We start from the raw sequence: 144179 nt of genomic DNA, 5'->3' as shown, positions 1-144179 counted from the left end.
GCTGCAATGAATATGGTGATGTGGGATTAATGCACAAAATACCTTGAAAGGTTGCCCCATGTGTGATGTACAATGCAACACATGACAAACAACTACAACCTGGGGGATGTAACGTGTCACTGAGCCACCGGTAGCAAGTAAATGATGAGCCTTGTCAACAGCCACTGCAGTCAAAGATTGACATTTCACTATCCCATTGAAGAGGATAATGCTTTACCTTCTGCCGACCTGCCTGTCCTGGATTTTACTGATGACACGGATGACCAGCTGCCGACCATCAATGAGACTCTCCAGGATGTCCTAGGTTCCTTCCAGATACCACCTCCAGTCACAGGGAGTACATACAGCATTGCCGGGTCTCCACATGAACCACCCAACTACCAACACACACCACCAACCATTCCTACGACAGCCATGGACTCTCAGGACCCAGACACACATTTCAGAGGACCGAGGTAGGAGTCCAGCAGGAGCTGGCCAAGCAGGTGCAGGTGGGGATGGAGACTATGGCAGGCAGCCTAGAGGGAGTTTCAGAGGTGCCTAAGTCCAAAACAGGACAACTCAGCTACCATCAGAGACATGCACACCCCGCTACTAGGCCTCCAGCAGTCCCTTGCTGACATAGCTGCTGTCATGGGGTAAAGGCCCTCCCAAAGTGGTTGCAGCATGATAGATGGCAGGCTGGGGGCGATACAAAATACCTGTGAGTCCATACAGCGGGAAGTGGCCTCCCTCAGGGAAACATAGCTGCCTACCACTGTGATGTATCAGCAGTTCCTCCTTGCTGAAGTGATGTCTTGTGTGTTCCCACAAATGGCAGCTGCCGGGACCTTTGATTTCACATCTCTATCCCCTAATGTGTGTTTTGCCCCTTCAACTTCAACAACAGTGCCACCCATGGCACAGGAGGCACCTCACACATCAGAGGATTTAGATGTGGAAGGAACAGCATTCACACATAAAACCAACTGGTATCACCAGTCTGAGCCTCATAGACGGTATCTCCTTAGTTCTGTGCTTAAGATCATGCCAGTGTTGTGCCATCTTCCCTCAACCACTGTTGCCTTATCTGCTATGGACTTTCATTGTCTCAATTCCTATCTATTGTCAGTTTGGACACCTCCTCACTAATGCATGCTTCTCCTACCTGTTGGATCTGGCCCTTTTGGCAGGTTAATCCCCTGACTTTTTGCCTCCTTGCTCCTATTTTTTCTGACCTCTTGCTGTTGGCTCTAGGACTCTGAGCACGTTATCGCTGCTGATCAGTGCTAAAGTGCAGGTGCTCTTGCTTCTAAAGTTGGTATGATTGGTTTATACCTAATTGGCATATTTAATTTACCTGTACGTCCCCTGTACAGTGGTAGCTCTATACCCAGGGCCTGTAAATTAAATGCTACTAGTGGACCGACCTGCAGTGCTGCTTACGCAACCCACTGAAGTAGCCTTTCAAATCTATGTCAGTTCTACTAGCGCAAGGCCTGCATGCACAGTTTTCTACCACTGGGACCTGGCATCTAAATTTACCTGCCAGACTCAGAACTTCCCTTTTGCTACATGTAAGTCACCCCTAAGGTAGGCCCTAGCTAGTCCTATGGGCAGGGTGCTATGTATGTAGAAGGCAGGACATGTGTCTTGTTGCGTTGCCTGTCGTGGTAGTGACAAACAGCCTATTTGGTTTCTCACTGCTGTGACTGTGCTTCTCATAGGATTGCATTGGAGAGAAGGGAGAGGCGGGGCACACTCGCATCTGTGTCCTGGCCTCACACAGAAGGGTTGTTTACCCCCAACTGATGTTTGGAGCCTGTGCTGGAGGAGAGAGAGGGCACTCTCAGAACCAGTTATAACTAGTTAGAACCTCCCCTCCTCTTCATTGTTAACCCGCTGCAAAACTGAGTATAAGTACCGGGGATTTTTCCCCACAGTTTGGAGACATTTTGGACGTTCAACATGCTTGCAACTGGACATAAAATGCTGCTGGAGGGACTCACCAGGAACCACCTTGGACTGCTGCTGATGTGCTGACCTGTGACCTGCCGGGCAATTGGAAGAACTGCCACTTGCTTGCATCCACCTTGTGCTGGCCTGCTGCTGAGCCCTGCCTCCCAATGCTCCATTATACTTTGTCCACCAGGAGCTGGGTGCTGGGTGCTGTGGCCCCTGACCCCTGCACCAGTCTGCTCAAGCACAAGAGGAGCGTTTGTTCCCTTTGAAATAATGAGCCCCTGAAGAGTGCTATACTTGTTTTCCGCAAGCACTTTCCTTTTATGTCCTGGATGCTCTGTCGCCACGGGAATCACCGCCGCAGCCCGGGTGGGCTGTGTCTGCCAAGTGAGAGGGGAACGTGCTGCTCGGTGCCCTCGGGGCATGAAGAAAAGGAAATTAGAGCAAGTATGCTCCTATCGGTGGCCTATAGGGACAAGGTACCCCCCGAGGAGCGCCCCTGAGGCCCCATAAGGCCCTTACTCAGGGCCGATCACCGGCAAGCCTTCTCTCCTTTGTTCTGGGATCGAGCGAGGAAGGAAGCCTCATCGGAGGCTCCCCGCCCCACTGGGCCCCTCAGCTGTCTTAAAGATGGGCAGGGGAAGGAAGTCTCATTGGAGGCTCCCCCCTGACCCACCAGGGCCCTTTGTTGTGTGTTGCGAGACAGGCAGGGATGTAATCCTCATCGGAGGCTTGACGCCCCATCGGAGCCCTAATTGTGCTTTTTGGAGACCGCATGTAGGGTGGAAGCCTCACAGGAGGCCCCTGCACCACAAGGTCCCCCCTTTTGGACCCATATTGTTCTGGCTTTGCCCCCCCTTCTGGAAGGCCAGTTGCGGTCCAGCAGGGGGCCCCCATAGATCGTGGACCCCAGCAAGGGCCTGATTTAAACCCAGAGTGGGTGTGTGCCACCCGCTCCCACTAACATCAGCCCAAAACCCCTGTTTTGTGCAGAGGAGCACCGGGGGCCCCCTTATTTTACGTCGTGGCACTGGAAGTGCCCTCTCATCAAAAAGCAGGTACTCTTTTGGGAAAACACAATTTCTAATGTTCCTGGTATGCACATCATGGACTGGTGTGCTAACTTGTTTCCTATATGATGCGACATATATGTGCTAATGTTCCTTTTATGGGCATTCTTTGCTAATATGTTTTTGTGACATGCCATATGCTTTCTAATGTTCCTTTCCTGGTATGGACATTTATGACTCTTTCCTGCCCAGTGCATTTTTTTAGTAATGTGATTCCTGACTACTGCTTTGGTTGTTGTGTTATGTGTGACTACTGTTGGGTTCTGCAGAGTAACTATTGTGTAAGATTCTGACAACTGCTTGAGTAGCAAGGTATTACTGACATGTTATGTTTGGTCTAATTATGTAGCATATAATATAGTTTATTTTTATATAACTTGGTGTTGTGTTTCCTTTATGGTGGGGATAGTGCGTCACGTGTGTCATGTATGTTGTGCAAACGCTTTACACATTACCTCTGGAATAAGCCTGACTGCTCGTGCCAGGCTACCAAGTGGGTGAGCAGGGGTTATCTTGGACGTAACTCCCTTGCCCTGACTAGAGTGGGTGGGTTCTGCCTGGCTTAGATGTATATCCTAGTCAACCCCATTTCTAACACTACCCATGTCTCATGACATGTCCCTCACCCGTGGATTTTGAATGTACATCAAATGGCTCAGGAACTCTCATGGGGTCAGTGAACTCGACATTGTACTGCTCTGGGAAATAAACTTGCATATGTAAATAAATCTCTATATTCACATGTATCATGCAATCTTTTGCTGTGATACATCAACGTATCTAAATGTATGCATTGCATGAAGCTATGTCAATAGTACAGAACCTAATTACATGTGTGGCTTACTGTCAGACACAACGCCACACACAAGGACTCTAACATGAAAAAGGTGACTGATAGTGTTGCTGACTACAACCAACTTACAGAACCTTAAAAGCATGTATCGAACAGATATCCATGCAAGTTGAAATATGGCATGTATGGGTCAGAACTCAAGTGTCTGGAAATTTCCCTGATGATAGCAATAGTAGAACAACTATATGAGGAACAGAAGAGGCAAAATTGGTCAGTGACGGGTAGCTGTCAGTGTGCCAGGATACATACCCCAAATTAGGTGAAGTAAAATGTGCTACACTTTACAAGAATAATTGTGACAGACCTCAGCAATGGCAGTTGATGTTGCATATTTACCTGTCTAAATTTGTATACATTCACAATGTGGTTGTCAGGAACTGGGCATGGAAAATGTTCTGAGTAGCTGATGTCATATTACAATTACAGCCATCAGACAGTTCCTTGGTCATAGGGGCTACACATAGTCATACATGTGAATCAATGCAGAAAGCATTCTCTAAGGCATTCCTCTAACTTAGCCACTGCACACATGAGACTATCCAGTCACTCAATTTTCATGGACACCTAATTGTCTACACCTAACAGGATTTATTGGCACTTAAAAAGAACACCTTATAAAAACCTAAACTAAGCACTATCCTACACTAAGTGGACTTATGCTAACTTATCTAAATGTAGCCCTAGAGCTATCTGTCCTAAGATAAACTTGTCTTAGACATGCAATGCCACACACTAAACTTTGTCCCCTTCACCCCTTTAAGAGACAAGATATGAGTAGGACAACATAAACAAAAGCTACACTTATACTAATTTAACCCGTATCATAAACAAGTATATATATTTTTAGTAAATCTTAGTACATCTTTTTAAGGAGTTTGTTTTTAGTTTTTTGTATTTTGTATTTTTTTTAACATAGAGCCCCATACATAATCCCCACCCACCCCCTAAACAAAAACTGAAGCTAAAACCCACCCCCAACTATATTTACTCTATCCTACAATTAACCTAATCTATGCTAACTTACCTATTGCCACCCACCTAAAACCCACTAGAACTAAATACATAATACAGCAGGAGAAGGGAAGGAACTGGGAGGCTGAGCATATACTGGATTACAGCTTCTTCAGCTTCTTTTTACAAAACTTTGAGAGTTGGAAATTACGAGCATTGTTCTGCTCCAGTCTGTCCAACCTGGCCACAATAGCTGCCCGGGCCCTCCTCATGTTCGCCTCAAAGCTGGAGAATGTAACTACTGAAGGTGGCTGTTGTGGTGCTTGTGGTAGAAGGGGTTGGACCAGCTGAAGCACCCCTGACCCTTGATGTGGTGCTCAATGTGCTCTGCCCTGTTGCGGCCTGTTTTGGAGGTCCCCATGTGGGAAGGCAAGCTAAGATCCCGATGTCTTCTCCCATCGATATCTCCTGGACATCTTCCTATACGCTGCTTGTACCTCCATGATGTGGCAGAAACGCTCGGCCCTCTAATCAAAAGCACACTTCTGTGTTTGGGTCATAGTGTCAGATAAAACATGAGGAGAACATGACATCAAACACTGCATTGGGTAGAAGTAGAACAACCATGCAATGTACACTGCTTCATCAGATGACACATGCTTGTCCACCAGACATTACACAACAATGTCAATTACCAAATCACTGCCGACCATCAAAACACCCTAGCAGCCATCTATGATATCATGTTCATGTCACAGGGTTAATGGCTATCCATTCAGGACAATTAGGGCCCAGAGGTAAGTTGGACCAGTGCCTCCTTGCGCCCCTATTGTGTCATCATACTTGTGAAGCTCAAGTGGCCCAAAAAGTCCCAAATCCCTGTGTCATTGTCACAAAGTCACACAATGCATGCATTCCACTACTTTGGCCAGCCATCATGGATACAAATGGGGTTCACCCGGTAGAGGGGCAGGAAAAGTGGCTCTGGAAATCCTAAGAGATTCCAATGCATCATTTATGTTTCCTTCGGTTAACACCTGCTCAGAGCAGACATTACAAGAGGGCACACCATTGCTTACAATGGGCCCCTATGTACAGTTCAGGGATCAAGCAAACATTGTTTGCCCTAACCTGAACAGTACATCTATATTGTTTACAGATGTTATACCTATAGCCCCCTACCCTGTGGCATGTGTGCAAAATTTCTTATGAGGCACACACATGGTGGTGGTAGGAGTCACAGGAAAGAGTGGCACTGCACTGGCTGCAGCAACAGTTTTCCTTATTGTTGAACTACCTGTGCACATGCATGTTTTACATCTCCTAAGTACCAGGTAAATACTCACCATTCACATTCTACACACACTTGATGTGACTAACCTCACTCACAATTATCATGATGGGTAGATCAGGTAGGTTAATCTGCACACATCTTGTTTGCCACAATCCGTAGACATGTCCCACATCCATCTGGAGCAGAGCTGAAATTTGGATGTGTACTCAACTGACTGTTGCCCAGCACAATAAGGCTCCTTGCATGGCTGCTGCCTCACTTCATTACAGAAGAGTAGTGAGGCACCGGTGGTGCAAGTGTCTCCTAGATAAGCCCCCTAGGGATTTCAACATATGTACATCATTTGTACCATGTCCTGAGTAAATTAAAGCAACGTGGGCACACAGTGCTCTAACATGTGATGTGGCAAAAATTTTGGCAACAGGCATTCTAATCAGATAAACAGCATCTCTGACACATATCTTGTCTGACAACACTGTGTACGGGGGAATGCTTTCCTTTTCTTCATACCCACAATTCCATTGCAGCAAACATTGGCACGTGTGCAACAATCAGCTTAATTTACATTTTCAACATTACATCAAACATGATGTCAATACCCAAACTCAAATGATGTTATCTAATTTTCAAACATGCCATTTTAACACTGCATTACACACATCATACCCTCTCACACAAAACCCTTGAATGACACATGTTACGCACAAGGTGACACCTACTGCACTGGGGTCTTCAAACTGGGAACCTCTCCAATTGTGTAGGGTGGAGGTCCACATGCAAGACATTACAGGAACACATAGCTTTGTGATTTTTGAACAGTTATGAGCATGGACAACTGTTACACATTCAAATTGTTTAGCTGAGTAAGCTAGTCAACAATGTGTTAGGAATGACCAACTAACAACAATTACATTTCTGCATGTAAGACAAGGGGCCAGATTAAAGAGGCATTGGTGTCACCAGAGCATCACTTTCAATGACGATCCTGTGATGCTTTTCACTGCACCATATGTATAAGGAGCTGTTATGCTGATTTTTGTAGTGCAACACCTCCATATTCATATGGGACAGCACGACAAGGTACTCTGGCCCTCATTCTGACCTTGGCGGTCTTTTCGCAAGACCGCTGAGTTACCGCCGCGGTGAAGACCGCCGACCGCGGCGGTGTGCCGCTGTGCGCATTCTGACCGCTGGGAGCGTTCCGCCGGAAAACCGCCAGCAGCCACACTGGCGGTCGGCAGGAAAGTGGAGACTGGTCAACCTCCACCGCCACGCCAGCAGAACACCGCCCACAGAATTACGACCCACATTTCCGTGTGGCGGTCTTCTGTTGGCGGTCTTCTGTTGGCGGTCACGTCCCTATGGCTCCCGTCGCCTCCCGGAGGACCAACGCACAAGGTAAGTTGATCGTCCGTGAGGGGAGGGGGTGGGGGGGTGTTGTGTGATGTGGGCGTGCATGGGGGTGTGCGTGTGAGTGTGTAGAGGGGGTGTGTGAGTGCGTGTATGCGGGCGGGGGGTGCTGCTGTGTCTATGGGTAATGTGTGCTGTTCGGCAGGTGCGCATGTCGGCATGTATGTGTGCGGGTATGTGTCCCCGTTGTGTATGTGTGTGTAGGGGGTGTGTATATGTGCATGTTGGGGGTGTGTGCATGTCGGGGTACATGTATGTGCATGTCGGGGTGGGGGTGGGGAGGGGGTTCGTACCACCTCTGGGGGGTGGCAGGGGGGTGGAGGGTGTGGGGGGAGGACTCGGGTGGGTAGTGGGGGGTGGGGGAGACCCCTATCAGTGCCAGGGAAGGAATTCCCTGGCCCCGATAGTGCTTACCGCCATGGTTCGCACGGCGGTTCCCGCCCGCAAGAAACCGCGGCGGTAGGCAGGGTCATAATACCCTTGGCGGTCTTGGGACGACCGCCGGGCCGGAGTGCGCAAACTCCAGCCCCGCGGTCATGACCGCCGTGGCGGTCGGAGTGGAGAAGTAGCGGTCGGTCGCGGCAGGGACCGCCGCGGTCAGAATGCCATTTTTAATACCGCCGGTCTGTTCGCGGTCCGACCGCCGTCTCTCCGCCGACCGCCAGGGTCAGAATGAGGGCCTCTGAGTCAAAGGGACATGCAATGGTTGTTGCAATGGGCGTCTCATTGTAACACCCAAAAGAGTAACAACACCCCAGGGGTGGTTTTAGCATGGCAAAGAGGTGACAAATGCTTTAATACCTCCTTGTTTCTTGCTTCTAATATGTGTTCACCATTTGAAGGCACACACAGAAGAGGTAAAATGCCATGGATGTGTGTTTGTGTGCAGGTAGGTGGCCCTTCCCTCACATTTACAATCTAACATAACAGATGTTTTTGTACCAATATGTGGCCTGCATTCTACAGCACACATAGAAGTGGCATATCGCCTTTGTAGATTGTTTATGTCCTGCACATAGACACTCCCCTTAACACAGACACACTTGCACTGTGGTCCAAGTATGCCTGCATTAGCTCTGGCTGCTGAATTATGTGCTGGTGCAGGTGCAGACGGAGGCCTGCTCGTTACTCTAGGAAATCTGGGACAGGCCTGTGCTTAAAATCCAGTGCAGTGCTGGCGATGTTGGCACAGCACTGCACCTGTTTCTCACATTTGTGGCTCATAGTTATCACACAAGAACATACACAGATTTGGGTGGCAGACATATGTACGTGTTTCAGATACATATTTTTTAACAATATAGGGGGACAGGATACTGTCCATTCGCTAAAGTTTTGACTTTTGTAGTTGATCTATGTAAAGAAGCAGGCAGTCACTCAGATGCTTGCCTGTTTTCAAACCCAAAACACCAATACTTACCTCCATTGTGTGCATGCCATATGTAACATATGGCACACTCTGGCGGGTGTCAAGACACTGATGTTGAAAACCCTGTCAGTATGGCAGTATTGGCATGATTAGCACCATACATGAATTTGTTACTCATGCAAAGTGGAAAATGGCCTTTTGATGACAAGGGAACAGTCAGGTAATCAACCGGCCTTAGGCAGAAATATTAGTTGACTCCAATAAAGGAACAGTGTGACCAAGTTGATGTTAAGGCTTTATTATTTGGGTGCCACCTACAGCAGGAATACACAGCTTGCATTCCTCAGGTCTGGTTCTGCCGTCATGTGGCACCAGCCTTTCATACTGGTTAGATAGTAGTTGCCTTCATTGGCAACATTACCTTCAGACAATTAGGCATAGATGTTGTATCATCAGGCAATCAATTGTTCTTACATTTATGTAACTGTCACGTCATTCTGCACATACATGACTCTTGGCACACACACACCCATGACTGACAATACCCCAGCATTGTGTATCCCATCACTTTACCATTAGTTATCCAATTTACACAGTTGTAATGAACATGATAGACATGTAGGGGGTCATTCCGACCCTGGCGGTCATGGACCGCCAGGGCCGGGGACCGCGGGAGCACCGCCAACAGGCTGGTGGTGCTCCCTTGGGCATTCTGACCGCGGCGGTACAGGTTTCCCGCTGCCCTCCGGAATCCGCCATGGGGATTCCGACCCCCTTACCGCCATCCTGTTCCTGGCGGACTTGGCCGCCAGGAACAGGATGGCGGTAAGGGGTGTCGTGAGGCCCCTGGGGGCCCCTGCAGTGCCCATGCCAATGGCATGGGCACTGCAGGGGCCCCTGTAACTGGGCCCCACAAAGGTTTTCAGTGTCTGCCATGCAGACACTGAAAACCGCGACGGGTGCAACTGCACCCGTCGCACCCTTCCCACTCCGCCGGCTCCATTCGGAGCCGGCATCCTCGTGGGAAGGGGTTTCCCGCTGGGCGGGCGGGCGGGCGGCCTTTTGGCGGTCGCCCGCCCGCCCAGCGGGAAACTCAGAATAACCGCGGCGGTCTTCTGACCGCGCAGCGGTATTCTGGCGGCTCCCGCCGGGCCAGCGGTTACCGCGCCCGGCGGGAGTCAGAATGACCCCCGTAATTTTGTGCATGGGAAACATGTACACTTGCACCATTGCACATATGCTGATATTTGACTCTTTACGGTGTATATGTGATACACAATGTACACAAAGAGAAATGTGCACTTTGTCTGCAACCAGTGCATTGTTTCGCTCTCTTAAATGGTGTTTGGTTTAGACACTAAGGCCCTCATTACGATCATGGTGGTCCATTCCGATCCGCGGAGGTGGCGGTAGAAACCGCCAACAGAGGAGTGGTCCGGACCACCAAATAATGATCCAAACGAAACACACGCATCCGGCGGACCACCCCCCGCCAGGAGAGGAGTCCCGCCAACGACAACAGAGTCCGCCCACAGGCCGTCCGAAAGGCCCATCCCACCCATCAAATAATGAACCACCACTCCGCGACCACTACTGGGGCGGGAACCACCGCCACACAAAGCCAGGTAGAAATGAACCAAATATAAGGAACCACGTACCGGAGTCCCACAGAAAGTGCTGTGGCAGCCATGGATAGAGAGCTGCAGATCATGCCAACCCCGCTCCTTGCCATATACCTACAGGACCGAGACCGCCGACGAAGACGACGACGGTAAGTACCACAACCTACGACACAAGGGAGGAAAGGGCACAGTTACTTACCCACCCACTCCACCCATCCGGCAACGCCCCCCCAACCCTTCGCAGCAGCACAAGTCATACACCCCACATCAAGAGGCACTTACCCGACACAAGGCTAATGCAACTTGACCATACTATATACAAAAGCCCCACACCCATAAAAAAGTTAAACAAATCACAAGGGTGTAACGGCATGCAGCCCAAACACAGGCCACACAGAAACTTTAAAAAGAAGCTCACTGAGCCAAACAGTGCAAACAGGGCCAATGGCCAGTCCGTAATATCCCAATTGGATTGGACTGGTGGTGGGGATTTTCGACAGGGGTGGGCCTATGACTTTCTTGTGGAGGGTGGAGGTGGGGGCTGTTTGGCTCGGGTAGAGCTGGATGGCCTAGGCTCTGCCGGGCCTTCTTCTTCTCTGGGGAAAGGGCACAGGAATGTGAAGGGAGGACCGGGTGGGCTGTGATGTGGAAAGAACGGAAAGGGGAAGGAGGTGGGCATGTTTGGAGACAAGACGTGGTGGGCCAGTGGGTTGGAAGAGGTCAGCACAGGAGAGGAAACGTTTTTTGGGAGCATTTGGGGTGGGCGTGGATGAGGGCGTGGGAGTGGAGACAGGGGGAGTGGATGTATGGGGTGTAGGGGTGCATGTAGTGGGTGCAGGTGACTGCTAAGTATGCTGTGGTGTGGTGAATGTCATATGGGTGGGTGTCTTGGTGAGTTTGTGTGTCTTGGGAGGTGGGGGTGTGGACACAGTGGGAGAAGAAAGACAGCTAGTGTGGATGTATGTTGTGTGGGTGTCTGCAAGTCTGGTGAGTGTGCTACATGTGTCAACTAGAGTAGAGGTGGTGAGTGCAGGTGTGGTGTATGGGGTGCATGTATTGCTGTCTGCAATTGTGGTGAGTGCAGGAAGAAGAGCAGTAACAGTGAGTGAAAGTGCAGTGCATGAGGGTGTGGATATAGAGGGGACAGAGAGGGAGGCGGAAGAGGTGGGCACACTGGGGGAAGTGGACTTTGTTGTGTGTGCAGGTGTCTGTTGGCTGTGTGAATGCTTGTGGTGGGAGGTGTGGTGCTTGTGTTTTGAAGTGTGCTTCTAGTGTGTTGATGTGCCTGTCAGCGTGTCTGATTGTGTGCTTTGGACGGGTGAAGGGAGTGGGGTGCTGGAAGGGGTAGAGGAGGTTGGATGGGGGACAGAATGGCCAGGGAAACTGGCTGCCGTCCGAGAGGCGTCCATAGCCTGAAAAGATCTCTGTAGGGCAGACACAGCACCGGGAGGAAGTGCCTGGGGCGAATGAGACGCCCACCTTTCTGGGTGGGCGGGTACAGGCAACTCGGTTGGGGAGCAGAAGGGAGGGCGGTGATGGTATGGGTTGGCGGAAGATCTCACAGCAGTGGTATGTGCACTAGGGTCCGCCACCGGTCTCAGAGTCACTACCTCCTGTGGTAGTAACCTCCCCCGTGGAAGTCCCCTCACCCTCCCACCCACTGGTCCCCTGGGCGTCCGCTGTCTCTGCCTCGGAGGATCCGTGGGCTGCTGCGTCCCCATGTCCTGGTGCCTCAGCTTCCTCGTCTGATGTTGATGCTATACCAAACCAACACAAGAGAACAGGGATGGGGAGACAAAACAGGAGAAACACTTGTAAATAGCTGAATGCAGGTACAGAATAGCCAGACATACACCGACCCAGCAAAAACACCCAACAGGCAGCACCATACATTATGCCCATGGCTATGCCCCTGACTACTGAACAGAATACTGCTCTACACCCATCCCCTGAAATACTTTAGGAGCAGAAGTAGGTGAAACCTGACAGGGACACCCGTACACCCTTTGGGGAACATACAGTAGATGGACACCAGTCAAATTCCCTGCCTCTAAGCAGCATGAGCCCTGTTGCACACCCAGACATACTTCCAGACTGAAGTATAGTCAATGAATACTCACTCCCTTGTGACTGCTGTGCAGCCTTCAAGTGCCCATCCAGGTCTGGGTATGTCACCGCCAGGATCCGTCGCATGAGGGGGGTAAGTGCCCGACAGGCGCCCCTTCCAAGGTTGGGAGGACTTCCCCAGCTGGGCCTCACTGATCTTTCGAACCCAACGCCGCAGGTCCTCCCACCTCTTTCGATAGTGGGTGCTCCGCCGGTTGTAGACCCCCAGTGTTCGCACCTCCTTGGCGATGGCATGTCAATGTGCCCTCTTCTGGTGGGCGCTGACCTAGAAGGGTGACACAGAAATGGAACACAGAGGTCAGGCACTTGCATGGTAGGAACAGCTGGCTAATAATCCCCTATGGGGCGGACAGTACTCTCAGACATACAAGACAGTCGCATGCAGCATGCCTTACACCATGGCCCATGCAGGCTCAGAGGTGCACACATATGTCCAATCAGCACCATCCATTACACACACAGTGCCCTCCAAACCCAGACTCACCTGTATCTCTGGCCGTCCATACAGTTTCGCATACATGGGCAGGACCCCGTCCACTAGCTTCTCCAGTTCTTCCTGAGTGAAGGCCGGGGCCCTTTCCCCTGCACCACGTGGCACATCCATAGCCAGAGGCAGACCACAGCAGTACACAGAGTGGAGTACCAGTCCAAACGAGATTGGGGAGTCAAGTGATCAAACGAGGCCGAACACGCGTACGTTCCACGACGGTATGCACCGTCACCGCTGCCGGCGATCATGATACGCCAGGATTCTGCCTTTGGCATCCATGTTAGCCAATGAGGGTGCGAACAGCGGTCAACACTGCCTTACGCTGTGACGTCACTTCCACAACGAAGGGGCAGATCTACAGTGGGCAGACATTTTGCCATCACCTATGCATCTAGAATTTCCTACTACTCACAATGCAGGCCCTACTAGCCATATGAAGCACCTAGGCCTCTGTCCATTCCGTATAGTAGCACACATGAATTACTCTGTTCTCTCCTAGTGATGTACATGTACATCTGTTGGATAGCAGTTACTGTTGAGACACTACAATGAACAATGCAGTGCAGAAATGATGAGATGTGTGTCTATGTATGTGTCTTCATCACTCCTTTTTGTAACCCCTCGTATGTACCTACCCTTGAGGTGATGAAGGGCACCATTGGTGTACAGACCACTTGTGGATATGGGGACCATGGTGGAGCATCAGATCATAATCACTAACAGACTCACATGTGCAACTATTCAGGACTTTTGTGCATTACTGGATCCAGAACTAACTCCGGGAAATCGTAATCAGCATGCCATTGCAACTGATGTGCAGCTGCTCTCCTCACTCCATCTCCTGGCCACACGCTCATTTCAAGTGACAGTGGGCATGGGTGCTGGTTTCTCACAGCCAATGTTTAGCCAGGTACTGACAAAATTTCTGAATGCATTTGTACAACATCTGCAATCCTATGTGCGGTTTCCCCAAAGTACTGAGCTCCCTGTCATCAAGTCTGACTTCTATGCCTTTGCCAACATTCCCGATGTCATAGGTGCCATCGATTGCACCCACATAGCTATCATCCCCCAAAGAGTGAGTGAACAGGTGTACGGAAACAGGAAGAACTTTCACTCCATGAACATTCAATTGGTATGTACTGCAGACCAGTACATTTCCCATGTGAATGCCATGTTTCCAGGTTCAGTCCATGATTCCTTTGTGTTGAGAAACAGTAGTGTGCCACAGAAGATGGAACAACTTCAAGAGGACAGAAGGTGGATCATAGGTAAGTTTGCCTGTCACTAACTGACACATTGCAGAAAACCAGCCTGTCTGACTAAGGGACATAACTATGACGAGTCTGTATTGCACCATTTTGTAGGAGATTCTGACTATCCAAACTTGCGTTGTCTCCTGACACCAGTGAGGAATCCCAGGACGGATGCAGAGAGGAATTACAATGAGGCCCATGGACATCCTAGGAGGGTAACAGAGTGACTTATAGGTCTCCTGAAGGCTAGATTCCTGTGTCTACATATCTCTGGGGGTTCCCTGGCGTATGGGCCTGACAAGGTGTGTAGAATAGTGGTGGCCTGCTACATGCTGCACAACGTGGCAGTGAGACATTTTATCTCCCTCTTGGAGGTGGAGGCTGCTATAGGTCCTGATCAGCTACCTCAGAGAGGTGAGGAGAGTGATGGTGAGGATGAGGAAGGGGAGGATGTCAATTCCAGGAGCCAGCTGATACAACTCTACTTCCAATAACTTTGTGGGACTTAAGCCTGTCATTGGGGTTAGTGACTAATACTGTCAGTGTGGTCTGTCATATAGGCGGAGTTGGTCATGATAGATGATACATGGACCACTTCTGCATGTTACTGACTGAAAATATATGCATTCCCCCCTTGCCACCATTTGGGCACACAGTACTACCATCATGCACAAATTGACAATAAAGTTGTTCTCTGCCAGTTGCACCCATACTCCACTTTTTTTCACAATTTAAGATAGGGGACATTGTTAAAGGTGTGAAATGTGTTTTATTGGTAGAAGTGAGTGAATTGTGCTATATACAGTGATGGGAGTCGTAAGGGTTGGGGGTCCTCAAACCCAACTTGGTCGCAGCCTTGTTGGATGGTATTGATGGGTCCATTTTGTCGAACAGTACTTCAAATTGCCCTCAGCTAAGTGTGCTCTTTCCACTGCTCCATGGCCTGTTGATGTTGTTCCGGCTACATCATCTGACTTTGCTCCAGGGTGGTACAATCTGTGCCAACCTGTCTTGGGTATGTTGGTAGGCGCCCAATACCTCTGAAATAACTTCCTGGGCTGCTGCATTCATCCTGTGGCCTCCCCCCTGGCCCACTGAGACCCTTGAACTTGCCCTAGCCCCCTGTGCCTGTGTCCCCTGCACAGGTCTGGATGTGTCACTTGTACTGGGGCCCTCGCCTTCCTGCATGTTGGGAGTGGGAGACTGTGGCCTCTGTAGCCATGTTCCACCAGTCTGTGCCCTGGGTACACTGGTGTGGGTACGCCTGCCCTGGCCAGCAGGTCTTGACTGGGTGTTAGGGGTGACAGTGGTTTCCTGGGTGGGGCTGCTGCATGGTGAGAATCCAGGACTGTGTGAGGGGCCTCCCTGCTTATCAGTCTCCAGGCATCCTTCGCCAAGGTCGTGTGAGGTGCCTCTGTCTCTCTGGAGGGCAGTGGCACTCCTTGTCCCGTCCGTTAGGGTTGCATGGGTGGTGGTGCCTGTTGGGGGACATAGACATGTCTGTTACATATGCATGTAGGTTTGAGGTGTACAGGACTGGGCTATTTTGTGCTGGTGTTACTTTCAGTGGCCTTCCAGGGTGCCTTTGTGAGGTTGACACGGCATTTAGCTCCAGTGGTGGGGTTGCATTGTGGTGGGGGTATTGTTCCATTGTGGGTACGTGCAGAGGTGGGTGGCTGTGCACAGCGGGAGTGATGTGGGCCTGTTAGTGGGTTATAGGTCATGCAGGGAAGTGGATGTGGTGGGGTATGGCTGGGTGGGGTGTAGGTCCAGGTGGGTGTGGGTGGGGTGGGGTGGGGTGGTGCATGCATTGCAGCTGTGGTGTATATGGGGCAATTGTAGATGACTTATCTGAGTCCATTCCTCCAGTGAGTCCAGTGAGTCTCTCTGGGTGCAGGATGGCGAGTACCTTTTCCTCCCAGTCGGTGTAGTCAGGTGGTGTTGGTAGCGGGCCTCCCCCAGTCTTCTGCACTGCGATGTGGTGCCTAGATACCATGGCCCTGACCTCCCCCCACAGGTCGTTCCATCTCTTCCGGATGTCGTCTATGGTGCGTGGATGGTGTCCCACTGCATTCACCCTGTTCACAATGGTCTGCCACAGCTCCGATTTCCGGGCGATGGGTGTATGCGCCACCTTCAGGATCTCATCCACCATGGTCCTTAGCTCCCTTTCAGTGAAGTGTGGATTTTTTGGGGGGGGGCATGGTGAGTGTGGTGGATTGTGTCAGGACTGGGGACGAGGTAAGGGTGCTCTTCTGTGGGTTGATTTGCGTCTCCTGTATGCTGGCGTTCTCTGTCTGGCTCTGGTGCTCTCCATCTTCTTGTCCTGGTTTAGTTGCAAGGGATTGTGGGGTGTGTCTGGGGTGTTTTATGGGATTCTGGATGTGTGTCAGGTGTGTGGGAAATACGCCTGTCCAATGTGTGCACTTCTTGCTATTGAGTCCACTTGCCGCCCGTGGCGGTTGCAGCCGCCAATGGTCCTCCTGCCTCCACTGTCTGCTGAGGTGATTTGTGCATCATTATTTAGAGGGCGGGATGTGGGTGTGCTTGGTGGTGGTGGGGTGCGCCTGGATTACCGCCGACAGAGTCATGGCGGGGAGTGGTGGTCTGGGAATTTTTGGCAGGGTTGGGATTTTCGTTCATTATATGGTGGATTTCCATTCACCGCCAACGGCAGGATTCTGTTCACCGCCGACACGGCGGTCGGCGGTCTTTTCCGCCATGTTCATAATGACCGCCTAAACTTTCTGTCCTGACCCTTGACAAAACATGTTGCAGTCAACCTTATGTCCTCCTGTCATGCACATGCAAATGAGGATTTTGCAATATAAAAGAGGTACTTACCAACCGGTCCACCAATCCGATTCACCAGGTGATCCAGGAGATCTCCCTCTCACCAAATAAGGTCTGCCCACCAGTGTTTGAGTTGGTGGCCCATCTGAATGACAGCAAAGATCCTCCGTAGGTGGTGGACCACCTTGCCTCACCTCAGCTTCCATGCCTCCATTGGATAGCCCTGGATGACCCGGCCACCCATATTCGGCATCATGGGGAGGTAGTGCTTCACCAACCAGAGGAACCCTCCCAGTTCATCTCCACTCATGCACTGGGCTCTCCCCTGACATATTAAAGCTTCTCTCACTGCAAATATATTACTCTACAAAATGATTAAACACTAATCCACCTAACCCCAAATACCTCAACAGCTTACACCACCCCGAGACAAACCCCTGACAAAACAAACACTATGACAGGACAAAACCACTACACAAAACTTCCAAAAATGACAAAATTGACGGGACAGCAACAGGAAACAGAACAAAACTCAGATAAAACCACCACGCCATAACCAGCACCAGCTCCACAAAACCTCTCGCAATTACAAACTAAAAGACTGTAAAGTAAAAGTTAAATCACTGTACCATGTTTGCAGCTAGTAAGTCCTGTTTCATCACTTCCAGGTGTGTGCGTCACGTTTTCTGATATGTGTCATTTTTTTGAAGCATGACGGTCATGCGTGGTTTTTTTCCCATGAACGCTGACAAGGCCTGTCGACCTGTGATTGACGCGCAGGGGCCAGGCATAATTTTATGACCATTTGAGTCAAACTTTTTGACACAAAGCGAGAATGTGTGGATTTTGTTGGAAAGGCTGACAGTACACCCAGATTCACATTCCTTGTTACAGGGGCTATGCATCTATATAGCCAGTATGGTATGGCTATGTGTGTGTGCATGAACATTCATATACGTAACAGTAATATTGGAATGTGTTACCATATGTTTGTATGTGAGTGTGATGTGTGCAATGACTGATACTGTTTGCATATGTGCATGTGTTGGTAGACTCTTTCCACATACATGTTACCACATGTGTACTGGGAGTTTACTTATGTGATGTAACACATATTTGTGGGTCTACCAGATTGTCATGTCTGATTTAAAAATCTACGGTCGACAACACTACTTTAGATATAATGGGCTATGTCCAATACATGTTCATGCATGTGAAACCCTTGACAAATCGTGCACAAAGGATGCTGTGGACTACAGCTGGGTTGAACTCACGTAATCCATGTCAATGTGAGTGCATGTGTGTCCACACACTTCTTCGCACCAAGAAGGGGGAGGCGCACCAATGTCTAAATATATTACACTAATGAGGGCTGTCCAAATTGGGATCAGCTTCTCGATATCCCGCTTGTACAGTTCAGCAGGAATCCCGTTAAGACATTCTGCTTTCCCGCCCTTCATATTAGGGGCCTGATTTTTTATTTCGTCCTCAATGACCTCTGCCTGAAGATCGGTACTATGCTCCTCAGAAAAAGTGCGTAGGTACTTGCTTGATAGCTGGCATTTGATGTCTTAAGGGTCGGGAATAATATTTTCTTGATGTACTATACTCAGGATACTTAATAGCCCTGCTCTAATATTTTCCTCTACCTTCAGTACCCTTCATGTGCCTGCTTCAATGAATGTGCCAATATGATTGCTGGCTATATCTGTCTTGGTCTTCCAAGTCAGGAGCACATCACTCCTTTCTCCATATTCAAAATGTTGTAACTTGCTAGCTGTGAGGATTTGGGGTGTACTAGATGGTATGGCCGGTAGACCTACCATGCAGTACATGAACAAATGCCATCTTGGGTGGAGTCATGTATATTTACTTTCCCTTAATCTCAACCCTCTGGTAGTCGTGGCTGCACGCATTAAGGCTTAGCAAAAGAGCAACGTGTAAAGCATTTAACACCAAACAACAGAATAAAAAAGTCACACGACACAAAAGAATCAAGACACCAGGTTAGAAAAAAAGATTTGATTTTTTATAAATCTTTACAGATCGTGATCTTCAAAATCCACCAGAGGATTCTGGAGATATAGAATTTTAAAGAAATAAATAACTTTAGCATCAACCGCAAACAGGCATTGGTCAACAAAAACTTTAGAAACTTTTACAAAGTTCATAAAATGTGTTTGGCAGCTCTGGTCCCAGTTGGGTGACCAAGTCTTGCAGGACAGTGGTCCAGGGAGCCAAAGAGGATACTTTGGACACTTACCTGGCCAACAGAGCATTTTTAGAGCAAGATCCAAACTTTACAGGGTGACTGCCCTAGACGATAATGGAGTGGTCCTGATGCTGACGAATGCAGGCCCAAGGATGCTCAAGGATGCTCCGGATGCTGTGCGGTCTACTGAGATGAAGTTTAGTTGAGTCTTCGGTCCACAGGTGAATAAGGGCGACTCTATCCACAGATTTCAGGGTCCCAAGAAGTCCTCTTTGCCGGATTCTAAGGGATGCCGATGCACACCCTGTGCTTTTGCAACACAGTGGTCATGGCTGGTGTCCCTATCAGGTGACAAATCTGGTCACAACCAACACTCATGGGTCCAGCAGACACTGGTGAACCTTTAGGTCATCTCCAAATCATCATTGAGTTGCCTGTCATCCGGTAGCGACAAGACTTCTGAGGTGGCTACCAGAGATGTGACTTGGACTACTTCAGTTTTAATGTCCCCAGTGCTGTTCTGGAGGGCCAGTCAACTGACCCTTGGAGTCTCTGCTTCGGACTGGGGAGGATGATCAACATTTCCATGAGCCAGGCATGAACAACAGAGTCCAAACGCCACTATCCCAAAGTGCAGCAAGTCCAGTCGCTCTAGCATTGCAGCCTCTCTTTGCATGCTTCCAATGGATGCAAAGTGATCTTCTCCTCTCCTTTTTCCTGGTCAAGTGAGTACTGAAAGTCAACACGCCAGGGGTGCCATATTTATTCCAAGAAAGTGCCCTGAGTGGACCAAGTGGTCACTAGCTAATGGGCTACAGGGTCCCCTCCTACCTATTGATGAAGTACCTGTGATGTGTGGCATCTGGCTTTACCAAAATGCCACATTCTTGGACCTTTCAAGATGGCACAACCCATTCTCAGTTGTGAGGGGCAAGGTATCCCACCCTGGAAGCATGGCTAGCTGGGGAGAGCACAACAATGAAAAAACTGATTTGGGGGCAAGTCTCTGCTCTGGCCGTTACCACACTATGTACAAGACAAATGTATCCTGCTCAGAGATGTTGGGACAGGTGGCCCATCAAAGGTGGCTTCCCCTTTGAAGCACATCTCCATGTTAGTCCCCTTAGTGGCCATACTGGCAGAGGAGGTGCCAACTCACTGCTGCGGCACTGCCATTGTTCCTGAACTTGGGAGTCATCCACACGTCTGCCCAAGCGGTCAGAAAGCTGTCTATGTGTGTGTGTGCCTTTGTGAGGCTGCTGCATGAGCAGAGGACTGAGTGGTCACTTTTCTAAAAGTAGCCAATCATTAACAGTGACATTAATTTTGACCTGAGCATCTGATCGCATTTAATATCAGGATCATTTTGATACCTCACATGACCCAGTTTGGTAGGCCCAGTCAATTGTTAGCCTGCTGGGGGTGGGTCACTCAGTAACCCTTTGTTAGCCAATTAGGCTACCAACTTTACCCACAGCAAAACAATAATTTAGAAGTGTTGCTGTTGAGAAATATGAAAGTATACATGTCTCACTTAAAAAAATACAGCTTCTTGCCATAGAGCACCATAGGCCTTCCTTAGGGGAGACGTAGATATAATGTTAAGGGGCAGGATGGCTTTGTCATTGGTTTAAATGGCAAAGTCAAATAGACAGTGAAAACACTGCCCTTTCAGTCTGCAGTGGCAGGGTGGGAGTCATTGTGTGTGTTGCCACATGAAGGAACGCACAAATTGTGCTGCAGCCCTGAATGGACACTCTGCCTTACCTGCCCTGGGTACCATATACTAGGGACTTATAAGTCAGGCCTTGCCAATTATGGGTATCCAATTTACCATATTCTTGTCATCGGGTCAGAACACAGGCACTGAGCTCTAGTTAGCAGGCCTCAATACACTCCTGATGAACCAGCATCAGCAGTCCAAAAATGTGGGGGTGAACATGCAAAAGGCAGCATTTCTTTACACTAGTGCTCCTTTAATCTTGTAACGTTTGTTCTAAGACCACAATATATTCACCCTGCAACTCCTCTTAAACCTTCCTAAAATTAGGGATTTGTGCACATGCATCCTGAATACATACCTGTAATTCACTTTCTTTCTGGGCCATTCTAGCCAACAGGTCTTCCTCCCTCTTCTTAACATCTAAGCGATTTTTATGCGCTACCTATACTTTTATAGTTATAACAAAACAGATAAATCAGGGAAGATGTTGAGAGGCTCAAAATCCACTCTGGGAGGAACAACCTGAGACTGTTGAATATTCCTAAAGAGGTAGAGGGGACAGAGTTGAAGCATTTGTTATAAAACCCTTAAGGGGAAGTTTTTTTAAGGATAGACCTGATGTCAATTTAGGCGCAGACATTCAGAGAATGCTTCAAGACCCTTTCTGATGGAATCCAAGTTGTAAAACCCAGAGGAAGATTTTAATAAATTTCCAAACATATGCTTTGAAAGAACTGATTCTTTCAACAGCATTGAAGGCTAAAATACTGCCATGCAATAATTGTAGATATCAAGTTAGTTTGGATGTGGGCAGGCTTACAGTGCAGCAACTGTGGAGCTCCAGAGGAAATGAAACAATTAGGATACCTGGCAGGTCACAGTCCATTTCAAGTTTCCATCAACAGTGAAAGTAATGTGAAAGAATGAAATGCATAATGTCAGAGGGCGTGAGGAAGCAGAGGAATTAATGAGGAAAATCTTGAGATCAGCAGGTCCCAGCACTTAAGAATGTGAACCATAGCGAAGGCATGTCTAGAGAGTTGACTAGAGCAGGTAGTATAGCAGGTGAAGATGGATTTTAGAATATAGGGCCTCATTATGACCCTGGCGGGCGGCGGAGGCCGCCCGCCAGGATCCCGCCCTCCAAATTACCGCGCCGCGGTCAAAAGACCGCGGCGGGTATTACGAGTTTTCCCCTGGGCTGGCGGGCGGTTCCAGTTAAACCGCCCGCCAGCCCAGGGGAAAACGACCTTCCCACGAGGATGCCGGCTCGTAATCGAGCCGGCGGAGTGGGAAGGTGCGACGGGTGCTACTGCACCCGTCGCGTATTTCACTGTCTGCAAGGCAGACAGTGAAATACATTTTGGGGCCCTCTTACGGGGGCCCCTGCCGTGCCCATGCCATTGGCATGGGCACGGCAGGGGCCCCCAGGGGCCCCGCGACCCCCCCTACCGCCATCCTGTTCATGGCGGCTTTCCCGCCATGAACTGGATGGCGGTAGGGGGGGTCAGAATCCTCATGGCTGCGGAGCGCGCTCCGCAGCCATGGAGGATTCCAATGAGCAGCGGAAAGTCAGCGGGAGACCGCTGACTTTCCGCTTCTGACCGCGGCTGAACCGCCGCGGTCAGAATGCTCATTGGAGCACCGCCAGCCTGTCGGCGGTGCTCCCGTGGTCGGTGGCCCTGGCGGCCACCGGCCGCCAGGGTCAGAATGACCCTCATAGTGTGGTTAAGTTGAGGACTAGGTGTAGAGCATTATAATATAATCATTTCGTTGATTAGTGTAGTATTATAAACTGGTTGTGGGGGCTCAGAGTGTGCAGGCACTCTGGCCTTGACACTTAAGGAGCCCTAAAGGCATGATGTGGCACCAGATGTGGTTGGGGGGTAGTTCTTCGGGGGGTGCACATGGTGGGGAGCATGTGGTAGAAAATAAAAATTAAAAAATATCCTCAGTGCACACAGAGAGATCTCAGGGAAGGTCTGCATGAGGAGATAAGGAGTCCCGGGATGGGTTTGCATAATACAGATGCTGAAGTAGGAATGTTCACCTGGAATGTCAATGGATTAAGGACTAGGAGAAGACTACAACTGGTACAGAATGTGTTAAAAGGAATTAAGGGGCATATTTATACTCTGTTTGCGCCGGAATTGCGTTGTTTCTTTTGACGCAATTCCGACGCAAAACTAACTCCATATTTATACTTAGGCGTTAGACGCGTCTAGCGCCAAAGTCCATGGAGTTTGCGTCATTTTTTAGCGTGGACACCTACTTTGCGTTAATGATATGCAAGGTAGGCGTTCCCGTCTAAAAAATTGACTCCGAGGCATGTGCGCCGTATTTACACTCCCGGGCAAAATTCACGCCCGGGAGTGGGCGGGTCAAAAAAAATGACATACGGCCGCTTTTGCGCCGTTTTTTAGCGCCTGGACAAGGCAGGCGTTAAGGGACCTGTGGGCTCGGAAAGAGCCCAGAGGTGCCCTCCCATGCCCCCAGGGACACCCCCTGTCACCCTTGCCCACCCCAGGAGGACACCCAAGGCTGGAGGGACCCATCCCAGGGACATTAAGGTAAGTTCCGGTAAGTATTTTTTTAAAAACAATTTGTGGCATGGGGGGCCTAATTTGTGCCCCCCTACATGCCACTATGCCCAATGACCATGCCCAGGGGACAGAAGTCCCCTGGGCATGGCCATTGGGCAAGGGGGCATGACTCCTGTCTTTGCTAAGACAGGAGTCATTTCTATGGGGGTTGGGAGTCGAAAAAAATGGCACAAATCGGGTTGAGGCGAAAAATTTGCCTCAGCCTGACTTGCCCCATTTTTTGGCGCCCAAGCTCCATATCCCCCTACGCCGGCGCTGCCTGGTGTACGTCATTTTTTTCCACGCACACCAGGCAGTGCCGGCGGCTAACGCCGCTAACGTCATTGATTAAATACGGCGCCCGCATGGCGCTTCAGAATGGCGTTAGCCAGCGCTAATTTTTTTGACGCAAAACTGCGTTAGCGCAGTTTTGCGTCAAAAAGTATAAATATGGCCCTAAATCTTAGTCATACTCGAGGAGACACCCTTGGAGAGATCAGAGTGTCTTCACTCCTTTCAGAAGTGTCCCTGGGTGCAAGATGTGGTGTGCTTTTATCAGAGTGGTAGCACAAAAGGGGTGGTCATATTAGTTAAGAAGGACTGTGGGATTGAGATTTTGAGTTGCAAAACGGACAGACCAGTAAGGTTGGTCTTTGCTACCAAGAGTATGGGAGAGTTTGAGTGGACATGTGCACGGTATTACGGGCCTAATTGTGACAACACCTCTTACATAAATATCCTAGAACATCACCTGATTAAGTCTATTTCCTCACACGTGGTAGAGAGTGATTTCAAAATGGTCATGGATAAGAAGCTAGATAGATCTTCCAAGACTACTTATGAGGGTATTTCCAAAGTGAAAGTTAGTTTAAAAGACATGATGCAAGATTTTGGGATAATTGACATTTGGCAAGAGCAGACAAGAGCATAGAGAGGCCACACATTCTGTAGATTGAAATATGGACATCAATCTTGTATATATTATTTTCTCCTAAGCAGAGCATTGGGACCCACTCCCCTGTAACTATCTCAGATCAGGCGGCAGTGCATTTGACAATAGGAGTACCAGTTACTAAGCCAAGGAAAATGCGGACTATAGATACATCCTCATTGCAAGATGGGGATTATGCATACATATATATATATATATATATATACATATACATGTAAATTAGGAAAAAATGGGGAGAAAGCCAAATATTTCTCCTTGTTATACCTCAGGCTTAAGGTTTTAGGGCTTCCCAAAGGTTTACACAATTCTGTATATCTTGGGTAGCATCAAAATCCATGAGTGTTGCATGGGAAAACTCACCACAATGCCCATAAAACACACTGGTGCCTTAGGTGGGAATGGGGTGATGGTTGGGTGGAATGCCTTGGGTGGAGGATTGGTGACTAGGGCCTACTGGAGGCCTAAGTGAAGTTTGAGGGGTTGTGGGTATTGGCAGGGGTAATGTGCTGCAGATGGAGATGGGGTGGAATACTTTGGGTCGGGGAGTGGTGACTGGGGCCTACTGCAGACCCAAGTTAAGTGAATGGAGTTGTGTGGTGGGAGGGACACTGGTGCCTTGGGTGGGGATGGTGGAGTTGAGTACCTTTTGTGAGGGAGTGGTCACTGGGGCCTGCTGGAGGTCCGACTTACGTTTAGGGAGTTGTGGGGTGGGAGAGGCAATAGTTATTTGGTTGGAGATGGTGTGATGGCTGTATGGAGTACCTTGGGTGAGGGAATGGTGACTGGGGCCCACTGCAGACCCAAGTTATTTTTGTGGGTTGTGAGGTGGGAGGGGCACTGGTGGGTGAAGTACCTTGGTTCGAGGAGTGGTGACTCAGGTCTGCTGTGGGCCCAATTATAGTTCATGGGGTTGTGGGGTGGTAGGAGCATAGGTTTCTTGGGTGGAGATGGTGGGACGGAGTACCTTTGGCGAAGGAGTGATCATTGGTGCCTGTTGCAGGTCCAGTGTAAGTTTGAGGCTTTTTATTTCAGATGAGCACTATTGCCTTGGGTGGGAATGGTGTGATGGTGGGATGGAGTACCTCAGATGAGGGAATAGGGACTGCGGCCCACTGCGGGCACAAGTTATTTCGGGTTTTGTGGGGTAGGAGGGACAATGGTGCCTGGGCTGTTGATGGTTTGATGTTGGGATGGAGTATTTTGGTTGGGGGAGCAGTGATTCTGGCCTAATAAGGGCCCAAGTACAGTTTATGGGGTTGCGGAGTGGTAGGGGCACTGGTTCCTTGGGTAGGCATCGTGACGTGGAGTACCTTGGGGGAGGGAGTAGTGTCTGGTGACTGGGGCCTGCTGCGGCCCAACTTATGTTTGAGGGGTTGTGTGGTTGGAGATGCACTGGTGGCTCGGTGGGGATGGAGTGATAGTGGGGTGGAGTACCCGGGGTGTTGGAGTGATGACTGGGGCCCGTTCTGGGCCCAAGATACGTTTTAGGGGTCATGGGTTGTAAGAGGCACTCATGACTTGGATGGAGTGATGGTGCGGTGGAACATCTTGGATGGGGGAGTGGTGACAGTGGACCATTGTGACACAAGCTATGTTTGAGGGGTTGTGAGGTGGGAGGGGCACTAGTGCATTGAGTGGAGATGGTGTGGTGGTGGACTGGAATACCTTGGGTGAGGGAGTGATGACTGTAGGAAGGTGGTGTTGGACTTTGGGCTCACTGCATGCACCTGTGAATAAAGGGGTGTGGGGAGGTTAGCGGGGGTTGTGTGTCCAAATATGAATATATTTTTATGCCTCCATTAAATATTTCCCCCCCCCCGGGCCCAAATTGAATAAAATACAGTTACTCACCCAGGCCTGCCACATGATCCCAAGGGCAGTGGTCCCCTGCATTCAATTTTGGGATCCCCTGAGCCTGCTGCAAGCTTTGTGAGTGGCGGGTCTGAAATTTAATAAAATTCATTGCCTCCCTGGGCCTGCCGTATGACCCGAGGACCATAAATGTAATAATGTTGCATTTATCACCGGGCCCGCTGCGTACCCTGTGTGCAGCAGGACTGGGTTTTTTCTACTCCCCTCACCCGCATCCTGCCCTAACATTGGGCACTGGATTGGCCAATGACCCCTTCCACTTACTCCTTTGTGACACCTACAGTGCCCAAGGCAAGGAAATGGAAGTGCACTGCTGCATGAGTTTGAGATACTGGAATGGCCTTCTTGATCTTCTTTTCGGTGTTAGGGTCTCAGATGTGCAGTCTTCTCTCTCCTTTATGGCTGCTGGAAGGTCCTCTGGTGTGGTCCGGCGGCAGGTGGCAGTCAGCAGAGTTAATACCCACACCACCTTGCTTACCTGCTGTAAAATCCTTCCTTTATTGGCTTTGTGGCAAGCTGCTGAACCAATGAAAGGAGGACCTGGCATTCTTCAAGTTTCGCAGGCACTTTTCTGAAAAGTGTAGGCTTTTTACAAAACTGCTGACTTAGCGATTTTTTGCAAATTGCTATGTTGGTAACTTCTGGGCGGTCTGGCTGGCGAGGGGTATACCTGTTGTTAAGACTGCAGCCAGAGGTCTATAACGGGTAAGAGGGCCTTTAATCACCTTTACAGCCCAAGGCAGAAGAGTCATAAGACTATTAGAATATCCCATACACTTGGTGTAGAAGGTTCTGATATCAAAAGGGAGAAACATGAAGACAAACATTGGAATGATTGAAATGAAGGTCACAGTTAGCCATTACTGGCATTGAGCCAATCCATTTTCTTCAATATAGCGCTCAGCATTCTAATGTTGTAATAACTCTTACGTGCAGAAATCATTTTTGTAAATCGTGCATTGTATTTTTATCCTGGACTTCTTTGTCTATCAAGATGTCTCCAGGCCTGTAAAAGCCATTACAATATTTATTTCAGAAAGCTGTTCAAGATTCCCCGAGTGTAACATTTAAAAAACTGCAATTAGCTCTGGGACTCTGCAGACAATAATGCCCTGACTTTGTCAGTAGATAACACATTTCCTAAAGTGTTTTAGGACATTTACAGGCACAAAGTGACAGCAGAGTATTTTGTATTAGTGAAGAGAAGCTGTAGGGGTTATGTAGCTAGACAGCAATTATTACAGTCTGTCAAGTGAGAACCCATAATATTGTTACAGCTCTTTGAATTCATTTGTAGCGGACTGATAACTTTGAAATATCTGTGATTACTGTGATAGAGGTCACTATTAGCCTCTCTGTGTCGGCTGACACTAGGACACATGCAGCAATGTTTAGACCATGTGTCATGTAACACTGATAACATTAATTTGGGGGAAAGGAAATGTCAGAAAGTGCCACACAGCAAGGGAATGTGTGCTCCACTCTGCACGATAAGAACCCGACACTCTTATGAATGTAAGCCCTTCTTTGAAGAGCCTCCAGTGCAGACTCTTGTGTTATCTGATTGGGTCCGACAGAGGCGTCAGTGAAAAAATCAGGACAGCGATGCACAGCTGATGCAACAACGATGTTAAATTTAAGTAACCTTTGGGTTGTAGCAAAACAATTGCCTAGGTCATGTGTATTTAAACTGTATGGGATTGTACGGGTAAAATTAGCAAGGATATGTTTCCTCTACTTCTTTATGAGTTATCTGATAATTTAGCATAACTGGTAGTAAAAGTATAATGTTTTAAAATCTTTAAAGTATTTTGTAAGTTATTATTTTATGCTGCAAGATCAGCGATAGTAGTTTCAGCTCTATATTTCACTCACTGAATCGCTTTCATTGTGAGATGCAGGTAGATGTTCTAATCCCAACAGGACTGACTCAGATCTTCATCTTTCTGCGGTCTTTTAAGCGATCACGAACAACGACTGTTACTTAGAGTGACACACAATACTACTGCTTTAGTAGAAAACAAAACACAACATAACAATGATAACAGATGAGCAATAACCTTTCTGGATAAGAAAGGGTCGATACTGGGAATGTGATGCTTTTGAAGAAAAAGTTCCAAGAACTCATCACACACCCTGTTTGCCAAAGAAAATACCTAGGGTCAAAAGATGTGTTTGCGCTGATTATTAAAAGCAGGGAGCAGCTGTAAAATCATTTTTTCACCTGGACTAGTTTGAAGAATTCCTTTCTGGGTACTGCAGGAAATCAGGGTGTCCCGATCGATCGAGGTTCAGGCAGCTAGCTATTTTTGAGTCGGAGCTGAGATCCAGGCGATCCACTGAAATAAGCTGAATTTATCCTGGTGTAATTTCTCCACACTCGGACACAGCTGAGCAGTGCTTCCTGTTGTCTGTTTTCTTTCCGGAACAGTAACCTGCAGGCTGCAAGGAGGTCTCTTATTTTCACTTCTGGCTGGGCTGCCCACTACTACTTCGGATATAAAGGGCCATCAGACTTTGTTTTGCTCAAGTATCATCCTAGCTCAGAGCCATCTGGATCCTGACACCTAGACGCCAATGCAATGGAAGGATCAAAGGCACACAGCTTATCACTTCACAAGTACTTCGAAGAAACTATGACTTGGAAGCATGTTTCTGACTGTTGAAACCCCCCTAAGAGGAGTGCATGTACTGTAAAAATACCAGCAGTACCTGTGTACGTGAGTAATTACACAAAAAATGTATATGGCACCTACACATTTATTTTTAGTTTCATTTTTTTATAACGCTACTCATCCAAGTGTAGGGTATAAATATAGAGAGACAATAAATCAAGCAAGCATGCACATCATTGTAAAGGAAATGTTACATAAGACAGCGAGGGTTATAAGGCATAGGAGTCACGTTTTTTACATACCTGTGGAAATTATATGTTAAGAATGCATGGTTGGGAGAAACACGTCAGAATTTAAAAAACAATGCAGTGATTGGGATTGTCTGTACTAAGAAGACTTTACTAGCCAAAGGAACAATTGTTTGCAAACTTAGAAAAACAACAGATTGAGAAAAAAAAATGAGGGTCAAAGCACATGACCTGCGGTTTGCATGCAGCTGCTTGATGTGGGTTCATAGCTTACTGAGCTATTTTAGGAGAAACGAAATTTATGAAATAGAAGTAACAAAAGGATCTCTGTGGCAAAAGCAGTAGCCCACTTGTGTATCAACATAATATATAAATCTGTGATATGTATGTAACATGTGCCCTGCAGCAGTCATATTAACCTTCTATGCTACAATGGGAGTCAAAATTGTGACTAGACAAAATGCAGACCACTTCCCCAACTGCATTAACCAGCAGAGTTATCCTATTGTTACTATAGTCCTCTGAAAATGACTACCCACATAAAGATCTCTACAGTGGGTATCTTAACCCAGTATTATATATAAAAATTCAACCTCTTTTTGGACAAATACATAAGCTAGAACAGATTTACTGTAACATTTGTCCTTGTTGCCAATTTCTTTGTGGCAGACTTAAAAGAAAATATTACATTGACTGTCAGGTTATTTTTTTTTCTTTCACTCCTGTTAACTTGTTTTTCAACCTTCACAGGAATCAAAAGCTCTACCGAGCTCGGTGGATCTTTTGACCCAGAAAGATTGGAGTGAACTATACACAAATTTACAGTAACACCACTCAAATAATGTATACACCATGACCAATCTAGCCACCAAAGGAGTCTCCAATCAATGTAAAGTTTCAAAACTTTAATTTATAACCACAAAACTACTGTCATGAAGACTGTGCACAAAAGCAAATTGTAAATAAAATCAATTTATAAAGATAAGTCAACACCAATGGCTGCCCAAAGCGGCAAAAAAATCTAATTTGCATCAACACAAGTAAGCATTCAAGAAGAATAATTCACATCATTAAAGACATGACCAAAAAAACATATCTCTGGTCAGACTGCATCAACATTAGTCAAGCTCAATTAAACAGAGTATGCAGGTTTTGGATGGGCATAGGTTGTCCCTACAGCTAACTAAATTAGGACATTCATGTGTGGGGATGGGCTAACACATGCGGGCAAAATACAACAGAAGACAAAAAATAATTTGGAAAAATATATCGCTATAGATCTCTAACTAGAAAAATAAAAAGAGTGGGAGTCAACATGCTAGCTTTTATTCCAGAAAAAGGAAAGCATATCAAGGGAAATGACAATCATCCGGGAGATATACCTCCTCTAGGGTCAGTATTCAAGGAGTCTTCATCAGCAAAGTTTCAGATCAGCAGCAAAGTCTGTTAGAAGCACCACCAGGGCAGTGCAGAACTTGAGGTGCGCAGAGAACAGCAGGGTCAAGAGCCAAGGAAAGTCTGATTGAAACTTAGAAAGTCCATCCCTATAGTAAAGCACACAATTAGTTGATTTGTCAGTTCAGCAGCATCACATCACACAAAATAGGCATCATCCAATCAAAAATTCAATAAAATGTCAGGTTGCACCAATCTGCTATTTTCTCAGGTTTGGTCTGAGGTTGTCTTCTCTTTACGTGTGACTCCAAACAGTCAACTACAATTTACGTTCACCTGTATTAATCCTGTTTTTTTTTCCAAGGGTGTACAATGGACTTGTCTCAGCCCCTTGTGAGTCTGTGCTTATTTCACGTTATTTCCACAGGCCTAAATGTTCCAGAACCAATGTAATTTAACTAATTCTCTGTATAGATGAACAAAGAGCCTATTACTACTTTCAAAGCATTTCACGAGAACCTAGAGGAAAATCTCATGTCAGAGTGAACAATGATTGATCACTTTTACATGACTGCGAATATGAGTTCCTGCAGGCCTAGTTATACTAACACAAGAAATATAATGCAATGATATATTTGTTAATAAAATACACATAATATACAAACATGTAAATTCAACGTGAATAATATATCATCAGAAAGAATAAACATTTCATTATGAATTGCAAACTTGTTAAGGCATCACATTAAATATGAAAGAGATGTGCTTTTTTCATGCGCACGTCTATTTACACTCATAACTCACATATTAAACATTAAAGAACAACATTTGTTTCAATACTAGCAATCAATAGGAAGTCTAAAGTACACTTTGACATCATTTAAATTTAATCTTTTTATCACATTGTTAAATCTAGTAGGCACAATGTGGCCACCACAAATGAAAACATGAGCACTTTTAAAATATGTCTCAATCCAGCTTTTCTACATTAGACTGTTAATCATGAAACCTTCTGCTGATGTCTCCATCAATAAAAGCATTACTAAAATGTATGCTCCAACAGTCTCTCCTCTGATGGCAATCTATTCTGTCCCAAAAGGACACATTCTCATTTCGATGAGACAACTCAAAAATGTCATGTCTTTTTTCAGTAAGGTCTCCTGTAATTCTCAATTTCCTTGAGATTAGAGTAATAAACGTTTCTCCTCTTTTCCATTTCTATCTCTCCCCTCCTCTGTTTACTCTTAGCTCTTTTCTCTTTCCACAATTTGTATAGTTTGTATAATGCAAGTGCAACTAAGACATACATAGCCACAATCAACACAGGTCTCAAGATCATTTCTACTACTCCCTTTCCCAAGTTTCCAAACCACTTTTCAGTGGTTGAAAAACCATAACCTATTGCTTTGCATGCACCAGTGCACCTTATCTCCTTACTATTGTCAGGTATGTACGTGCAGCAATGGAGCACATGCAAAACTTTACAGACTCCGCCATCCTTTGCCAGTAAGATGTCCAGTGCAAAACGATTTTGTTAAACCATTGATCTCACAGCAACCATCTCCATATCCATTAACCACTTCGCTGCCAGGCCTTTTCCCCCTCCTGTGCCAGGCCTTTTTTTGCCTATTTGGGGCAGTTCGCGCTTAGGCCCGCATAACTTTTTGTCCACATAAGCTAACCAAGCCAAATTTGCGTCCTTTTTTTCCAACATCCGAGGGATTCTGGAGGTACCCAGACTTTGTGGGTTCCCCTGAAAGAGGCCAAGAAATTGGCCAAAATACAGGGAAAATTTTGTTTTTTTCAAAAAAATTGGAAAAAGTGGCTGCAGAAGAAGGCTTGTGGTTTTTCCCCTGAAAATGGCATCAACAAAGGGTTTGCGGTGCTAAACTCAGCAGCTTCCCAGCTTTCAGGAACAGGCAGACTTGAATCAGAAAACCCAATTTTTCAACACAATTTTGGCATTTTTCTGGGACATACCCCATTTTTGCAATTTTTTGTGCTTTCAGCCTCCTTCCAGTCAGTGACAGAAATGGGCATGAAACCAATGCTGGATCCCAGAAACCTAAACATTTCTGAAACCTAGACAAAATTCTGAATTCAGCAAGGGGTCATTTGTGTAGATCCTACAAGGGTTTCCTACAGAAAATAACAACTGAAAAAGAAAAATATTGAAATTTAGGTGAAAAAAACATAAATGTTTCTCTACGTTTTACTCTGTAACTTTTCCCTGCAATGTCAGATTATCAAAAGCAATATACCGTTACGTCTGCTGGACTCCTCTGGTTGCGGGGATATATAGGGCTTGTAGGTTCATCAAGAACCCGAGGAAACCAGAGCCAATAAATGAGCTGCACCCTGACGTGCGTTTTCATTCTATACCGGGTATACAGCAATTCATTTGCTGAAATATAAAGAGTAAAAAATTGCTATCAAGAAAACCTTTGTATTTCCAAAAAGGGCACAAGATAAGGTGTTGAGGAGCAGTGGTTATTTGCACATCTCTGAATTCCGGGGTGACCATACTAGCATGTGAATTACAGGGCTTTTCTCAAATAGATGTCTTTTTTACACACTCTCCTATATTTGGAAGGAAAAAATGTAGAGTAAGACAAGGGGCAATAACACTTGTTTTGCTAATCTATGTTCCCCCAAGTCTCCCGATAAAAATGATACCTCACTTGTGTGGGTAGGCCTAGCGCCCGCGACAGGAAACGCCCCAAAGCGCAACGTGGACACATCCAAATTTTTGGAAGACAACAGAGGTGTTTTTTGCGAAGTGCCTACCTGTAGATTTTGGCCTCTAGCTCAGCCGGCACCTAGGGAAACCTACCAAACCTGTGCATTTCTGAAAACTAGAGACCTAGGGGAATCCAAGGAGGGGTGACTTGCGGGGCTCGGACCAGGTTCTGTTACCCAGAATCCTTTGCAAACCTCAAAATTTGGCTAAAAAAACACATGTTCCTCACATTTCTGTGTCTGAAAGTTCTGGAATCTGAGAGGAGCCACAAATTTCCTTCCACCCAGCGTTCCCCCAAGTCTCCCGATAAAAATGATACCTCACTTGCGTGGGTAGGCCTAGCGCCGGCGACAGGAAACACCCCAAAGCGCAACGTGGACACATCCTAAATTTTGGAAAAAAACAGAGGTGTTTTTTGCGAAGTGCCTACCTGTAGATTTTGGCCTCTAGCTCAGCCGGCACCTAGGGAAACCTACCAAACCTGTGCATTTCTGAAAACTAGAGACCTAGGGGAATCCAAGGAGGGGTGACTTGCGGGGCTCGGACCAGGTTCTGTTACCCAGAATCCTTTGCAAACCTCAAAATTTGGCTAAAAAAACACATGTTCCTCACATTTCTGTGGCAGAAAGTTCTGGAATCTGAGAGGAGCTACAAATTTCCTTCCACCCAGCGTTCCCCCAAGTCTCCCGATAAAAATGATACCTCACTTGCGTGGGTAGGCTAGCGCCGGCGACAGGAAACACCCCAAAGCGCAACGTGGACACATCCTAAATTTTGGAAAAAAACAGAGGTGTTTTTTGCGAAGTGCCTACCTGTAGATTTTGGCCTCAAGCTCAGCCGGCACCTAGGGAAACCTACCAAACCTGTGCATTTCTGAAAACTAGAGACCTAGGGGAATCCAAGGAGGGGTGACTTGCGGGGCTCGGACCAGGTTCTGTTACCCAGAATCCTTTGCAAACCTCAAAATTTGGCTAAAAAAACACATGTTCCTCACATTTCTGTGTCAGAAAGTTCTGGAATCTGAGAGGAGCTACAAATTTCCTTCCACCCAGCGTTCCCCCAAGTCTCCCGATAAAAATGATACCTCACTTGTGTGGGTAGGCCTAGTGCCGGCGACAGGAAACACCCCAAAGCGCAACGTGGACACATCCTAAATTTTGGAAAAAAACAGAGGTGTTTTTTGCGAAGTGCCTACCTGTAGAGTTTGGCCTCTAGCTCAGCCGGCACCTAGTGAAACCTACCAAACCTGTGCATTTCTGAAAACTAGAGACCTAGGGGAATCCAAGGAGGGGTGACTTGCGGGGCTCGGACCAGGTTCTGTTACCCAGAATCCTTTGCAAACCTCAAAATTTGGCTAAAAAAACACATGTTCCTCATATTTCGGTGACAGAAAGTTCTGGAATCTAAAAGGAGCCACAAATTTCCTTCCACCCAGCGTTCCCCCAAGTCTCCCGATAAAAATGATACCTCACTTGTGTGGGGAGGCCTAGCGCCCGCGACAGGAAATGGCCCAAAACACAACCTGGACACATCACATTTTTTCATAGAAAACAGGGCCTACCTGTGGATTTTGGCCTCTAGCTCAGCCGGCACCTGGGGAAACCTAGCAAACCAGCGCATTTATGAAAACTAGAAACCCAGGGGAATCCAAGATGGGGTGAATTGTGGGGCTCTGACCAGGTTCTGTTACCCAGAATCCTTTGCAAACCTCAAAATTTGGCTAAAAAAACATGTTTTCCTCACATTTCAGTGACAGAAAGTTCTGGAATCTGAGAGGAGCCACAAATTTCCTTCCACCTAGCGTTCCCCCAAGTCTCCCGATAAAAATGATACCTCACTGGTGTGGGTAGGCCTAGCGCCCGCGGCAGGAAATGGCCCAAAACACAACGTGGGCACATCACATTTTTTCATAGAAAACAGTGCCTACCTGTGGATTTTGGCCTCTAGCTCAGCCGGGCCCAGGGGGGGCAGAAATGGCCTAAAATAAATTTGTCCCCCAGCCCCCAACCCCCCTGCCCCCCCGGGAACGACCCTTGCCTATGGGGTCGCCCCCCCTTGCGTGACATTGGTGCCAAAAAAAAAATCCCCGGTGCCTAGTGGTTTCTGCCCCCCTTGGGGCAGATTGACCTACAATCGGCCAATCTGCCCCCAAGGGGGGCAGAAATGGTCTAAATACAATTTGCCCCCCAGGGGAGCGACCCTTGCCTAATGGGTCGCTCCCCATCTCTACAAAAACAAACAAACAAACAAAAAAAAAACACAAAAAAAACAATTTGCCCTGGTGCCTAGAGGTTTCTGCCCCCCCGGGGGCAGATCGGCCTAATACCAATAGGCCGATCTGCCCCCAGGGGGGGGCAGAAATGGCCTAAAATAAATTTGCCCCCCCCAACCTCCCCGGGGAGCGACCCTTGCCTGCAAGGTCGCTCCCCTTGCGTGACGGCGCAAAAAAAAGATCCCTGGTGCCTAGTGGTTTCTGCCCCCCTTGGGGGCAGATTGACCTACAATCGGCCAATCTGCCTCCAAGGGGGGCAGAAATGGTCTAAATACAATTTGCCCCCCAGGGGAGCGACCCTTGCCTAATGCGTCGCTCCCCATCTCTAAAAAAACAAACAAAAAAAAACCCACACAAATTTTTTTTTGCCCTGGCGCCTAAAGGTTTCTGCCCCCCCCCGGGGGCAGATCGGCCTAATACCAATAGGCCAATCTGCCCCCAGGGGGGCAGAAATGGCCTAAAATAAATTTGCCCCCCCCCCACCCCCCCCGGGGAGCGACCCTTGCCTGCAAGGTCGCTCCCCTTGCGTGACTGCGCAAAAAAAAGATCCCTGGTGCCTAGTGGTTTCTGCCCCCCTTGGGGGCAGATTGACCTACAATCGGCCAATCTGCCCCCAAGGGGGCCAGAAATGGTCTAAATACAATTTGCCCCCCAGGGGAGCGACCCTTGCCTAATGCGTCGCTCCCCATCTCTAAAAAAACAAACAAACAAAAAAAAACCACAAAAAAACTATTTGCCCAGGCGCCTAGAGGTTTCTGCCCCCCCTGTGGGCAGATCGGTCTAATACCAATAGGCCGATCTGCCCCCAGGGGGGGCAGAAATGGCCTAAAATAAATTTGCCCCCCCAACCCCCCCGGGAAGCGACCCTTGCCTGCAAGGTCGCTCCCCTTGCGTGACGGCACAAAAAAAAGATCCCTGGTGCCTAGTGGTTTCTGCCCCCCTTGGGGGCAGATTGACCTACAATCGGCCAATCTGCCTCCAAGGGAGGCAGAAATGGTCTAAATACAATTTGCCCCCCAGGGGAGCGACCCTTGCCTAATGCGTCGCTCCCCATCTCTAAAAAAACAAACAAAAAAAAACCCACACAAATTTTTTTTTGCCCTGGCGCCTAAAGGTTTCTGCCCCCCCCGGGGGCAGATCGGCCTAATACCAATAGGCCAATCTGCCCCCAGGGGGGCAGAAATGGCCTAAAAGAAATTTGCCCCCCTCACCCCCCCCGGGGAGCGACCCTTGCCTACAAGGTCGCTCCCCTTGCGTGACGTCGCAAAAAAAAGATCCCTGGTGCCTAGTGGTTTCTGTCCCCCTTGGGGGCAGATTGACCTAAAATCGGCCGATCTGCCCCCAAAGCGGGCAGAAATGGCCTAAATACACTTTGCCCCTCCAGGGGAGCGACCCTTGCCTAAGGGGACGCTCCCCATCTGTAAAACACAACAACAACAAAAATCCCTGGTGCCTAGTGGTTTCTGCCCCCCGTGGGGGCAGATCGGCCTAATAAAAATAGGCTGATCTGCCCCCATGGGGGGCAGAAATGGCCTAAAATAAATTTGCCCCCCAAGGGAACGACCCTTGCCTAAGGGGTCGCTCCCCTTACGTGAAAAACAAACAAACAAAAAAAACTCCCTGGTGTCTAGTGGTTTCTGCCCCCCTTGGGGGCAGATTGGCCTCATAAAAATAAGCCAATCTGCCCCCAAAGGGGGCAGAAATGGCCTAAATATAATTTCCCCCTATGGGAGCGACCCTTGCCTAAGGGGTCGCATCCCACACCTAAAAAACAAAAGAAAACAAATAAAAAAACAAACAAAAAAAAAGTATCCCTGGTGTCTAGAGGGTTCTGCCCCCACTGGGGGCAGATCGGCCTAATAATAGGCCGATCTGCCCCCAGGGGGGGCAGAAAAGGCCTTAAAAAAAATGACCCTCTGGGAGCGACCCTTGCCCAAGGGGTCGCTCCCTTCTGTCAAATTCATAGAAGAAAAAAAAAATCTCTGGCGTCTAGTGGGGTTTCAAAAGCCGGATTGCAAGCAATCCGGCTTTTGAAACCCTCGGAGAGACTTCAAAGGGAAGGAAATACATTTTCTTCCCTTTGAAGCCCCTCCGGGCCTCCCCCACGTGATCGAAAGAGAAATGCTGAGCATTTCTCTTTGCGATGGGGGAGGTTGTGTGATTGTCAGCGTGCGCTCGCGCGCTGACGTCACAGGGGGGGTTGGGGGTTGAAGGGGAAGGGATTCCCCTGTCAGCCCTGACCTAGGGGGGTGGGGGGGCGGCCCTCGGGAGGAGCGCTAGCGCTTCTCCCGAGGGCAGCATTCAGGACGTAATGGTTACGTCCATGGCGCCACACGGGCGCTGCCATGGACGTAACCATTACGTCCGTGGCGGGGAAGGGGTTAAAAGCATAGCTCCAGCAAAATCAGTTGACATTTCGGCTACTACGGTTGGCAACTTCCTAATCTTAATATCATTCAAGATCACACCAACTGATGGAATGATGTCACCAAATATATAACCTGTAATCTCTGCTATACTAGCCCCTCTATTTACTCTGGAATTCAGTTTCTCTTTCCAGACTGGATTGTCAAAATTGTCCACATGAACAATTTTTAAAAATACCAATCCCAGGTACAATGTACCATATCAGCCTTTTAGCAGTTTACAAAAGTAATTTTTCCCACAAATGAAATAAACACCTGGTAATGTGGGATCTTTTCCAAAGTCCAAACACTTAAAAAAAAAAAATACATGTCTACATTCGCTAGTGTCTACGAAATGTGTGTCTGTTTTCAATGTTAGTCTATATATACATAATTATCCTTCAAGTAGTCAGACGAAAACTAAGTGTCCTTGTGTATCACTGCCTGTAATGTGTGCACCAAATTTGTGCCAATCCTGTAAAACTGCTCCTTTTTCTATTTTGGTTTTCATTGCTTTTCTTTTGTCATCTACTTGACCAATTAACTTTTTTTCTACTGGTGTAAGAATGCAGGTTTAATTGTTTTTGTGTGCATATGCAGTTCCAAATGTCAGGGTCGGTTAAAAGAAACTTCCCACAATGACAATGTTTTTTGCTTTACTAAGACTACTCAGATACTGATTTATAGGCATGAATAAAAACACAAGGTCATAGTTAGAATAGAAATATTGTTTATACTCCTGGTTATACAACCAAGTTAGTTACAGACGGCAAGAAATTCCATATGTTAGTGGTGAGCTGTGATAGGTGATTCCTTCCTAAACTGATGAAGGGATATGTGTACAAACACAGCAATCATGCACCTCCATAGTCTCAATGTGTTCATACAATAGCCTGTAATATACATTAGAAGACAAATCTCCCTTAGAGTCGTCAATGTGAAGCAGTCTCTTAAAGTCATACAGGGAATCTTGTTCTGCCTGAGAATCTCCTAGTAACTGTGCTCTCAATTTCTTTTTCCACTTGCATACTCAAGCCAACCATCAATAAAATGCTCGCAACCCCACATACTGTTGATAATCCTACACACACATAATTGCATTTACACCTTTTACCTTGGTCAGGTTTCATGGTTTGCCTAGACTCAGACTAAAAACATAAAATTTAAAAATAAAATGTAAAAATCAAAAATGCAAAGTGGCTCTCAATTAATTTACAGTGTCTTTTCTTTTCTTAATGTGAGCAAAGCAAAAAAAAAAAAAAAAAAATTATCTTCTCAGACTCATTTAACTTATTTACAAAGTTCTCGATCTTCTAGAAAGTTCATCAAGATTTTCTCTACTTGCAAATGTTCAAAAGTCACCACTAAAATTTAAAATGTCTCTAATAATAAACCATCTGGTAATTACTTATTAGCACTTCCAGCATGCATTGCACCACTTTGTAACCCTTTGCCCTACATTATGCCTGTGCCAGGCATAATTTATGCAAAGAAGGCGTGCCCCCATTATGCAGGCCAAAATAATGGTGCAAGGAAATCTAAAAGATTTCCTTGTGTCATTTTATTCAGCACTTTTAATGCCTGCTCAGAGCAGGTGTTAAAAGGGTGTGTGCTGTTGATTACAATGGGCCCCTATGCACCAACATTTTGGCACTACTCCTGCAGAGCACATCAATAGCGTCTGTTAGAAATGGGGTCTTTGGTTGGCAGTCAGGTTACCCCATGTCCAAGCAAGGACCCTCTCTCTAGTCAGGGTAAGTCACACACAGTTCAAGTTATCCTGTGTCCACCCTCTGGTAGCTTGGCACTGAGCAGTCAGGCTTAACTTAGAAGGCAATGTGTAAAGTATTTGTGCAATAAATCATGCAATAACAGAGTATAAACACCACAAAAATACACCACACAGGTTTAGAAAAATATAGAATATTTATCTGTTTAAAATAAGGTCAAAACATGTACAAATTAGAATATCACTTTTATAATGATAAAATGAGGTTTAAGTTCTTAAAAGCAACAAGTGTCTCTTGCAAGCACCAAGTACCCTGTTGGCTTCTAAATTATCTGCATGGGACTGCCATTGAGGAGATGTGTGGAAAACAGAGAGATGTGCGTTGGTTTCTCTGGGCGCACATAGACGATGTGTTATTGCTTTTCCACGCAGCAATGGCGTTGCATCGATTTCTGGTGGACTTGGATCCTCTTTGGGTTGTGGGATATTTGTATGTCCTGGGGATAATGGGGAGAACTCCTGGGCGTGCAGGGCGAATTCACAGGAGCTGCGTGAATCAGGTGGGCGATGCAGGGACATTTCTATCGCACTGCAGGTGCTGCATTGATTCCTCTCTCAGGAATTTGAGCTGCATCATTCTGGCTTGGCTATGCGTCTATCCAGCGGCCTGTGGCTCGAAGTTCTCGTTGCAACGCTGGCGCTGCTTTGATCTCCACTTGGGGAGCCGGGCTGCATCATCCCGGTTCGGCATTGCAGTGATTTTCTCACCGCAGGGCAGACTGTGCGTCAATCCCAGCAGGCTGTGCGTTGATTTTCACCGCACAAGGAGTTCTTTGCAGAGATGAAGCCTTTTAGCCCTGAGATGTCAAGAAACAGGAGGCAAGCTCAATCCAAGCCCTTGGAGAGCATTTCTCAGCAGAACCAGAGAGCAGCAAGGCAGCAGGGCAACAGCAAGGCAGCAGTCCTTTACAGCAAAGCAGTCTGGTGAGTTCTGTGGGCAGCCAGGCAGCTTCTCTTAGCAGGCTGCAAGTTCTGGTTCAGAGTTTCTTTCCTAGTAGGTATCTTGTCAAGAAGTGTCTGAGTTAGTAGGATCAGGGACCCAGTTTATCAACCCAAATGTGCCTTTGAAGTGTGGGTGCCTTTAAAGATTGACTTAGAAGGTCCCCCTTCAGTTCCATCCTGTCTGCTAGTGTCCCAGTAGTGGGTTTGGCAGTCCACTGTGTGAGGGAAGGCCACTGTCCTTTCAAATGTAAGTGTCAGGCCCTCCACCCTCCGCCCTCCACCTTCCCAGCCCAGGGAGACCCATTCAGTATGCAGATGTGTGCAGTTGTGACTGAGCAGCCTGTGTTTGGTATTGTCTGAGTGAAATGCCCAAGGGAGCTGTCAACTAACCTAGCCAGACTTGGATTGTAAGGCACAGAAGGATTTAAGTGCAGAGAAATGCTCACTTTCTAAAAGTGGCATTTCTAAAATAATAATATTTCCAACTTCACCAGTAAGCAGGATTTTGTATCACCATTCTAGCCATACTAAATGAGACCCTGTTACTCCTTTCAGATCAGTATCTAACACTCAAAAAGTATATGAGGGTAGCCCTAATGTTAGCCTATGTAAAGAGCAGGCCTCACAGCAGTGAAAAGAGTTTTACACTACCAAGACATATAAACTACACAGGTATATGTCTTGCCTCTTATTTACATAGCACCCTGCCCTATGGGTTACATAGAGCCTACCTTAGGGGTGACTTATTTGTAGAAAAAGGGGTGTTTAAGGCTTGGCAAGTACTTTCAAATGTCAAGTCAAAGTGGCAGTGAAACTGCACACACAGGCCTTGCAGTGGCAGGCCTGAGGCATGGTTAAGAGGCTACTTGTGTGGGTGGCTCAACCGGTGCTGCAGGCCCACTAGTAGCATTTCATCTACGGGCCCTAAGCACATATAGTGCACTTTACTGGGGACTGACAAGTAAATTAAATAAGCCAATTTGGTATGAGTCAATATTACCATGTTTTAAGGAAGAGAGCATATGCACTTTAGCACTGGTTAGCAGTGGCAAAGTGTGCAGAGTCCTAACACCAGCAAAAACAGTGACAGAAAGTGGAGGAAGGCAGGCAAAAAGTTAGGGATGCTTTAGCAACACAAAAGGATGATGGACGGAGTGCTGACAATGCAAACACTCACCCCCATTCACAGATCTGGGTTTAATCCATTGTTCTTTTGCTCACCATGCCACCCCAGTTTGGACCCAGCCATATGCAAATCAGTCTTGACCCTGTTCCACATGGGAACAGTCCAGCCCGAACTGCCAGGCCAGGTCCTCCCTGGACCGGAAACAAGCATCCTGGGACCGGTTTCAGGGTATCACCCTTCTTCAACCTCTAAAGATGCTGCTAAAATGCAAACCACCTCATCAGAGCTGTCATTGATAAATGTTTCTAAAAACTCCGCATCACTCAAATCAATTAAGGAAAATTGTGTTACCAACTGACTTACATTTACATTTTCTCTCTGATTCATGTTTTGCTGAGGAACCATCACTTGTTGCTGTGTCACTGTGGCTTGTTTAATCTGCATTTGCTCCGGGACCTGTATCTGTTGGGGAACTTTCATCTGTTGTGGGACCTGCATCTGCTGTAATCCTATAGGAACAGCTACATTTTGGACTCAGGGTCTTTGGATTCTCTGAATTTGAACCTGATCACTGCCAACAGTCTTAGCAGTACCACCATTCTGAACCAAATTATTAACATTATTATAAGGACACTCCCATCTCCAGTGTTCAAAGTTGCTGCAAACATTACATGGCTGCATTTTCTTCTTTGACTGCACATCAATTACATTACCACTCTGATCTATCTGAACACTGCATCCTCTACTTCTAAACTGAGGCACATTGTTAACCTGCTGTTGCACACCTTGCATTCTACTAGTGTTCACTATTATCTGCGGTCTCTGATTTTCAGTCTGAGCAGCTTTTATTTTCATGACCATTAATTTCTCCTTCAGCTTTTTCTGCTTCAACTCAATTTTGTCACTGTGGTACCTTGCGTACTGTAGTACCTCCTAAATTGGTTTGGCAAGCAAAGCAAAAGTGCTGACCTCAGGCTTCAAGCCTTGCACAGATGTAAATACAAAATGAGGAGCACAAGCAGTTAGGCTTAACAAAAATGAAACAGTAAATAAGTAAAAGACAACATAAAATAAAACTCTGACACCAATTTATAAAAATAGGAATGATTATTTTGAAAATTACACCAAAATGACAAATATCCAATGTAAGGAACTAGGGATATGAATTTTTCAAGATTAAAAGTGAATCCAGTGCTTAGAAGCAAATAGCCTTTAAAGGGTTAAAAAAAGGTCAAGCTGGACAAAGTTCAGAGTTCAGGCCACGACAATGTAACACTGTTATACTTACTTTCAGAAGTGTTTCTTTATTCAGGTAAGTGGTCCACAGCACCATCCAAGGGTTCAGAGGCTCTGGTTTGCCTCTTGAGGTCTGGGACTACAACTCTCAAAATGCACCCCTTCAACTTATTGAGATGTTTACAACAATTGTTCCACATGTCTCCTACGTTCTGGATCTTCCTCCAGAGGTCCTATTTGGGTCCTTGAAGTGTCCACAAACTTGATCCAAGGTTCCAGAAGCTCTGAGTGGCTCCGTGGGAGTTGGGACCACAATTCCCAGAATGCACTTGGTCAGAATCCTCAAATGGGTGCTGGACACTGGTCAGCTGGGCTCTTCTTGCAGGGCTTGATGCAGGAGACTCTGGTCAGCTCCTTTCTATCTGTAGCTTATAGAAAGTCCACTCCTGGACTTGCAGAAGCAAGGAAAAGTCCTTTTCTTGATGAAGCCCAAAGTGTGCAGCTAGTGCAGTCCTTCTGAGTGCAGGGTCTGGGGGCAGGCCAGCGGACCAGCAGTGGAGTCCTTCTTCTAAAGTGTCTTCTTCTAGCAGGGATCTGAATTGTGGGGCAGCTCTAACATATTTATCCTTGCTCCTGGGGGTGGGAAGTAGGGGGTGCTCTTGTCCGATGGGGTGCTGACGAACACCCTCTGGGGTGACCACTTTCTATGAAGTGTGGCAAAAATAATTCCCAGAGAGCAACATTCTTTTAAAATCCAACATGGAGAAAATCTCTCCTGGAAGGTTACAACTGACTGAGCCCACCCACTGGTGTAGTCAAGTTTCACTCCCACACCTCCTCCAGTCCCTCTCCTAATTTAGGGTGCAGAAAATGGGGGAGGTCCAGTTTCTTTCCCAAGTGGCTTTCTCTCCTTTGAAGACGAGTTTGGCTTCTCTTCCCCCATCCTGCTCTGCCATCTGCTATAGCAGTTCTCCGCCCCCCAAATGCTTTCTTCGTGTCAGCCCAGACCACTGCACATCTCATTAAGGTAGCCTGGCTCAGGCTTCCAGAGTCTGAACAATCAGGAAAGGACACTACAGGTCTGGTAACTTTCAGAAAGGGATTTAAAACTCTTGCCTGTGCTAGTTATATGAAATTCAACATTTTCAAGTTGTTGGATTATTCCTTGTTATAATTAGCTCATGTCTATTGAAATAAGACTCTATTACTTTATCATAAAGTCTCCAAGGTTGGACTATGGGGCCATTTGACTACAATGGGGAAATTCAGCTGTTTTTCCCTCACCAGAGCTTATGAAACATTTTGTATAAAGTCCCTGCTTATAGTTACACTGCATCTAACCCTGGATGTATTTAGGGAAGACCTTAGCGTGAAATATATGTAGAAATAAGGTCGTTTAGGACTTTGGATGTACTTTTAATTCCAAAATTGAATTTACTGTTAACTTTAACTTAAAAGCAATCAGAAAAGCAGGCTTGCCTGCCCTTTTCAACCTGGGGTCCCTAAATCTACATGCCCTACCATATACTAGGGACGTAAAGGTAGGTTGTCAGAGCCAATTATAATTATGCCTATTTTGCATATACCATGTTACATAGAGCACTGGCCCTGGGACTGGTTAGCAGTGACCAGGGCACAGTCAAAGTCAGAAAACACCAGTATCAGCTAGAAATGAGGGCGAAAAGTGAGCGTCCATCTGCAATCATACCAATTTTTCCACACCTTTTATCACCTCTTCAGATTGCGCACCTGTTCTGGATCTCTCGGCAGACGACGATTTGGCCAATCAACACTCCTCTTGCACTCAACCTACAAATCAACTGGAACCAGAATGTCAACCAATGTGTTGAAAGATTCACAAACCTTTCTGTCTGTGTGTACCAATCTACTGACTTCTCTCTTAATCTCAGGTAATCATTTGTGAATGACAATATGTCACTTCCACTCCACAGGACATGTACACAACCTTCACCTGGAACTTCCCTCATTGGCAAAGTTTTTACATTATCATCAGCTTGATTTGCTCCAGCCGGAGACAAATTCTGCTTTGCTTTCTGCTGATCCCTTATCTTTGCCCATCTAGCTTCCCATTTTCTAATGCACCCCATGTTTGTAAGTATGTAGTTAATTTCTTTAGGTTCATTCTCATTCCCGGTGATGTAATGTTTGCTATGCCATTAGTACTTAATTCTAGTCTGTAACTTCTTTCTTAAGGGTTTGGATTTTGCTAAATCAATTTAATATTTCTCATAATCCAGTCCTGCACTTTGTGTAACGTCTTTGCACATAAATCACGATTCGTCCTCTGTGTATGCTCTGTCTCAAGTGTTCTCATAATTAATTAATTTAATTCTGATTTTAATCTAGACACTTTCACTGTTCTGTCCTTTTCTGGTGTCTCTTCTGTTCTAACGTTACCATTTGTTTTACCTGTTGCTCCATTTGGGCTCAGATTGTTTAACCACTCAGTCAAATGCTGTGCTGAAACTGCTAGCCAACTAACATTATCTCTCTGTGACATATTTTGTCGGGCAATGCAATAAAAGCTCATAATCTGATGTGGTGTGGCCATGTAAGCAAATGGGGTTCCCTAAGGCCATCTCATATCAAAAACTGGCCCTGCTTGATTTAACATCTGGTTTGGTTCTGCAATTTGTGTAGAGTTCAAAGTTGGGACACAAGAAACTATTCTCTCAATCTCCAAATTCTTAGAATATATCGATCTATGCATACTAATTGGTGACATCACTGCAGATACTGGCGTTTCATGAACTGCTGAACCATTCATGGACTAGGCAATACTTCCAGGGTTGCCTAACACATACAATGGAACAACTGGACCTATAGTCATAAGAACTGTTAATGCATCGGGTCCTGTCAAATTTTTATAAATATAAATACTGTATATGTCTATTGAGCATTTGGAAAATATGATAATGATACTGCTAAGGAAACGCAGCAGTATAACTTGGAGAATAAATAAATGGCAATAGCAACGTTGAGAACAATGATAATGACATGAACAGTGTATTTTAAAAATGAGGAACACACACTGCGCAAGAAAAGTGAATCATAAGCACTCAATTTTAATGCGTGATTTAGGATAAAATTACAAAGTGACGCTATGACTTTAAGGCCACAACATAAATGGGTGGTTGGTTTTACCACGTGATTAAAACCTGAGAACCATGCACCTATGAATAAGGCTGCTGCTAACAGCCGAAACGCATCAGGAAAGAAAGAATGTTGGTTTTCTGAGATGTGAGTGGCGAATAAAGTGCTTCTTTCAGCTGTGAACTTTAGTGTATGGCACATTTCTCTGAGAGGGGAATTCTGTTGGATTTCAAAGCGAGGGTGCTCTGTCCTTGCAGCACCTGGCCGCCCTAAGTGTGCTTAGGCTGTAACGGAGAAAACATGGTGGATATATATGTAGATATCTATATATATATTTTTTGTGATTCATAATGTAGACTGTTGAAGGTCATGGCAGGTGAAGGGCTACATTCTCAGATAGTTGGTAAACCTGGGAACAATAGCTTGTATTTAAGTAGGGGTTGTAGAAGTCTAATGGATTGTGAGCTTTAGTTGGAGATGTATCAACAAACAATGAAGTCTTTAAATTGTTGTTGGTTGGATGTGAAATATGTTTTATTATAAGGCAAATGGATTTGTGTAGTTCTTTTATGCCCCAATAGGCATGAAAGCAAAATAGTGGACCGGTAGCACGCTACACCATGGGATAGTACTTTGTTGAATTGCAGTGTGGGTTATTTGGTGTTATTTGAGAGTAACTAGGGCTGGTCTGTTTCCTGTCTTTGGTCGCAACGGTATATTAAGAAAAGTGGTGCTGCACATATGCAGTGCCTTTTTTTGTGACCTTAACTTCCCTCTCTACCACCACCATGTGTGCGCCGTATTTAAAATACAGCACACTGTGGTGCAGGGTAGGGGACGATAGCGTAGTTTTTTATGACGCTATTGATATACTCTGCAGGAGCAGCGCCAACATTTTGGTGCTACTTCTGCAGAGTACATAGGAGCCCATTGTAAACAATGGTGTGCCCCCTTTTAACATCTGCTGTGAGCAGGATTTTAAAGTGCCGACAAAAATGATGCAAGGCACCATTTTTCAGTTCCCCTAATGGGGGAGCGCCCCCATTGCATTCATTATGTCTGGCACAGGCATAGGGGGTCATTCTGACCCCCGCGGGCAGCGGTCGCCGCCCGCCTGGAGGGAGCCGCCATATGGCCGCTCCGCGGTCGAAAGACCGCGGAGGCCATTCTGGCTTTCCCGCTGGGCTGGCGGGCGACCGCCAGAAGGCCGCCCGCCAACCCAGCGGGAAACCCCTCCCCACGAGGAAGCCGGCTCCGAATGGAGCCGGCGGAGTGGGTATGTGCGACGGGTGCAGTGGCACCCGTCGCGTATTTCAGTGTCTGCAAAGCAGACACTGAAATACAAAGTGGGGCCCTCTTACGGGGGCCCCTGCAGTGCCCATGCCATTGGCATGGGCACTGCAGGGGCCCCCAGGGGCCCCACAACACCCCATAGCGCCATCCTGTTCCTGGCGGGCGACCCGCCAGGAACAGGATGGCGGTATGGGGTGTCAGAATCCCCATGGCGGCGCAGCAAGCTGCGCCGCCATGGAGGATTCTGCAGGACAGCAGAAAACCGGCGGGACACCGCCGGTTTTCCTGTTCTGACCGCGGCTGAACCGCCGCGGTCAGAATGTCCTGAGGAGCACCGCCAGCCTGTTGGTGGTGCTCCCGCCGACCCTGGCCGCCGGGGTCAGAATGACCCCCATAATGTACCGCAAAGGGTTACAGAGTGGTGCAATGCATGCATTGCATCACTTTGTAAATATGGCACAGGGATTTTGGCCATCTAACGAAACATTAGCATAAAATAAAATGGTGTTTGTAGATGGTGCTAGAGGATCTTAAATATGCCCCTTAATTGTACAGAGTTGGCGAGATGAATGAGTGCCAAAACATACAGATTTCATATTAATTGAGTGTAGTTAATATTTCTGGAGGGCTCAATAAAATACAGAGGGGCATATTTATACTCTGTTTGCACTGAATTAGTGTCATTTTTTTTTACTCTAATTCGGTGCAAAACTAACTCTATATTTATACTTTGGTGCTAGACTCCTCTAGCACCAAATTTATGGAGTTAAAGTCATTTTTTGAAAGTGGAGACCTACTTTGCCTTAATGAGATGCAAGGTAGGCATTCCCGTGCAAAAAATGACTCTATGGCCTTAACGCCATATTTAGGGGCATATTTATACTCTGCGGCATATTTATACTCTGTTTGCACCGAATTAGTGTCATTTTTTGTTTTTACTCTAATTCGGTGCAAAACGAACTCCATATTTATACTTTGGTGCTAGACCCATCTAGCACCAAGGCCCTGATTTAAACTTTTTTTGCACCGCATTAACGTCATTTTATGACGCAAAAGTGGCGCAAACTTACAAAATATTGGCCCTTATTTATACTTTTTGCTGCAAAACTGCACTAACTCAGTTTTGCACCAAAAAGTTTAGCACTGGCTTGCACCATTTCTGTGCACCAGCCGGGCACCATATTTATGGAATGGTGCAAGCCGGTGCAAAGGGTAGGCTAGAGTTTTAAAAAATGACTTTAGTCGGGTGGGTTGGCAGTATAGAAGAAAAGGGTTTAGCACCCAAAAATGGCTTTAGGCAGGTTAGAGTAAAAAAAAATGACTCTAACCAGATTAGCGTCATTTTATGGTGCTAAACCTACCATGCCTCATGACTCCTGCCTTAGAAAAGGCAGGAGTCATGCCTACCACCCCGGTGGCCAACACAGGGACAGGGATCCCCTGGGCATGGCCATTGCACCCTGTGCCATGTATGGGGGCCCATTTCAGGGCCCCCTATGGCACTTTCAAAAATAAAATGCACTTACCTGTACTTACCTGGGATGGGGTCCCCCATCCTCGCAGTCCCTCTAGTGTGGGTGGGGGTGCCCCTAGGGCCTAGGGAGGGCACCTCTGGGCTTATTCCATGGTGTTCCACCATGGAAATAGGGCCACAGGTCCCCTAACGCCTGCACTGACACAGGTCTTAAAAAATGGGGCAAAGCAAGCTTTGCCCCGTTTTTTGACCCCTCCTCCCTCCCTTGCAGCATTTTTACATGGGAGTATAAATATGGTGTTAAGGCCATAGAGTCATTTTTTTGCACGGGAACGCCTACCTTGCATCTCATTAAGGCAAGGTAGGTTTCCACTTCCAAAAAATGACTTTAACTCCATAAATTTGGTGCTAGACGGGTTTAGCACCAAAGTGTAAATATGGAGTTAGTTTTGCACTGAATTAGAGTAAAAAGAAAATTACGCTAATTCAGTGCAAACAGAGTATAAATATGCCCCTCAGCGTCAAAAAATGATGCTAATCTGGTCAGAATCATTTATTTTGACTCAAAACTGCCTAACGTCATTTTTTTTTAAGCTAGCCTACCCTTTGCACCGGCTTGCACCATTCCATAAATATGGTGCCCAGCTGGTGCTAAAAAATGGTGCAAGCCGGTGCAAAACCTTTTGGGGCAAAACTGCCTCAGTGCAGTTTTGCACCAAAAAGTATAAATAAGGCCCAGATAGTTATAACAGCAGATCAACATGCGTTATATACTGCATACTTCAAACAAGAAAATTGCTCTACATAATGCAGGTGAGGGCTGCAGAGCCATCCATGTTAAATGGTAATGACAGTCCTTCTGGGAGTGCTGAGGAAGAGTTTATAGGCATGCACAGGAGAAGTGCAACCAATTTAGATGTTTGTTAGGTAGCTCCCAGAAGTGATGGCTGAGTGACATTCACTTGTGCAGTTGTTATGGGCAGCCAGAGTAGGAGAGATAATGGTGTCCCCAGAACTACGGGAAGAATCGCACATACACACAGATTGGTACATTTAACCAAAATTGGTACCATATCATTTCTTCATAGAAGGTTAGAAGAGCAATCAAAAATATCTGTCAGTGACCTGCAGTCAGCATAAATGCCCTATAGCTTCCTCCCTGGAGTGCAGTAAGGTAGTCCATGGTGTGGACTATGTAAAATCGGTCATTGTTTATTATTTATAGACCAAGGGCCATATTTATGGCAAAGTGGCGCAGTGCAGCACAGCAAGTCACCTTGATGTGCTGTTGCACAGATAAAGGGCATGAATGCACTGTATTTTTTCCAGTATGGTGTATTCTGTTCTTTCCCCAGCACTGGCACACAATGAGCTGGCAAGCACCCAGACAGGTAACCTTGCACACTGGCGCAAGGGTGCATCCTTTGCATGTAGTATTGTTTTTGTGCAGGAAGGTGCCCCCTTCCTGCATTAAAACAGTCCCCTGAGGTTTTTTCCTCTTTCTATGTGTACTGTATTCTGCTGTACACATAAAAAGAGGAAAAACTAGCAGAAACACAGATATATTTCCTCTTTACGGCTCACCTTGGGAAGCATACATTTTTGGTGCATTCCCAGGTCTACCACTTCTGGTAAATGTGGGAATGGGTCAAAATTCATGGATGTTGCATGGGAACATCCACACAAAACCAATGGAATGCCTTTCTGGCACAGAGTAAGGCATTGCAGCGATTTGTGCTGCTTTGCTTTACTCGAGATTTATGAATGCACTGAGAGCTACTCAAGGTGGCCTTGCTTCCCTTCATATATCTAATTCTTGAGTTGCGCCGCACTTGCACCCCAGTGTATGATGCAAGTGCAATGTAACTTTGATCATAAATATGGCTCCCAATTCATAAATGCCCTAATTTGTACACCCAGTTATGTTTAATGAGCAAACCTCAGCATGTATTTAAAACAAGTGTCAATGTGCCAATGAACATTCAATTTTTGTTACCAGGATAAAATGTGTGGTAGGGTCAAGCCATCAGAGCAGTAACCGTGGGCAAACACTGATTACAGGCAACTAGAAGTAGCAGATGTGTAGCCCATAGTAAGGGTTTATCAGCTGATCTTTAGTTGAAAAGTCTACTTCAGTAACTATGCCTATTTTGGTTATTTCAGTCATGAAGGGTTGGAAAGACAAGGTTGTAGCAAGGTGCCAATGTTGTAGGATAGGAGATGCGGTGGTCCCAGCAGAATGCCACACTCCAAGGGCATCCTGTATTTTATCTGGCCAATTTGACCCATTCTCGCAAGTAGATGAGGCTCTCTGTCTAATAGAGCCCTGGGCAGTGCTCTCTGCCAAACGTTACTGTACTAATCTGCTGAATATCTGACAAGAACAGTGCAGCAGGTTTTCAAGACGGGGGAGCTGGATGAGCAGGCTGGAATGTATCCCCTAGCTGCTGTACCTGTTTTCCTAGAGTTGTGTTGAGTTCCCATTTAGTGACTGTGAGCATCCTGTGGTGATGTAGTGGCATACCTCACCCTTTGGCATTGCAACCTCTTGAGGACAGAGCTACCACCATCCGAGCAACATGCGAGGTACCACTACAAACTGGGGAGGCACAGCTGAGACCTGAGCACAAGCCATGCTGTTTTGTGACTACAAGGCAGCTGAGATGCGATGGGTGAGGGCACTGATGAAAGGCCCCACGATACTGGCCTGATAATCTGGGCCTGGCTCAGTGGATGTGAGGATGCCCGAGGGGGGCCTCTTGGGAAAAACCGGTGAGGTCAGGTTCATCTGCACATCTCCTGCCCTCCCTAATTGCCCTGTCTGGACATCTGCTCCCATCCTGGAGCCAAAAATACTGGGTGCTGGTTGTTCTGAAAAGGAGGGGGCCTCTCCCTATGAGTCAGGCTCTGCTGAGGACAACACCGCTGGTGACTGGGTGGCCTGCGGCACTTTGAAGGACACTGCGAGTATGCACACACACTCCCTATTTACCGCACCTTTGCACACATGAAGAGGACCTGAACATGCGTTGGGACTGCAGGAGAGAAGCTAACTGATGCAACCTACTATACCACTGTGGATTGGAGGCTGCAGGGCGGAGGACAACTAGGGAGGCCATTGCCTCTGTGGCTTTCAGGCACAGATGGCGCTGGACCTGCTGATTGTTTGGTGAGTTGGTATCTTTTGGGGGCCTGATACCTGGTCATTTGAGACTTTTGATATTTGGTTTGTACTTCCTGGTTCAACCGGGATCAGATGGGGGTGGATATAGTTTTGAGTGCATGCCTTGGATTGCGCCCTGATGCAGACCTCGAGGCATCTGAGAGTCCCCAGAGGGAAACGAGGAGACCACTCAACTATGCTGGATGCCCCCCCTCAATGGTGCTTGAACTGGTGAACTGCAATGGGTAAATTCTCTAGGAGGAGGAAGGCACCTGGGTCCTGCCCTGCACAAGACTCAACACCTGCTACTATGGAGGAGGGGACGTTGAGCACTGGGCCACTTGCTGGGGGGCACCACGGTGTGATATTGGATACAATCCTACAGACCATTGCTGCCTCCTAAGAAGCACTTGAATTGAAAATTGATACTATGGTAATGGACATTGGGCTCTTGCAAGCTGACCAACAAAGACTAGCAGAGAGAGTTACCACTACTGAACTGTCCTTATAAAATACTCCCCTGAAGTGGTTGACATACATGAAAGGATGTTGCAAATGTAAGGCAGAGTCAAGACCTTGGAGATCAGGGCTGAAGATGCAGACAACAGGGCCAGAAGGACTAGCCTTCAGATCATAGGATTGCCGGAACTCATTGAAGGCCCAACTCGAATATGACAGAATGCCAGGAGCAATGGCTCCGTGAGGAAGTAGCCCACAAGGCCTTCTCTCCTTTCTATGCACTTGAACTCCCACACCATGTCCCAGCATGCCCACCATTGCCCAGTGCAGCCACTAGACCTGTGGTAGCCAAACTCTAACATTATGAAGAACATAATCATATTCTACACCAGGCCATACTTAAAGTAGACATATGGTGGAAAAATACCAGGTAATAATTTTCCGGACTTTACAAGAGATGTTCAGAAGCAAAGAGCCTCCTTTGTAGATGCAAAAAAGCATCTCAGAAAACTGGGGATTTTTTATGCTATGTGGTTCCCTGCTAGGTTAAGGGTGACTCAGGAGGACGAAGTTTACTTCTTTTCATCATCCGCACTGCTGTGGGACTGCATAGATCGCCTCCTTCGGAAGAGAGAACAATCAGCTGCCGCGGGTTGGTGGACAGATGAGACACCCCTTAGGAAGAAGATCAAAAACGTGGCCTATGCATTCCCATCTCACTCCCAAGCACTGCAGGAGTGTCAGAGAGCAGTGGTGGTGTTCTGGGCTCTAACCTACCATCAGTACCTGGCAATGACAAAACGAAAGACACTGACTCTGACCAGGCACTTGTCTCCATGCACAAGTCAGAGGACTCTCTGCCCTGGGTTACCCCTGACAACTCAGATTAAATTATTTTACTGTGCCGATGTTGAATTACTTCAAAGATACCCTGTTTATGCTCCACCCTTTCTGTTGGATATTGCTCGACTCAGTGGTCTCCTGCCACTGGGTTGAATGTGGGTTTCTTTATCCTGTATGCCTATTAGGATGGTGTGAAGTAAAGCTGGGAGGCATTGTGGCAGGCAAACCCCGCCATAATGAAGTTCTGTGTGTAGTTGCACATTGGTTGAGTGTTTTTGCTTTGGTTTGGACGGGGAGTTGTTGTCTTCTTGTGCTTGTGGCTGAGGATTTAAGATGCTGAATGTTGTTTTAAGGGGTTTGCGCACTTGGCTGCCTCAGCCTGCCTGTTGAGGAATTTACCACAGTGGCTCTGGATCATCAGTCTGACCTCATGATTGGACCTTTTGACTGGGGAGCTGAAGTGCTCCTGCGACACCCCCTTATGGCATTGATTCAGGGGCCTTGACAACATGGACAAACAATGCACAGTAGACATGTATTGAAAGAGATGAGGAATGCATATTGCTGTCCCCAGGGAGACCTGTCTCATTGCTAATGAGAGGGAAGCGATACACAAGAGATGGTGGGGTCAGATATTTGCTAAACCAATTCACCCTTTGCCAGAGGGGCCTTACTGTGGGTTTGTCCTGGAGTGCCCTTCCAAAAACATGTGAACTGATAGATCCTCCAGGGAAGTATATGATTGTTACGGGTCGCCTTGTGGGCCATGACACGATCGTCATTGGGATTTATGCCCCTAATGTAGATCAAGGTAGGTTCTTGGCTGAGTTGTCCAGGGTACTTGCCCAGTATATGACTCAAGCAATAGTGTTAGGTGGGGATTATAAAAGCATTGCTGACCTAATTCTTGATTCATCCCATCCAACTCTGGGTGATTCCCTAGTTCTTTGCTTAGCATTCTTGAATTGGCATCAGTGGTGGAGATTGGTTGACTCTTGGAGGTGCCTACACCCTGGGACGAAAGACTACTAATACTACTTTGGCATGCATGAACTCCACAAGTGACTCTTTGCTTTCCTGTGCTTCTCTGGGGTCCATAGAGCCGTCCGCAATATAGAATATCTTTGTTGGAGCGTTTCAGACCATAGCCCTGTGTTGCTCTCCCTGGATAGTCATAAGGAACATCCCTAAATACAAAATTGGTGACTGCATGTCAAGACCTTAGAATACCCAGTGTCTAAACATACTGTTGGTGAAATCATAGAGAATTAGTTTGCAGACAGTACAAATACTTCTGCTTCACCCTTGGTCAACTGGGATGCATTTAAGGCAGTCACTAGGGGGAGCTGCATAGTGGAGGTGGTGGGGGTACAGCGCACTCTGGTAGGTGAGGTTGAGACCAAAGAGAAAGTGTTATCAGACCTGGAATTGGCCAATTCTGGGAACCTGCAATTGAAGCAACGGTCATTAGAATCTAAAGAGCTGGTGGTGGTACACACTGAGAAGCTCCACTGTTTCCATTACTGTGAATGCATGGTTCATGCCCATGCTGAACGAGATAAAGCAGGGACTTTGCTAGTATGTCTTGCAAACCCAATGTCCAGGAGCTTCATGATCCCTGCAGCCCAGGAAGCAGGCTGTTTACCAATATCCAATAGCGAAGCCCTAATGATCCCACTATTGAAGCTCAGCTGCCCACTCCATGATGTCAGGGCGTACTTCGTCTTGTCAATGCTTAATATGGACTATAAACTACTGAGCCGGCTATTAGCCAGCTGCCTCCTACCTTGCATGTCTAAACTGATCCATGTGGATGAAGATCGGTTTATTCCGGGACACAACACAGCACTTAACTTCTATAGGCTTCTTTTAATCCTAGATGCTGAATTTCCCGGCAAACACAGGGCAGCAAAAGTGGTGATAGACATTGAAAAAGCCTTCAACAGCTTAAGATGGGACTTCCTGTATCGAGGTATATTGTAGATGGGGATGGACTCTGGGTTCATTCAATGGTCAGAGCCACTTAATTTGGTGCCTACAGCATGCGTACGAACAGGTAAGACCACCTCCAACTCCTTTGTTGTAGGGCAGGGACTAGGCAGGGGTGTCTGCTTTCCCTATTGCTATTTGCTATCTCAATTGAGCTGTTGGCTACTAGTGTACATTTGGACACAGCGTACCGGGGTTGATAGTACAGGGAATTTTACATTGTACTGCCCTGTATGCAGATGTTATGCTATTGCTCCAGCACAACCTGAGTGCAGATTTGCCAGGAGCAATCACACTCTTAGAGTGTTTTGCTAGAGCATTTGGCCTGTGCATTATTTGGCAGAAATCCCATTTATTTCCATAGGGTAGAGATATGCCCCAACCTTGCGATCTATGTGGACTTCACTGGAAGGAGACTTGACTGATCTACCTTGGTGCGAAGATTTATCACTACCCTCATGATCTCCTGGACTGTAATACTGGTGCAGTCCTTAGTGGCTCCAGACTATTGTAGACTTTTGGAAAACTTTACCTCTTTCAGCAGCCCGGAGACTCGCAGCAGCAAAGATGGTGGCACTCACCTGATTACCGTATTCTTTTCACTCTGCCTATCACTATGCACCGGCAAATGTTTTGGGACATTTAATCCCTGATGATCGAACTAACCTGGGGGCGAGAAGGTGCAGACTGGCAATGTCCAAATTGCAGCACCCAATAGCAGAGGGGGACTTAGCAGCACAAGACTTTGAGGCCTGTTATTTAGCAACACAGCTGCAATGGTTCAACCAGTTCATCCATTCCCAGATGAACCCTGGGAGAATCACCATTTGCTTGGGCCAGATTTTCAAACCCTACTTCAGCTCCTTCCAAATGCCAGATAAACACTCTGAGACAGTAATACGGAATCACAGGTCATTAGGCGCTGCTGGCTGTGCTGCATTCAACAGATCCGCACCTGCACACCATCGACACCAGAATATTTGCTATGCGGGTTAGAGCCAGATAGAAAGAGGGGGAGCTTTGTGGAGGCTGGCAGAAGGGTGACCTGCATGGAAGATCTCTACAGAGATGGAAAGCTTTTCAAGTTCAAAGAGTTATCAATGACCCTTGAGATACCAAGGGGGACAATGCCTGTTGCACCAGGCAGTTGGCGTGACACTGCGGGACCACTGCAGGAATAGACATGCCAAACCCCCTGTTTATAAAAAAATGTCAGACACTCAGCACATCACCTGGTTGCATCAAGGTAGTTGCCTGTCTATATCAAGTAGTGCGCGCTGATATCTTTAGGCCATTAGTACAACTGCGTGAAAAATTAAAGAGGACCTCATGATCCAATTCGCAGAAGCAGAATGGGTCTCAATACTCACCAACATATTCACAGTGTCTAGAAAAGCTAGATTCAAAATGATCAATTTTAATTTTTGCACGGGTTGAAACATTTGGTCCTACTGTGTGACCAAGGCACCCTGCCCCAGGTGTGGAAAGCATTGTACCAAAATGTTTCACATGGTGTGGGCCTGCCCCTCTTTGATGGATTTTTGGATGGAAGTCATTGATTGAATGAATGAGAGCACCCACCGGTTGATCCCTTGTACTACTAAGTCCTGCTTCCTGGAAGTGTTCCCACACCCAAACAAAAGTAAAATCACCACTAGATTGGTGGACCTGACCCTGATCCTTGGGAAACGAGAAATAACCATGCATTTGAAGGCCAATAAGTGCCCTAAACTTGCCAAATGGAAAGATGACCTCATTAAGTGGACTGGATCTGAAAGTGTGATATAATTCTAAGAAGCGAGCAGGGGGTGCGGCTCAGTGGATGGAGCCCAAGCGTGGGACTACTTAGTGGATTGCTTTAAAGAACCTGAACCAGACACCCTAATTATCTCCCACCATCAGTGGATGAATGAGAAGGGGAGCTAGACTAAGCATGTATGGTTATCCTATGACTTCGGGACTGAGAATCTTTATTTATGTGGGAAAACTGAGTGAGTATAGGGCAAGTGTGGATAACGAGATTTAGCAGGGCAACTAAAATAGAGGCAGGAGTTTAAAAGGGTTAGGGTTGGGGGAGTTTAAAGTATGGCTGGGAAGGGCTGTTCCTGACGTTGCATTATGTGCAGTACAGGGACATCCTTATAGATGTACATTGCAATTATGTCATGATTAATATACGGCACATTTGGACATTCTTATTAACCTGATTTTAAGCTATTTTGAGTGAAATGTTGAAAATTTTAATAAACATTTTGTTTAAAAAATGATGAGTTGGAAGAATTTATGGAAAAGAAAAAAAAACAGCATTTTATGCCACCTTACAGCTTTTTACAACGATCAGATGTGAACCGTACTCCAGACAGAAAAATATGGATAGTGTTGCATAGATAAATAACATAAATGTAAATGAGCCTATGCAGAGTTTTAAATATTAGAAAATCATATAGATTAAGATATTCACGATAATGAGTTGTGTTAGTGTCCAATCTACAAATACATTTATGTTCAGACATAGAGTGGGTAAGTGTAAGTGTTGATGACCATTTTTTGCTGCCAACAGCACTTCCATCATCACTTCATGCAATCTTCTCTGAGCAAGCAGTTAATACCACCACAGCGCCAATCAATCTTAGCTTCCAAGCTAAATTTTCAGAAACCAAAACTTTGTGTAAATGGCTATAACAAACAAATTTGATTAACTAGATGAAGACAGGTGGGACGATAACAAGGCAATTGTTTAACTGGCATCATAGATAAACGGATATAGCAACCTTTCAAAGGTCATAAATCAATCATTACGAGCAAAACCTTGTAGAATTTTTCAGCAGAAGTGGCTGTTAAATGAGGGGCACGTGACATAATTTCCAGGTTGTCAAATTAACCATATTATGCTATAACAAGTAGTAAAGAAGTTCCTCAATGAGCAACAGCTGAATCAACATAATTGATCAACAAGAAACTCCCAAAAAAGTTAAAACAAGATCATGGAGTTATGATGAAAAAGAAGGGTTGTGCCTGGCAAGTGCGTACACATGCCAGGTCGAAATGGCATTTTAAGGGGCATATTTGTACTCTGTGCCGGATTTGCGTCATTTTTTTAATGCAAATCCGGTGCAAACCTAACTCCATACTTATATTTTGGCGCTAAAAATGTCTAGTGCCAAAATATTGGAGTTTAAAGTCATTTTTGCCTGCGGAAAACTACCTTGTATCAATGAGATGCAAGGTAGACGTTCCCGGGCAAAAAATGACTCTAAGGCCCTAGGGCCAGATGTAGCAAAGTGTTTGCGCCTCGCAAAAGGCGAAAATCGCCGCTTGCGAGGCGCAAAAGCCACTTTGCTATTCAGAAATGCATTTTGCGAGTCGGCTCCGACTCGCAAAATGCATTTCCGACTCGCAAATAGGAAGGGGTGTTCCCTTCCTATTTGTGACTCGCAGTGGGATGCAATTCCATTTGCGACCGCGTACGCGGTCGCAAATGGACTCGCAGTTACCATCCACTTCAAGTGGATGGTAACCCACTCGCAAATTGGAAGGGGTCCCCATGGGACCCCTTCCACTTTGTGAATGGACCCAAAAATATTTTTTCAGGGCAGGGAGTGGTCCAAGGGACCACTCCCTGCCCTGAAAAAATACCGAAACAAAAGGTTTCGGTTTTTTTTGCAGTGCAGCTCGTTTTCCTGTCAGGAAAACGGGCTACACTTCAAAAAAAAAAAAACTGCTTTATTTAAAAGCAGGTCGCGAACATGGAGGTCTGCTGACGTCAGCAGGCCTCCATGTTAGCGAGTGCCTATACTCGCAATGGGGCTGCAATTTGCGACCCACCTCATGAATATTCATGAGGTGGGTCATTGCGACCCCATTGCGAGTCACAGTCGGTGTCTGAGACACCGTACTGCATAGCAAATTGCGACTTGCAATTTGCGAGTCGGATGGACTCGCAAATTGCAAATCGCAATTTTGCTTTTTGCTACATCTGGCCCCTAGTGCCTTATTTATCCTCCTGTGCAAAAATCACGCACTGGGAGGAGGGGTCAAAAAATGGTGCAAAGCTTGCTTCGCACCATTTTTTAACGCCTGGGTCAGGGCAGGTGTTAGGGGACCTGTGGGCCTATTTCCATGGTGGAACACCATGGAATAATCCCACAGGTGCACTCCCCAGGCCCCAGGGACACCCGCACCAGAGGGACAGTGGAGGATGGGGGTTCCCATCCCAGGTAAGTAAAGGTAAGTACAGGTAAGTATATATATATATATATATATATATATATATATATATATGTTTAAAGTGCTATTGGGGGCCCTGAAAGTGGCTCCACTACATGGCACTGGGTGCAATGGCCATGCCCAGGGGACTCTGGTCCACTGTGCTGGCCATTGGTGTCGTGGGCATGACTCCTGTCTTTTATAAGACAGGAGTCATGGTATGGATGGTTTTGTGTCAGAAAATGACTCTAGGCAGGTTAGAGTCATTTATTTTTACTCTAACATGCCTAACATCATCTTTTGGTGCAAAACCCCTTTCTTCCATACCGCCAGCCCCACCGACTAACATCATTTTTTTACGCTAGCCTACCCTTTACACAGCTTGCACCATTCCATAAATATGGTGCCCGGCTGGTGCACAGAAATAGTGCAAGCCAGTGCTAAACTTTTTGGTGCAAAACTGCGTTACTGCTGTTTTGCACCAAAAAGTATAAATCAGGGCCTACATCTGCCTACACAGGCTCTGCAGTGGCAGGTCTGAGGAGACATACTTAAAGTGCTTCTGTAATGGTTGGCACATTCAGTGGTACAGGCCCACTAGTAACATTTTATTTACAGACCTTGGGCACATATAGTGCACTTTACTAGGGACGTAAAAGTACATTATACATACCAATTAGGGATAAGACAATGTCACTGTTTTTAGAGTACAGACCACCTGCACTTTAGCACTGGTTAGCAGTGATGAAGTGCACAGAATTCAAAAGCCAGCTATGGAGCCAGACAAAAAGGAGATCAGAAGGCAAATAGTTAGGAAACCATGCCAAGGAAGCCAGGTCTAACTATCACCACAGACAATCTGGGACCAGGGCAGGGAGACAGGAAATTCCAAGCATCTGTGGGGGGTGGAAACCTTTAGAAGTTTCTCCTAATTTGAATTGGACACCAGGTATAAATAATAGACCTCAGACCCCAACTCCTCAGTACACATCTGCACCTATGGAAGACTCAAAAGGACTGCTGTGCTGCTCTGCTACAAGGACTGCCACTCTGCTCCCTTGCTGTGCTGCCCTAATGCCCCCCTGTCCGAATGAGAAGAAGTGGACCTGCATCATGATTCCAGGACCACCAAAGTGACTCCAAGGGCAAGTAGGCTGGCCTCCTGATCAGAATCCTCAGGACAAAACAGGCTTCCTCCATCTTGAACTCAGCACCAGGACTCTGTCAGCTGTGAGTTCTACCCTCCGAAGTGGTTCCACCCCAGTCCTGAACCCTTGGAAGTTGGCCTGAAGGTGCTCTGCCTTCTAAGCTGTGGTACCAGCAGAACCGATGTATCACAAGGCACTTCCTCTCTGAAAACTCCTCATTGGAGCCCCTGCATGATGCAAGACCTCACAAAACTCCTTATTGGGACTACTGTGTGACGTATTCCTGTGGAGGCTTTCGCATCACTAGTCCCTTGTCAACTGTATTCTTGACAATTGTACAAGACTCTACATCACAAACCCTGCAGCTTCTTCGGAACCATCCAGTCCACACAAAATCTCAATGTAGGACTTTGCATCCTAAGACCCTTGTCTTAGGCATCCTTGATGATGACACAGGACCTCACATCTCAGCCATGCAACTTTTAGGAATTGCTGCTGAAGATGCATCTTTGACACAGATCTCTGCAATGTTCCACAACCAGGATTTAAGGTACTCTTGTCCAGCAGGCCTAACTGGGTCTCTATAGCCTGCACTGTTCCATTGCAGTCAGCTTGAACTGTGACTTTGTCCCAGTCCAGCGTGACTAGATAGCCACAGTTGGTGCTTGTGCTTTTTTGTGCTATTTTCACTTAAATATTTAAAAATGTATATATTGCGATCTACTGACTGGATTATTGTCATTTTGGTCTTAAATTATTTATTACATTTTAAACTATATTTCCCCATTGGAGTGGGATTTTTTTGAGTTTTTTCCCCTTTATTACAGTTTGAAGTGCTGCATAAATACTTTGCACATTGACTCTAAGTTAAAATGAACTGCCTCTGTGCCAAGGTACCAGAGGGTTATGAACAGTTTAATTTGTGGCTTACTTATGACTTCACTCTGACAATGGCTGTTGTTGCTGCTTAAGTTGGGTTTTACCACCTCAACCAGAAATCCAATCCCAAGTACTATCTTGCAGGCCCACAAACAGGTGCTACAGCATATAGGGGCTATTAAGAATAGTGGAATAGTGGCAATACTTACCGAGTGGTGCGTAAATAAATTGGAATACTGGGTTATAGATACTATCACCAGAGGCCCAAGAGGGGGAAACAGGGAGAAAGCACTAAGACAGTTGGAAGCAAGGTATATCCTGAGGTTGGACACTTTGGAATCGAGGAGTTTTATATAAAGTAATAATACTAGTGCGTGTAAATAGAGTTTTTAGCTATACCTTTAATGATTTTATTACATTCATGTAATCTGTTTTTCTTTACAGGTTACTTTGAGACCATAACAGATGCTAGTAAGAATAGATTGCAAGTTGCTGAAATTAAATATGAAATTGTTAAGAAAGAATAGGCAAGAGGAAAATAGTATAATTGAATGAATGAAAAGATTGGGTAGGAGGCCTTTGATCTGGAACATCAGCAAACTGGGGCATAATTTATAAGTAAGATGCATTAAGAATATTTATTGGAATTGTATGTTCTGTGAGATTGACTGTTAGTGAGGTTTTGGATTTTCAATACTACTTTTGTGTGCATATTTTGCCTAAACCAGTAACATGGAGGTGAGTTGATATTTTGGGTTGTTTATGTATTATTTTCAGATGAGAACATTCAGAAAGGGTAATGTCTATTAGTGAGCAGAAGCAATGAAATGAGATGAATCAGTAGATGAAAGGCATAATTCCGTTATGTCATATATTGAGTATATACTACTGTTTTAGGATGGCACTCATTGAATAGAAAGTGAAAATACCTTTACAGATTTAGGCCCTCATTACGACATTGGCGGTAAATTCTGAATACCGCGGCAGTGAATGCCTCCAACATAACACCGCAGAGGCGAACATCTGTCAGCCAGATTATGACACATACACGCAAAACCGACAGAAATCAGCCACAACCACAAATCTGTCAGACCCACTGAACGTGATAAACTGTCAGAACTACCACCCATACTGTTACGCAACCAATACTATGCCCTCCAAATAATGACCCACGAATCACCACAGCGGAAATTCAGTGGTGGTAAACCATTGGAGGGGAACACCGCCGTGGTGGATAAGGTCACCCAAATACAAAACAAGACAACATTGGCCAGAACAAAAAACCCACAAATACACACACCCTACACAACCACCAACAGCACTATAAAACACCCACCCACATCACCCACAATCATTTGCTAACATGACAAGACAGATACACTTAGCAACGCTAACACAAAGGACAGCTGTACATACATGTCACAACTATCTATTCATCCCACACACACCACATACCACACACCATACACCCCATCACATCACACATCACCAATGTCCCCACAAAGGTGCCCCTGTTTCACCGATGAGGAGTTGTGGGTCATGGTTGAGGAAATAGTCATGGTAGAGCCATAGCTGTCTGGAGCACAGGTCCCACAGATATCCATTGACAGGAAGATGGAGCTATGGCTTAGGATCGTGGACAAGGTGAACGCTGTGGGAATACATCCACGCACAAGTGACAACATAAGGAAGAGGTGGAATGACCTACAAGGGAAGGTGCGTTCCATTGCAGCAAGGCACCAACTCGCCATCCAGAGGACTGGCGGTGGACCCCCACCACCTCCCCCACAGCTGACAGCATGGGAGGAGCAAGTCTTGCCAATCCTGCATCCTGAGGGACTCACTGGAGTAGCCGGAGGACTGGACACTGGTGAGTCAATGTTCACTATCTATCACCTCCCCATACCTCTATGCCACCACCACACTTAACCCTGACACCCATCCCCCCACTCCATCCCACACAGTGCACCACCACAATTAACAAACCTAAATGCCAAGCGCTGCATGCCATACCCACTGCATGCACATCCTTTCCAACCCTGCATGTACACTCACCACCAATGAATGCACAGCAAGAAGATCTAACAATCCCACAATACATCACTGTACACAAACAAAGGTGGCAGGGCAACCGAAATAATTTAGGGGAAGCTAGTGATGCAGCATATGCCACACACATGTAGAATAATACACCACTTACATCACCACAGGTACCCCAGCCAATCTCAGCGGCAAGGAGGTGCCACAGCTACTCAGTCCCCCACCAGGAGATGCCCCCAGTGATGACAGCAACTCTGGAGTTCTGGATCTGGCTGAACTTCCTTGCCCATCAGAGACCAATGGTCAGTCGGCTACTCCAGCCCACACCCAGTCCACTACAGAGCCTCCCACCTCAGAATCCAACACAGCAGCCACCCAACATCCCCAGACCTCTGTCCCCCGGGCACGTCAATCAGTAGTATGCCCACCTGCACAGGGATCCCAGTCCACTCCTCACAGGCAAGACAATGAGGGCCCTGGGGTCAGTGGCAGTGGGCATACCGTTCAGGGGACACAGGCACAGGGGGCCAGGGACAGCTGTGCGCCAGGAGGAGGACAGGCCCAGGGAACCGACTGCCCAGGAGGTACTTACTTATGTCATGGGGCTTACCAATAATCTCAGGACAAGATGGGTCAGGTGATAAACATTATACAGGAGAGCCCGCGGCTGCAGTGGGAACACTACCAGGAGATCAAGCAAGAATTTCAGGCCCTAAACACCATCATGGTCTCCATTGCAGGGGTGCTGGGTGATATGGCCAACATAAAGAGGGACCATACAGCACACCAGCGGGTCCCTTCCACTAGCCAGTGTACTAACCAGCCCTCCACATCTGCTGCAGCTAGTGGACAGGAGGCCCTGCCACAGGACCCACAGGCCACCGCCCCCGAAGAAGGTGAATCACCCAACAAACGGTCCCTGCAACTCAGACAGACACCCGAGATAGTTGCCAAGTCCAACACCACTGGCAGGAAATGAGCCTCTCCTGAATGTCCCTCTTATGTTCCACTGTGTCACCTTGTCCACGTTGAACTGCGATTGCTCCCCTTCTTATGGACACTAGATCTGTGCCACAGACAGACTGGCCAGCTACACTGGACTATTCTCAACCATCACCCCATTACATTGCACTTTTCACTGTATACCAATTCTTAATAAATACCCTTGGACACAACCTGAGTAATAGTGTTTTATCTGAAGGTAATGTTCAATGTATAGAACTATATTGAACTGCATCAACCTGTGTAAATGTCCAGTTACATGTTGATCCATCCTACAAATGTCTCTCAGCAGCCTATACACATCACAACATTACACTGTTGTAACCACAGGAACATCTGCAATAAGGAAAGGTGTATGTTAGACCTGACAGCCTTAGGGTGGTCACCCCTAACTTTTGCCTGCCTCCCTTCACTTTTTGGACACTGTTTTTGCTGTTTTTTAGACTCTGCACACTTTACCACTGCTAACCAGTGCTAAAGTGCATATGCGCTCTCCCTTTAAACATGGTAACATTGGATCATACTGTCGTGTGGGCTCTCATTGTCCTAAATGAGACTACTGGATTTCTAGGCAGCAGGATCGATAACGGTGTGGGTGACTGAGTCTGACCCACATGTAAAGAACTCTGTCACCCTAAATCCGGTTTTTGCTCCGGCTAACTAGCAGTGCCTCATTTCTCCCACGGGGAAGAAATGATTGGGCAGCCGAGCGCATGACATCTTTGGAACTTCTCAGGGAAGTCGTGGTCACTCAGATCCAAACCAACTCTCTCATTTACAATATGATCTCATATACAAATGACAAAGACAGTATAAGTTTTATATAATGTTTTAATAAAATGACTGTATTTTAGATAATAAGACGTGAGCCACAATAACCAGAGCAATACAACATAGTAGGATTGAAATAGTCACCAGGAGAGTAAAACATAAGAACAAAGCTATCATAGTGCCTAACAGTTTCTACTCTCCCTCTGCTTGTTCTATTTAGAGCACAGCATGTTAAGCTTCTAGCTTGCCTTTCCAAATCACTGGGGAGACATCAGCCCTCATACCTGAGCAAAGGCCTGTGATCCGGTTCAGCATCTGCAACGAGGCAGTCAGCGTCTAGTTGTGGTTCCCTGGTCGGAATCTCCCTCTTGCGTGTATTGGGACAAGGAAGTGATTTTATAACTAACATGTCATCGTGATCACAAAATGTCCCTACGCAGGAATGTCAAATCTAAACTCCTACCACGTCTATCGGCAATGTACCAGACTGTATCCTAGACTGAAGCACAGAGTGAATATGTTATGGAGAACTCCAGTGCTGAAGTAGGCAAAACAGTGTGATATGAATAAAAAACAACACCGTAGAACTGGCTATTTGAAAAATAACAGTACGAAGCCTAATAAAAAGCATTTAGAGCAAAGTGCACAGAGGCTCTAGGCTGTCAGCAAATGAATAAAATACATTCAGGGCAAAGTGCACAAAGGCCTAAAGCCTGAAGCTAATGCGCAAAGGATACATAAAACTAACCACACTACAGTACCCAATTGGACTATTTAATTTACTTATAAGTCCCTAGTAGAAGGCACTATGGGCCTGATTACAACTTTGGAGGAGGTGTTAATCCGTCCCAAATGTGACGGATATACCACCAGCCGTATTACGAGTTCCATAGGATATAATGGACTCGTAATACGGCTGGTGGTAAATCCGTCACTTTACTGTCACTTTTGGGACGGATTACCACCTCCTCCAAAGTTGTAATCAGGCCCTATATGTGCCCAGGGCTTGTAAATTAAATGCTACTAGTGGGCCTGCATCACTGGTTGTGCCACCCACTTAAGTAGCTCCTTAACCTTGTCGCAGGCCTGCCATTGCAAGGCCTGTGTGTGCAGTTTCACTGTCACTTTGACTTGGCATTTAAAAGTACTTGCCAAGCCTAAAAACCTCCCCTTTTTCTACATATAATTCACCCCTAAGGTGTTCCCTAGGTAACCCCTAGGGCAGGGTGCTGTGTGGGAAAAAGGCAGGACATGTACCTGTGTAGTTTACATGTCCTGGTAGTGTAAAACTCCCACATTCGTTTTTACACTACTGTGAGGCCTGCTCCCTTCATAGGCTAACATTAGGGCTGCCCTCATACAGTATTGAAGTGGTAGCTGCTGATCTGAAAGGAGTAGGAGGTCATATTTAGTTGGATTTGATATTACTATTTTAGAAATGCCACTTTTAGAAAGTGAGCATTTCTCTGCACTTAAATCTTTCTGTCCCTTACAATCCACGTCTGGCTGGGTTTAGTTGACAGCTCCTTGTGCATTCACGCAGACACACCCCAAACACAGGGTACTCAGCCTCACGTGCATACATCTGCATTTTGAATGGGTCTTCCTAGGCTGGGAGGGTGGAGGGCCTGCTCTCACTCAAAGGACTGCCACATCCCCTACTGGGACCCTGGCAGACAGGATTGACCTGAAGGGGAACCTGGTGCACTTCTAAGCCACTCTTTGAAGTCTCCCCCACTTCAAAAGCACATTTGGGTATAAAACAGGGCCTCTGCCCTACCACCTCAGACACTTCCTGGAGAAGAAACTTGTAACCAGAACCTGCATCCTGCCAAGAAGAACTGCCTGGCTGCCCAAAGGACTCACCTGACTGCTTTCTCTGAAGGACTGCTGCCTTGCTGTTGCCCTGCTGCCTTGCTGTTCCCTGGCTATGGTGAAGAAGTGCTCTCCAAGGGCTTGGATAGAGCTTGCCTCCTGTTCCCTGAAGTCTCAGGACCAAAAAGACTTCTCTCTTGCAACTGGACTCCTTGTGCGGTGAAAAATATGATGCACAGCTTGCTCCGTGGTGAAAAATTCACTGCACGCCGACCCGGGACGCCGCTGCTCGACTTCGCAAGGAAAAGATCAACGTGGCGCCTGCGGTGCGACCGGAACTTCGACGCACGGGCCACCAGATCGACGCACAGCTGACCTGGGACAACGCCGCCCGACTCCCAAAGGGGAAATCGACGCCGAGCCTGCCGTGAGGGAGAAATTTCACCGCATCGCCCACCGGAATGACCCAGAGCTTGCCAACACGCCCAGAATTCCACGCACAGACCCCGGGGCGTCTGAAAACCCCGCAACCTGAAGCGGAGGCCTTCTGCATGCCGGAAATCGACGCAACGTCTTTCCCGCGTGGAAAATAACGACGCAAGTCCGTGTGTGAAGGGGCGAAACCGACGCACACACCATTTTTCCACGCATCTCCTCCTCTGTGGCCCTTTGCGGAGATTTTTCACTCAAACCTGGTACTTTGTGCTTGAAAGAGACTTTGTTTGCTTTTAAAAGACTTAAGACACTTTGGGGGTCATTACAACTTCGGCGGTCTTTTTACAACACCGCCGAGGGACCGCCATGCTGAAGACCGCCAGTGGAGGCGGTTTTCCGCTCGGCGTATTATGACTGTTGGCAGCTCTACGTCGTTTTTCCGACAGAGAGCCACCAACAGCCATAGTGACGGCGGCGGGGAAGTGGAGGTTGCTCCACCTCCACGCCAACAGAACAACGCCCAGCGAATCACATCCTGTGATTTGCCGTGGCGGTGTTCTGTTGGCGGTGTGGTGTCGGCGGAGCTGCCCCCTTGGCTCCCGTCCCCTCCCGGAGGATCGACGGAACAGGTAAGTCGATCGTCCGTTAGGGGAGGGGGTGGGGGTGTTGTGTGGGTGCATGGGGGTGTGCATGGGTGTATGTAGAGGGGGTGTGTGAGTGCGTGTACGCTTGCGGGGGTATTGCGTGTTTTGGGAATGAGTGCATTTATGTCTGTAGGTATGTCTGTATGGATTTGTGCGTGTATGTTTGAATGTGGGTGTGCGTGTCTGACTGTGTGTGTGGATGTTGGCATGTATGTCGGTGTGTGTGCTGGTGGTGCCTGCGTGCGTATCGGGTGTGTATGTGTAAGGTAATGTCGGGGGGTCAGGGTGGGGAGGGGGGTCCTGCCACTTTTGGGAGGTGGCAGGAGTGGTGGGGGGTGTAGGGGAGGGAGTCGGGTTGGGGGTGGGGAGTGGGGGGTGGGGGAGACCCCTATCAGTGCCACGGAAGGAATTCCCTGGCACTGATAGTGCTTACCATCATGGATTTCATGGCGGTTCCTACCGCTGGAAATCCACGGCGGTAAGCCGGGTCAAAATACCGGCGGCGGTATTGTAACGGCCGCCGGGCTGGAGACCCAGGTCTCCAGCTCAGCGGTCGTCTCTGCCCTGGCGGGCGGAACGGAGAAGCAGCGGATGACCATGGTGGTGACCGCCATGGTCATAATCCTCAAAAAAAGACCGCCAGCCTGCTGGCGGTCTTACCGCCGCTTTAACACCGTCCGCCAGGGTTGTAATGACCCTCTTTATATCACTTTTCAGTGATATCTTGACATTTTCTTATTGCATCTTTGATCGTTTTTGACCTGCAAATATCCAGATAAATATCCTATATTTTTCTAAACACTGTGTGGTGCTACATCGTGTTATTGTATGATTTATTGCACAATACTTTACACATTGCCTTCTAAGTTAAGCCTGACTGCTCAGTGCCAAGCTACCAGAGGGTGGGCACAGGATAATTTGGATTGTGTGTGACTTACCCTGACTAGAGTGAGGGTCCTTGCTTGGACAGGGGGTAACCTGACTGCCAACCAAAGAGCCCATTTCTAACATTGGTGATCAGGGGTGAGGATAGGACTTGCATTTGTGCAGTGACATACAGTAGCTAAGTATTTCACTACCTACCCACAGTTGAAGGTCAACTTGATTTTTATATTCTTTCTGCAATTTCATTTTCCTGTCAATTTTTTGACCATAATCCTCACTCAACATGTCTCAGGCTGGGTCTCAAACAGGAGATTTTGACCTAGCCCTGCTGGAGACATACACTGTCAAACAGCTGAAAGGATTCTGCAGGGATATGGGAGTACCCACCCAAGGTGCCTCCAGAAAGGAGGAACTTCAAAAGGCGCTGAGGGCCTGGGCAGAAGCCCATTCAGAGGAGGGGGCTGAGGAGGAGGAGGAGCCAGAAGATGGCCCCAGAGGATTTTGTTGCCATCAGTGGATGTTACTACTGCAACTGTGCCCCTTGCAAAGCCACGGAGCAGTGTATCTGATCAAAGCCTGACCGCAGAGGAAAGGAGAGAGGAGAGAGAGTTTCAGTTGCAAATGGCAAGGCTAAAAATTGAGGCTCAACAGGAGGAATGGAGGGCAGAGAGAGAAGCCAAGCAAGCTGAGGTTGAAAGAGCAGCCAAACAGGTTGAAGCTGAGAGATCCTTGGCTGAAAGGAACTTTTGTTGGCTCATGAACTGAGACTCAAGGAGCTGGAGATCAAGGCAAGACAGTCTGAGTCCAGCAGTAATGGTGGCAGCATACAGACAGGACCTCCTGGATAAAAGAAGGTTCGTATACCCAAAAATGTGGTGCCCAGTTTTGTGGTGGGAGATGACATAGATAAGTGGCTAGCTGCTTATGAATTTGCACTAGAGGCTCATGAAGTTCCTGAAGGGCAATGGGGTACAGCTATGTGGAGTTATGTGCCAGTACTGGGGAGCGACACACTTCTCACACTTGATCCTAAGGATCAAAACACATACCCACTTCAGAAAGCCATTTTACTTGCCAAGTTTGGACTGACCCCTGAGGGATACCATCAGAGGTTCAGGGACAGCACCAAACAATCCACACAAACATGGGTAGATTTCTTTGACTTTTCCAGTAAGGCACTGAATGGATGGGTGCGGGGTAGCAAAGTAGATGATTACAAAGGGTTATATGACTTGATTCGGAGAGAGCATATGCTCAGTGTTACTTTTACAGAGTTGCGCCAGCACTTGGTAGATAGTAAGCTGTCTGACAACAGGAAGCTTGCTGAGGAGGCAGACTTATGGGTTACCCCCAGAGTGTCCAAAAAGGTATCTGGGGGGATTCCCACAAAGGTGGTCAGGGTTCCCAACAGAAGAAAGAGGGGGGAGAAAAACTTAAAGATAAGGAGTTCTCAAAAGGCCCCCAAAAGAATTCCCAAGGGGGGTGGTCACCATTCCTCTCCTAGGTTTGCAAAGAAGTATTTTTGTCGTGCTATATGGTGTTATTGTATGATTTATTACACAAATACTTTACATATTGCCTTCTAAGTTAAGCCTGACTGCTCAGTGCCAAGATACCAGAGGGTGGGCACAGGATAATTTGGATTGTGTGTGACTTACCCTAACTAGAGTGAGGGTCCTTGCTTGGACAGGGGGGTAACCTGACTGCCAACCAAAGACCCCATTTCTAACAGTATAGGTGACAGTCAGGTGGGATGCAAATGTTATGACTAGCATTATGCTACAGCCACACAGCACAACACTGAAATGGAGAAATATTTAGTTCAACAATCTCACCTGAGTGTCATTCGAAGTACTGCTGGATCATATGTGTCCTCTTGTCCACATCCTCCTCCTCTTCCTTCTCCTGACTGTTCTCAGTGTCCACTGCTGCCCCAGCTGCATTGTCACCCTTATCCTCCTGCAGATAGGGCATATTCCGTCTGAGGGCCAAATTGTGAAACATGCAGCACACATCAACAATCCTGCAGATCTTCTCAGGGGAGTAGTATAGGGATCCATCTGTCAGATGGAGGCACCTGTACCTAGCCTTCAGGAGCCTGAAGGTCCTCTCCACAATCCTCCTGGTATGCCCATGAGCATCATTGTACCTACTCTCAGCCTCTGTTCTCGGACCTCTCACAGGGGTCAGGAGCCAGGTTTGGGTACCCGGAATCACCTGCAGGAAGTGAGGGACACACATTAGCCTTGCACAATGGCATGGAGGTATGACTCCTGAAGATATACACTGACATACATTAGGTGGGGACTCAGGCTCACCGATAAGCCACACTATGTGCCTCTGTAGTTGTGCCATCAGCTGTGGTACACTGCTATTTCTCAGGACAAAGGCATCATGCACCGGCCCAGGATACTTGGCAGTGACGTGGGAGATGTACTGGTCAGCAAGGCACACCATCTGGACATTGAGTGAGTAGAAATTCTTCCGATTCCTGTACACCTGTTCATTGGCCCTGGGGGGGACTAAGGCAATATGGGTCTAGTCAATGGCCCCAATTACATGTAGTATATGTCCCACTGCATAGAATCTAGCCTTCACAGTGGGTAAATCATCTACCTGTGGGAATGTGTTGTAATTGCATATGTGTTTGAGCATGGCAGACAAAACCCTTGCAAGCACAATAGAGAACATTGGCTGCGACATTCCTAAAGCCAAGCACACTGTCACCTGGAAAGAGCCAGTTGCCAGGAAATGAAGCACTGAGAGTACCTGCACAAGAGGGTTTTTTACTGTAGTGCAACAGATAGCAGGTAGAATATCAGGTTCCAATTGTGCACACAGCTCTGTGATTGTGGCCCTGTCCAGACGAGTGTGATGTGCCTGTCCTCCAGTGTAGCCAAGTCCACAAGGGGTGTGTACATGGGTGCTTGCTTCCTCCTCCTATTCCTCCAGAGTGGTTGGTAACTAAGGGACCCAAAAGTAAAAAGGGAGTGACAACAGGAACCATGAACACTCTAGACGGAGTTCATGTCATGGTGGGAGATGGTCTGCACCGCCGTGCAATTCCTCATTGGCTAACATGGCCCTCTAAGGAGTGTGGTAATAGATGATGATCAACACCAGCGATGGCGATGGTGATGCTGTGGACGTGACCGACATTTTTATTTCTACCACTTCACTTGATTCCTGACTTTCCACAGGACAACATCGCCACTACGTGTGCTGCTGTGACCTGTGTCTGGAGCCTGCCATGGTACGCGCAACAGTGGAAAGTGCGCCAGCCTTCACATCAGAAGAGTTTCAGAGGCTCATGGATGGGGTTTTACCCCTGTAAGGGCAGTTGTATGGGCCTCCAGACCAACAGGTGAGTACATCATGGGTATGTTGCTTGCAACATGGCTGCATGGAGATGTATGAGTGTGCCAGCAGTGTGTCATTAGGTGGGGGGTATGGCTGGTGGCAGTTTTAATACAGGGGTACGGGTCATGTGTGTGCTTGATGAGGGGCTAATGTAGTTTGTAGGCCATATGTGTGACAGGCTGGATTGTCTTGTTCATGGTGTCCCACTGTTTGTATTTCCTCTGCAGGTCAGCGCCCATCTGAAGAAGGGGTTGTGCCATGCCATTGCCAAGGAAGTGTGGACCCTGGGGGTCTACAGCAGGGGGACCTGAGATGCTGGGCCTGGAAGACCGCGGAGGTCCAGCTGGGTACGGCCTCCCAATGAGGGAGGGGTGCCCGTCGGAACCTGACCCCCCTGATGGCCCACATACTGGCCAATCCTGAGTTGGATGGGCGCCTGAGGGCATTACAGCAGCCACAAGGGGGTGAGTATATTGTGTTTGACAACCATCTCTGTTGCCTGGTATGGGATTTGGTTGCAGGGTACTAGTCAGTGGATGCACCAATATGCCAGTTTAGACATTGCTGCCTGGTCTAGCTTAGGTGAACAGGGTAAAATGCTTGTTTTTTTTTATAGCTAGGTAGCAGGCTTTCCATGGCAGACAGGGCTTAGTTAGCCACGGTGAGTGTGTAGCTCACAGTGTTTGGCTCCTTCCTGCTGTGGTACTTAGCCAATGGAATGCCAATGTGAACCATACTGACCATTCTCAGTCTCAGTGTGTGACAGTGATGTGTATGCCATCTGTGCATTTGGTGCTGTAACTGACCCTGTGCTCCCTTTCTTTTTCCCCCCTCTCTCCTTTTGTCATCCTGACCATCTGGTGAAGGAGCAGGGGCACCAACGAGTGAGGGAGCTGCAGCCCCCAGGACCCAGGAGGCCAACGCCGAGGGGACCAGTGGGATGAAGGGCGAGGGGAGCACCATGGCGGGGACAGGAGGTGATACCACTGACTCTAATTCCTCCTCCAATGGGAGCTTCCTTGTGGTGGCTGAACCTTCTGGGACCACCCCAGCTACAGATTCTACCACCACCCCTGTATGAGCACTGCCCTCCCTGTAGGCCCCCCCGAGTTGCTCGTGCCCGCTCACCCAGGAGGGTGGGCATTTCCTTCGCCACAGGCAACTCAGGTCCTGCCCCAGTCAGCCCTACTGCCCGCAGTGAGGAGGCTATTGACCTCCTGAGATCCATCTCTGTAGGGCAGTCAACCATAGTGAATGCCATCCAGGGGCTGGCATCCCAAATGCAACAATGCAATGCCTTCCTGGAGGGCATTCACAGTGGCTTGGCGGCCCTACAGAGATCATTTCAGGCTCTGGTCTCCACTCTGATGGCAGCCAGTGTCCCTGTTACTTCCGTTCCCCCTCCAACTACCACTTCCTAGTCCCAGTCTTCTCTCCCACAACCCATCCCATGTACACATTCAGACAAGCATGCACACAAAACATCACACAAGACTCGCACAGACAAACACAGGCACACCACTTCAGTTCACAAACACTCACACAGCCAACAGACTGATGCACACACAACATTATCCACTGCCTCGACTGTCTCCCCCTCCTCCTCCTACCTCACAGTCACATCTGCACTCACACCTGCATTCACTGCATCAAAAGTCCCTGAACCTGCCACCTACAAAGCCTTGCCCACAGTCACCACAACAGCAGACCCGCAAACATGCCCCCACACACCACATGCGAAGTCACCACCACCATCACCACATCATGCAGCACACCCACCATACTTTCAGACACCAAAACAATATACATCCACACGCCCTGTTTGTCCTCCCCACCCTGTCTGCTCCCCCTCCAAAGACACACAAACTCTTGCACTCAGACCCACAACAGCCATCTACCTCACACACGCACACTGTCCATGCACCTGCACCCAAGTCCAGCACACCTCCTCCTCCTACAACAACTCCCTCTACCTCCACTCCCATCCCTCCTCCCACATCCCGCCCCATTGGCACTAAGAAGCTTTTCCTTTCCCGTCTTGACCTCTTCCCTCCCCCTCCCATCCGTCCTGCCCATAAGAGGAAGGCCCACCTCCCAGAACAGTACCTCAAGCACACAGTCTGACACTGTACCACCCTCAAAGTCTTCAGCAGCCACTCAGGGGCACATGAGTGAGACGCGTCCCCCCGCCCCAAGAACACTCCTCCGCCCCCAGAACGGAGGGCTAAAGTACCGCCCCCTCCCAAACAGAAAACCAAGAGCATGTAGCCACCTCCAAAACCTAGGGCCAAGGAGACCCCTCCCGAGACCAAAGACAAGGAGGCCCCTACAAAAAGTAAGCCCAAGGAGGCCCCAACAAAAACAAAGCCCAAGGAGGGACCTACAAAAACAAAGCCCAAGGAGGCCCCAACAAAAACAAAGCCATAGGACACCCCTCCAGCACCAATGGCCAAGGACACTCCTCAAGAACCAGTGGCCAAGGACACCCTTCCAGCAGCAGTGGCCAAGGAGACCCCTCAAGAACCAGTGGCCAAGGACACCCCTCAGGAGCCAGTGGCCAAGGAGCCCCCTCAGTAACTAGGAGCCCGTCAGTATCCAGTGGACAAGGGTCCCCTCCAGAACCAGTGGGCTAGGAGCCCTCTCAGTAACTAGTGGGCAAGGAGCCCCCTCAGTATCCAGTGGGCAAGCAGCCCCTTCAGTATCCCGTGGGCAAGGGTCCTCTCCAGAACCAGTGGGCAAGAGCCCCCTCAGTTACCAGTGGGCAAGGAGCGTCCTCAGTATCCAGTGGGCAAGGAGCCCCTTCAGTATCCAGTGGGCCAGGGTCCCCTCCAGAACCAGTGACCAAGGAGCGCCCTCGATAACCAGTGGGCAAGGAGCCCCCTCAGTATTCAGTGGGAAAGGAGCCCCCTCAGTATTCAGTGGGCAAGGATCCCCCTCCAGAACCAGTGGGCTAGGAGCCCCCTCCCAATGAGATGCACCGTGCACCTCCCCGAATCCCCCCCTGCCCCCTGAGGTTCCTGCCCATTTCCAACATGATGCCCTTGAACAGTGGAGTCCTGATGTTGTCAGGAGTCAAGTTGGGGCTTGGACTTTGCCCTGTGGGCATTAGAGACTTTAAACTGGCCTTTAGGCCCGCATGTACATATGCATTTGTATGTTTTTGGAATTTGAATGGTCAACCAACATGATTACAGTGGTTAGAACAGAGGTATGTGTCCTGGCCTTTTTTGCCTCTGGGCCCTGTTACTATTGATTTACTCTGCAGCTGGTTCCGGGTCCTTGATGTGTGTGCATGGTGTGTGCTGTGCGTGGGCGTGTCACTCCCCACCCCTCCCTCCCTCCCATGTGTGCTAGACGGCTGTACATACCGTCGTAGTCTTCATTGGCATTGGTGCTCCAGGACGGCCATGACGTGGTACAGCATCGGGAAGGCTTGTAGTTCTGGTTCCATGGCGGCCACGGACTCCTCTGTGTCACTGGAGGTGAGTGTCTCCTTCTAAATGATGTGTTTCCGCCAGGCTTTTGGTGTCGTTGCTACCGTCCCGAAAATCCTAGTGGTGTGCTATGTCATTATATGGTGGGCGGGACCATTGTCTTCCCGCGATGAAATACCATGGGAAAAAGCAGCTGGCAGCAGGACTCCAGCCAAATTTACCACTGAGCCAATCACAATGGGGGTCATTCCTACCCTGGCGGTCCGAGACCGCCAGGGTAGGGGACGGAGGAAGCACCGCCAACAGGCTGGCGGTGCTTCTGGGGCTATTCTGACCCCGGCGGTAAAGCCGCAGTCAGAAAAGGGAAGCCGGCGGTTTCCCGCCGGTTTCCCGCTGCCCCTGTGAATCCTCCACGGCGGCGCTGCAAGCAGCGCTGCCATGGGTATTCCGACCCCCTTAACGCCAGCCTGGTTCTGGCAGTTTTCACCGCCAGAACCAGGCTGGCGGGAAGGGGTGTTGTGGGCCCCTGCAGTGCCCATGCCGCCCGCCAAAGTAGGAATGAGGGCCAATGTGTCTTCCCACTGACACAACTGTGGTGGCTAAACCTCCACACCTGAGTTGGTGGATTGGGAGGGATAAAACGATGAAACTCACCTTTTTACTGAGATTTCGCATTTCCTAACACCATGCACACAGTTATACAAGTCCTGCCATTTCTGCTGCTCCTGGACCAACACCAAAATTAAGACCAGAAGTTAAGTCACTGTATTACCTGTCATTTTTGTAATTTGTTGGGGTACATTAGCAAAGGACTTGTGTATGTCTAACAAAACCTTGCAAGCAATTGTACAATGATGTGCAATGCATATGTCTGTAATAATGTAGTTAGAAAAATGTTGAAAAACACACCTCTATATATCAGAAACATTCACCAATCTGGTACCAACTGCCTTCATGACAATGGACACCTCCACAAAAAGTCATATTAATCCCAAGCTGAAATGTGTCTATACAGGTGTGTGCAATAATTTTCCCTAAGCTATCATATTATGCACATAAACAGTATACCCGATAGGTTCATCATAAATCCATGATAATATAGCTGCTGCACCTGAGAAGCTACGGGTGGATGTAAACAGAATGTACAACAAATCTTACCTCTAACCTACAAACATGTCAGAGATGTATGAAGGTCAAACGTTGGTTTGTGGAATTTATTAAAAACATTTGATGTCATTTAACTTTTAAGTGGCAGGTTCCCTGTGTAATGCATATGTGTATTATGGATGAATCATGTTAAAACAAACATACATGCATTCTCCAGTCATAAAAAGAGTTACACATTTAATTTTGGGGTGTCTAGTAACATGATGAATGCTTGCACCAAAATTAACATTTTCATCACAAATGTACAACACTAATGTATACATTCCAAAAATATCTAAAAATTAAAACCTGTGCTTGTCAATGTCACAAAAGAGAGCAAGTGCATGGCTCACACATTAACTGAAATATCATAATCAGCAAACAATTAGAAATAATCAAAAAATGAGGCCAGGGCAAAGGTACAGTGAAACTATTTTTTTATGAAATGAGATAAGTCTCAGCCCAAATGTCTCAAGCCTGGCTTGCATGCCCAGTACTTGCTTCCTATTTGAACTTCCAGAATCAACCTCCACTGGAAAAGGCATTTTTTCGGTAGAGAGCGGATTCCACAATGATCTTATTTTTGGGGAGTCCTTAGATTTGGGAGGGGTGGGGTTTATGTTTAGAAGGGGTAGGATCGGGTGTGGAAGGGGTAGAAACACAATAGGGAGGGGTGGATTTACGTTTGGGAGGGGTGGTTTGGGACTTGGAAGGGGTGGGTTGGGGTGTTGAGGGGTAGAAAGTCATTTGGGAGGGGCGGTTTGAGATGTGGAAGGGTCAAGGCCATGAAAAAATGGGTAGGGTTGTTGGCAGGGAGTTTGAGTTGGGAGGTAGAAGGAATGATAGTGTTGATGGTGCCGGTGCCTGTGGCTCTGGTGTATGCGGTGTATGTGTTGGTTGGTGTCTCCTACTGGGTGTCTGTTGTACTGGTGAGTATGGGCATTTGTGTAAAGTGGGTTTAACTTTTCAATGTATGTGTGTGTATGTGTGGATGGGTGTGCTGTGAAGGTACTGTGTGTGGTGCCTGTGGATGTGCTGGTGCACGTGTGTGTGGTGGTTGGTGTGGATGTTTGTATTGTAGTGGGTGCTCTGTTTGCAGTTGTGATGGTGGTAGGTGTGGATGTTTGTGTCATGGTGAGTGTCATGTCTGCAGGTGTGGTGGTGGTGGGGTGGATGTTTGTGTCGTGGTGGGAGTCGAGTCTGCAGGTGTGGTGGTGGGTGTGGATATTTGTGTTTTGGTGGGTGTGGTGTCTGTGGGTATGTTTCCAGTAGTTGTGAGAGCTATGGTATCTGTATGTCTGTATATGTGTTGGTGTTTCTTGCTGTCTTTGTAATTATGTGTGGATGTGCTGCCTGTGTGTGTTTGAGTGGGAGTGTGCAAAGGAGTGAGTCTGTTTTGGATAGGACTGGGAAGAGGGTTTTGGAGAGGGGAGGGGGTGGGAGTTGGGGAAGCAAGTTCTGATAGGTGAGAGCAGGCTGCGGTCACTGAGGAGGCCAGAACTGCAGGCTTGACATAACACTGAAGGCAATCCAGGTAAGCTAGCATTTGTGTAATCTGCCCACTAAGCGCCTAGATGACATTTAGTTTTACAGTCTGGCCTGAAGGGATAGTCCGCAGTTACCAATAGCCTACTTATTGAGCAAAGCCTGGGAGACAGGGGCAGGGGTGAGATGACTGCAGTAAATATGATGCCACACCTTTAAGGGGGTGTTTATGGCCAACTAAGGGGCAAGAGGGATGGCCGTCAGTGCACTGCTATGCCTCCCGTGGTTCCACCCTGTAAGTAGAGCCCTCTCCCTGGCTCCTCTGAACTCCTGATGCCTGTCAGGAGTTCTGGGCCCTCCTCCACCTTCAGGCTTCTGCCTGCACCCTGGTGTCTAGTGGGATTGCTCTGCTTTCCTACTAGGCTACCTTCTGCCTCTCTACTCCTTTGCTTTCCTTTGCTCTCTGCTCTGCCTCACTTCTGTCGCTTAGTGCTCCCTTTGCTTTGCTCTCTGCTCTGTTTCACTACCATTCCTTAGTCCCTTAGTGCTCCTTTTGCTTTGCTTTGCTCTCTGCTCTGCTTCACTACTGTCCCTTAGTCCTTTAGTGATCCTTTTGCTTTGCTTTGCTCTCTGCTCTGCTTCACTACTGTCCCTTAGTGCTCCTTTTACCCGTTTCTCTCTCACTCCACTCTCCCACTGAACCCCTGGCTCCCGTTCCCCCCACAGCCACCACGCATGTCTTCACTATGACGCCACCACCATCCACGCCCTCAACACCGGCCACTCTCCCGTCTGCCTTCAAGCCTCCCTGCAGACCACCCGCAGACCATTCTCCTACCGGAACTGCTCCTTCACCAGCTTCCAGGCCAACGACCCACCCAACAAGGCAGGACACAACCGTTTCAGATGTATCCTCCTCAACACCCGCTCCATCCACAAGCATGCAGTAGAATTATGGAATCTACTCGACTCAGCCTCCCCAGATGTCGCCTTCCTGACCAAGACCTGGATGAACCCCTCCTCAGCGCCTGACATCGCCATAGGTATCCTGGGCAGCTACAAGATCACCCGCAGGGACCGCTCCAACAAACCAGGAGGAGGCATCTCCATCATACACAAGTACACCCTCAGGATCACGACCAACACCGAAGACACCCTCAGAACCGCTGAACACCTACACTTCCAGATCCACACTGACCTAAACACCACCCTTCGAGGGACCCTCATCTACAGGCCCCTGGCCCACAACAGCAGTTCAGCCCACACGCTTTTGCACCCACTGACTACATACTACTTGGGGACTTAAACTTCCAACTCGAGAACACCAACGACAAAAAAAACACCACCCTGCTCAACAACCTCTCCAACCTCGGTCTCAAACTGCTTTTCACAACACCAATCCACTCCGCAGGACACTCACTCAACCCTATTTTCTCCGCCAGCAATCACCTCTCTTTCAGCGACACCACCGAACACCACTGGACAGACCACCGCTGCATCTACTTCTCCTTCAAGAAACTCACAAGACACCACCACCCAAAACAAGTACCCCACCGCAGTTGGAACAAGGTCACCGAAGACCAACTTATCGCAACCCTCTCCCAGAACCCACCCACCAACACCAGCGACACTGATGCAGCTGCACGCAACTTCAGGCAATGGGTCAACACCTGTGCCAATACTCACACCCCAATGAAGAATCCCTCCAACAGATGCACCGACAGAAAGGCCTTCTGGTTTACCGCCAACCTCCATGATTCTAAGCAAAGCTGGCAAAGACTCAAAAGAAAGTGGCACCAAGATCAGACTCTGGACAACCTCACAGCCTTTAAAAACGCCATCCACAGACACCACCAACTCATCCGGGCATCCAAGAGATCCGCCTTCAAAGGCCGAATCAACAACAATGCACACAACCACAAGGAGCTCTTCAACGTTGTGAAGGAACTCTCTAACCCCAGCTCCAACACCAATTACATCCCACCCTCCCAAGACCTCTGTGACTCCATGGCCTCCTACTTCCACTGCAAGATTGCAGACATCCACGACAGTTTCAGCACCAAGACCCCCGGCAACCACCAACACCACAGATTCACCTCCGCCCAACCTCCTGCTCTCCTGGACCCCCATCAACGACAATGACACCATTGAAATCATGAGCACCATATACTCTGGCTCTCCATCTGACCCCTGCCCTCACCACATCCTCAAGAAAGCAAGCTCCTTCATCGCACCCCAACCACAGAACATCATCAAAAGCTCCTTCGAGTCTGCCACCTTCCTGGAGAGCTGGAAAGATGCCGAGATCAACGCCATCCTCAAAAATCCCAAGGTGGACCCAAAGGACCTCAAGAACTTCTGGCCTATCTCCCTGCCCCCCCTTCCGGCAAAAGTCATTGAGAAGGCTGTCAACAGACAACTAACCTGCTTCCTTGAGGAGAACCGCACCCTGGACCCTTCCCAATCCGGATTCCGCAGCAACCAGCAGGGAAACCGAGCTCATCGCTGCCAGCGATGACATCAAAACCATACTGGACAGTGGCGAAACCACAGCCCTCATCCTCCTGGACCTCTCAGCTGCATTCAACACCGTCTGCCACCTCACCCTACGCTCACACCTCAGCAATGTTGGAATTCACAACAGAGCCCTGGACTGGGTCACCTCCTTTGTCACGTGCAGAACCCAGAGAGTCTGCCTCCCCCCATTCCGCTCGGAGGCCACCAAAATCATCTGCAGCGTACCCCGGCACTCTTCAACGTCTACATGGCCCTGCTCACTAACATCGCCTGATCCCACAACCTCAACATCATCTCATATGCCAACGACACCTAGCTGATCCTCTCCCTCACCAAGGACTCTGCCAAGACCAACCTCCATGAAGGAATGAAGGCCATCGCCGAATGGATGAAGAGGAATGAAGGCCATTGCCGAATGGATGAATGTGCCTCACACTCAATTCTGACAAGACGGAAGTCCTCATCTTCGGCTCCAACCCCTCTGCATGGGATGACTTCTGGTGGCCTGCCACTCTCGGAACCGCTCTGACTCCCACCGACCACGTACGCAACCTAGGATTCATCTTGGACCCCTCACTATCCATGACCCAGCAAGTCAACACCTTATCATCCTCCTGCTCCAAAAGATCTACAAATGGATACCCACTGAAACCCGAAGAACAGTCACCTAATCCCTCATAAGCAGCAAACTGGACTACGGCAAATCCCTCTATGCAGGAACCACAGCCAAACTCCAGAAGAGGCTGCAACGCATCCAGAACACCTCCGCATGCCTCATCCTGGACATCCTCCGCCACTGCCACATCACAGACCACCTGAAAAACCTGTACTGGCTCCCAGTCAACAAGAGAATCACCTTCAAACTCCTCACCCACGCTCACACAGCTCTGCACAACACCGGACAAGAATGCCTCAACAAACGACTCTCCTTCTATACCCCGACCCATCATCTCCGCTCCACTGACCTTGCAACGTCCCATGTGTCTGCAGAACTACAACCGGCGGTAGATAATTCTCACACCTCGCCACCAAAACGTGGATCACTCTTCCCACCCACCTGCGCCAGACCAAAGACCTCCTTACCTTCAGCAAACTTCTCAAGACCTGGCTGTTCCTGCAGTAGCAGCACCACCACCCCTTCTCCCCCTCCTCAGTGCCTTGAGACCCTCACAGGTGAGTACTGCGCTTTACAAATTCCTGATTGATTGATTGATTGGAGATGGAAATGCAGGGGGCAGACAACAATGCGGATAGAATTGTTGCACTATAGTCCACCACCACTAGGGACTGTCTTCCGAGGAGGCCTCCAAAGATGATGTAGAATCACTGGTGGCCTCCGTGCCAGTTCCCACAGTCTCTATGGCACTGGGTCCCTCTTTGTCAGTGGTGTCTGCACTGGAATCACAGTTCCCAGCTTCTTCCCACCGATGTGGCCACTGCCACCTTCACCTTGCCCAGATGATGCTAAAAACACAGATACAACACTTTGAGTGTATCTGTGTAAATAGAATTGAACAATAACTTTGCTCACAAAACATTTGCAAAGTCTATATGTTAAACTAGCTTTAAGGCTCTCAAACTTGGCTTCTTTATCATCACTATCTTATGCATGTGAGGAAGAATTCCACAAACCCTTTGCTCACAGTCTAGAACTTCCCCATGCCTGCTCTCATATCATGTGTGCCTTTTGTCTCTCCTCTACTTTTATTTCTCTGCATGGCAAATGGCTTTGCAACCATGAGTAAATAATTAGGCCTAGATAAATTCTTAACCCACTTCAGTACAGAGGAAAACATATCCACATTTTCAAGAGAGTCGTGTTTTGGGCCTGATATTGATCTCTCAGGATGGGATACTCCACCATCTATGTGATGTAACCTTACATCTGCAAATGTCCTTTTAAGTATCACTTTTCTCACGATCATTGATTTCTGATCTGGACATAACTAAGAACGCAAATGCCATTTGGGGTGTATATATAACTCTGTCACCAATGTGGACACATTCCTGTCTGTTTCAATCAATACAGTTTAGCAAAAGAATTCATGTTGGTTGACACAGACTGTCTTACATGCACACTTGTGAAGGACTAAGGCTTCATGACAATTTGCTACTAGCTACATGAAATGCCTTGAATGTTGCTGTTGAAACATATTTCTGACATTTCAGATAGGGAATTATGCCATTGTACACATGTTTCCAGTCCTTTTGGAGCAGATGCTTATTATAATACTGTCATTGTACCAACTTAGCAATGGAAACTCTGAAACATCAACGGTATCATAAGTGCATACTATGCCATGTCAGCAGTAACAGGGCCTACATTGCGTACTCACATTTGTGATAGAGCATCACATCTGACCCAATCCTCAAATGGGTCATGTTTGGTACAAATGTCCCTCATAACATGGAGAAAATGCAGGTACCATTTTTGTTTGATGCAGCCACATGTCTGATCAAAATAGTACTTGGCTTGTTATGATGAAGCTAGTGACCACCTTTACCACAAAACTATACACCAAACACAGCATCAGACACTGTCTGAAAAACATTACACCTCTAGAAATCATCTTCTGCATCGGTTGTCTGTCAAACAACATGTTGATGTCAGACAACATTGCTGTAAATCAAAAAGGTTAAACAACAAGAATAGCTACATACACTAACTCACCCCCGATGCTGCTGTTGGGCCCTCAACTGCCCATCAAGCTCTGGATAAATCACCACAAGGATGTGGGCCATTAAGGGGGTCAGGGTGCTGTACACATGCTTTCTTTGTTGGGAGGCCTGGCCAAGCTGGACTTGGGCTGACTTTCTGGTCCAGCATCAAAGATCTTCCCACCTCTTCCTGCAATGCAGGCTGAACCACTTATGGACCCACAAGGGTCTGCACCTTCTTTGTGATGGCCTTCTATATGTCTGGCTTTTGATGGCCATTGACCTGTATGGATGAGAAAAAAAAGTACAAAAGACGTTTTGAGTGATTTTGTTTGTCTGTAGTGGTGTGACACAATTTTGTTGCATCTCTCAAATGTATGCCCAACACTGTCCGTACAGATTCTTTTTAAACATTTAAAATTCCCTAGAAAATACTAATTTGCAGTGAGCTGTTGAGTACCCTCAACACTCTTCATTTCCTCAAGTTACCAATCCAGGCCACAAACATCATCTACACCAGGGCTAGGAAACCTTTCTTGTAGTTAGAGACACTCCTGATTAGTCGAAATCTTTGTGAGACACCAAAGGCCAAACAACCTGAACATTATTTGCACATAACCCCATGCACAGCTACATTGGCTTTATGCCTCATCTTCTATGATTTGCACCACATAGAATGACTAAGGGCAGTATGGAAGGGCTGCCATGTGTCAGTGAGAGCATGGTGTTGGGTGATGTATCAACAAATGTAGGTGTAGTAATGGGATCTTCTTGTATGGATGATTGAGAGCCTGTGCCAATTAGACTTTCAGCACAGGAAATACCTTTCCCCATATGTGGCACCATGACATGTTTGAGACATACAGATACTCTGATTTCAAATTATGGGATGTAATTTCACTTTACAGAACAGCATTAGACAACATGGGAAACATTGTTTCTGAGGGAACATGGCGGCTGGCTAGGAAGTAAGTCGGGAGCCGTACCCAAGGGTGTGTCGACATTGTGGAAAACACTGCTTACCTTTTCGTGTGGGTTGTCGGTATGGGGTCAAAGAGGAAGCCCCTCTCCTCCTGAGCCTTTGTGGGGTCTATTTTAAGGGGTGACTGTCAGCTGAGTGGTGGTGCTAGAGACACTGCTCTGGTTTACGGCTGCAGGAGCACTTCGATGCACAGTGGGTTCTGCCCCAATGAGGTTACGATGCAGTCAGCATGTCAGGGGGACTGGAGCAGGGATGGGCTAGGCAGAAAGCAGAGGGCAGAGCCTGCTGCTATCCCCAAAAAGAAGTGGATGGTAATTAGGGGAAGAAGTCAGAGCCATGTCCCTATTGATACTGGTAGCCGGTTGACTGAGGGTAAGTCCACCTTGGAACTAATTTTAGATCTGGCGTTCAATCATCTTAGCAAAACAGACATGGGGGCCGTAGTCAACTAGGAAGGAAAAACATAGGTAGGGCTGAGGACCAGCAGGGGACCGACAACCGCTACAAAATAAGATCTCATAACTCCTCATAGCTAGCTGGTGAGGACGATTTTGATTTGGAGAGGGGACAAAGGAGGTCCTTGTTAATGTACCAGCAAGGCGGATAAAACCTCAGGGTAATACTCGCTCAGTTAAAGACTCTCAACCTAGAAAATCATTAACAAAGGTGGTAACCTCAGCCCTCCCAAAAGAGAAACCGGGTTCCCTAGCCACTAAACCTCACAAAATCATGTCTTCATTAAAACCTTACTTTAAATTTAGGTCTGATTTAAGGAAAGACTCCGAGAAAGGTGAGGGAGGAGGCAGTACTACTCTAGAACAGAAGAGTCAGGTGGATGTGGCAGGGCTAATGAGTGAAACAAGGAGAATGGAATCAGGGGATCTAGGTATCCCCGTAATGCATCCAGTTGTACCCACACAAAATAGGTTTCTGTGTTTGGCAGTGGAAGTGCCAAATCTAGCTGTAGGAGAAACCATAAATGAGAAGAGTAATGGCCTAGGCAGGACTCCAACCACTGGGAGTACAGGCACAGAGGATGGTGGCTCTAAAGGGTGGGATGCAGTCCAGTAAATGTTTGGTCCACTAACACAGGAAATCAAAGAGCGCTTTTCAATCTCTGAGACAAACCAAAAAGAGATACACATAACATGCTCTAGCCTAGAGGTGAAGATAGAGAGCTTAGCCCAGTGCATGTGGTATTGGGAATGTAAGACCTCCAGACAGTGGTCCAAGAGAGCACCCAAGAGGTGGCATGTTTGAAGCAGAGAGAAAAGGTATTGTCTGAAAAGTTTGAAAAGATGGAAAAAATGCCAGGAGGAACAATATCAGAATTCTGGGGGTAGCTGAAGGAATAGAGGGGACAGATATGTAATACTTTGTACTCAATTTACTGAATAGCACCTTCCATGAAGAGGACATTTTGGTTAATCTGGAGGTAGAAATTCAGCGAGTGCATAGAGACCCCTTCAAAATGTCCCCTGGGATGAAAAAAATGCAAAAGAATCTGGTGACTTTTCATCCTAAACTGTTAAGGAGAAAAGTCTGGGATTAGCCCTGAAAGAAAAATCATTGCAAGCATAGGGGCAACCTGTAGGATCAGGTCAGATATCTCCAAGGAGACAGGAGATAGACAGTGGTAATTGGGAAATAGAAGGGAGGAGTTAAAGAGGCTGGGAGCAAGTGCATAACTAAGGTTTCCCACTAGTCTGAAGATCATGTGGCAGAATAAGATGCATAATTTTCTAAACCTAGAAGACTTGGGCAATTTCATAGCACAGGCAAAGAAGGTGGGAGTCCAAATGTTCAAAAACATTTTGTGTTCTCAAGTCAGGTAAAAATATATATAGGAAAGGCATCAAGCAGGAACATTGAGCGTGAGGCTGCAGGTAAAAAAAGGCAACAGTTATTCCTAGATGGGTGGAGAATATCGTTGCCACAGATCAATCGCATAGTGCTAAAGGCGTAGCCCTAATATTTAAAGTAAAATCAGGGGTGGAGTTAGTTTGGCACAGAGCTTATGACAGAGGGCGCTGGATAATTGCTGAAATAAAAGTGTGCCAAAATCTTTACACTTTAGTGAGTTATGGCCCAAATAGTGATGACGTCACCCCTTTAACTCATTTTTTCTCCATGTTGGTTTACTTTAATGCCCCCATTAGTTTAGTTGGGAACTTTATTGTTGTACTGGATAACAGTCTTGACAGAGCCCCAGCAGAGATTCAGATCACTTCCCCAAAGATGAGGGCATACTTGCTGGACATGGCAGAAATGTTTTATTTGTGTGATGTCCTATATAAAATAAAAGGGAATTGCAGGGATTATACTTTTCAAAGCAAAAAGAACGGCCATTATTCAAGAGTTGTCTACTTTTTCAAGGATAGGAAGGAAATAGAGAAAGTATTGGGGATAGAGCATCATACTATCCATCTGTCAGATCACACAGCTATGCTTTTAAAATCTGAGTGAAAGGCTTCTTATGGGGTCAGGAGGTGGACACTTAATAGAAGGACCTTGCATCAGGAAGAGATTGTGTCAAAAATACTGTGAGGTACAGATGGGTTTTTCCTGGAATATGACATCAGCACCCATGCATGTAGTTTGGGATGTGTATAGGGCTTGGTTAAGGGGAACTCTCAAAGATGTATCTGTACACTGGGTGAGGCAAGAAAAAGCACAATTTTCACAATTAGAAGAGAAGATGGCAAAATTAGAGGAGGTGCTAAAAGCCAATTTATTGAGCGAGGAGGGAAGGAAGGGGATATCAGAAGTACTTGAGGATCTGCAATTAAAGTTCAGAGCTAAGGTAGAGGAGAAGGAGTTACAGCAATGGGAAACCAGTAGAGCAAGGGATGTTGCACATGGGGAATGCTGTGGGAAACTGCTAGCTTGTAAATCAAGGCTGGAAAGGAGTCAGAATTGCATTAGGAAGATCATCAAGGAGGACCGGCATGATAACCCAAGAGAGTAGTAAGATGAAAGATGCTTTTAATATTTTTTTCAGGAACTATATACACAGAAAATCTTGTAGTAAAAAAAAAGAATTGGAACTGTGTCTTTGAGAAAAATATATCCCTAAAGTGTCAAACGATCAGGAACAATCCTATGTCAGGAAATTACTGGGAGTGAAATCTTGGCAGTAATGAAAAAGTTAAAAAGAGGAAAGGCCGCAGGGCTTTATTCCACAATTACGGATGGGATTATCACAGTCTAGGTTAAGTTGTTTAACTCTACTGTATATTGATAGATGTTATGACAATTCTGGAGTTGTGGTAAGAAGCAGTAATTTTGCCAATCTTTCTGCTCAATTTTGCTACTTAATAGTGACTATCAAGTTTTGACCAGTATCCCAGCAGCTTGTTTGAATAAAGTGGTAGGTCACCTGATACATCTGGATCAAAAGGTATTGCTGCCGGGGAAAAACATAAGAGAACTTAATCATACCCTGACAGGCTCAATAGATTTAGTCACAATTTTAGGGGCCCCATTAGCGGTCGTGATCATGGATGCCACCAAGGCATTTGATTGTGTTAATTGGTGGCATCTCATGACTGTTTTAGATCACTTTGGAGTAAGTAAAACCCTGATTGTCACACAGCTTAATATCTATAATGCTCCAATGGTGTGGATTCTGGTGAATGACAGTTTATCGTCCGCAGTGAGAACAGAAAGGGGAATGAGGCAAGGCAGTCCTCTTTGCCCTAATCTTTTTGATCTCTCTATCAAAACGTTTGCCCAAACCTTGAGATCAAATGAAGCAGGTGTATATTCCTGGAAATTCGCTTTATATGCCAATTATTTCATGGTTTGTACTTTGAATGTAACATCTGCTTCACCCCATCTTATGACAGAAGCAAGGAACTTCGGGAAGTTTGCTGGATATGACATTGATGAAGAAAAAACTTAAATAATTGACTGGAACCAGAGTTGTGGAGAAATAATAGGTGTTGCTGAAATGGGATAACTGGGGATAAAGATAACCAAAGATAAAGGGAAAATTGGAGCAGTAATTCTTGAATAGACAGGAAAGTTGTTAAAAAGATGGGAGAATCTCCCATTTTCTATATGTGGGCAGATTAACATAGTGAAAAATGTCTATTTTACCCAAAATTACTTTCTTGTTCGATGACATCACCATTTTTTATAAAAAAGCTCTCCTGAAATTGCAAGGGAGAATAACATTATTTATTTAGGCTAGCAAGGGAATAGGCCTTTTGTGGAAAAACTGAGGACGAAAGTGAATGTAGGAGTGCTAGGACTCCCAGACCTACAACTTCCCTGCTGGGCTTTCCACCTAAAAAACAAAAGAATGTTTTGACTATGTCTAGATGAGACCTTGTTTGGGGTCATGTTCAGAGCAATGCTTTCGGGCTTGCCCGAGGAAGGCTTCTCCTATACATTTGTAGCACCTAAATGTTTCAAGAAGGTTAGATTGAAATATCTATGGGCCGCAGCAAGAAATTAGGTTGAGGTTAGATCACTTCTGGGTATTGCTGATTACAGCAGGTTGTCCCCCATATGGGATTCTCCAGGAACTCCGAAGTATCTGCTCAACAGTCTTGCAAAGTCCTTGAAGTAGAGTGTTATTATCAGATAGGGTAGATGGTGGACCATGGACAGAGGTTCACCTGGGATTATTGAAATAACAACACAGTGGAGGTTATCTCCAGGTTTAAAATCTATCAAGTGATGCATGGCTCAAGAGTCAGTGCTGGGCTGCTTCCGGATCAGGGAAAATGGAAATAGATCTCCTAGATTATCGGGTCATGAAGAAGGAAGTGGCACGCTGGTGCCATCATCTGCTGATGGCAGAGGACAATAAGATGAAAATGCCATATTCTGCATGGAACGGATACTTGCCGGATGCTGAGATGGAAGAGTTATGGTAAGTATCTTTACCTACACTTTACTTGGTGGTTAAATCTGTTGCACTGAGGAAAAATCACCTTTTTACTCTCCTTAGAGTCTACTGGACCCTGAAAAAATTGACAAAAATGAGGGGAAGTGGAGACTAACAATGCAAGCGGTGTGGTAGCAGTGAGGCCGATAATGTGCATATTTGGCTACCTGCCGGAAATTGGAAGAATTTTGCATAGCCGTGAGTAAGACCATTTCTCACTCTTTGGAACCACCATGGAGGTAAGCATAGCTTTAATCATGTTTGGGATAGTGCTGCAGAATATGAGAGGCCTCTTTTCCCATGTAAAGCATCAAAATCTGATCTTTTTTTAAAATTTGGATCACAATAAATCAGTAAGGCTGGGGAGGCTGTGACCAGTAAAGCCTAGTAAATGATTGAAGATGTACCCGATTTCGAGCACGAGGGGCATTGGAAACTTGGTTGTGCTTATCGTTGGTGATATGAGAACTTCACTCAGTTCACTATACTCTAATATCTAAACTTCACTCATGAACAAAAAGGGACAAATTAGCCTCCGTATAAAGGAGGAACAAGTTACTTTGACAAAGATTTCCCACTCAAACATGTACTTGTTCATCTGGGTTCCCATACAGCAGACTGTACAGGAACAGGAACTCCCGGGTGATGTGCTCCAACTCCTCAGGGGAGATGGCAGGTCCCCTTTTACCTGCTTTTCCCGGCAGCCTGGCTCCCAGAGGTCAGTAACAGCAGCAAAAGTCAAAGAGGTATTGTTGGCTGCAGTGTTAGGAGGCAAGTGAGCTTTATCCAGATGCCTTGTATAAGTACACGGCATATGCACTCCACAGTGGAGATGGATACAGCCTTTAGCTTTTGTGCATAGCCATCACACATGTTAGTGTATCACAGTGTCCGTCGCGGAGTGCTCCACCTTCAACTCAGTCAACTTCTGCTGTCCAATAGTCAATGTCCTGACAGCAAGGTGAGGTACTCGCCATTTTAGGATGTGAAGGTGTGTACTTTAAAATTCTTTGCGTGTCACCAGCACTCAAAATGGTGGCTCCTTTGTATACAAATCTCAGATACGTATGACACTGTTTTTGTCATTGAAAGTCTGCATGTATGTTATACTTCTGTTGACGGTAATTTTAAAAAAATCTAAACTTATGTGCAAATAATTTTCAAATGCATTATTCACACATTCTTTGTAAAAAATATTATACATGTACACAAATTTAGATTTGAAGTAGAAAAAGTGTTTTAAAATTATGGGAACACATATGACACAATAAGATCACTAATCTAACCAAAACATATAGGTGGTCATTCTGACCCTGGCGGTCTTTGACCGCCAGGGCGGAGGACCGCGGGAGCACCGCCGACAGGCCGGCGGTGCTCCAATGGGGATTCCGACCGCGGCGGTAAAGCCGCGGTCGGACCGGCACCACTGGCGGGGTCCCGCCAGTGTACCGCGGCCCCATTGAATCCTCCGCGGCGGCGCAGCTTGCTGCACCGCCGCGGGGATTCCGACCCCCCCTACCGCCATCCAGATCCCGGCGGTCGGACCGCCGAGATCCGGATGGCGGTAGGGGGGGTCGCGGGGCCCCTGGGGGCCCCTCCAGTGCCCATGCCACTGGCATGGGCATTGCAGGGGCCCCCGTAAGAGGGCCCCTACATGTATTTCACTGTCTGCTGCGCAGACAGTGAAATACGCGACGGGTGCAACTGCACCCGTCGCACAGCTTCCACTCCGCCGGCTCGATTCCGAGCCGGCTTCATCGTGGAAGCCTCTTTCCCGCTGGGCTGGCTGGCGGTCTGAAGGCGACCGCCCGCCAGCCCAGCGGGAAAGTCAGAATTACCACCGCGGTCTTTCGACCGCGGAACGGTAACCTGACGGCGGGACTTTGGCGGGCGGCCTCCGCCGCCCGCCAAGGTCAGAATGAGGGCCATAATGTGTGCAGATTTTGAAAATCTTGTGTGACAATTTTATTTGATAGTTTGTTTTCCTTACATGCAGACATATGAACCCCGGGAAGGGTAGAAGAAGGTGTCCTGAAGTCTTCAGACCATTACCTGACCTTGCCACCATGGAGGAAAGGGCCATAATAAAAATGTTCAGATTAAATAGGCAAACTATACTGGATTTGAGTCAGCAACTGGAGCCTGATCTTCTGCCTCACAATCAGGATGCAACAGCAATAACATCAATAGTGAAACACATGGGGCCATATTTATAACGCAGTTTTGGGCCAAAAAATTTAGCGCCGGCTAACGCCATTCTGAAGCGCCATGCGGGCGCCGTATTTATTCAATGACGTTAGCCGGCGTTAGCCGCCGGCGCTGTCTGGTGTGCGTTAAAAAAAACGACGTACACCAGGCGGCACCGGCGTAGGGGGAAAATGGCGTATGGGCGTCCACAAATGGTGAAAGTCGGGCTGAGGCAAAAAAATCGCCTCAACCCGATTTGCGCCATTTTTTTACGACGCCCAACCCCCATTGAAATGACTCCTGTCTTAGCAAAGACAGGAGTCATGCCCCCTTGCCCAATGGCCATGCCCAGGGGACTTATGTCCCCTGACGGGAACGCCTTCCTTGCATATCATTAACGCAAGGAAGGTGTTCACGCAAAAAAATGATGCCTACTCCATGAACTTTGGCGCTAGACGCGTCTAACGCCAAAGTATAAATATGGAGTTAGTTTTGCGTCGAATTTGCGTCGAAAAAAATGACGCAAATTCGGCGCAAACGGAGTATAAATATGCCCCACGGTGTTACTTCATTTTGTGGCTACAGGCACTTTTCAATACAATGTGGCAGCATTTGGAGGCATGTCAAGGCTACATTTCTGTGGTGTGCTACAAGAAGTCCTTGCTTCATGACAACAGCTTCATCCAGTTCCCAAGAACTCATGATTTGGCTAATCTGAAGTGAGAAGAACTTCAATTCCATCAATGTGCAAGTCGTCTGCTAACTGAAATTGTACATCTTGTGTGTGTGCCCACTTTCCTGGGTCAAAACATGATTTCTTTGTGAGGAACAGCACCATACCCTTGAAAATGTCAAAACTTGGACCTCAGAGGGCCCGGCTTGTTGGTAAGAACAATATAACTTGAAGATCATTTGCTTTAATCCTAGTTTAGGAATGTACAATGGCTTGACATGGTTTTAATCTATCAATTGATTGCTTCCATGTTGGAGCATGCTGCACATACTTTAATCCTAGTTTAGGAATGTACAATGGCTTGACATGGTTTTAATCTATCAATTTATTGCTTCCATGTTGGAGCATGCTGCACATAATCCCCCGCAACAGAACATCCCAATCATTGCAGAGGATGGAGCCCATGAAGATGACAGTGGTGAAGAGGAAGACATCAACATGTCATTGGCCACTTCTTCACCTGAGTGTAAGTGTACCCTTACATATTGTTACACCCAATGTCAGAACAACTTGTGACACACTAAACATATCCGTCTTTGATGGTAATATGATAAGAAAGGTCAGTCAGGAAAGGCCAAGGCAAAGATGTTTGTGGATCAAAGTTTTTCTTCATTGACTATTGTGTTAATTGAAATAGATTAAGGGCCTGATTACAACTTTGGCGGAGGTGTTAATCCATCCCAAAAGTGACGGTAAAGTGACGGATATACTACCAGCCGTATTACGAGTTCCATAGAATATAATGGACTCGCAATACGGCTGGTGGTATATCCATCACTTTATCGTCACTTTTGGGACGGATAAACACCTCCTCCAAAGTTGTAATCAGGCCCTAAGTTTGCTTCTGCTAAGTATAAGTGTCCTCCTAACTATGACAAATCATTAACTTTCCCTTGTTATTCTGTTTAGGATCTTCACCATGTCATCTTCATTTGGACATTTCAAAGTAGTGACTTTTGCAGTGATGTGTTGCTGTTGGCAGGTACAAAAGGAACTTGGGTTGATCCTGGGACAGCCACCCACTTTGGATGGACAGATCTTGTACGAAGACAACTTTCACTGTGATTGATTGGAAGTTCTTGAGATTGCATCAGACCTATTTTCTGTTGGATGTTGCCACTAAGGCAATATGTGCTGCTTAGCTTGCTCCAAGCACATGTATGTTAAGCCATTGAATACTGGTCTCCCTTCACATTGACTATATCTTCAATTTGTGTTCTGTGTAGGAAGCTTTTGATGTATCTCCCAATAGTTGGAAGACCTTTTATTAGTACACCACTGAATGTGGGGTGTGGTATTGCTCCAGATACTGCCACAGTGTTTTGAGATGGTCATGTCGCCTCATTTTTTGTTACTGTCCTGATATAGACTATTGGGTTTATTGATGTAGGATTGTGAGGGCAGGATGCTTGGCTTCAGCTGAGGTAATGAGTCAATAATGTTTTGTCTATTTAATTTGGTTTTATGAAATATTCCATTTCTTCCATGCTGTCAAGGTTCTGGAGTGTCAGACTCTAAATGGCACAGACTGCTTGGCTTTTTCATGCTTTGTTAGAAGCATATTTGATTTTGTCACAGACTTGTTACCTACAAATGTATACCACCAATATATTGTCAGTTTGATTTGTTATGTTTGAACTAAATAAGTAATACATTACCTTTTTGTCATATTGCAGTATTTTTTGGAACTAATTGTTCAATATGTAACTAAGTGATGGTGGAAGGAATACATGACAAAGGAAATACCACAATAAATACAACAACATTCTTTGACAGTTTGTCATTAGCATTTCTTTTCATTACACAAATAACTAAAAAATATTTCTAAGTAAAACACATGAAGATAGCAGAAAAAAATCTATGGTGGATGAAAGTATAGCAGTAGAGGCAAAATTGTTTGAAGTTGAAGTCCAAGGTACAAAAAAACAATTGTCTTCAAAAAAGGTTACTGTGTCCCTGAAATAGCCCACATAGTGAATGGTAGACACACACTGGAGGAAACTAAGATTTACATCTCTTGAAGGTGGTGGTGGAGGTTTTGCCATCCTCTCTTGGTGGTCGGGATGACCGTCCCATCTGGGGAGGAGTTGCATAGGTACAGGGACTGAGGTGGTTGGGCAGTCTCCTGTAGTGGCAGGGCCTTCTTGTCTGTGGCTGATGTAGATGTATTTCATCCAAATGTTGAAGGGCCACTGTCAGGGGTTGGCGGTAGATGTCAAAAAGTAACCAAGTCAGGGAGCTAATTTTGTTGTTGTGAGTACATATTTCTAATATGAGCTCCCTCTGCACCTGCTAATGTCCTGGAGCTCTGTTACAACCTGGCAGCTCATGTCTTGGGACTGTTGCAGTGGTCCCAAGACGCAGGCAATGGTGGTCTGGGTAACAATGATGCCAGTGGCCTTGCTTTGCTGGCCCTGTAACGCCGCGCCTTGATGCAGCGTCTCTTTTCCCTTCCACAGTCGGAACGTGCTGCCGATGCTCGGAGCGCCGTTCCCCGCGTTTTATTGCCATTTTGGCAACGCGTACCGGGAATCGCGTTTTGCGCTCTCGGTCGCGTTGCCCTTACCAACTGTAGGACATTGTTATCTCCCCTGTCAGAGGAGGTCTTCTTTCTGGCCTTTTTCTTTTCTTTTTTGTTTCTTTTCCTTGCCTCTGTGTTCTGTCTTTCTTCATGTTCATGTTGGTGTCCATGTTGTCTTCTTCCTGTTTGCATTTCCCAGCATGCTCTTTTTCTTATATACTACCTCTTTTTTCCTATTCTTTTTTATGGGCTTTTTCCCAATTCAACATGGTGTTCTCTTCATTTCCTGTGATGTCACTTCCCTTTCTCAGTATATAAGCCACTCAGTCCTGCTCTACCTTGCGTTGCAAACACTTCCTTTTGTTAGTGCTCTTCGCTCCTGTTCATCGTTCCTGTCTTCACCTTGGAGTATTTTTTCCTTGTTTTTTCCTGTTTTCAAGTTCTGTTTTTTCTTCTTTTTTAGGAGTTCCTGTTTGAGGTTTTTCCGCAGTTCTTGTTTTTTTTCCCTCTGGGACTCCTTCTGGAGGGTACGGTCTGCTTTGGCTTTTCCTGTCAAGCAGCACCGTGGCTACAAGAAAGGGTCGCCCCTATCTGGGATTATCCAGAACCTGCAGAAGACCGGGTGTGTTCTCCAATCCTGCATCCAGAGGTGAGAAGTCAAGTGCAGTTCGCGACAGGCCCAGAGATTCCCTCGCATGACCCCCACTACCCTGTGCCTTGGAGACAGTGCGCCCCATCCCACTGGGTCCTGCCACAATTGGAGGTGGTACTGGTGTTTCCTCAATGACAGCCAGGACTTATGGACAGATGCAAGGCTTCTCTGGACATAGGAAGTGAAGGTATCCTGAGGGGTGGTTGCAGCTGGGGTGGGAGGTGTTGGTGTGGGCCAAGAATGACTCACTGGAGCTGGCAGACCAGATGGACCAGGCAGCTCTCTATCATCTGGACGTGGGGGAGTGGAGTCTTACTGAAGGCTTGATCCTGGTCTGGAGTGGAGGTGTCTTCTGTAGTGAAAGGTGGTCCACTGGCCCTGGGTATTGGACCTGAAAAGAATACAGACAATGTGAAATTAAAATCTGGATTGCCCCTCAAATGTGTCCCTACTACAAATGAGGCAACCTAAAATTGTAATCTCTGATTAAAGAATGATTAGGCTTTTGTTTGATTTTCATTATTGTACACATGCAGACTGATTTACACCGATGCAAACTTGAGTAATGATGTTGAAGAGATGTCCTGAAATACAAAATGTTATTTGTGAAGTGTGCATTACATGCACCAGACATTTAACCCAACATAGTACTGAGGAGATTTGATTACGAAACCTTTCCAAGATCTAGCAGGCTTAAAGAAAGTAGACACACTGCAGTAAAACTTAATGGCAATAATGGAATTGGTCATCATATGGACACTGCAAAGTAAATTGTGTGTCAATACTACTTCTGTTCAGCATGCCACATAACAGGGTAGCAAATCTTGGATTACACAGACTATGAATTATGTAACTAATTACATAATTTCAATGTAGTAAAAAGAAGGTGTCAACATGCTTGATCAACACAATAACTGACATTTTTCATGCATAGCTTGACATGGTGACTGACAAATGCACAACGTTTTGACACGTGAGCATACATGGAAGTAAAGGGAGGTAGAGCAACATTAAAATTACATTACTGTATTGCAGACTCAAAAACAGGGCATCATGGTAGTTGTAGTCATCTGTTAACACCATTGACAATACTTGTTAAAAAGTGAGTTACACATAGCTTTTTCAATGAATATAGTAGAGATGAACATAAATTTACAACATGCACACATATGGTTATAATGTGAATAGGTGAAAATAGCATGTACAAGCACTATACCTTCATGTGTCAATCAATAGAGTTTTTAAATTGTTTTTTGGAGTATAGCAACATTCATTGAGATAAAACAAGGTACTAGGCAAATTATAGAGAGAACAATGGGGAACAACACACAGGCTGACAAAACATGTTGCTCATTGTTAATAAGAGAGATACAACTATGATGCTAGTAATTGGGATGAAACAATATATTTTCTGCAGTGAAGTTTAGATATATATATTTTGATAAGCGTGTTGAAACATTCTAAACAGCTAACTTAAGGGCAAGAACTCCATTTGTGATTGTCGAGACATTGCTAATTGCAACTTACTAGTCTCCACTCTACCAGGGATTCCAGTCAACCCTTCAGGATGTAGGATCTGCAAGACCTTCTCCTCCCAGGGAAAGAGTTGTAAAGGGGGGGCTGGGAAAACCACCACCTGTCCTAGGGGCCCAAGGTGGTGCTTGGAGGCCAGGAAATGGACTCTCCCCTGCAGGTCGTTCCACCTCTTCCTAATTCCTCTTGTGTGCGCAGATTGTTAGCTACTGCATCACTCTGTTCACTATTCTGGTCCACATTTCTCTTTTCTGAGATATGTTTGTGCTCTGTATTGTGCTCCAAACAATTGTGGCTCTACTCTAATAAGTTCATTCACCATGACAGACAAGTCTTCCTCTGTGAAACATGGATTCCTCCTCTCTGCCATAGTGGTTAAGTGAAAAAAATCTAGTGACTCACAAGGTAAAGGAAAATCAAAAAAATAATAGTAACAAAATGCACAGAGGGAGATAAACACAGAAAAAAAAACACCTGGCTCATAAGTGGCAATCTCTGCATCAAAATGCTCTGTTGCACTGGATTGGCAAAATACCATAGTCTGCAATGGGGTATGTTTTTTAGTGTGTTTTGCAGGTGTTCACAATTGTCCAGTATGCATCAGGTGTTGGGCTGCTGGCATCCAATCAAAAGCAACTGCCATAGTACAATACTGAACGTGTTCTACGATGGACTCCTGCCGTCACAAGACCACAACTGATCCACCGCAGGCACAAGTGTGTTATCTAAATATGGTTGATGGGTCCCTGCTGTCAGGATGGTGATGGAGTGCTCATTGCCAGCATTGGAATCCGCCATGTCAGCTGTGGTATACAGATGGCATGATGGAGTACACTCAGTCGACACTGAAGGCGGCTGACCCTCCCCAGAGATCTAAATACAGCACATCGCCAGCAGTTTGCTCGTTGGAGTAATTGTGACTGCCCCCATGGTTGATTGGTGGCAATACTGTCAAGATCTAAATGAGGCAGTAAGTCACATTTTCATGCTATCCATAACTTTATTTCTGTTGACTCAGATATCACGTGTTGCAGTACTTTTTAAGCCTGTTTTTTGGTCCTGATGCATCATCAGTAAGGGGCAAAAGTTGAGCCATCTCAAGCACTGTATTTTGTAAGTGTAATTCACACACTCGTCAGCTTGCTTTTAACAGTCATTCAATCATTACTTTTTTTTAACTATCAGTAACGGTGCATGAGACGTTCCTATTGACTGGCATAAATCCATTTCATTGGTAGATTAGTTGTGTGACTCTGTATAGGTATGGGTGAACACTAAATGGACAAACAGTCCATCTCTTGAGATAAAAATGAATGGCCTTGCTGCACGCTTGCCTTCCATAGAGCTGCTCTGCTGCAAGGAGCAAGCAGTAAGACTGGTGATGATGACATTGTCCCCAGGTCTATAAATAGAAATGATCCCATACTGATTCTGCAGCCGCATCTTTGGTACATTCCTGCACTGAAAGCCCCAAAGCTTATACTTAAGTGGCAAACACAATCAACTTTTCACTGCTCCAATGGCTATAGTCTCTCAGGGACCAGTGTCAGCTTCCTGAGAATAAACCATGCTCCCCACACAAGGCCACCATGTAATTGCTCTGCAGCGAGTCATAGGTGATGAGACCAATGACACCACAATAATACTGCCACTTGTGTCTTTTGTGGAGCAAATAACTATACCATCTTACTCAGCTGATGGAATGTCACACCCTATGACTATATTGAATTTTCTACTTTCCCAATAATCAATACACTTATTCCTGAACGTATCAGTTCGTCAGTACTTGCACTCCTACATCAATGCCGCCATCTAGCCTCGCATTCACTCACCAGTTCATCCACACCTGCACTCAGCTATCCATTCATGCACTCAATCACTCATCCGTCCATGCACTAGATCATCCGACCAGTCTCATTCATGGCTCATTCTCACATTCAGCCACTCATAGATTCCGGGATCAGGCTTGGCTATTACATTAGGGTAGAGCATAAAGCATCCTAGCAGTCGACAGCTCTGAAATCAAGAATCTCCCCATCCTACATCCAATAAACTCCCTTAAGAAAATCTGAGGGTTATACCAAAACCTTTATCTGTTTTTATAATTAGTTCTTTTCATTTACCATTTGTTTAGAAAAGAGGGAGTCTTGTTTGAATCTAGGCAAAAAGAGTTTATCTTTATCCACTTAATAAACTTCAATAGAAATTTTACTTCAGATGGAAAGAAAGCATTCCGAAACAAGGCAATTTTCTGAAACTAGAAATTATTCAGAAAGATCCGTTTTAGACCTTGAAGACATACAGAGGGCAAGGTTTGATTGACAAGTGATGCAATGCGATTTTTTTTTAATTCAGTGCAGAAATATTCAATATAAATTAGAGAAGCGGCGACATATTTAAATGGCATTTCCGTGGTTGATTGGTCTTTTGGTCTTGTAAATGTGTAGAAAGATGCTGCCAAGCTTAAAACATGAATATACAATTGCAACAAATGGTTGTTATAAAAATTTAGAAATGTTCATTGTTACTGGTGATTTATTGAAGCTGAGGTAGACCACAGCATCCAAACTGACTTTCGGTAGAGTTATAACAAATGACACGACTTTAAGCGTCTTCTGCGGGCCTTTTAAGGAATCACACCACAGTCCCCATTATTTTTCTCTCCTTCGAAAATTTTGAACCCCATCAATCACACTTCTAATAAAGGCAAGTGGCAGCCATAGGAACAACATTTAATCCTAGAGTTATTAGGTGACATAATTTTTTATAACACTTTTACCCTTCCTCAGAGATGTAACTACTGCAAAAGTTGGTCAATTATATTATATCATCAGCATTTATGTATTCCCATGGTAAGAGAGGTTTTTAGTACAGCTTCTGTTGGTGTGTGCAGTCAGGCTGCTCTATTTCATAAGACTAAGCCGGCTTTTGATTTTATTATGTTGTATTAAATCCCGAAGGACGGCAGAGTTTGTGAGTTTTAATACAGGTATTTTTATAGTTAGAGCAGTATAAACCACATCATGTGAGCTTGGATTTAATAACATCTCTGGGTGTGACTGTTCTGTGCAATGATGAGAATTGTTCAAAAATTCTGTGAGTCCAGCACATAGAGAAGCATGTTTAAAAAAGCCTCTAAAGCAATTTCATTTCGGTTCATTTTCAACAAAGGTGATGTGGCAGAAAACAAAGTATTGCAAACAATTATAATAGTCAGCATAGCATGAAATGTAACTCGTTTTTATGTTACCATAATAAGCGTGAGTCACTAATAACCATATATCCTGCTGTCCTTTTCCAGGGTCGAGCGCGAAAAGCTCTCTGTCCCTGTTGTTATCTCTCTACAGGCTTGTAACCACGCCCATCAGTTTGGTTTGTTCGTGGGCTTGCTTTTTAAAATTCGCTTGACTTGATCAGTGAAAGGCATGCATACGTCATGTCTTTTCTGGTGTTTAGCCGTCCTCAAGCGCACCGACCAACTACTGAAAACATATGAGGCTCCATGTTTTCCGTATGGTTTCTGGACTACTTTTTCTCTTTATTTTGCAGACAGCGCAATTGCGCGGGGCAGTAGTTGTGCATTTTGCTTGACATCGACCCTGTTACATCGATAATTGCACTTTTGTCGATACGTTTCACTGCGAGCAAACTTCTGTTTCCTTTTGTATGTTACCTTCGCTGCTGCTGGCTCGCTTATGTGAAACTGTTCATCTTTTCATTTTCAGTTTATGCTTCAAGAAAAGTCTGGTTAGGAGTTTACAGTGCTAATTAATTGTTAATGACCATTCTAATGTCTGAAACTCAGAATGGCCCACTCATTGCTCACCAGGAAATATTCCACGCAGCACTATAGATATTTAACTGATGTGCAACTACTAACTGATATTGCACATGTCCTGGAATGAGAGCCCTACTACTCTCCATAATGCTAATGTATGTTGAACTGTTGTGCTGGTCTATAATGTTGCTTGCCTAAAATTCATAACGTTTTATTTTTTAACATTCCACATATTTCATAAACCTTAAGTTTGCTAATTTGTAGTTATAAAAGTGGTATAGTTAAAAAAGTGGCTAATAAAACTATTTTGATAAGGTCCCTGATTATAGTTACATGGCACCCAGTCCTAGGGGCACATAGGGCACACCTTAGGGGTGACTTTATATGTAAAAAAAAGGTCGTTTAAGACTTTGGAACTACATTTAATTCCAAAGTCGAATTTGCATGTAACTTTAGTTTAAAAGCAGCCAGCAAGGCAGGCCTGCCTTTAAAATGACACTGGGCGCCTCAGCAGTGCGCCTATGGGTGTACCACCTATGCTGGCAACCCTAAACATACATGTCCTACCATATACTAGGGACTTATAGGTAGGTTGACTTAGCCAATTATAATTAGCCTAATTTACATACTCATTTTACACAGAGCACAGGCCTTGGGACTGGTTAGCAGTACCCAGGGCACCATCAGAGTCAGGAAGACACCAGCAAAAAGTGAAAATGGGGGCAAAAACTCGCAGGGCCTCTGCAATCAGCCCTGGTTTCTCACACTCACAGTTAGCTCTGGCAACTGCCTATGTGCCCGACCATCCAGGTAATCCTTAATTCAGCATACCCTTCCACTTTCTACTCAAAACCTCTGCCCATAGTGCTGCACTTCCAACACACTACCTCCTTCCTCCTTCTTCTACACTACTTACTTCAAAATCATCAAAGTTTGCAATTCTTCATTGTGTTGCAGCTGGCTTCATACAATAGTATTCATATATTTCTACATATTCGACAGCCTGAGAAATGATGGCACTCACTCAGGCATAGATAAGATCATCAAGAAAATATTTTATTCTCCTTCATGATGTGTTTCGGCTGAACCGACGGCCTTGCTCACATAAATATTGTTATATGTACATATATCTATATATATATTGTTAGAAATGAGGTATTTGGTTGGCAGTCAGGTTACCCCCTGTTCAAGCAAGGACACTCACTCTAGTCAGGGTAAAGGAGAATCACCCTCAGTTAACCCCGCTCCCCTCCTTGGTAGCTTGGCACAAGCAGGCAGGCTTAACTTCATAGTCTAGGTGTAAAGTATTTGTACCAAAACACACAGTAACTCAGTGAAAACACTACAAAATGACACAACACAGGATTAGAAAAATAGGTAATATTTATCTAAACAAAACATGACCAAAACGACAAAAATCCACCATACACAAGTCAAGTTATGAATTAAAAGAGAAAAAAGAGTCTTAAATCCTTAGGAAGCAGTGCTAACACTGTTACCGTGCAAAGGTACCTGGGTTGAATCAAAATAACACCGCATCGGGTGAGTGTGCGCCAGAAAAGACCAGCGATGCGCCGATTTCTCACTCGCAAGCGAGACCGTGTGTTGTTTCTCCTCCGGTCTGGTCGACGTGTGTCGTTTTTCCACGCCCAGCGAGGTTTGCATCAAAAATCTGGTCACACGGTATCAGAAAACTGTTCTAGGTGGGGTTGCGACATTAACAGCCTCCGTCAGCAGGTGTTGCTTGTCGTTTCTCCAGCCACGTGCGTTAATCTTCTAGCAGCGATGCAGGTGGAGTGTAGATTTCAGCTGTGAAGCCAGCGGCGCATCGTTTCTCAGCGGCGTCTCGGAAGGGGAATCGAAAACTTCCCCGCACGGCGGTCTGTGTGTGGATTTTCAGTCTTGGTCTGCCAGCTTCACCTTTCAAGGCCCCAGGAACTGGATAGGGCATCAATTGACAGGGCAGGAGCCTCAGCAGGTGTTGCGTGTTATTTCTCCAGCCACGTGCGTCAATTTTCCAGCAGTGATGCAGGTGGAGTGTAGATTTCAGCCCTGAAGCCAGCGGTGCATCGTTTCTCAGCGGCGTCTCGGACGGGGAATCGAAAACTTCCCTGCACGGCGGTCTGTGTGTGGATTTTCAGTCTTGGTCTGCCAGCTTCACCTTTCAAGGCCCTAGGAACTGGATAGGGCATCTATTGACAGGAAAGGAGTCTCAGCAGAGAGTCCACGTGCTAGCAGGGGAAGTCTTTGATGGTCCTGAGACTTCAACAACAGGAGGCAAGCTCAGGACAAGCCCTTGGCGAATTCTTCAAAAGCAGGAATGCACAACAAAATTTAGTCTTTGTCCTCTTTCACAGTCAGAAGCAGCAACTGCAGGATAGCTCCACAAAGCACAGTCACAGACAGGTCATCACTTCTCCTCAGGTCTTCAGCTCTTCTTCCTGGCAGAGGTTCCTCTTGATTTCCAGAAGTGATCTAATTTTCAGGGGTTTGGGTGCTCTTCTTATACCCATTTTGGCCTTTGAAGTAGGCCTACTTCAAAGGAAAGTCTCTCTTGTTTGTGAGATCCTGTCCTGGCCAGGCCCCAGACACACACCAGGCGGTTGGAGACTGCATTGTGTGAGGGCAGGCACAGCCCTTTCAGGTGTAAGTGACCACTCCTCCCCTCCCTGCAGACACAGATGGCTCATCAGGATATGCAGGCTACACCCTAGCTCCCTTTGTGTCACTGTCTAAAGATAGGTGCAAACAGCCCAACTGTCAAACTGACCCCGACAGGGAATACACAAACAGGCAGCGTCACAGAATGGTTTAAGCAAGAACATGCCTACTTTCTAATACACAATCTCAAAACCAACTTTACTAAAAGATGTATTTTTAACTTGTGAGTTCAGAGACCCCAAAATCCACATATCTATCTGCTCCCAAAGGGAATCTACACTTTAATCATTTTCAAAGGCAGCCCCCATGTTCACCTATGAGAGAGATAGGCCTTGCAACAGTGAAAAACAAATTTGGCTGTATTTCACTGTCAGGACATATAAAACACATACACTGCACCCCACCCAGGGGGCTACATAGGGCCTTCCTTAGGGGTGTCTTTCATGTAAGAAAAGGGAAGGGTTACACTTGGGTACACTTGCCAAGTCGAATTGGCAGTTTAAAACTGCACACACAGACACTGCAGTGGCAGGTCTGAGCAAAGTTTACAGGGCTGCTAATGTGGGTGGCACAACTCGTGCTGCAGGCCCACGAGTAGCATTTGATTTACAGGCCCTGGGCACCTCTAGTGCACTTTACTAGGGACTTACCAGTAAATCAAATATGCCCATCATGGAACTCTAATTGCACATACATTTTACATAGAAGCACTTGCACTTTAGCACTGGATGGCGGTGGTAAAGTGCGCAGAGTAATAAACACAGCAACAACAGAGGCCAGCACACATCAACAACCTGGGAAACAGAGACAAAAAGTTTGGGGAGACCACGCCAAGGATGCCAAGCCTAACATATATATATTTCTTTAGTCCTTCTTGTCTCCTCCTCTTCTGCCCTTTCCTCTTCCTCTTTGATCTCCTTGTACTCTTAAATTTACTTTGCTTTGTGTTCCCCTCCCAAGCCTCCTTGTCTCCATATTGTAGAGCCACATCTCCCCTGAAAAGTCAAATTGGTAAGAGCAGAAGAGGAGGATACAGGAAGGATTAAAGAAATCAGCAATACAGGAAGATTTGATGTTCAACCTCTCTTCCACAAAATTGGAGGACAAACATATAAGTAACAATAAAAGGACTGACTAAAATTGCCCTTAAATAACAGAGATATGATTATATTAACATGCCAAAGGAGGATTGGTTGGCAATGCAGGATCTTGGAAATGACGAGGCAATCTTAATAAAGACATTGAATAAAGGAGGCAATATAGTGATTTTTGATCGTGCACACTACATCAAAGAAACCAAAAGACAACATGGTGACAGAGTGAGTTATATTAAACTGCAGAAGAATCTGATGGAGGATTATACCATAATATATCATCAGAAATTGCACAGTTGGTTTGAGAGAGGTCTGTTAGAGAAGGAGGAACTAAGCTACCTCAAGGTAGATCATCCAGTTACCCCAACTATATATTTCTTACCGAAAGTACATAAAGATAAAATCAGTCAATCAATCAATCAATCTATGCTTGTAAAGTGCAACTACTCACCCATTAGGGTCTCAGGGCGCTGGGTGGAGGAAAATAGTAGCGTTCACCGGTGGTTCTTAAAAAAGCTATGTCTTCAGTTCCTCCATGAAGCTGAGGAGGGAGGTGGTTTGTCTGATGTGGGGAGGAAGGGCTTTCCAGGTGGTGGCTTCGAGGTAGGAAAAGCAGCGTACTCCTGTTCTGGTCTCCCTGATGCAGGGTACTTCTGAGAGAGAGAGAGCTGGGCTGAGCATAGGGTCCTATGGGGTACGTGGAGGTTGAGTCGATGGTTGAGGTTGTCAGGTCCAGTGATGTGGAGGGCTTTGTGTGCATGGGTGAGGATCTTGAAGGTGATTCTTTTCTCTATGGGTAGCCAGTGGAGTGTACGACATTGGGATCTACATCAAAGATGGTAAGGTATGCACCAAAACCCACAGGAAACCAACAAGTTGTAACAGTTTGTTATACGCTAATAACAGACACTGTCTGGTTCTGAAGTGGAGTGTGCCCTATGGTGAATGTTTGAAAGCCAGACTTAACTGCTCAGAAGATGAGGCATTTGTGGTACAAGCTGTAGATATGTACACAAGATTCACCCATAGAATATATACCCAAATCAGTACTTGTAGACACCATGACAAGAGCTAGGAGATGCAAACAAGGTGAAATATTGATACTGAAATAAATGCCTGCCAACAATACAGCATGGGAAAATGAGATTAGATATATATGTGGTTTGATGCTGCTAGTCAGGAAGTGAAAGAACTGTTGAAAAAGGACTGGAACCCACTATTAATGGATGAGAAATTGAGAGGAATAAGGCTTAATTTTGCACAGATCACCCACAAAAAAGCTACTTAATTGGGAGATTATCTAGCAAGAGGTTATATGGCACTCCAAAACAAGGATGGCTTAAAATGGTTAAAGCCAAAGCAATTGGGCTTTTGAAGTTGCTTTAAGTGTAAGGCTTGCTTATTTGTCAAGAACATGACAATGTTTAAATTACACAGTGGTAAGGTGATGTAGATCAATGAACTGATAAGTTGTGAAATCTCGTATGGAGTCTATGTGATGAAATGTGGGTGTGGTAAAAAGTACGTGGCTAGCACAGTCAACAAATTGGATTTACGTATTACAGCATCTCATAGCCATCAACAATAAAGACATAACCTACTTAACCCTTAGGGTGCCCAGGACGAGGTGATCTCGTCCTCGGCGCCGGTTCCCCGGTGCCCAGGACAAGACCACTTTGTCCTGCTATGGGCCCCCGGCCAGGCACCCCTCTCCCCTGGGCAGGGATGGAAGGGGAATCGCCTCCCCTTCCCCCCCCTCCCCCATGACCCCCTGTAACCCCCCTGTGGCCTCATCAGAGGCCTTTCCTCTGGCGCTGGAAGCTCATCTTCCAGCGCCCGATCGAAGGAGAAATGCTTTGCTTTTCTCATCCGATCGCGTGGAGGGGGTGGAGAAGCCTGAAAGGAGAGGAAAGGCCTTTCCTCTCCTTTCAGGCTTCTCTGAGCATTTATGCTGCCCGATCGCGATGCAATCGGGCAGCAGAAATGCCACTAGTCAACAGGGAATTTTTTATTTTTGTATTACTTGACAAGGAGAGCTGCCCCTTGAGCAAGGGCCACTCTCCAGGGGGGCAATTTGTTTTTTGGCTGATTCTACCCCCCCTGGGGGCAGATCGGCCTAATACAATTAGGCTGATCTGGCCCCGGGGGGGCAGAACCCCCAAGGCACTAGGGAATTTTTTTTTTTTTTTTGTTTTGGGGTTTTTTATTTGTGGGGAGCGACCCCTTAGGCAAGGGTTGCTCCCCAGGGGGAAAAAATTAATTCTAGGCCGTTTCTGCCCCCCTTGGGGGCAGATCGGCCTATTTCTATTATGCTAATCTGCCCTTAAGGGGTGCAGAAACTACTAGACACCAGGGATTTTTTTTTTGTCAGTTTCACTTGAGGGGAGCGACCCCTTAGGCAAGGGTCGCTCTTCTGGGGGGGGGGGCAAATTTGTTTTAGGCCATTTCTGTCCCCCTTGGGGGCAGATCGGCCTATTTTTTTTAGGCCAATCTGCCCCCAGGGGAGGCAGAAACCACTAGACACCAGGGATGTTTATTTTTTTGTGCCAATTTCAACATGGGAGCGACCCCTTAGGCAAGGGTCGCTCCCCTTGGGGGGCAAATTTATTTTAGGTCATTTCTGCAGAAACCACTTAGGCACCAGGGATTGGTGTGTGTGTTTTGTTTGGGGGGCAGCCCCTTGGGCAAGGGTCGCTCCCCATGGGGGCACATTACTGTTGGCCATATCTGCCCCCCCTTGGGGCAGATCAGCTTATTTTTGAAAGGCCCATCTGCCCCCAAGGGGGACAGAAAGCCCACCAGAGACAAGGGAAGATTTTTTTGAAAATAAGAGGGTGGGGTATGGCCATACCCCCACCGCAATTAAATGGGGCCAAAGTTGTTCTGCCCACCAGTGGGCAGATGGGGCAATTATCCCGATCTACACCCCGGGGGCAGGAAGTCTAGTAAATGCCAGGGAATTAAAAAACAAAAATAGTGGGGTGATGGCTACCAACCAGTATGGGCATGGTTATGCCCCCACCCCAACTGAAGGGGGTAACAGTCTTTCAGCTCTAAAACACTAAAACATCTTATCCCCCGGCAAACAAGTGGACATTTGATTATTTGGGGTTTTGGTTTTACATTTGAGCCATGAGAGCTTGGCTAACTCTCAAAACCGTCCCACTTGGAATGGTGAGGGCTGCACTTTTTGGACTTTGGGATGCTGCCATGTAGAAAAATCCACAAGACCTAGACACATCTGAAAACTAAACATCTGGGTGAGTCCAGGGAGGTGTGCTTCACATGCACCAGAACCATTTTCTTACCCACAATGTCCTGAAAACCTCCAACTTTGCTGGAAATCACACATTTTTCCCACATTTTTGTGATGGAACCTACTGGAATCTGCAGGAATCCACAAAATTCCTACAACACAGCATTGTCTCATCTATACAGTTAGAAATTCTGCCCCACTTGTCAGCCTAAAAATGTTTTTTTCCAAACTGCCCTTTTTGGACCCGCTTTGGTTCCCCCTCAGTTTTGACATGTTTTTGGCTCTTCCCTGTCACAGGCACTTGGCCCACCTACACAAGTGAGGTATCATTTTTAACAGTAGACTGAGGGGAACATTGGGTGGTAGGAAATTTGTCCTGGTGCAGTGATCCCACACAGAAATGTGTGAATTTTTTTATTTTATTAGCTAAATTTGAGGTTTGCTGAGGATCCTGAGTAAGAAAACACTGAGGTATCCACGCAAGTCACACCTCCCTGGACTCCCTCGGATGTACAGTTTTCAGAAATGTCTGGGTTTGGTAGGTTTCCCTGTATGGCTGCTGAGCCCAGGACCAAAAACGCAGGTGCCCTCTGCAAAAACAGGTAGTTTTGTATTTGATCATTTTGATGTGTCCAGATAGTGTTTTGGGGCATTTCCTTTCACGGGCACTGGGCCTACCCACACAAGTGAGGCACCATTCTTATCAGAAGACTTGGGGGAACACTGGGTGGAAGGAAATTTGTGGCTCCCCTCAAATTCCAGAACTCTCTGTCACCGAAATGTGAGGAAAAAGTGTTTTTTTTAGCCAAATTTTGAGGTTTGCAAAGGATTGTGGGTAACAGAACCTGGTGAGAGCCCCACAAGTCACCCCGTCTTGGATTCCCCTACATCTCTAGTTTTAAAAAATGCGCAGGTTTGGTAGGTTTCCCTATGTGCCGGCTGAGCTAGAGGCCAAAATCCACAGGTAGGCACTTTGCAAAAAAACACCTCTGTTTTCTGTGGAAAGATGTGATGTGTCCACGTTGTGTTTTGGGGCATTTTCTGTCACGGGCACTAGGCCTACCCACACAAGGGAGGTACCATTTTTATCAGGAGACTTGGAGGAATATAGAATAGCAAAACAAGTGTTATTGCCCCTTGTCTTTCTCTACATTTTTTCCTTCCAAATATAAGACAGTGTGAAAAAAGATGTCTATTTGAGAAATGCCCTGTAATTCACATACTAGTATGGGCACCCCAGAATTCAGAGATGTGCAAATAACCACTGCTCCTCAACACCTTATCTTGTGCCCGTTTTGGAAATACAAAGGTTTTCTTGATACCTATTTTTGACTCTTTATATTTCAGCAAATGAATTGCTGTATATCCAGTATAGAATGAAAGCCCACTGCAAGGTGCAGCTCATTTATTGGCTCTAGGTACCTAGGGTTCTTGATGAACCTACAAGCCCTATATATATCCGCAACCAGAAGAGTCGCGCGGACGTAACAGTATATTGCTTTTAAAAATCTGACATTGCAGGAAAACGTTACAGAGTAAACTGTAGAGAAAAATGGCTGTCCTTTTCACCTCAATTTTAATATTATTTTTTTCAGTTGTCATTTTCTGCAGGAAACGCTTGTAGGATCTACACACATTACCCATTGCTGAATTCAGGATTTTGGCTACTTTTAAGAAATGTTTAGGTTTCTGGGATCCAGCATTGGTTTCACACCCATTTCTGTCACTGACTGGAAGGAGGCTGAAAGCACAAAAAATCGTAAAAATGGGGTATGTCCCATTAAAATGCCATAATTGTGTTGAAAAATTGGGTTTTCTAATTCATAAAACAGCATAATGGTGATAGATCTGGATTAAGATATTATGGCATCTGGTTACACAGATCGAAATCGAAGTGGATCATCCTGAGGAGGGCCAAAATACCATGGGGACTTAATGTAGATGCAGAGCTACGTGTACACTTATGATGGTATGGGAGAAAAGGATGATACCAAGAAGTAATAACACCAAAACCTCCAAGTAACAGTTACCCAGACACTTTGAGATTCTCTCCTCTTGCACATTTTGAATTGCGATATGGGAGTAGTTTTGGGTCCCTGAAACTGGGGATGATTACAATTGGTTTTAGATCATATATACAACTCACCATCTATCCCAGTGTAAGTTGATTTCTTGGCTGGAATCAATGGTATGAATTTCCTCATGGTGGGAATGTTGTGCGTTTGACACTCAAGATAAGTACAATGGATACTCATTGAACAGTGAAGTATTGTGCACATGTTGAGCCGTGAAGCATCTGGAGAAATAGAGGCACATAGTGTGGATGTGATCATAATTGAAAATGAATTCTGCTGTAATGTATCAGTGGGCCATTAAGGGAACAATAAATAGATTACAACAGGCATTACAACAGATGAGGAGGGGATTTGTTAATCATGAACATCTGGACAGAATAATGTGATCATGCATTTTTTATTGGAGAAAGGATAAGGTATCACTATTGCTCCATCAAATTATTTGGGCTAATGTGGAGAAAAGGGTAATGATGAAATGAGCCTACTACACAGTTTAGTTTCATGAAAAATGTCATTGTGGGAAGACTATTGACATCAGGGAAAGGTAGAAATGAGAATCTGACATGTTGATGGGTACTTTACCATGACTGAATTTGTAATTTCCACTCAGTTCTTCCTGATTAATCAGCATAGACATTGGTACTGCTCTTGCAATTGAATTGGCCTACCATGGATGAATGGTATTGATAAAAACAGGACTTTATCAATGACTAGCCTATGATGTTGTTCCCATTTAGAGTAAAGCCATTGCAAAAAGATCAAAAAGGAAATGAGTAGAATGTATTATCATATATTATGTACCAATTTGTAATTTCTGTTCATTTTTTTCTGAATTGCCAGTGTGTTGAGAAGTTCATAATTTTAATGCATAAGTATTGCTGCAGCAATTGAATTGGGCTATTATGGGAAAAAGAAAATTATGAATTCAGAACATGAACAATGACTAGCTTATGATGTTGTTCCCATTCATGAGCAATGCCATTGCAAGAAGATTAATGCAGTGAATGAGCAGAAGTAATTATCATATTTGATTGGGTTCTTAACCATAATTTAGATTTTTGTATGTTTCTCTTTTTAAGAATCAAGATGTCAACATGTTCATAGTACCCTAATGTATACTTATATAATGGCAACCATTTGTAAAATAGTCGGAAAATGAATGAGTGAGAGGTTTTCAGTCTAGTGTTAGTTACTTTTTAATTGGTGGTGGGATGAACTTCACTGTCTATAGAAACTCTGGAATTGTGAAACTCTATGGACAGTTGAAGGCTCCGGCCAAAATGCATCGCCATTTTTCCTCGAACCTTGCACTTTTTGGTTTAATTTGCAATAAATATATTAACTTCAGACTTGGTGGTGCTGCCGGCTCTTCGGTTCTTTCTGCGACTCCCCCCTGTGGTGAAATGCTGGGAGGATGCTGTGGAGGGACACAACTGCTTGTATATATATATATATATATATATATATATATATATATATATATATATATCCTAGTGGCACTCACTACTAGGTAGTTATAGTTAGTACCTAGTTTCTATAGAAAAAGCATTTTTTGTTTTGCTAGTAACTTTAGTGCCGTTTGATGAATCTTCTCAAACCTTTTTAAGAAAGTTAGATGCTCAGTTTTGCATCTGTCTGGAAAGCTTCGGGTGTTCCATCACCTGGGGGTCGAGAAAAAGGGAGGTCCCAAATTGCTTTTTTGCCATGCATTTTTCCATAGGGATTTAGCCCAAACCACTGGCCAAATTACTCCAAATTTCGCAGAAAGGTAGCTCTATGTCCAGAAAGTGACCTTTTTGTTATTTGATGTGTATTTGGTGTAAATGTGTTCAGTTGTTTTTGAGAAATTAAAGAAAATCCAAATTTCCATATGTAGTGACACAAACGCTCCATAAACCCTCCCGATCTCATGCTGAGATCTGGTTGGCTGCCAACACTTTAACAAGGAAGGAAGGGGGCGCTAGACATAGTTACCTTAGGGAGAAAGTTATAGTTACTTGAAATAACTATAACAGGTGAATTTCTATAGTTTTGTGCGTTTAAAATATGAGCCTCGCTATAATGTCCCTATAACATTTGGTTTTTAAGAGAATTTCTATATTTTGTAATTTTCATTTTCCTAGCTATAACATCCCTGTAACCTTTGTTTTTTTTAGTGAATATATATATATATATATATATAAACAAAACCCTTTCAGGTTTAGAGTGATGCAAAAATTATGCAAAAAAGAAGAGAAAAATCTAGGTAGTTCCCAAGTTTAGGTGGAGTGCAACTCCAGTAAGGAGCACACTGCAACACCAGCAACACTCTAGATTTGCTCACCTCAAATGTCTAGCAAAGATTTTAAGCATAGGATTAGCACAGTGCAATCCAGTGCAATCCATGATGAGCTAGAAAAGGTTTGAGATTTGGTCTAGGGTATAAAGGCTTTTTGGGCTTGGACTGCGGTCAGTTTGAGGGGTCTTTTAGGATGTTACAGTTTCCTAGGTCTTAGTGATTTTATTTTATTTATGCTAAGTATAATCTTGAGTAAATACTTATTTTGGAGCTTAAGAAATAGGGGTGATCAAATGAAAGGACAGCAAGCCCTGCCCCAATAATAAAATACAATCCTTGCCATGATGAACCACGAAAGTCACCAAATAAAGCAGTCAGGCTTAACTTGGAGGCAATATGTAAAGTATTTATGCTGCACACAAACAGTAATAAAGTAAAAACACAACACAATAAAAAACCCAAGCCAATTTAGAAAATAAAGTTTAATAAATAATAAGACACTAGAATAAAAAAATCCAATCAGAGATATTAGGGCCATATTTATACTTTTTGACGCAAAACTGCGCTAACGCAGTTTTGCGTCAAAAAAATTAGCGCTGGCTAACGCCATTCTGAAGCGCCATGCGGGCGCCGTATTTATTCAATGACGTTAGCCGGCGTTAGCCGCCGGCGCTGCCTTGTGTGCGTGAAAAAAAACGACGTACACCAGGCAGCGCCGTCGTAGGGGTATATGGAGCTTGGGCGCCAAAAATTGGGGCAAGTCAGGCTGAGGCAAATTTTTCGCCTCAACCCGATTTGCGCCATTTTTTTCGACTCCCAACCCCCATAGAAATGACTCCTGTCTTAGCAAAGACAGGAGTCATGCCCCCTTGCCCAATGGCCATGCCCAGGGGACTTCTGTCCCCTGGGCATGGTCATTTGGCATAGTGGCATGTAGGGGGGCACAAATCAGGCCCCCCTATGCCACAACAAAATAAAAAAAAAACACTTACCTGAACTTACGTTCATGTCCCTGGGATGGGTCCCTCCATCCTTAGGCGTCCTCCTGGGGTGGGCAAGGGTGACAGGGGGGGTCCCTGGGGGCATGGGAGGGCACCTCTGGGCTCCTTCCGAGCCCACAGGTCCCTTAACACCTGCCCTGACCAGGCGCTAAAAAACGGCACAAAAGCGGCCATACGTCATTTTTTTTGACCCGCCCACTCCCGGGCGTGAATTTTTCCCGGGATAAATTTTTTAGACGGGAACGCCTACCTTGCATATCATTAACGCAAAGTAGGTGTCCACGCAAAAAAATGACACAAACTCCATGGACTTTGGCGCTAGACGCGTCTAACGCCAAAGTATAAATATGGAGTTAGTTTTGCGTCGGAATTGCGTAAAAAAAAACAACGCAATTCCGGCGCAAACAGAGTATAAATATGCCCCTTAGTTTTTTAAAAGTTTTAGATAAAATGGCACCAAGAAGCAGAAAGTGTCACTCACAGTTATCTGGTTGTGCTAGTCCAGGGGAAGTCAAAATTCAAGCCATCCGCAATGAAGTGCGGGTCGTCTACAGGTATCCTGTTAATCCTGCTGAAGAGTTACCTCCTCAAGTTGGGTGGGAAGAGTTCCTTTTAGGTTGGATGGCGCTGTGAGGAAGAAGCTTTTGGAATAAAGAGCAGTTCAAGCATTGTGGATGGTCATGGCTGAAGCATGAAGAGCCTTATGTCGATGGAGGTTCACATTGGTTGTTCGTCATGCAAAGTCACTGTCAACGCAAAGTGTACATCTTACAGTGGCAGTCATCGATGGGACTGGGAATCCTTCCCCTAAAAAAATGTTTTTGACGTCCTTGAGAGAAGTATTTGGTTTTATCCCTCTCTTCCCCATCTTTTCCTGGTGAGGACCCTGTCCACCCTTTTAGTGATTCTCCCCAAGAACTGTCTTGGACATTCTGATACTGACCGAAAAGTTTGCCACCTTTGCAAGCTCCTGCGGTGCAGTGAGCTTAGTATCCATCAAGCGTCAGTGCAAACTGCCTAGCGTGATAAAGGTAATGGAAGGCCTGGTGGCATGTTGCTTTGTGTGTTGCAGGTAAAGCCATTTGGAAAGTAATCAGGGTAGAGTACAGTTCCTCCACATCTGTCTGGTCAGGAAGACCATCTCTCCTCACACCTTGGTTTCACTTTGTCTCACTGTCTAGGAGCAATGTGACCCGAGACACTGGCAGAAAGGCACAATTGGTTTCGGTTTGAAAATGCAAACTTTCTAAAAGTGGCATTTTCAAAATTTTAACTTAAAATGTGACTTTACCATTAAAAGTTATATTAAATAATAATTTGAGTGTAAACCCAATTTCTCTATCTGCTTCCAATCTGAAGTTAGCACCTATTAAATGTAATCATGTAACCAAATGCTTGATTTAGAACTCAGTGGAGTTAATACTCCATCACAAATGTGACACATATCCTGTCCACCGTATTACGAGCTTCAGAGGACATAATGGGATTCCAATACAGCAGATGGGCTTTGTGACGGAGTATGCCCCTCTGTGGAGATCTAAATCAGGCCCAAAGTGTTTGTCTGTGGGAGAGATAGGCCTTAGAAAAGTGAAAAACGGTGTTAGTAGTTTTCAACTGTCAGGACTATACATGTCCTACTTTTAAATACAATACACGCTGCCCTAAGGGTGTTTAGGTCCTACCTTTGAGGTGTTTGATAGGTTTTAAGAAGGAAGGTTTAGGCCAGGATGGAATTGCAATTTTGCAGCCTCACTAGCAGGCCTGAGACATGTTGTGCAGTACTACTTTGGTGGGTGGCACAATAAGTGCTGCTGCCCATTAGTAGTATCAAATATACAGGCTGTTCTACTTGTATTACTATAATCTGGGATTTACAAGTAAATGAAATATGTGAATTAGATGTAGGCCAATTTTTCCATGTTAAAGGAGAGAATACAAGCACTAGTAAGCATGGGTCAAGTGCAGGTTTGAATGCCAACATAAACAAGTTTAGCAAGGTCAGGGATTAGAGTCAAAAAGTCTGGGGGAATACCACGACAAGTAGGTCAGGTCTTACATGAAGTTCCACGTAGATTGTGCAAAATTTGTTTTGCTGATCCTTCAGAATCAATTAAATTACTAAAACATAGAGCAGGCCCGCAGCATTTTTGAACTAACACTCATCCTTATGCACACGGTTTCCAGAGCTGACCACTCAATAGATTGAGCAGGTATCTTGCATGGCTTTTGAACAGGGTATACATCAGTTACAATGGTCACAAACATATGTACTCAAGCACAATGCACATAATACTTATACTTTTTTTCTTCAAAATCACCTGTATTGCATGTGAAAAATGTTCACAGTTTTCTCACACTTAATTTATGTCCTGCACATTAGTTTGATATGGTCCAGTAATTCGAGGTTTGCACCTATGAGTGCTGAAATTAACATTAATAATTATTTCATGTATTCCTGTATTTGATTCAACATAAAAAATGTATTAACTTAGAAAATAACGTGTGACTCGAAATGTGCCTATTTAGTTGTCCACCATTGTATACAAAGTTAGCCATTAATAGTGTATTAACATGAATTAAGAGTTTATATATATTCAAAATTGCAGTAATCTGTCATACTTACAGCTAAACATTATGAATTTTACCTATGCTAACTAAAAGTCCTCAAGTTAACGAGGCCGAAGCTGAAACTGAGGCCCATATTTATACTTTTTTAGCGCCGCAGTTGCGCCATTTATTGACGCAAAAGCGGTGCAAACTTACAAAATACAATTGTATTTTGTAAGTTTGTGCCACTTTTGCGTCAAAAAGCGGCGCAAATGCGGCGCTAAAACAGTATAAATATGGGCCTGACTATCTGCCAAATACTAAAAAATGCAATGTTAGTAAAATTATCTCATGTCTGCTGTATAACAAATCCTTTGTTTGAGTCTTAAACTTGCCCAAAACCTGTACTAACAAAATGTATTTCTTCTGAGGAAATGTGTGTAAATCTGAATGTTTCTACATCATTGTAACTGTGGACATGAAGCGTATGGGAAAGCAAAGCTCTCATGAACTAACAATGGGCCTACTGATAGAGGATGGAAGGATCTACAAATTGATTTTTATTGTATCAACTGATGTACACAAACAGAGAGGAACCAATCATCGACGTGTGAAAGACTGTCTAGTCACACCTCTGATTTGGAATAAACTTATTATTGGACAACCATTTCTCGCAAGATGTTTCTGACCAATGACAATGTGGGACAACTTTAACTTGACTGCACTGTTCTTGGAGTTCTCAGGCACTATTCCGATGTCACCCTATGACATCAAGCCACACTGGCACTCTGTCACTTTGACATTTGCCAGCCTATCTACTGACGTTCTGGTACTTTGCTATTTTTTTCGTTTATTTCTTATGCTACATGCCTTGATGCTGGTGCTTACTTTAGCGCTCGATGCTTAGAGCCTGTAGCGCTTTTGCTGTCTGCATTAGAAATTAACTTGATGGTTCATAAAACATAGAGCCCCGATTCGGAACTGTCCCCCCTTTTCCTATCCTCTCTGTTCTGATGTTTCCCTTAAGAAGACAACACCGCTTACTGATCCTTAAGGACAGGTATATGCTGAGATATGTGTTGCTGATTTGTCTTTTGTTTTCTAGGTATCAACTGCTGCCTTTTGATGGAGCTATACCTAGATGTTTTCCAAATTTGTGGTACTAAAACTTTTGTGTGCAGCCCAACATGCTAATGCTAATCTGGAGTTGATGAGGAGTTTTCTCTATTCATCTGTTTTTGACAAAGAACTGACGACATTCAATTGCTGATCAAATATATGTTATTTCCATTGTGCAATTACTCTTATAATTGATTTGTACTTTCACTATTAAGAGCTTTGTTATTAATGCTTTAATTAAGTTAAAATTCTTTAGACGTTTCGGTCAACCCGTGTTGTTTCTGTACCTTTATCATGTGGTTTTGAGACTGATTAACATGACCTTAGCATTGTTATTCTAGGGAAATAAATATTCTAATTGATACTAAAAGGTGTGGTTATTCGTGACCAGATGGGTTATGGTGTATATATTTACTGACTCAACGAATTGAATTGTGTGTTTGGTGATATTCATGTGATCTACACGGTTAATGGTGTGGTCATCTTAAATGAGTCAAAAGGTCCATCATCCTAAGGACACGTCCCCTTACTAATTAACATAACTAAACAGATAAGGTAAGACGCGCTCACACACCCTAGAAGTCCACAAAAAAACATAGCTATAATCAAGTGGGAATCAGCTGATGAGTTTACAAATAGATTCTAATTCACAAAAAAACTCTAACCAGTCTTTGTAACATGATTGCCGTAGAATTATAATTTCATTACTCATAATAACCCAGCTGAAAAAACCCGACACACAAGAAAATAAGATGCTGAGTTGAATGCCGGAACCACTGTGATAGAGGCTCGTTACATTTTTTCCTCAAGAGGCAAAACGGAGAAATAATTATTGAAGGCAGTTGCTGAAGCCAATTTATCTGTACCTCTTGTCTCCCGGAATCAATTGCGGCCATCAGTAGTGCGCAGAGCCTCCACCATGCACCAGAGCATGGTGAGGTGGGGAAAAGCAGGAGTGGCCAAGCCAGAATGTTTGGGCCAAGACATTCCTTGATTAAACAGAGAGGGTGTTACTACATACAGAGTGCAGATCGGCCTAATAAAATAAAGATAGGCAGTGGAGTGGGTTCACATGTGAACAGAAAAATATAACATTCAGAAGCAAATATCCACACGAAGTTTATTCTAAGGACGTCAGCAGCAAGAAAGATAAAAAAGTGACATTTCCTGGGAATATTCACCAAGAATGGGCATTGACCTTGTTCAGCATAGATGGTTTGATTGTCAATGTGGCGGATGTGTACTAGTCACAAACGTGACAAATATTCCAGCGACATTATTACAAGTGTACAGGGTTACAATGCATGTGACAGTTTGTCAGGTTTGATAGACTACCTGTCTGCCAAAGTCTAAATTAGCCCAGAGTACTCTTTAAATGTTTCCCAATCCTATTATTTAGACATCTGGAGCAGTACTTTTGTTTCTCAGAACCACACCGGCCTGTTCAATTTAACAGACTTTGATGGTTGAAGGGTTTAGTTGGTGATGCTAGAATTAAATCTGTCGACTCTCAGATTTCACCAGTGTTTGCACTGAGCACTGAACTCCTTACAGTATCTTGAGCATTTCAAACAAATAATACAGTACCATTTGGAACACAATGTATTAAAACATTGAAACATCAATGGCCGCATGCACTTCTGCTAAACTGTACTTACCACGTTTTAGGTGGTGAATAATTCTGAAGAGAGAACTGGGACAAGTATCAAAGACAGATCCTTTTTATATATGCATGCGTATATATGTGTTTGTGTGTGTGAATAATGTTGTTTAGGGCCAGCTGCAACACAACAGAGAGTTGTAAACAATGCATTTCTGCTTAACTGTATTTATCATGTTTTGGGCAATGAATAATTCTGAAGAGAGTAGTGGGACAGGTATCAGAGATAGATCAGTTTATCAGTATATTTATACACAAACACACACACTGACGCACACACACATGTATATATACACACATACAGGGGTTTTGTTTTGACTTGTGTCTGGACAGAGCTAAACCTCTCTGGTGAGCTATACTAATAGCAATACATGTGTCAGGGGTTGCTTTGCTAAGTCCGGATTGGCTTGGCTGATATTTTCTCAATCCAAAGCTGTAATACTGTGCCTGGAGTGGTGAAATGCTTTTGTCATTTTACAGCTTGGTGAGGATGGCATGGTACCAATTCTATTCTTAAAGATTTTGCTGTACAAATGGCAACATACTTTAAATTTAAAAGGTAGTGCACTGGTGTGTTTTACATGTCCTGATGGTGAAATACTACAAAATTCAGTTTTCACTATTGCAAGGCCTCTCTCCCCCATAGGATAACATGGGGACTGCTTTGAATATCTTTTAAGTGAAATTTCACATTGAGAGCACATAGAGATAAGGAGTTTGGGGTCTCAGAGCTCACAATTAAAAAATACATCTTTTGGTAAAGGTGGTTTTTGGACTGTAAGTTTGAAAATGCCTCCTTTAAAAAGTGGGCATTTTCTTGCTTAACCATTCTGTGCCTCTGCCTGGCTGCTGAATCCACATCTGGGTCAGAGTAACAGTTGGGCTGTTTGTGAATTTACTCTAGACTGTCACACAAAGGGAGCTGAGGTGTGCCCTTCATATCCTGGTGGCCCATCACCAGGTTAATGTGTCTTCCTGAGGTAGAGTGGTGGGAGGAGCTGACACCTGCACTTGAATACGGCTGTGTCTGTCCTCACACAATACAGTCTACAACCCCCAGGAATGTGTCTGGGGCCACAACAGGAAGAGGCACAGTCTTGTGCATGACAAAGGCTTTCCTTTGAAATTGCCTACTACTAAGACAGGAATTAGTATTAGTACTGGGCTGCTGACTCCACAACTTTAGAACACTTCTGGACCGAAGACATTCTGCCAGGGAGACGAGCTGGATGCTTGAGGAGGACCTGCTACTCTGCCTGTTGCTTTGCTGTGCTGGCCTGCTGCTGCTACTTCTGCTCTGGGAGTAAAAATAACTGGGCTTTGCTTTACTCAACCTGCTTTCTAAGGTTCTCCAAGGGCTAGAACTAAGCTTGCCTCCTGTTGTGAAGTCTCAGGGACATCAAAGTCTTCATCTGCCAGTGCCTGGGCTCTTCTGCTGAGAGTCCGGATTTGCTAAGTGGTGCCAGTCCTAGAGCCCATAGATATGGAAGCTGGCAACCCATAGATGTGTGGGAAAATCCATGCATCACTGTGTGCACGTCAGAAAACTCGATTCAGATCCTGTCACATCAGCTGAAAATTCGATGCAACACCTGTCCCGCAGCTGGAAATTCACTCAGTGCCTGTTCTCAACGCAGATCCTCTGTACAGCGTGTCAGAATTTTCCATGCATTGACCCAGGGTGTCAAATCTTCAACGTTGCTGTGAGGACTTAAGGATGCGTGTCTCTAAACCGATGCATTGTTCTCCTGTGGGTGAAGGAATCGAAGCATCACCTACCCGTCAGGGAAAGAATTGATGCATGACCTCACTTGCGAGTAAGGAATCAATGCATTGCTTGCTTTTCTGACGCATCACCTCTTCTGCTGCTTTATTTTTTATGCATACCAGGTACTTTGTGCTGAAATAATGCATCAATTGATTCCTATAGATTAAGACTCTTTTAACTTTAAAATGGATATCTTTCCTTGTGTATGTTGGATTTATGTCTTTTTAGTCTTGTTGTATTCAGATAAATATTGGCTATTTTCCTAAACTGGTATGGTGTCCCTGTGTAGTGTTTTCACTGTGTTACTTTGTGTCTGGGTACAACTACTTTACACATTGCCTCGAGAAAAGCCTGACTGCTTATTCTAAGCTACCAAGGGGGTGAGCCGGGGTTTTCTTAGGTGTGTGATTTCCTTATCCCAACTAGTGTGAGGGTCACTGCTTGGATAGGGTGTAAACTGACTGCCAACTAGAGACCCTATTTCTACCATTGGTGGTCAGCGATGAGGATAGGACTTGTATTAGTACTTGACATTCAGTAATTAGTGAACACTACTGCTTTATTGCAGACCATTACACAACCACATACTGCTTTTATCTTTTGGATTTTTTTCCTTGTCTTCTTGAAACTTCATTTCTCAAAGCCAAGGATGAAGAATAAGAGTATTAGAAGAACAAATTCGCAATGATGAATAGATAAATGCTTGGAATGAAGAAACAAGGGAGCTCTTCTGCATAGAGGCATTCTTCTCACGAACTTTACTTGTTTGGAATGTGTTTACCAAAGGTTTGATGCAAAGGTTTGGATGGTATTTCAGAATATTCCCTTGACTCACAGTACTTTTCAAGCGAGGCAGGTGATATGTATCCCAGGCCAGCATCCATTTACCATCTACTCCCTTCCTCACTATGGCCTTCCACCAGTGCCACCCATAGTGGCCGAACAGCTGAGTGGTTCAATTCAGCAAAATCAGCATTGCAATGTTGGCTGGGCAATGTGCATCTGTCAGCTTAAGTTGAGTTAATGTGTCAAACGCTTTTCAATGCATTCCAGTGCAAAAATAGGGTGTGTTTCCCTTTCCTCCCAGTGCCCACTGTGTCAGTCACTTCCTAGTACTTCACTCCTTTACTCTTTCTTGAGTTCTGTCACAGACTTCTGAATAATTTGAAAAATCCAGTGTTTGCTTGCATTTTTCAAGCCAAGTGACAAATATAATTTATTATGGCTTTCATCATGGATTTACTTTTGTTCTAGTTTTTCCCTTTCAACATTTGCCGACCAGAGTGATCCACACTACTAGCCAAACCTTAGGCACATGATGATAAGGAATTGATTGATCAGTAAAATGTGTACTCTACCTACCCATCCTAATCCCCTCTACCTTACCCTGCAGTAAAGAAGAAGATTCCTTTTCTTACTGCAAAGCAAATGTATTGTTTTGGAAAAGAGTAGTTATTACAAAGTGTGGTGAAGGAGGGGCATGAGGACAGTGAGTAAAGTGGTCCATAAGTACCTTGATTTTCATGAATGGGATAGTCTTTGATGATGCAGATGTGCCAAATCAAACCTATATCTCTTTCCTTAATCCTCTCCCTGTACCACAGTGCATCACATTCTCCACTGTCTACTTATGGCAGACAGGATGTCTGCATGATTGATTATATTATTATATTAAGTGGTATCTTTCATTCTTAGTATGCATCGGCCTTGTAGACCAGTTACAAAGAAGAACAAGGCAATTGGAACAAAATCATTTTCTAGTACAGCTGCCCCAGCTGCAGACAGTAACAAGTACGACTAGGGTGCCAGCTGAGCTAGCAATGTCACCATTAATTTAGCACAACAGGAGAGAGAAGAATACTTGTACTCCACAGTGCATATTATGGCTGTGACAATTATCACCTTCAAATTGAATGGCCTGAGGTGACCACCAAATGTAGTGGTACTGTGCCACTGCACTACATGATTTTAAACAAGTGTTTTGCTCAAAGCACTGTTTACAATTTCTCTTTTTTCTTTCTTGATATAGCTATTCCTGCTGGTCCACAATCACTGCAGGAAATAGCAGCCCAGCTGCAGTGGATGAAGCTGGAGGCCATTCAGGCCGAGTACCAGTGGCTGGTGGTCCTCGAGGAAAAGGAGGAGGAGGTGGCAGCAGCAGTCACTGCTGGTATTCAGGGCCCCAACCAGGCCTCAGGGCCTCCAGCTCAGCAACAGCTACACCATAGTGCCAGGGCAGCTGCCCGCCAGCACATCATTCCTGCTGCCCCTCAACACTGTGTTCCAACGCCATGCCTTCAGAGGCTGGCACTGATCGAGGCTCATCAAGCACATATGGAGGGGCTCTTCAGAAGAATCCTGGCCCGCTTTTAGTGAAGTGTTCTCCCCTGTCCCTTTTTAAACCTTTTACATTGGTGTGTGGGACTTGTTTGTGGGATTTAAAAAAAAATATTCAGCATCGACACATGGACAGCTTTTTTGGTACATTGGCTGGCAAAAGGGACATTTGTTTGGCGATAGGGGTGGGCCAGTTGTGAGTGGAAGGGGTGGGTATTTATTCATTTTTTTCAGGATGTGGGAAAATAAATAGTTATTTACCATTCTTTATGCTTAAAATCTTTTTTGGGGTGTTTAACTACGCACTGCAGCCATTACAGAGCATGTTTTTCAAATCTGCTGATAGTGTATTCCTTACAAATCTGCTGATAGTGTAAAACAATTATTTATGCAATTAGGTATGGGTTACCTTGTCCTAGTACTCTTCTAGTCTCTGCAGTGCATTCTGCAAAATATGACCCATAGGAGAGGGGCGGAGAGATTTGCCATTGCAAATTATATTGCCTAAACAACAATGTTCAAATTACAATGCTCCATAATTCTCTTACCTGAATGGATGAAGCAAGGACTGCATGGCTTCTCAAGGTACCATTGTGGTGTAGTAGTAACATGCTAGCACACTAACAGTGAAGGCATCGGAAGTGAGGTCACACTCCACACAGGTAAACTCAAATGAAGATCCTCCACACTGAGTTGAGGTTGCTTCTACCACACCTGCCCCACCAAGAGTGTGATCAATCAATGGTGTAAATTATTAATTAATACCTCAAGAAATTACACAGTCTAGGGGAAGAGAGTTAAGGATTTCATGAATATATGGGAAAGGGATCTTTGGAAAGGTGTGACAAAAAGACAAACACAACACAAACACAATATTCATCTGGGAAAGTATGATCAGCAGCCTGTTGTGGGAGGAATAGAAAAACATGAATATATATGACACAGAGATATGTTTTACATTCTGTCAGCCCTAGTGAGACATAAGCTGTATATATCTAAACATGTTCGGTCACCTATGTTTGTAACATAGTACATATAATTAATCTTGGGGTAAAATGAACAAACACAGTTCTAAAAAAAAGATTATGGAAAGAAAAAGTATACTAGTCTGTCTTGCTAAATTGGGTGGTGCATCTGTAATCTTCTTAGACCGACCCGACAATCTTTTTGTGTGCCTGCTTTAAGAGGTCCGATAAGGTAAGTGTGAGTGTTATGGTGCAGGAGAAGCGAAGGCCTGCGGATGGTAAAACAGAAATGATTATCATGATATTGTAGAATCAAGAAGGATTGAAATGGAAGGTAAGCTTCATGAGTAGTAGTGTACCAAGAAGGCTCATTTTATGACTAATGTGCAATCAATTAAGTGAGAGCAATTACAGCAACCAACAATCACTGAGAAGTGACAGCATGTATCGGGGTGATGAAATTCGCAAATATAATGATCATCATAAATAACATTTAGCCTAGAGCACATGCATAATGTGACATTATCATCCATCACATGTCTATCTCCTCCAGTTTCTTACAAAAGGCCCCACACCCAACCACTACATAGTTTCAAGTTTGAGCCAGCAGAAATACACAGCAGCATTGCAATTCATAAAATCAAGTAATCTAGATACCTCTGACTACCAGTCCACAGATTAGAGTAGGCCTTTTAGACTCATCTTCATATCATCCATGTTGATTTCTATGAAGTAGTTAACTTTCTTCTTCTGTCAGTTGTTTGAGTTGTCAAATCAAGCTCTGATTTCTTCCATCCTCCTCCAGACTCTAATTAAAGATTTCTTTGGCCAACTCCATGCCAACTGCTCCTGAGACTCACAGTCTCCCGACCCAATTGATTTACAGTGACCTATAGTGTATAGATGAGTTTAACAACATTTGAAGCATTAAGTATTGTTTTCTGGATAATAATTTTGTTTGTTAGCTAAATGGAGTAGTCGGTCTTCTTTAACAAATATGAACCATAAAACAAAGCACCAGAAAATGAAAGAGTGTGAAAAGAAGGCAAACAAATTCGCGAAGTGTGAAAGGGGAAGGAAAAAAAACACTTTTAAGAAGAAAATTATCACACATCATTATTATGCCACCAACATTGCAAATTGATCGCAACACAAACACAAGCCAGCATGATAATATAGGTAAACAATATAAGTTAAACACCCACTCTCACTATCTGCCACTACTAGAGATCAGTCACACAAACCATCTCAACATTGAAGCAAGTATCCCTCATAACAATCATTGAGGCATATATCATTGGTACTTACCTGTTCCAATGAAGCATAGTGGCACATTGCTGATCCTCTTCAAATCAGGAAATGAAACACACATTGGCCAGTAAGTTGTAAATCAAATATCTGGGATAGTCCTTCTATGGGACAAAAGAAAGCATAGGCACAGAATGGAGGCAGGCATTGTCTCTGAAGTCTCCTTGAAGACCTTTTTGAGGGTTTGGAGGCTTATTTAATACACACTGGTCCAACTACAATTCGGTCATACATGTGTCTAAAACTGCTGTGGATCATTAGACATTTAGACAGCAACAAACAATATAAAATAATAAGGTTCCCACAGCTAGCTACTTTTTTTCTCAAGGCAGTTCACAGTAGAAAGAAGAAAGTTCTATGGTGCCCCAAGTTTAGTCAGGGAAGTAGACTTCATCCTCAAGCTCAGGTGGTTCCCCCAGAAGTTGGTCAGCTAACGCACTACCACATGACCTGAGTCTGACCAATCATCACCCTCATCCACCTCCTGTTGTACTTCAGGTATACTGTAATTTGGTGGTATAAAGTGCTGATTTATTTTGTTCATGGTCAATCTCTCGATGTTTTGGGGTGAGAGACTGGTCCTTCTCACTGTCACAACTGCACTAGCTGCACTGAACACACACTCAGCAGACACACTTGCTACAGGACAAGTCCTTTACTTTATTGCCAGCCTGCTGAGCACTGTCCATTGGTGTCTCTTCCCATACCAATACACCAGTGGGTTTTGATCCAGATAGACCTCCGCTGGGTCATCCAGGTAGGCCTGGACCATCCTCTTACTAGTCATTGGTGCTCCAACTTGCCCGAGCTCTTTTGCCTTCTCCTCTGCAGTGGACTTAAGCACTACCTTTAGAAATCAATCAAATGCAGATTCTGGGGCTGCTCCTTCTGTTCCTGTTGTTGTTGCTGGTGTTGATTTTGACTGCTGTGAGCCAAAAGCACTGTTTGCAGGCTCTACGGAAGTTGTAGGCTGTACCCAAGAACCTCTTCTCATGAGTGGGCATTTAATTTCCAGCCTTTCTTTTTCAAGATCTCTGCCTTGCTCAGCAATCCATGTCTTGTAGGTTGAAACATCCCCATCTGAAAAAGGAATGAAAATGGCCTGTAATTGTTTGTGCTGTGGGTCAAGAATTGTGGCACAGATGTAATGTTTGGATGACACAATATCTCTTTGAAGCCTTGTATTAACAGATAAGCAAAGGAATAAGGTCTCCGCCAATCCCTGCAAACCTGTTTCTTTTCATCCACACCTGTGCATGTTTCAAACACCTCCTTTAGCTGTTTCTGCAGCACATGCACCAATGGGATAGCTTGGCCTATGGTAAAGTCCCCCTTGCTGATTTCCCGTGTGAAAATAGCAAAAGGAAGCAGCATCTTTGTCAGGCATTTGAACACTCCCCATTGGCCCATCTCAGTGATCATGCCTTTCACAGTTGCATCCCCATATTTGCATGACATATTAATTGATCCATCTGTACTGCTCAAACAGACAGTGTAACATTTAATAAGTAGAATTCTAACATGTTGGTACCTCCTGTATGAGGTCTTTAACTGGCATTCTATCATCACACTGGAAAATGCTCAACAGCTTGCGGGCTTTAAAAGAATGGCTAACATGAGTGCAGATTCTTCTGCATGTGGACAGTAAGTTACTGACTCAGGTTTTTTTTAGGAAGACCTGTACAATGATGTTTATGCAGTGCCCCAAACATGGGACCCTGAAATAGCCACCATGTGACATGGCCTTAACTATATTACTGCCCTTGTCAGTGACAACAAATCCAATGTTAAGCACTCTGGGGTGCAGCCATTCAAAGACCTTGTTGTTAAAGTCATCCAAGATGTTTGCTGATGTATGGGATTTTTGCATGGCAAACATAGATACTGTTGAATGCTTCTGAGCACCATTAAAAATTTCAGCTGTGTCAACACCATGTAGACGTCATTTCTCTAAACCCCACAAAAGAGATCTAGTGTGCAGTGATGCACATTTAATCAGTGGCATGGCAACTGCTCCACATGTCTGTCATCAGGTGGATTGTGTGAACAGCACTCTGCTGCAAATCTTGTACAACCAATTCCAGCACATCTTGATGTAGCACTAGAACAGCAACTCAGGATTCTTGAACCCCACTCTTTCCACAAAAGAAAAAGGGAGGAGGTCCAATGCTAACTTTTTAGCCGGCTTCCCGTTGTACAAATGTGCTGTTGGTCGTTGCGTTCGTACTGCCCCTCCTGCCTAAAGATGGCAGTAAGAGTAGCTTGGATTTTTTTCTTTGCTAGTGCCACTGATGTAGGCCACTTAGAAGGTAGTGGTAGACTCAATGTGCATCTCAGGGGGGCAGCCACTGAAGGTTCTTGCCTTGGTGCTTTGACCTGACTCTGAGTCTTCTAGTGATATTGCGATGTTGTTGATTTGGGCAGCGATACTCCTGCACTGCTGGGGACAGAGCTGATTTGTGTAACAAAAATGTCACCCTCTTCTTCCCCTTCAACTTTCTCCATGATTGGATCAGCTACCCTGCATTCAACACCATCACTTACACCACTTGCAGGCTTTTCCTCGTGGCTGCTAAGGTGTGCCTCCCAGTGGATTGTGTGGTGTTTTGTTAAACAGATTGTTTGGCCTCTGATTCCATAGTTTGTGCTAAGCTTGCCCTGACTAACACTTTCTCAGCAAATGCAGTATATGGCTCCTTTTCACTAACTGTAAATAAGTCACAAACTGGGGAGGTTAACTTTTTAACACTGGTGCCACTGCCAATGTCTGAAGAAGTGGTGGTAGGTGGATTTTTTAATGATATTTGCCCCTCTTCAGTGTCTTCTTCTACTGAGGTGGCTGTGGATGTAGTTCGCACCTGGGGCCTTATAAATATGGAAGCTGGTGGAGGTGGTGGTATTGGTGCCACATCTCTCAGAGCAGGTTGAGAATATGGGGTAATGTTTGACTCCAGTGGGACTGGGCTAACATCCATGATGACTAGCTCATTGGTAGACTAGTCATCCTCCTCTTCTTCATCCAAAACTCTAAGGGTTTCAGGAACCTTTCTTCTCACTCCTTGCCACTCCTGGCATGTCTCAGACTGACAGGGCATCCAAGTGGAGTCTTGATAATCAGAAGGGGGCTTGAGGAAGAAGATGGTGGAGATCTGGAAGACAATGGATCTTGTGAAAGAGGGACTTATTCGGCTTCCTCTGCATGAAGCTCAACATCCTGATGTCCTCCTACTTCTGAAGGAACTGCTAATGCTGGCTGTGGCTGTTGTTGTTCATAAGTCTGAGTTTCTGGCAACGATTGTGTATTACTTTGAGAAAGAGATAAGTCCAATTCAACATCACTGCTTGTCGGCGTTCCTGTGATTAAAGAGGCTGCCTCTGTGCCGGACCTGGGCTTGGCCAAGTTTGGAATGGGGCCGCTGATGTGGTAGTGGTGCTCCCAGCTTGCTCCCCAGAGACTGGTACAGCAGGCACACCCCTTTGCCCAAAAAAGATCTGGGCGACATACCAGTGGTGGGAAGCTCCTTCTTATCAGTGGCCACTTTCCTGGATAGCAACTTTCTTTGGGGCATCTTGAAGCTGTCAGTTGGCAGTAGCACTTTCTTCACAAGCTAAAGAGATGTCCCTGTGGTTGTGAGTGTGTTCACACATCACTACGAGCACAGGCCTCCTGTCTGGCAGTCATGTGGTTGATATCTTTTTCTCTTCGTTCACCTAAAAGCAAATATGCAAGAAGGATCCGTAAATTTGACATTGTTGTTGCCGTTGCATTAATAGTAGAAACAAACAATATAATTGAATGATTACTTAAATGAATATATAAATAGTTATGAAATACAGTGTATCCATTTGTAAAAACACCACACCAACATTAAATTTCATAATCATGTACAGTCATGACGGATAAGAAAGAGCAACAAATACAAAATACTGAATGTAACTCTTAGCTGTATCTGTCCGCATCAAGTCCGCATAATAATCCCTGAATAATGTAAAGCTATGTAATGTAGTGCAACTGTACGCCTATGGCAGACATGTGGCTAATGGGGAAAATAGGAAAACAAATAAAAAAATTGAATAACATAAAAAACAAATTGTAATTTATTTGAAAAAAAATTAAAAGCAAGAAAAAAGTAAAGAATAAATACATATTTTTGTTATTATTAGACTGATATTATAAATTTAAATAAAATAAAGATTGAGAAAAAACGATAACATTTTGTGAAATAGATTTCAATTGCTGATATACTAGGGGAAGGGAACTAGCAAGAAAAAACACACGCTTTGGGAGGCAAGGAGTGGTGGAAATGAAAAATACAAAAAAAAATATAATAAAATAAAAAAGACTTCACATACAGTACATTTAGTAATAAACATTGACCTACTAGGCCTGAATAACACACAAAATGGCCGTCAGCCACATGGTCAAACAACAACCAGCAAGGAGGCATGGCCACCACAATGTAGAAGAACACATGCAGGACTACTGGCTGCCTAAACAAAATGACCACCATCCACATCAAACAACAAGCAGGATGAATAGAAAACAAAAAACACATATAGGTATAGCACTATAGTTTTGACTTTACAAAAAGGGCCCCTGGCTCCTTGACATGGGGAACAAAGACAAATGGTGGTCTATGATAAACACTCTCACGCACTGGCTGTCACGGTTTCAAGCGGGTCTGATCAGGACTCTGGTTGGGACACCAAACAGGGCGCAAACTTCTGGCTGGAACAAACAGAGACAGGAATGGGAAACAGAGAGCAGGCTCTGGCTGGAACAAGCAAGGACATGGCTGGAATACAGGGAGTAGGAATAAGCAGTAAACAGGACTGGGAAACAGAGAGCAGGTTCAGGCTGAAACAAGGCAGGAACAGGACAGAGAAACAGGCAGCAGGATCTGGAAGAAATAAACAGGTACAAGGCTAAGAGATAGGGAGCAGACTCTGGCTGGAACAATCAGCAGCAGGGCAGAGAAACAGGAAACAGGTTCAAGCTGGAACAGAACAGGAACAAGACTGGAACACCATCCGATAAGGGGTCTGTAACACAAAGGAATCGAACTCCAATGCACAACAAGGATCTCGAGGAAATGGCTGCTTATAAGCAGTTCCAAGCTGCAGCAAATCCCAGGTGGAATTACATGACTGGGCTGCACAGGAGAGGTCTCAGGTGTGTGTAGTTTCAGACACTCACAAGTCATGGAGGAGAGGATCCGGTGAAGAGGAGCAACTGGACTTCTCCTATAGAAAACAATGTATAACAAAATCCAGGTTTCCTGACCACCAGGCTGGGAATTATGGGATTTGCAGTCCCAGGAAGCAAATGTAATTCTACAAAAGCATACCACAGCAAAAAGAGAAACAAACAGGAGTCAGCAAGGGACTCTAGATAAGTGTTCAAGGTGATTCCCAGGCTACCGACAATCCCTTTATAGTGCCCCCTAGAGATGGGATGACAGAGGCAGAACAGTATACCCCCCCCACCAGTCTGCTCAAGAAGAGAAGGCAATCATTTGGCTGAAAAAAGTTGATGAGGAAAAGCCACAGCAAGAAAGTCCAACACCAAACTTGGTTGATAAGTTTATAGTCGTGCCATAGGTGAATCATTCAATGAGCAACACATGTATTAATACCCATATGGGCTCCGATGTCTTTCCTCTTTATTGTTCAATTAATATAGGAGTAGTGCATGGAGTTGGTTTCTGGTTAAGTGGATTCCGGAACAAGTAGATCTGGAATGGCATTATGGGTGGTACTCTTCAGGACATCAGTTTCCTGTCCAGTACTTTCTTCTTTGGAGGAGATAATTGGCATTTCAGTAACTGCCAGGTCTGTAACACCTTCCGACAAGCATGCTATGTCTGTTTCTGCGGCAGTATTTGCATTGATTGTGGTCTGAGGCTTGCAAAGTATAGAGACTTGGGAGATATGGGTAACTGGTGTTCTCAAGGTAAACATGAAAAAGTCAGAATTTTCTTTACTTTTGGATGACTTTGGAGTATCAAATTCAGGATCAATAAGACTTTTAAAGTCTTTAGAAACTAGATTAACATATGAAAATGTAGAAGTTCCAAAAGCTAATTCTTTAGGGTGATCTTCAGACAAGACTGAGATTTCTTCATTGCAAGTGCTCTGTGGTGTATTCATGGTATAAGAAATGGCTTCTTTGCAAAGTGTTTCTACTACAAGTAGTCGATCTTAAACTCTGTTAACACTGAAAGGTTGTTCTTTAGAAAGAAATAGAACAGGAGTCTCCCCTTCACATTGTTACCTAAACTTTCTGTTCTAGCCTTTGAATTGATGATGGTTTCTTGCAATAAAACCCTAAGTACAGTACTTTTCATCAGATCTTCAAATACAAGATTCAAGTTCATGTCTTTAATTTTGGTGGGAGATATTACTTTCTTCAGTACTACTGTTTCAAAGTGCTGGTTTTCAGGAGTCTTTCATTTCAGAGACACATCAGGTGGCACTGGTGTGGCTGGTTTTACATCAAGATCAGATACTGGTAGATCAAAGATCTGTTCTTAACTAACCGTTGAGCTGGAAATAGGAAACACAGTGGCAGGGAAAAGCAAGTCAGGATCAGTGGTTGAGGCTGCAACTGTGTCCAGTTCAAGGAGAGGGCTATCATTTCATATGACGTGCTGTTCAGTTTCAGATTGCTGGCTTTTTTCCTTGTCTGAAATCTCCATGGTTTGCTTTGACACAGAAGAGGTTTTTAGACTTTCTGAGAAGTCCATTACATTCTTAGTAACTGCAGGTATTTCTTCACGGTCAGAAACATCCATCAATTCACTTGAAACAGGAACTGTCTCTTCATTATCTGAAAATTCTATGAAACTGTTTGAAAGGGCAGGAGTATCCCCACAATCTGAAAATTATGGTGTGTGCATCATTTGAACAGCACTATCTGCAGGTTTGTTTACCGCAGGGCAGGAACCACTGTCATCACTAGATTCAGATTCTTCAACACTGTTGCACAACTTGCCCTTAATCTCCAGTAAAGTCATTTCTTGGTTTCTTAAAGGTGCAGCTATTGGAGTCTGCATCAGAGCTCTCTTCTCCCTTTGGCTTTATTTGTTCCGATAGAGGGGCTGAGACACTTCCTTCTGAAGACTCTGATTCATACTTTGAATCAAGAGGTGTCAAATCTCTCAGAGGGGTCAGAGATTCAGTCAACTGTACAGGGATATTTTCTGGAAAACTACAAGCTGATAGAGAGTCTAAACAAGAGGCTGATCTATTTATAACTGGAGCAGTCTTTTGACATTCATTAATAGCAGGGGAAATCTGCTCTATAGCAGTCTTTGGAGAGGCACATGAAGTAGCATACTGTTCTTTAAGCCAAAGCTGGTGATCATATTCTTTTTTCAGGTTTTCAAATAGCCTTGCAGTAGTTTCCATCAGCTGCTCTGTTACTTCTACCATACAGATAAACAGAATGTCTGGTTCTGGCAACAGTAAAATATTCATCGATGAAAAGAGCTCATGTGCAAAATTTCTAGTGTATGTTACAACACATTCATCATAGAAGTCCGATATCGCCTTTTAATCTGCCAGATCTGCTCTTTTAGTGTGTGTATGTCCATATTGTTCTCAAACTCACTCAGAATAGAAAAGGGTTTAGCAGAGCTCTTAGGGATTGAGACTGCTGTACTATCATTCAGTTTGGGTAGAGCACAAGCCTTTTGAGTTGAACTAAGGAATCCCAGATACAGGGTCTAGCCTGCTGAGTTGAAAGTTCTGAGTGACTGGTAGGTTTTTATAAGAGTCAGCACTGCACTTTGAATTCTGGGAAACTGACCTAGATGGGCTAAAGCACTAAACAGAAAACAAGGGGATCCCTCGGGTGGCTTCTTGGAAAGTGTCACGGTTCTTTGTTATGGCACAGTCCTGGAAGTGAACTTGGGATGCACTAGCATGAGGCAAGGAATTAACCGTCTTTTCATGAGTGTGAGTGTCTTGTGCAGAGGAAGCAAAAGCACTTCCACAGTTACGAACATTCTTACTGGCTTCAGCTAATAGAGACTGCAAAAATTCATTACATCCTTGTAAGTCTTCTACAGATGGGGGCTGGGGGTCATAGCCACAAATAACATAAGAGTCTATCATTGAAAGATTAGCAAGCCACTCAGTGTAGTATTGAACTTTTAAGTTATGGTTTTCTTTAACAAGTCTATCCTTTAAACAAAGGTCTTTTTTAGAGGTTTTCAGAGAATGTATAGGTTTAGAAAGGGGTGACTTAACAGGACAGGACAGGAAACCATTTTAGGTCCGTGTGTGCCTTTACTGCCTAGGAGCTTGAAATTGTTGGGTTGTGCATTCTGTCACGGTTTCGAACGGGTCTGATCAGGACTCTGGTTGGGACACCCATTGAGGTCACAGAATATCTCAAAGAGGTAGTGTACTGGGGCAGAAAGGCAGCTAAAGGAATACACAGAAAAAGACAGCTATGGTCGGGCACAGGGAACAGGAAAGTAAAAGCAAAGCAACCTTTGTGTGAACAAACAGGAAACTGATTACTAATGGACAAACACACTGGGGTTGTACACAGGATAGGGCGCAGAGCCTTCCACAGCAACAGGGAATGTTGATGCCTCTGTGCAGTTTGCTCTTACAGATAGTCACCCCGCAAGCCCCATAGAAAGGAGGCAGCAGAAGTGATTCTGTCTCTGGACCCTAGAGCACAAACAAGGATAGCACTTACATACACAAGACAAGCTCTTTTGAGTCCAGCTGGAAACACAGTGGCGATTCCTGGAAAAACAGCAATAGCAAAGGCAATGGAGTAGCATTTCCGCAGTTTCAAAAGTCTGCTCAATTTATTTTGAGATGTGTGGACCCTTAGTAATTCAGTGGCAGACTACTCCCATTCCAATCCTGACAAACAGGACAGCCCGATGGAGTAAGGGAAGTTGCATCCTTTGTGCACCCACACTATTTAGAGTTGGCAAGAAAATGCCAAGTTTTTACATTTGCTTACCTCCATCCAAAACATGGTGTTAGGTGAAAATAAAAACATTTCAATGATCCCCCACCTTCCCATGCCATTGGAGAAAACTCCCTTGGAGAGGGAGTAATTGCTTTATTATTTTCATAAAGAAATCCAGTGTTTGGATCTACTGTTTGAAAAGAAATTAAAAATGTGCCTTCGGGCTCCATTATGTTGGTAGAGTTGTGCAACACCGTCTGATTGTGGTTCCTTTAGTTGTAAGAGGTCTGATTAAGTAGTGGACATCTCTAAATTTAGAGTGCCACTACTTGGTCAGGCAACACACTAAAATATTTAATCACGCTCTTCGAGTCACTACACTCTAAATCAGGCCATACATCGCTACTTTCCTATGTATATATATATATATATATATACTATTATAAAGTCCAACACTCAAATCTTCTTTCACAGGATTCAGACTTTATTTTCTTCCCCACTGCTTTGCCCTTCATACAGTCTTCATCTCACCTCCACCTCACAGCTCCGCCAACATTCTATCTTTCCCTCCAGTCTCCAACAGTCTGAACATTCCATTTCGCTCTCCCACACAGGGGAGCAGAACATACCAACTTTAAAACTTGAAATACTACTATTACTATTTTCCTATTATATCTAACTAATCATTTAATCTTAACAACAACATTTCTTAATATCTAATATAATAACCCTAACCATAGTCCTGAAGCTTTATGAATACAGAACTATGTTATAACATATACCTTGATCACATTTTAGTAGTTCATATTGTAGAGTTGATGTAGGTGCAGGCCAATGTTCTTGATCTCAGTACTGTACAACAATTAAGGATTCAGGGACAGATGTAGCAAAGGGTTTTACCCATTCTGTGTCTATGGGAAAATGTGTTCGTACATATGGCCCTCAGTTTTGGTATTCAATGCTTCTGGGGTGACATGACGTAGGCTGTTATTGTTCTAAGCCTGAACCTAAGCTGCTGGTGTGGCTTTAACCACGAGCCCCTACTATGTTATATCCACCGAGGACTATGGAATATTGGAAGCAAGTCAAGGATTTGGTACAGTAGGCAGAGATCTGGACACTTACTCTTTCCACTTTAGGAATTTTGGAAGAACACAAGCAGAAAACACCAACTTTAAATTTTAAGAGGATAAGAATAAACGCACAGGCACACACTAACACAAAGACAAACATCCGCGTTTTTTAATTGGTTACATTGAGGGTAGATGGTCCATACAGGTATTGTATACAGAGGCCTGTGTACAATACCTTTTGTTTGTATTCGGTGCTCTGTAGACGTGACATTCGCTGCAGTACTTGTACAAATTCCTGCAAAATAAACTCAAAGGCTGGAAAGACACTTTCATGCAAACTTTAATGTCATATTGCTTTAATTAGCAAAATTAAAACAAATGCAGTACAAAGACTATTCACGTCAGTAGTCTGAAACGACTGTAAATAGAGCACAAACAATATTTGAGCAGCAAATTCTATATTTGCCAGACAGGAGACAGGATTTCGATTGCAGTCAGACGACCTCAACACACTTAGATCAATGTGAGAACATATTTTCCAGAAGTGTGAATAATACAAAGAGCAATTAATTGCAAGAATTCTTGAATAGGAACCAGACAGGGCATATTTGCATGATGAAAAAATACTAAACAGAGATGCACAAATTGACTTCCGATGTGTTAATCTTCCGGGAAGACTTGCTACAGTTTGCTAAAATAGTTCTCTCGGACTTGACATAAGTAAAAACAAAGTCATTTGTTTGTTGTATCATCCAAGAAATAATCACTGAGTCGTGTAAGATGAATGAATTCAAGTTGATAATGAACCGCATGCAGCCTATAGGCAAGATGGTTTTGTGAGTTGCACAACTGTAGTTGTCATCAGCTGTGATCTGAAGGTCATGAGATGAGTTCAAGTAAGTCAGACACGGCCTATCATCCTTTCTGGGGCAAGTAAATTGAGTGCAATTTAATTAATTAATAGTAACAAGAGTATCATTGAGGTAAGCAATTCCATATTTTTTACACTGAATAAACTCTACAAATGCGCGAAGTCCTGTTGTTTCTTCCCTCAAGGGGTACTTGTAATTCTCAAAACAAATATAAAAACCGAAAAGTGTCAGTAGCTTGAAATGAGGGTTGCTTCTGCATGAAAAATGTTTTTAGGACCATTTTTTACAAGAGTTGTATTTGTGTTGAGTCACCTGTAAGGTTAAAGCTAACCAAGGGATATACTTGCATACATAATCCTAACAGGTTTCAAACTAGACGTGGTTTCAGTGAACTGACACGAAAAAGCTAAGCTAGGAACACATTGGTATACAAAATGTTACTGGCTCTAATTGACCCTCGCAAGAGAAAACTGTAGGGGTTTCTAGGAATAGGACAAGCAGAAATGTTAGTGAGGTACATGTAATCTAATAATCGAGAATTCTTTGAAACTAGGGGCACATTTATGGAAAGTGGCGTTGCACTGAGTGCAGCACCACTTTTCCTACTCCCCCCTACCGTATTTAAAATACAGCGCACCATAGCGCAGGGTAGGGGGCAATAGCATCATTTCTCATGACGCTATTGATGTACTATGCAGGAGGAGCGCTAAAATATTGGCGCTACTCCTGCAGAGTACATCGGGCCCATTCAAGATAATGGTAGCCCCCTTTTAACGCCTGCTCTTGAACAGGCGTTAAAAGTGGCGTAAAAATTGTGCAAAGAAATCTCATAGCATTTCCTCGCGCCAATGGGGAACGCCCCCTTTGCATACATTATGCTTGGCGCAGGTATAATGTAGCCCAAGCTGTTACAGAGTGGTGCAATGCATGCATTTCGGTCTCAATGGGCCACATTAACGTAAAAAATAATTACGTTAATTTGGCGCAAGGTGGCGCTAGGGGACTATAAATATGTCCCTAGGTTTGCATGATAAAAAAGTGCTGCCTCAAAAAATAGCAACTGTGATTTTTCACTAACATCAATAACAAGGGGTCCTGCATTAAAAAAAGTAGTAGGTCGTTGATTTCAGAAATATCAAACGGATGGAATGTGAAAAGGTATGGGTTGGAAGAAATATAATGAGGCTATCCTATTTCTTATATCCATCAAAACGATGAGCTTTTAAATGTCTTCTGAAGAACTTAAGAGTAGAATGGATGCTCCAATGAAAAGAACAGAGTTTCGGAAAACACCAGCTCTTGATAAAAATTAGTTTTGAGCTTGTGCAGCTTTGAATTTTGGGACTTCTAGGAACATTGAGGGACATATTTAAGAAAAATTGCACTTTTCTTGCGCCCCTCAGCTCCCCCATAACGTCACCATGTGTGTGCCGTATTTAAAATACGGTGCACCATGGCGGTAGTCAGGGGACTAGCATCAGAATTTTTTATGCTAGTCTGGCACTTTGCAGGATTTGCATAAAAAATTCTGACTCTAATCCTGCAAAGCACCCAGAGGCCTACTGTAGCCAATGGAAGCCTCCTTTTAATGCCTGCTCTGAACAGTTGTTGAAAGTGGCGAAGAAATCTCTTAGATTTCCTTGCGCCATTCCCCCCCAATGGGGGAATGCCCCTTTAGCATACATTATACCTGACTTGCATTGCAGCAATTTGTACATTTTTGGCCTTCTAAGGCCACATTAGCATATTGTGCTAAATTGGCTTTGGAATGACTCAAGGGGCTCTTAAATATTCCCTTGAGCTCCTTCTTAAGAATTTCCTTCGTCCAACCCAAATAGTGAAGAGATTGGCCAGGTAGAAAGGTTTATTCATATGCACTAATTCATAGACTGGACACCCCAGTTTGAATTTGAGCCTTGCTTCAATTGACTTTCTTTCTGAAAGTAAGAAGCTAGCTATGGAAGTAACTCTGCCTTGAGGGTAGTGTGGGAAGACTATGGCACTCCGGCACAAATCATAAAGCCAATGGTGAAAGCACTAAAGCCTGAGCTGCTGATCTATGATGGTGTGATAACAGAATTTGATTGTTATTATTTCAGGGCCACTATGAAAGCCAAGAGAAGGCCGAGAAAAATCAATCAAAATAATGAAAAATAATACCTGCAGATTACATACACTAAACCCAGACCACAAGCATAGTAACAGGATCAATGAAATTGGATTATTAATTAGGGTGGGTGACTACCACATCAAGAAATAAAAACAACCTTTGCATGGCTTACTTAAAGTCACTAAACTAATCTGAGGTCAACCCTTTGGTAGCATTGGCACAGAGTAGACAGGCTTAACTTAGAGCAATCTGTAAGGTATTTATGCATTACTAAGAAATTAATAAAGTTGAAATGCAACGCAACAAAAATTCCATGCCAAATTAGAAACATACAGCTAAATGTAATAAACTAAATAGTACCAAAATGACAAAAATCAAAACAGGGGAACCAAAGATGTGATTTAAAAAAAATGAAAGGTAGGAATAGCGCAGTAGAAGCATAAAATGCCAATCATAGGTAAAGTTGTGGTAGATCAGGACCTAGGTGCAACTTGAGGCGGACTGCGATGGAGCACAGGTAGGATGTGCCAACCATGTTCATCCTTGTCAAAGATTTTACCTTCTGTTTTAAGTCGAAAACCAACAGGGGAATACATTTCTAAAGCCTCCTAAGAGGTGCATGGCCTGGTAAGATGGCTGTCTGAAAGCACCTGGCAAGAGCTTCTGCCCAGTCTTTACAATGCTGCATGATCCTGTGCTACCCGCGACACCAGGGGCACCTAGCAACTTGCCCTTTCAATATGACAGTTCATCTCCCCCTGTGGGCTCGATCGTCTTTGTAACATTCCTTAGCAACGCAAAAAAAGGGAGAAGGAGGAAGACCGGCAGGAGGGGTGACAGCAGGCTGTGGCAGGGCATCCTGGAGCTTTTAGCCTTTGTACGGCTTCGATCGTCGCTGTGGGAGCCCGCATAAATCACCAACTGAAAAAAAAACAACCAGACAAGGGCAGGGAGGCCTTTGGTCACTTGGCTCTCTGGGCGGCATGCTGCAGGGGAAAAGGACCAATCCCTGAGCCAGACACGGCTGGGACTCTGAGAGGTCGTGCTGGTCCAGGCACGACAGCGTGAAGGAGTTTTGACGAGTCTGAGGATGGAGGTGAGTGTCCAGTTTGGACAGGCCTGCTCTCCCCAGTGTGATCCTGCAGTTCCTTGCCCATGCAGGGTCAGATGTGCAGTGGCATCAGTGGCGTCCTCCAGGGAACTACTGGTAGTAACTTAAAGAACTGTTAAGTGCCTGCTGTGGAGCAGCCGGGTCTCCTCGGGTGCTGCGCAAGCTGGAGTAGGAAAGTGGGGGCCAAAAGCTCAGACATCAAGCTGGGACCTCTGTGGCCTTATACTTAAGAACACCCCTCCTGAGGGCCTACAAACAGTAAGTCCGGGGCCGGGGGGCCTCTGCGGTGACACTACTTGCTCTGGAGATATTGCAGACATTAACCGCGAATACATATGCCAATAATTAAAATGCAATATGGGGGAGATGGAAAACTTGTAGTGGAGCACTCATTTACAGAAAAACTTAAGATTTTGTACTGCATGTTCCTGGAATCCACAGTTTACTAGACACAGAGACCCTCCAGCCTAACCACACATTCCATCCTGAGGAGATATTATGTAGTGGAGACACCTAGACCCTCATTACAACCGTGGAGGTAAATGCCGGATACTGCAGTGCTGACGGCTGCCAACATACCGTGCCCGCGGCGGTATTCCGCTACGGGTATTATGTCCCACACTGAGAAATCTGCCACTATACAGAAACTCACACAAGTCCGCCAGCCCAAAGGTCAGTGATAAACTGGCAATAGCCAAACCCACATCATTACGCCAACAGGAATACGCCCACAGTATCACGACCCATGAATCACTGTGGTGGTCTTTGAATCGCGGTAATCCATTGGCTGTACATACCGCCGCGCTCAAAATACACACACATTTACAAAACACCACCACATTGGACAATTCAAACTACACACACCTGACACACATACACACACCACACACTCACACCACTATAAAACACGCACCCACGTTACCCACAACCCTTTCAATGAAAAAAAAAAGATTGCCAACACAGAGAGACACCAGCCAGGAGCCCACATTCAGTCAGAGCCACAGAACACCATCACCCATACACCATCCATGCACCTCACAGCATACACCCCAACACATCACCCAAAACATCACCCCACCCATCCTCACACATATCACACACACCACATCCGAGGCACCCCAAAGACACCCCAGGTTTTCTGAGGAGAAGCTAAGGGTCACGGTGGAGGAAATCATCCGGGTAGAGCCACAGCTATGTGGATCACAGGTGCAGCAGACATCCATTGCATGGAAGATGGAGCAATGGCGGAGAATCGCGGACAGGGTCAATGCCGTGGGACAGCACCCAAGAACCAGGGATGACATCAGGAAGAGGTGGAACGACCTACGGGGGGAAGGTGCTTTCTGTGGTTGCAAGACACCAGGTAGCAGTACAGAGGACTGGCGGTGGACCCCCACCTTCTCCCCCACAACTAACAACATGGGAGAAGCAAGTCTTGGCAATTATGCATCCTGAGGGACTCGCAGGAGTCGCAGGAGGACTGGACTCTGGTAAGTCAAATCTTTACTCCTTTATTCCCCCACCCTACCTGCATGCCATCACAAACTCCTACCCCCTACCCTCACACCCATCACTCCAACACCTCACATATACCCCATTATCACAACCGACCCATCCCAATACCAAGCCCTGCATGCAACACCAAGGCATGGACCCCTAACACAGACCTGCATAGACACCCATCACCACAGCATGCCCAGTAGAGAGACTCACCCAGCCCACAAAATCACCACTCATACAACGCCAAGCTGACAGGGAAATCACAACCATACAGGGAAACATACCCATGCACAACATGGCATACACAGATACATTAACACTGTATTTGCAACCCCACAGGACCCATACTCAACGTCACCGGAGAGGAGGTACCAGCTACATCCAGTCCCGCCCCATAAGAGGCCCACAGTGGCGACAGCAGCTCTGCACGCCGGGATCAGGATGACCAACCTGGCCCATCAGGGACCTCTGGACAGTCGGGAGCGACCCCCCGGAAACACCAGTACAGCACCCACCCAGCTGGCCCAAGCCACTGTCCCCAGGACACATCAATCAGAAGTGTGTCCACCACTACAGGGACCAAGGCAACCCCACAAACACAGGACGATTAGGGATCAGTGGCAGTGGGCACATGGTTCAGGGTACAGAGGCACAGGACAACAGGGAAGCTGGGAGGACTGCTGTGTGACAGGGGGAGGACAGGACCAGGGAACCCACTCTCCACAATGCATTCTCCAACATCCTGGGAGCATACCACCATTACTAGGAGACGATGGGCCAGATACTGACCAAGTTGCAGGAGTCCCAGGGGCTGCAGGAGGGACAGTACTTGGGGATCAGGAATGACCTAACAAACACCTACACCATCCTGGTCACCATTGTAGGGGTGCTGGATAACATGGTCAAGACCATGAGGGAGGCAGTGGCACAACAACGGGTGCCTGACACTAGCCAAACCGATGAATAGCTTTCCACCTCCGTGGGTGCTAGTGGACAGGAGGCCCTGCTACTGGAACAAATACTAACCTGGAGTCTGTTGAATTATTCGCAAATGTATTAGTACAACATTATCAAAGCATTGCAACTCAATGTACAGTGAAATATACTTTGGAATGACCTTTGGTGGGCAGCAGTACACATAGCAGGAGCCAGAGTGGGGCACAGGGATCTGAAAATAGAGATGCCAAAGGGTAAAGTCAGTGGCCATAGACATAGGGTAAGAGGCTGCTTTGTACAATGTCCAAAGGATAACTGAAATGTAAAGTGAACTTACAGTGTCTTACCTGTGTGTCACTGGGAGTACTGCTGAATCATATTGATTCTGTTGTCAACATCTTCTTCCTCTGCCTCCTCTTCCTCGCTGTCCACAGTCTCCACCGCTGCCACAAGACCATCTCCAAGCACATCCTCCTGCAGAAAAGGCACCTGTCGTCTTAAGGCCAGGTTGTGCAACATTCAACATGCAACAGTGATCTGGCACACTTTCTTGAGTGAGTAGTACAGGGAGCCACCTGTCAGATGGAGGCACCGGTACCTGGCCTTCAGGAGGCTGAAGGTCCTTTCAATAATCCTCCTTGTCCACCCATGTGCCTCACTGTAACGTTCCTCTGCACTTGTCCTGGAATTCCGCACTGGGGTCAGTAGCCATGATAGGTTGGGGTAACCAGGGTCACCAGCACATATCGAGGGACAACTGTTAGACATGCACTAACCCTTAGGGACAACCCCATACCCAGACACCTACTCATAGTGTGTGGGGACCTTTGGCTCACCTATTAGCCACACCCGGTGCCTCTGGAGTTGGCCCATCACATATGGGATGCTGCTATTCCTCAAGATAAAGTTGTCCTGCAAAGAACCAGGGTATTTGGCATTCACATGGGAGATGTACTGGTCCACCAAACACACCATCTGCACATTCATAGAGTGATAGCTTTTTCTATTCCAGAAAACTTGTTCATTTCTCTGGGGGGAGTGACAAATGCCACATGTGTACCATCAATGGCACCAATGATGTTGGGGATATGACCCAGGGCATAAATGTCAGCTTTCCCTGTGGCCAAATCCTCCACCTGGGGGAACACAATGTAGCTGCGCATGTGTTTCAGCAGGTCAGACAACACTCTGGTCAGCACGTTGAAAACATTGTCTGAGACATCCCTGATGCCATGGCCCCTGTTGTTTGGAAGGAACCACTTGCCAGGAAATGGAGCACTGACAGGACCTAGACTAGAGGGGGGATACCTGTGGGCAGTGGATAGCTGACATCAGGCCTGGCTCCATTGTGTAGTTTGAATTGTCCAATGTGGTGGAGTTTTGTTAGTGTGTGTGTATTTTGAGCGCGGCGGTGTGTACCGCTAATGGTTTACCACGTTTGAAAGACTGCTGCAGTGATTCGTGGGTCCTGATACTGTGGGCGTATTCCTATTGGCATAATGGTGTGGGTTTTGGTACCGCCAGTTTATCACTGACCTTTGGTCTGTTGGACTTGTGTGTGTGTCTGTATAGTGGCGGATTTCTCAGTGTGGGTTATAATACCCGTAGAGGAATACCGCTGCGGTCACGGTATGTTGGCGCCCATCAGCACGGCGGTAGGTGGTATTTACGGCCAGGGTTGTAATGAGGGCCTTAGTCCTGAACTAGGGTAGGTGCAGCACCTGGGCATACCCTAATCAAAGGTGTAACGGTTCCTAGGTTGAGACCTACCCACTTTGGGCATTTTAAAGATCTAGAAAGTCTTCAGGCACACTACACTTGTACTCTGGGGGCTGGAATGAGTGTACGTGTGTGGGGAGCGTACTATGATTATCAAAGTGTCCTCCCACATCTAACACCAAAATCCAGTATAGGGGGCTCAGTGTACCCTCAACAAAATGAGAAAAAAAAGTAAGGTAGACTAAAGCAGCTTTTAAGTGCACCCTCAAAGTTGTATGTCAAAGCCCAGAGGGTCAGGTGGAACAAAGCAGGGCTTGAACAGCCAGATAGTGGATACACAGTAATTGTTTTGTCATCCTGCTTCCCATCCTTCCAAGAGTGCCCTCAGTTTTTGCCTTCGACATGGGAGGCTTCTGTGAAGTTAATCCAGTTCCTCAATGCAACCCCTCTGCTCATTCTGTCAAGGGAAACACACATCTACTACTTAATTTTCCTTACTAGTTATTACAAATCTGATTGTACT

The sequence above is a fragment of the Pleurodeles waltl genome, chromosome 9, assembly GCF_031143425.1.
Source record: "Pleurodeles waltl isolate 20211129_DDA chromosome 9, aPleWal1.hap1.20221129, whole genome shotgun sequence".
Lineage (NCBI taxonomy): Eukaryota > Metazoa > Chordata > Amphibia > Caudata > Salamandridae > Pleurodeles > Pleurodeles waltl.
Note: the sequence above shows the minus strand (reverse complement) of the source record.